General features: G+C 41.8%; 4 protein-coding genes across 8 annotated transcripts; 3 read left to right on the top strand and 1 right to left on the bottom strand.

Annotated features, from left to right (window-relative positions):
- The first annotated feature begins 18,276 nt into the window (after nt 1–18,276).
- Nucleotides 18,277–24,797, top strand: PANX3 (pannexin 3). Its single transcript, XM_047824235.1, has 4 exons — nt 18,277–18,457; nt 19,674–19,816; nt 22,459–22,673; nt 24,158–24,797. The coding sequence occupies exons 1-4, from the start codon at nt 18,277–18,279 to the stop codon at nt 24,795–24,797; spliced, it is 1,179 nt and encodes a 392-aa protein (XP_047680191.1).
- Nucleotides 24,798–28,873: 4,076 nt separating this feature from the next.
- TBRG1 (transforming growth factor beta regulator 1) lies at nt 28,874–40,217 on the top strand. The gene is made up of 9 exons (XM_047877214.1): nt 28,874–29,232; nt 30,925–30,995; nt 31,643–31,875; nt 32,455–32,591; nt 32,886–33,032; nt 38,243–38,340; nt 38,601–38,711; nt 39,072–39,214; nt 39,899–40,217. Exons 1-9 carry the CDS (start codon nt 29,083–29,085, stop codon nt 40,042–40,044), a joined length of 1,236 nt encoding a protein of 411 aa, XP_047733170.1. The 5' UTR covers nt 28,874–29,082; the 3' UTR covers nt 40,045–40,217.
- On the bottom strand, nt 36,837–82,684 carry SIAE (sialic acid acetylesterase). Of its 5 annotated transcripts, none has more exons than XR_007156161.1 (11): nt 82,553–82,684; nt 78,788–78,949; nt 70,911–71,086; nt 60,327–60,465; nt 57,715–57,892; nt 55,968–56,077; nt 55,273–55,406; nt 47,112–47,266; nt 45,927–46,116; nt 43,921–44,576; nt 36,837–36,860 (listed from the first exon to the last, which is right to left on the bottom strand). XR_007156161.1 is itself a non-coding variant. In XM_047877213.1 (11 exons), the coding sequence occupies exons 1-11, from the start codon at nt 82,617–82,619 to the stop codon at nt 44,325–44,327; spliced, it is 1,623 nt and encodes a 540-aa protein (XP_047733169.1). In that variant the 5' UTR covers nt 82,620–82,663; the 3' UTR covers nt 43,760–44,324. The 5 variants fall into 5 exon arrangements, 3 of the variants coding, with proteins under 3 accessions (XP_047733169.1, XP_047733167.1, XP_047733168.1); XR_007156160.1 differs by lacking the exon at nt 36,837–36,860 and adding an exon at nt 40,351–40,558; XM_047877213.1 differs by lacking the exon at nt 36,837–36,860 and adding an exon at nt 81,879–81,938 and having other exon boundaries at nt 43,760–44,576; nt 82,553–82,663.
- Nucleotides 82,685–82,782: 98 nt separating this feature from the next.
- SPA17 (sperm autoantigenic protein 17) lies at nt 82,783–94,254 on the top strand. Its single transcript, XM_047877215.1, has 5 exons — nt 82,783–82,894; nt 84,069–84,249; nt 88,339–88,409; nt 90,993–91,079; nt 93,918–94,254. The coding sequence occupies exons 2-5, from the start codon at nt 84,096–84,098 to the stop codon at nt 94,059–94,061; spliced, it is 456 nt and encodes a 151-aa protein (XP_047733171.1). The 5' UTR covers nt 82,783–82,894; nt 84,069–84,095; the 3' UTR covers nt 94,062–94,254.
- The last annotated feature ends 13,046 nt before the right edge of the window (nt 94,255–107,300 follow it).

A 107,300-nucleotide genomic window follows, 5' to 3' on the forward strand; every position in this document is an offset into this window, starting at 1 on the left:
TCAGGCTCTAAGCTGACAGCTCAGAGCCTGGAGCCTGCTTTGGATTCTGAGTCTCCTTCTCTCTCTGCCCCTCCCTGCTCACACTCTGTCTCTCTCTGTCTCTCAAAATAAATGTAAAAAAATTTTTTTTAAAAGAATTAATGAAAGTTTACTAAAAAATAATACCAATAACATTGCAGGAGTAAAATCAGAAATCAACATAGTTCATATACAAACAGTAACCCGTTGGAACTTATAGATCTCATAATAAAAGAAAAATAAAGTTTCCAGGTAAAAATCCAACAAGAACCTTACAAAACCCACATGGCTAAAGATATAAACACACTTAGGACACAAATGAGATCTAACAAATAGGAAGACATTCCATGTTCTTGGATTGGAAGACTCAACCAAAATATATCAATTCTAAGTCTGTTTATAAATGTGACATGATCTCAATAAATATAGCCTCAATTTTTTTCTGAAGAATACAAACTGATTATAAAGTTTATAAGAAAGAATAAATAAGCAAAAATATCATGGAAAATCCTGGGGGTGGGGAGACACACAATGTGTAAAAGCTAACCCTAACGTTATACAGAGACATTAAAAAGCTTCTATAATAGCACATAAAGAGAATGGTAAATGGATAGAAAAGAATATAAAACTTGCTTATGGACTTGAGAACCAGTAGAAATTTAATATTTGATGAAGGTAGCATCTCAAGTCAGTAGGAAAAAGCTGAGTTTCCATTTTTTTAAATAGTGATGGTACAACTGGATAGCCATATGAACAATAATAAAATTAGATCCATTTCTCACACCACAAACAGTGGAAATTTCAAATGTACATATTTATATCTCAGACAAAAAGCTAAAGTCTGTAATATAAAGAGCTTCTAAAAATTGAGAATAAAAAGACCTACAACCCAAGAGAAAATGGACAAAAGACATGAATAGAGATTTCAAAGAAAATAGAAATATCAATTGCTTTTAAGCATATGAAAAGATGCTCAACTTTTCCCATATGAGAAATGCACATTAAAAGTATACAGAAAAGATACTTTAAGACAAGATGGGGTTGCAGCTTCCTCTTCCAACCATGAGGGAGTAATAGGGTTAAGACTTGCCCAATGCCTTAAATTAGGAAAATTGAATATCTAAAACAACTGCTTTCTAACATTGACAAAAAGCAGCACAGGACTCTAGTTCCTGGAAAAGGGAGAAATAAATGTGATCACCCTCTCTTCCTAGAGGCAATTTCCAAACAGGGGTGCAGGGAAAGCAGCCTGGTAGTCTTGCTGAACTGAGGAGACAGCGGCTGGCATTTGGGGAGCCCAAAGCAGCTAGAATCTGTGGAGCAGAATACTGGAGCAGAGGTTGCTTGCAAAGGGGAACTCCAGAAACCTGTATAAAGGTCTACATGAGATTCCCAGAGCTCATGCAGCCTGGAATCATTCGAATTCCTGCCAGACAGAGTGAAGAGACTTCAAAAAATACATGGGGCATACACTAGGCTACTCTAAATGTACCTAGAAAAGCTTAAAAACACACATTAAAAGAATTGGACTGCAGCACCTGGGTGGCTCAGTCGGTTGAGTGTCCGACTTCAGCTCAGGTCATGATCTCGCGGTCTGTGAGTTTGAGCTCCACGTCAGGCTCTGTGCTGACAGCTCAGAGCCTGGAGCCTGCTTCGGATTCTGTGTCTCCCTCTCTCTCTGCCCCTCTCCCACTCATGCTCTGTCTCTCTCTGTCAAAAATAAATAAACATTAAAATTTAAAAAAATAATAAATAAATACAATACAATACAATACAATACAATACAAGAATTGGACTGATCCTCAAGATACTTAAAAGCCTGCCAGAAGAAAGCCCAATAAACTTTAAAGAAATACAATAAAATTTAACACTCAGCAACATAAAATCTGTAATTTTTACATCCAATCAAAAATTAGTAGGTATGGAAGAAGCAGCAAAATGTGATCTATAACCAAGAGGAAAATAAGTTAACAGAAACAGCCCAGAAGTGACAGAGTTGATGGAATTGGCAGATAAGGACTTTACAATTAACTATTATAAATATATCAATGCTCAATAATTTAAAGAAAAAATGAACATGATGCTAAAAGAAACTGAAGATATAATAAAAACAAATGGAACATCTAGAACCTTAAAAATACATAATATCTGAAGAAAAATCACTCAACTGTATTCACATTAGAATAGATGCTGCTGGGGGCACCTGGGTGGCACAGTTGGTTAAGCATCTGACTTCAGCCAGGTCACGATCTCGTGGTCCATGAGTTCGAGCCCCGCGTCGGGCTCTGGGCTGATGGCTCAGAGCCTGGAGCCTGTTCCCGATTCTGTGTCTCCCTCTCTCTCTGCCCCTTGCCCGTTCATGCTCTGTCTCTCTCTGTCCCAAAAATAAATAAATGTTGAAAAAAAAAATTTTAATAAAAAAAAAAAGAAAAAGAAAAAAGAATAGATGCTGCTGAAAAATACCAATGCACTTGAAGACATAGCAATAGAAACTCTGTATATAGAAATACAGAAAGAAAAAAGACAGACATAAAAATTAATAGAACCTCAGTAAACTTTAGAATGATAGCAAGCAGTCTAACATAGTTGTAATTTGAGTCCTAGCAAGAGAATGGGTGAGGGGTGGGGATATTTTGAAAAATAATGGCTGAAATTTTTCCAAATTAGATGAAAACTATATACCCATATATCCAAAAGTCTCAATTAATCTACAAGCAGAATAAACACAAATAAACCACACAAAGTTATACCATAATTAAATTGCTGAATATCAATCATAAAGAGAACATTTTAAAAGCAGCCAAAGGAAAAAAAAAAAAGCATATTATAGCTCTATACAGAGGAACAAAGATAAGAATGATTACAGATTTATCATCAGAAACAATGCCAGCAAGAAGATAATGGAATGACATCTTAAAAGTGCAGAAAGAAAAAAAATTATCCATCTAGAATTCTGTATTCAGTGGAAATATCTTTCAAAATTAAAGGTGAAATCAAGGTTTTCATACAAACAAAAGCTTAGGGATTCTATTGTCAGCTGACGGCACTAAAAGAAATGTTAGGGGAATTTCTGTAGGCAGAATTAAAAGTAATTTGGGGAGCCCCTGAAATTGTAAAAAGTAACCTTGTGTATATAATATAAATATAAACTTGGAGAGCGCTTAAAATTATAAATATGTGGATAAATATAAAATATCTTTTTTCTTAAATTTTTATATCCTTAAAAATAAAGCAAGGAAAAATTGCAATTTGAAGTGCAGTGAGGTTAGACCTCATTGTGAAGGTGATAATTGTACAAATACTTGAAAAAGACATGGCTGGAGTTGTACTTGGTAATAACAGCTACTGTAACGTTCTGTTGGGTAAACATAGCTCAATGAAACATCCCTCCCAGGCAATACATTTTTATCATGCATTTTAGTAACCATACCTTAATCCAAAGCACTGGCTTTAAGAGAGAAAATTTTAGATATAGAGTTTAGAGGAGCAAAAGACCTTTCTTGGAATGTTAAGAAATTATAAGTCATATGATGAAGGTACCTATACACACCCAATTCTGTTCTTAAACACCTAGCCCTACATGCTCTAAATTCCATTCCTTGTGTAATTGGCTTTAGGAAGGGATCTGATAAAACTCATTCTTTCAAGGACTGATAAAGTTGGTATGTGACTATCTGTACTCTACATTCCTTATTAGGTACACTTTTATTTAAATGAGGACAAACTTATTAGCCAAAAAATCTCAATATGAGGAAATTCAAGTCTCAGCAAGTGGGTGAGTTAGATATATTTTTGGTCACAGTTAAGGGCTGGAGTCCCCTTGGAGAAATTATATGAAATTACAATATAAACACCAAAACCCATCTTATTCAAGGCCTGTTTATGTTGATGAGTATATGTACACACTTATCAACAATTGCTTATTTTTCTTTGTGACCCATATTCAACCAAGGTTCAGCAGTGCTGGTTGGTACTTTATCTATAGATTTTTGCTTAGAATTTTTCTACATCCTTCAGTATCATTAATAAATCCCAAGCTATCTCCTTAATCCCACTGCACAAAATTTACAAATAGCAAAAAACAATTCATTATCACAAAGTTCACATAAGCCCCATAAGGCAGACTCTCCTTGGGACTCTCGCACAAATAAGGCCTCAGGGGTTCATTAAAAGTTGAGTTTTCTCTAAGAACCTTTGAGGGCTCTTGCTTGGATGATGCAACCCCAGGGGAAGTTCTTTTGAGTTGATGCTTCGTCAGAGACTGTTGCCATGGAGGCATCATTTCAAATGCATCTCAAAGCTATTAGAGCCACCTGCTTTATTATTTTTGTTTGATGTTATTTTTACCTTTTTTGAGGTAAAATTCACCATTTAAACATTTTTAAGTGGCATATACTATGGTTTGTTGTATATTTGCAACCCTAAGCGGTCACTCCCTGCTCTCACCTACCCTCAGCCCCTAATCTGCTTTCTGTCCCTATTGATTTGCCTAATTTGGTTATTTCATATAAATAGAATTGTACATATGTGGACTTTTATGTCTGTCTTCTTACACTCAGTGTAATGATTTCAAGGTTCATCCGTGTTGAAGCATGTGTCAATATTTCAATCTGTTTGTGTCTGAGCAATAGTCCATTGTATGAATATACTGCATTTCATTTATCTGTGCATCAGTTGATGGTCATTTGGGTTGTTCCCACTGTACAAATAATGTTACCCGAAGGTCAGTCAGAGGTAAGAACTTAGGGTCTTCTCAGGTCTTTTCTGAGCATGTGCCCAGCCTTGGGCATGCATGTGGACTTCTAGACTCCCCAGAATGTAGGAGAGCTTTTCAAAGCCCCTATTTCCCTAAACTTCTCTTTCCCTAGTCTTTCCTCCCAAGCTTTATGGCTCATCTATTGTTTGCCCCATTGTTTTCCCTTGCCCCAGGGGTCAGTGACTAATGACTTTGCCTTTAAACATTTTCCAGACTTGTCCTCCTCCCCCTATAGCCACCTCAGCCCTGGGAGAATTCCAGGTTAAGTGAAACAGAGGTAAAGGCTTTGAGCTGGCCTTTCAGAGAACCACCAGAGAGGTCAAAACAAAGAACCACAATTCTTGGAGAATAACGTCTGTTCTCCTGCCTCTAGAACGGGTACTTATACCAGGCAGGTTGTTGTCTTCAAGGCCAACACCCAGCCGGGAGCAGGAGATGCATCCAGGATAAATTAAAATGCCACAAAACTCTCTTACTGAGATTCGGCTTTTTCCCCTTAATTGTGTGCCCCTCGTTGCTACAAACTTGTGACTAATATCCATAGTTCCAAGAAAGTTAATTTCAAAAGCCTTCTGTGAGTTTATTTATTGCTTTTGTGTATGAAAGGACTTGGGAGTCCCCTACCCTGCCATTTCTGGTGGCATCACTCTAGAATCGTAACCTTTCGCTCTCAGACAGACCCCAGCTGCATGATAAATTACATGGCCCTGCTAATTATTCAGAGCATACACTTTGCAATCAGTCTGTTCTCACTACAAATCCTGCCTCTGCCACCTCTTTGCTGAATGGCCATGGCAAAATTGCTTAATCTCTCTCTGAATTCCAAATCCTTTAACTTAAGATGGGGTAATAAACACAACTCAAAGAGTTATATTTATGAACAAATGGTGCCATTTCTGGCACTATAATTTAAGGTATAAAGTTTATGGTACAATGTGGGTTTCCCTGTCTTTACTACTGAAATCTGAAACCTCAAGGGACATGGTTAAGGCAGGTATTGTTAATGGAAGGGGAAGGAGGTGGGAATCATATGAAATCGTGTATTTTAAAATTCAACATAAAAAAGTAAGTTATAGGGGTGCCTGGGTGGCTCAGTCGGTTAAGCGTCCGACTTCAGCTCAGGTCACGATCTCGCAGTCTGTGAGTTCGAGCCCTGCGTCGGGCTCTGGGCTGATGGCTCAGAGACTGGAGCCTGCTTCCGATTCTGTGTCTGTGTCTCTCTCTGCCCCTCCCCCGTTCATGCTCTGTCTCTGTCTCAAAAATAAAAATAAAACGTTTAAAAAAATTAGAAAAGAAAAAGTAAGTTATAGGGGCACTTGGGTGGCTCAGTCAGTTGAGCATCAGACTTCGGCTCAGGTCATGATCTCACAGTTCTTGAGTTCAAGCACCGCATCAGGATCAGTGCTGATAGCTCAGAACCTGGAGCCTGCTTCAGATTCTGTGTCTCCTTCTCTTTCTGCCCTCCCCCACTAACACTCTGTCTCTCTCTCTCTCAAACAATAAACATTAAAAAAAACTTTTTTTTAAGTGAGTTATAAACAGTGTATGTAATATGGTCTCATTTCAAGGAAAAAAAGGCATACATATCCACACAAAAGTATCTGGAAGGATAGGCATTAAGTAATTAAGAAGGGTCATCATTAGACAGAGGAAATATGGTGTTCTTAGCTTCTCATTTTTCTTAGCTACTTATATTTTCTCATTTTTATGCACATTTATTGCTTTTGAAATTTTTAAAAATGGTTATGAAATATAGTAATAAGATCCCTCTCCTATTTATCTCCAGAAACCCAGTAAATCAATTTTACTTTAAGAAATAAAGTCCTGTGCAAAAGTCAGTTATAGCAGAACAGCATGTTATAGGATGGGCTGGTGTCCAGAAGTCCTGGGTCCTAGTTCTGTCTTGCACTAGCTACCTGGTAACTTGAGTACCTTTTTGAGCTTCAGTTTCCTAGAAGATGAAAACTATCATAATAATACAGCATTCCACTTTTTCCCTATGCTGTGCCAATAGCAAGACATCAAGAAGAAAAGTGCCAGAGAGACACAGACGTACATATTTGAAAGGCTACACCCTTAGAACCCTGGCTCTCAAATGTTCATGTACATCAGAATCGCCTAGAAAAGTTAAGACTCAGACTGCAGGCCTCATCTCAAGAATTTTGATAGGGGTGCCTGGGTGGCTCAGTCGGTTAAGCATCTGACTTCGGCTCAGGTCATGATCTTGCACTCCGTGAGTTCGAGCCCCGCATCAGGTTCTGTGCTGACAGTTCGGAGCCTGGAGCCCGCTTCAGATTCCGTGTCTCCCTCTCTCTGACCCTCCCCCATTTCATGCTCTCTGTCTCAAAAATAAATAAACATTAAAAAAAATTTTTTTTAAAAAAAGGAATTTTGATAGATCTGGGTGGAGCCCAAGATTTATTTACAAATTCCCAGAGGGTGCTGATGATGCTGGTCTGGGAACCACGTGTTAAGAACCACTGAACTAGAGGCAAAGGGGAAAAAAGTTCTTTAGGTTCAAGTTCCAAGTCCTCTCCCTTACTTCTGTGACCTTGGGCAAATCTCTTAATCTATTTGCTCTTGAGTTTCTTTACCAAGAAAAAGCATATTATAATTCCTGCTAATAAGTACCATCTGCCCCCAAGATTTTTATGAGGATTCAATGATTTAAATGCATGAAAGGAATACATAAACTCTACTGAATTATGCAAATGGCGTCAATTATATAAGTAAGGCAACTAAAGTAACTAGAATTTAAATTATTTTTATTTTAGGAAATACATCTTAGACACAGATGTCTGTCAGTTTAGATTCCCAACAATGAAGATGCATGCTTCTAGAAAGCATGTCTAAGATTTGAGTACTTTGCCACTGTTGGAGATAACAGGGTCTTGGTTAAATACCATGATGTGAGCGTGTAAATAATAATAATAAACCACATCAGAGTAAAAACTTATTGAACACTTGCTAGTTACCAGGCACTGAGGTAATTTAAATCTCACGATCCTATGAAGTAGCTGCTATAATAATTCCCAAGTGTAGCTAAGGAAGTTTAGGCTTCAAATGGTCAAATAACTTGCTCAGGGCCACATAGTCAAGATCAGAAGGAGTTTCTAAATAATACAGTTACAATGCTATTTGTTTATTCACTTAATTTAGACATTATTCATTAATTCAGTGCCCAGAATAGTCTAACTCAATGTAGTTATTACGAGTTATTTGCTAAGGGATTACTCCCGATTAGATTTGATTTGGATTTAGAGCTCTTATACTCGCCGAACCCCCAATTCTCCTCTCCCCCCAACATAGGTGCATCACAATTTTAATTTCTCAATACTTAATGTTTACTGTACTATGATTATGCTTCTCTACGTGTTCTATTTTATTTTTTCCAGAGTGAATGCAGTCCCCGTGACTTTCTACATGCATCTTCTTAATATTTCTGCATAGTTCACTTTCAGGGATGGAGTGCAACATGAGACAAGAATCTAAGGAAAGACAGATTTCTTGGGACCCCAATATAAAAGATACGAGAGAAGGGGGATCTAGTTCCCCACTCAAACCACTTTTCTCTGTTAAAATATTATGTTCTATTTCTAGTTTCACCTACTTCTAACCCTGACCTAACCTGAATTTTACAGAAAGGCCAATAAATCTCATTTATCTTTAGTTCCCTTATTTTATTCAATACAAACTACATTCCACGCCTAATCTAGCCAATTTGTTTTAAGTAGGCTCCACACTGGGCATGGAACCCACCATGGGGCTTGAACTCACGGCCCTGAGATCAAGACCTGAGCTGAGATCAAGAGTTGGAAACTTAACTGACTGAGCCACCCAAGCACCCCCAATTTTTAAGCTATAAAATTATTCTGATTCCTGAACCTTTCAACCTACAAAACTCTCAGTTGATACATCTAATCTTTCTTTAATAGAACACTGTATAGAGTCCTTGATGCTGACTTTCCAGCATCATAGGACTTAAATCCAACTACCAATACACGTGCTAAGAAAACCTAGTTACTGGCATAAATACACAAAGTACTATATCCTACTTCTTTTTTGCTTTTTAAAAATTTTTGATACATATACTCAAAGTATATATAATTTTTCGCTTAACCAACTGAGCCACCCAGGCGCCTCACTAATGTATATATAATTTTTCGTAAATAAATAACTAATAACATACATCTTTTTTAATGGATGTACACAGTCCCTCGTCTTTTATTTCTCTCCTTTATCTTTGGCTACATCATGTATATGCCACATGCAGGCACCTAAAACAGTTTCTTCATGTTCTTCTAAATTTTACATCTGTGTGCATTAAAATTCAGTGAGTCGAGGGGCACCTGGCTGACTCAGTCGGTAGAGCATGTGACTCTTGATCTCTGGGTCATGAGTTCAAGCCCCACATTGAGCATAGAGTCTACTTAAAAGAAATAAATAAATAACAAAATTCAATGAGTCAAGCTCCATTAACACTGATATGCATGGCCTGTCAGAGTGCAGACTGTACCCCTTTCTGAAAGGTTTCTCAGGAGAGACCACAGGGTGCTGTCACCCGAATTACTGCCCTCTGATTTAGCTGGTAATTAACTTCTCCAAATATCTGCTGTATTGGATCATAGAGCTTCAGGACCAGGGAAAATCTAAGACCAATTTCCAGATGCCTGATGGCAACTCATATTTCTATAGCAACTGAGCATTTGAAAAAAAAAATTCCATATGCATTATCCCATTTTGGGTTTACAGAACACCTTAAGAGTTGATATTTTGACTTCTCACTTTGCAGATAAGGACTTGTCATTCAGTACGTGGTATAACTTTAACCACACCACGCTGTACTCTCTGGATTTGGGATAATGTCAGCTTTACATTATCATGTTCTGGTGAATATTTTGGGATTGCCTATATCAAAAAGGAGATTAAATTTCTGAAGCAAAATACATGTCCAGACCCAAGAAATGTAACACAAAAATTTTGATCTCTAAATGTATGAAAAGGTTGTAGGCAGTAAAAAGTCCAGGCCTTGACCATTTCCTCTAACCACCCTGATCTCTAAAACACTGTCCAACTCATCTGACTCCTAACAAACCTTGGCAGTAGTGAGATGAGTAAAACGCAGGAAACAGTTCAGTGGGGGCAGCTGCTCCCACCTGGCTTCCCACCTGGAGGAGAATTGATGCAGAAAATCCCTCTACGGTGACAGAGTTAATCCTCGGGGACTCCACAAGGCAGCCAAGGCTCCAGCCCACCTCTCTTAGGGTGCACCGTGTGGGGAGGTTGGTCTGGATTGCTCTCATATTTCTTACTTCTCAGCTTCACACTCCCATTTGCCGCTTCATCAGACGTTTCTCATTGGTGGATCTTGGCAACTGCTCTATTATTACCCCTAAGATACTGATGAACTTTGTGTCAGAGAAAAACACCATTTGTGGACAGCATGTCACAGCTCTGTCCCTTGCTTGTGTTCGTCATGGCTGACGGGGACATGCTGACCATGACACTTTGTCATCAGATGCCATCAAGGCAGTTCCCTGTTGGTAGTTGTAGGATTTGTAATGGGACTGAATGGCGCACAAACAGACCCTATGCCTTGTATGAAGATTGTCCTTTTGTGAGCTATTCATCAGTCATTACTTCCCTCATATACTAGCATGTATGATATTGATATGACAATTTTCCTTTTGGCTTAATTCAACATCGGAGTCACTAGATTGACAATCTCTGTGTCCTAGGCCTTTTCTCTCCAGCATCCTCCACATCAGCTCCACAGACAGCAAGTCCAAAGCCTTCAGCAAAAGCTCTGAGATTTTTCTATGGGTCTGATGCATTCATGCATCTCCCTTTTCTCTCTCAGGTCACTTGCCATAGAAGAAGCCAGCTCCTATGTAGTGAGAACACTCAGTCGGCCCTATGGGGAGTCATGTGGTGAGGAAGTGAAGCTGCCTGACACAACGAGGCTTTCTCCGAACAGCCATGTGAGTGAGCCATCTAGAATGCAAATCATCCAACCCCACTCAAACCTTCATATGACCAGAGCCCCAGCCAATCTGTTGACTTTAACCTTGTGAGAACCAGACCAGCCCAACTAAGCTGCTACCAGACCCTAGACCTACAGAAACTAAGGGATAATAAACCTTTGTTTGTTACACAGAAATAATTAATGCACATATGAAGAGATACTCAACTTGTTCATGTATCAAAAGAAATGCAAATTGATGTAATGAGATATCACTTTATAGCACCAGCTCATTTTAATCTCAATTTGCACTCATAAAAAATGTCAAGGACCCAAAGAGCTTTTGTACATGTGAGTTATATCAATTGATATTTACCATGTTAGAAATGAAAATGGGAAATCTTTATTTTATTCATGTATTTTAAAATAAAATCATAAATCCATCCCATATTAACACAAATATTTTTGTGAAAAATAAGTATATTTTCCAAAATAAAATAAAAACTTAGTGAGAAAAGTGACCCTGTTTTACAATTTTGCAAATCTCTGAATATCTGGTTTGGTAGAAGATAGAAGGAATCTCATATCTGCCTTGGCAATCAGTCCATTGAAATATCACATATTATGCAGCCTCTGGAAAATACTACTACGCTCTCATGCAAGAATGGGAGTTCAAAGACCAAATAGTGTCTTGATATTAGTACGGAAATAGTTTTGACCTTGTGGACCCCTTAAAAGCTCCTCAAGTACTCTCAGGGGTTCCTGGACCACACTTTGAGAACCTCTGCTTTACATTCAACAGATTGACCCCCAAAAAATTTTTTTATGTTTATTTATTTATTCTGAGAGTGAGAGAGAGAGAGTGCAAGTGCATGAGTGGGGGGAAGGGCAGAAAGAGAGGGAAGGAAAGAATCCCAAGCAGGTTCACACTGTCAGCACAGAGTCCGACGCGGAGCTCAATCTCACAACCCTGGGATCACGCGCTGAGCTGAAATCAAGAGTCAGATGCTTAAGGGGCACCTGGGTGGCTAGTCAGTTAACATCTGGCTTTGGCTCAGGTTATGATGTCAAGGTTTGTGAGTTCAAGCCCTGTGTCAGGCTCAGAGCCTGGAGCCTGCTTCAGATTCTGTGTCTCCCTCTCTCTCTGCCCCTCCTTTCTCTCTCTCTCTCTCTCTCTCTCTCAAATAAATAAACATTAAAATTTTTTAATAAAATAAAAATAAAAGAATCGGATGCTTAACCAACTGAGCCACCCAGGCACCCCCAGACTGACAAAAATTTTAAAGTTGAATGGTGCTAACTGTCGGTGAAGATGTGGGAATATAAGAAACTTTATGCACCACAGCCATTCTAGAGAGCAATACGAAACTGCTTAAGACAAGGTAACTATATACTGCCCTATGACCTAAAATTCCAAGGTCCTGGTTACATATGCCAATTGAATTGTCTTGAAGGACCACAAGGGCAAATGTACATTTTCTATGGAACAGGAGGGCAAGCAAAATGAGTGTTCATCAACAGGCAAATGAGGTAAAATGAAGTATTCTGCTGCAGTAGAAACAACAGATTAGCTGTGAACATAGCAATATGTATCAACTTTAGAGGTACAGGGCTCAGTCAAAATAAAAAGAAACAATGAGATTTAAACTCAGGGCGCCTGGGTGGCTCAGTTGGTTGGGCATCAGACTTCAGCTCAGGTTATGATCTCACTGTTTGGGTTCAAGCCCTGTGTTGGGCTCTGTGTTAACGGCTCAGAGCCTGGAGCCTGCTTAGGATTCTGTGTCTCCCTCTGTCTCTGCCCCTCGCCTGCTGTTTCTCTCTCTCAAAAATAAATAAACATTAAAAAAAAAATTTTTTTTTAAATGAGATTTAAAACAAAATCACTTATGAATATTTATAGTACATAGGTTTTTGGGTAAAGCTCAGTCATGTCATGTCATGTCATGGCAGGGAAATGTTTCTGCAAGCAACAGAAAAGGCTATATTAATTACAAAACATTATGTTTTGTTATCAGGATATCAGGAAGCTATGCAGAAAATGAGGACACGATGAATTAAACTTCAAGAGGGGACAGAACCATTTCAAGGTAAGAGTACAATCTCTAGGAATTTTCTGTTTCCGGATGCCAGCTCACCATTGGTTTTGGTCTAGGCGAAGGGCCTATGTTGGGGTTAAAATGAACCGTCAGGGCTGTTGTTATGAGGGTGGAACAACAATTGGAAATTTGAGGGACTTAAACACATTCCTAGTCTTCCCCACAGGACATTTACTGAGTATTGGTGGACTAGACCAAAAGTGAAATCTCCCTCACTAGCGATAATTAGGAAACAAAGACACTGCACAGGGAGTGAGCCTGCATGGAACTCACTGATACAAACTTACCGAATCAGTCTCTCCTTCAAAACATGTGCCAGATTGTGAGACTAAAATACAGTGGGAGGTTAAATAATTAAACTGAAATCCCCTAAAGAGGCTAATAGACCCTCTCACAATCCTTCAGAGATTAAGAGGACCCAACAAACTCTCAATCAAAAACCTGGAAAGATCAGGCTTTCAGAACAAAAAAAAAAAAAAAAACAACTGACCGCAGAATGAATCTTACTAAAACTCCAGCACAGACCTAACTCGCCTCAGTCCCCGATGAAATTCAATGATCAATGTCTGGCCCTGTGTGTCTGACGAAAGAAAAAGGAAGCATCTCTGGCAAAAGATAGCCTTACGTAGCATCTCTGGTTCTTACAGTTCTTTTATCTACAATGTTCAGCATATAGTGCAAAATTGCAAGGAGATAAAATCATATGCAAAAAGGAGACAGTAGAAGCAGGTCTACAGATCACCCCAGTTCTGGAGTTAGTAACAAGGATTTAAAAATAACTCTGATTAATAGGCTCAAGAAAATCGAGAAGGGATGAATTAAAGTGTGGAGATTTTCACCAGAAAACTAGGATCCTTAAAAAAAAAATGAAATGGAATTTTCTGGAGTGACGATAACATTTTAATCTTGAGTGGGTGTGGATTACACTGGTGTATGCATTTGTCAAACTCTGTATGCAGGCTTAAGCTTTGTGCATCAATGTATCAATTTTATCTTGAAAGAAACAAGCTGCCTGTGTCTTCTGCCCCTCCCCCACTTCCTCTCTCTCTCTCTCTCTCTCTCTCTCTCTCTCTCTCGGGTAGACATTAAAAAAAAAACCCTAAAAAAAAAAAAGGGCAGGGGTGCACCTAGGTAGCTCACTCTGTTAAGTGTCAGACTTCTGCTCAGGTCATGACTCATACACCGTTCTTGAGTTCGAGCCCCATGTCGGGCTCTGTGCTGACAGCTCAGAGCCTGGAGCCTGCTTAGCATTCTGTGTCTCCCCCTCTCTCTGCCCCTCCCCTGCTGGCCCTCTGTCTCTCTCAAGAATAAACATTAAATATATACATATATTTATATATAATAAAAAAAGAAAGAAAGAAGCTGCAAATATTGAAGTATAACTAACGATGTGCATGCTGAAGTATTTAGGGACAAGTATGTGAATATTTGCCATTTGCTTTGACATGTACCCAGAAAAATAACACAGATTGAAGGGTAGATAGAGGGATGAATAGATAGATGTGCAAAAAATCAAGCAGAGTAAAATATGCTAATGGTAGAAGCATCACAGATATTCACTGTATATTCTTTTCAACCTTGATTTATATTTAAATGCTTTCATAATAAAATATCGATGCAATTTAATAAGAAGATATTATAAATATCGGTATGTGAAATAAAGTTGACAGTTTGGATGAAAGATGGACAATTTCCTCGAAAATTTAACTAATCCCCTATAGTGTTTTAAAATATTCCACAATTTTTTTTTGACACTCCTGTCAAAATGTGGAGCTTAAGTTCCTTGAATATGGGCTGGATTTCATGGCTTCCTTCTACTGAATACAAAAAAAATAGAAACAGCCATTGTGACTTCAGAGGTGAGGTCACAAAAGGCAGCACAGCTTCCTATTTGCTCTCTCTTGGAACGTCGGCTCTGCGAAAACCAGCCACCATGTTGCCCTGTAGAGAGGCCCACATGGTAAGAAACTAAGGCCTCTGCCAACACCTAACAAGGAACTGAGACTCCAGCCAGTAAGCACTGGGCGAGCTTGGATTTGGATCCTCTAGTCCCACTGAAGGCTTTGGTTGCCTGCAACCCTAACTGACATCTTGACTATAACCTCATGAGAGACTTTGAATCAGAACAACCAGCTAGGCTGCTCTTAAATTTCTGATCTACAGAATCTTTGAGATGAACTTCGGGCAACAAAGCCTTTCTAGAGAGCAGTATGATACCACTTAAGACAAGTTAAGTATATGCTGTCCTGAGACTTAAAGATTCTAAAAGCAAAGTGAGTGGTCATCAACAGGCAAATGAGGAGATAAAATGAAATAATATGCTTGCTGTTTTAAGCCTTCACTTTTAGTACAGTTTTATTGCAGCAATAGAAAAGTGGTGCATTTAAGCTAGTAGAAGAGAGAACTGAAAATCTGAATAGTCAAATATTTATCAAGGAAACTGAGTCCATTAACTAAAACTTCACCACAAAGAAAACCCCAAGCCTACATGGCTTCACTAATAAATTCTTCCGAATATTTAGTGGAGAGAACTGACATCAATCTTGCACAAACATTCCCAGATAACAGATAAAGAAACACTTTCTAATTCGTTTAGTGAGGCCAGCATAATGTGCCAAAGCCCTCACAAGAAAGAAAAATTAAATCAAGCTTGCTCTTTTTCGTAAATATAAATGCAAAATCTTTAACAAAAGTTCAGCAAACTGAAACCACCCCAAAATTGAGGATATGATGTAGAGCAAAAGAAGCCAGACACACTGGGTGTTGTGTGTAAGTGATAAATCATGGGAATCTAACCCCAAAACCAAGAGCACCCTGTATACACTCTATGTTAGCCAACTCGACAATAAATTGTATTTAAAAAAAAAAAAGAAGAAGCCAGACACAAAAGAAAATATACATATGATTCCATTTCTAGAAAGTATAAAGAAGACAAAATTAATTTATACCATTAGAAGTAGGGGTGCCTGGGTGGCTCATTTAAGCGACTGACTTCAGCTCAGGTCATGATCTCACGGTTCGTGGGTTCGGGCCCCACATCGAGCTCTGTGCTGACAGCTTGGAGCTTGGAGCCTGCTTCGGATTCTGTGTCTCCCTCTCTGCCCCTCCCCCGCTCATGCTCTGTCTCTCTCTCTCTCTCTCTCTCTCTCTCTCTCTCTCTCTCTCTCTTTCAAAAATAAACATTAAAAAATTTTTTAAAAAAGAAGTTAGCATAATGATTACCCTTTGGGAAATGATACTTAGGAAGCACTTCTGGTGGGGGGTGCACCTGGGTGGCTCAGTCGGTTAAGAGTCTGACTTCAGCTCAGGTCACTATCTCATGCTTCATGGGTTCGAGCCCCACGTCGAGCTCTGTGCTAACAGCTCAGAGCCTGGAGCCTGCTTCCGATTCTGTGCCTCCCTCTCTCTCTGCTCCTCCCCCGCTTGTGCTGTGTGTCTCGCTGTCTCTCAAAAATGAATAAACATTATTTTTTTAAAAAAGGAAGCATTTCTGGGGGTGTTAGCAAGGTTCTATTTTTTGATCAGAAGAAAGTTTATTGAACGTTATGCTTATGATATATGCATATTAATGTATGTATATTATACTTCTCCAAAATGTAAACTGATTTAGGCAAAAGAAAATACACGCATACAAACCAATAATAAACATTGGCAAAAACACACATTATGAAAATATTCAGAAATGGGAGTGTGGAAATACTAATGGGGAATAGGAAAGGATCTTTTCTCCTGTTCCCATGCCTGTCTCATTCCATTCAGCAAACACAGGGCAGCTCTAAATCAGAGTTGGCCTCTAACCTGGAGATGGAGACAGAGGCAGGCCCAGTCTAAACATTTGTGAGCCCAGGAAAAACAGTTTAAATAGAAGGCCACATACCATATACCTATACATTTTAAAGTTATAGATCAAGCTAACAAACTGTTAAATAAAGTATGTTCTGTCTGTCTGCCTTCACACACACACACACACACACACACACACACACACACCCTTCATAATGATCAGGAATGCCAGTTTTGAATTTAGAATCCCCAGACTCCTCAGATCCCTTCTTCGCAAACCAGCTAAGTCCCACATTGCAAGAAGTCTCACGATTGCATGTGTGGGCATCCCACGACTTCTAAATTCTATCCAAATCCCCACAACAAGCCATTTTTTAGGCCCAGGAGTGCTCACCACCAGCATGATCTACCCTTGGGAGGATGCACCTGAGGAAAAGACCTGTAAAGGCCCTGGAAGCAGGATGGGGCCACCTGGAGGGGGAATCACAGTGTCTCAGGCACTAGAAGAGTGGTCTAGAGCAGGTGCATGTGCTCTGAAAGGTCACAGCTCCTTAGCCCCATGGACACTTAGCCTGTGAGAAGGATTCAGCCAGAGGCAGCCAGTGTGAAGACCAAGGTCAGGGCCTCTCTTTGCCAAGTCTAGAAGTAGCACCAGAGACAAGAGTAAGTAGCCTGTGCTTTTCCACCCACCCAACTCCACCAAACTGAAATAAAGTTGACATTTGCGCTACACTTTATACTTTGCAAAGCACCTTCGCATACAATACTCTTAGTCAATCCTCACAAGCTTGTAAGATTACAACGTAAGATCATTTGATAGAGGAGAACACTGAGCCAAAAGTGACTTGCCTGAAGTCAGGCGATAAAAAAATGAGTACTGCTAGGTCTCCAGTGGGAGACTTTTCCCTGCAAATTTTAAAGGTCCTATTCTTTCCACTATTCAATACTGCCACCCATCTCCCAGCTTCCTACAGATTCAAAGGGGGCTAAAAAATACCAAAACAAACAAACAAAAATGTAAATATGCATAAATTGTAAATATGTGGCTGAAACATTGTAGGAAAAGACCAGAGGCCGGGAAGGAAATTCAACAGCAAATATAGAGTAGTTTCTGGGAAAGATCCTGGGCCCAAAGCAAAAATCACCAGCAAGACAAAGAATACTATGTAAGAGCAACAATCCTAGCTGGGTGTTGGGGGCTCCTCTCCCACGCAGACCACAAAATGAGGGCCTTCACCACATTTCAGCAATCTCCACCCAAATTCCACACCAATTACATGGGGGGGCCCTGGCTCCACAACTCTCCTTCTCTCCACCACCCCACCAAAAATACTTTATTAATGAGAGGGCAGCATAAAGCCACGGGACTCCATGTGCTCAGGGACAACCCAGAGAGAGCGGCCTGGCACCAGCCCCAGCTGAAGCCCGACCCTCCTCCAGTGAGGACCCACTAAGCTATGCCTCCCTCTAATTACCAGATGCCTGGCTCAGGGCCTGGCCAGTTATTTAGAGAACCAGTGCCTGCTCCTAGCACAGATCTCCGTGAGGCTGGGGCCGCAGGCACTGTCTGCTCAAAGCCAGCTGCCTGAAGCTGCCATCTCCCCACACCGCGGTCCTGGGACCCTTCCTGCGGCCTCTGCACCCCAAAGGTCAGCGGCACCATGTCACTCGCACACACAGCTGCAGAGTACATGCTATCAGATGCCCTGCTGCCCGACCGTAGGGGACCCCGCCTCAAAGGACTGCACCTGGAACTTCCCCTGGACCGCATGGTCAAGTTCATAACTGTGGGCTTCCCCTTGTTGCTGATGTCCCTAGCATTTGCCCAGGAGTTCTCTTCCGGTAAGTAGCCTCCAAGACCCAGTGTATGAGAGACCCCACTTTGTTTCACTCTTTGCATGGACTCCGGAGTGGCTCCCATATTGTCCATGTGTCATGACTTTGGCCTGGGCATTACCCAAAAAGCAGACTATGCATGAATTTAGGGCACCAGCAGAGCAGAGGCACCAAAAATTTTGAAAACCATTTCCGAACTTTTGTAGTAAAAATATGTAGCTTTAATTTCGGTATTAATATATTTTATGTCACTGCAATAATTAAACTTTTATTTTGATTTTCATATGGATCTAGAGAGATCAGGGCTCCATAATCTTTTCAGGACCTAGGACCGCTAAAGGTCTTAGTTGGCCATGCTTTAGATGAGTCTCTTACTGTCTCAGAGCCTTCTGCCTACTCTCCACCTCCAGGGTTTCTGATTTAAGGACATATGTTAAAAGACTGACATATCATAGGTGCTAAATAAATCCATTCCTTCTTTCCCACAGCCCGTGGCCACACACACACACACACACACACACACACACACACATTAACAAACACACAGACCTGGTGTTCTAGGCACTAGATTAACTCAGCAAATTTCCTACCTCTATTAAAGAAAAGGTGGACTTCCTGAGGATTGGGATTTCTGGCTTTCTTTTCTGGCTATACGATTAGCTTACTGTTTCCCAAAGAGGTATGTCAACCTCCCACTGCCTCTTCGTTCCCCCACAAGATGGAGAGAACCCTTGGTTCCCCCTGCCACCTCTCTCTGGAGAATCATGGAAAAACAAAACTCTCCCACCGAGCCCCTTCCCTTTCAGGACCTTCTGCTCACCTTTTCCCTTGATTGGGCTCAGAAACAGGCCATTAATCCTCTAAATTTTAGAACCTAAAAGATGCCAGTTCTCTCAGGAAGGAGAAGTCACCACCAAACCACAGGAGTGTGGGGCGCCCCTGCTGCCCGCGTGTCTGGGACTCCAAGGGAAGCTTTGAGAGGGAAGAACCCACGTCAAAGGGGAGCCAGTGCATTGAGGGAGCTGAGCCAAACAGGCCTATGGTGACGCTGCAGTGCACAACCTGAAACTGGGGCCTGGGAATCAGAAAGTGCCTGCCAGATAAAAAAAAACTGGCAGAGCTCTGGAGGCATCCCCTGGAAGGCTCTCAGCTGACAGTCCTCTGGGTCCCCATTCCTCCACTCCCAACTCCAGGCTGCCTCCAAGCTGTGTTCTTATTCCAGGGCCCCCCATCCGATGCTTCTCTCCCAGTAACTTCAGCATCCGGCAGGCCGCCTACGTGGACGGTTCCTGCTGGGACTCACTTATTCACCACGAACAGGATGAGCTTGGCCAGAACAAGATGAAATCCCTGTGGCCTCACAAGGTAAAGTAAGCTGGGCTCCATCAGGCTGCTTCGTGGCAGGGTGGAGCAGGCTAGAACCACATCATTATCTTCTCTCTTGCCTCTTTGCCACCCCACCCCATGTTTTTTTTTTTTTCTTTTGTCATTGACTCTCATGTTTCTTCAAATGTCTGGTGATCTTTGGTTGCCCACTTTTATCTGATTGGAAGCTTTGTGCCTATGGGTGAGGCTGGCTGACCAGCAGCCTTCTGTTTACAGTGAACCCTTCAGGCCATGTCACTGGGAAAACCTCAAATATCGGTATCTGTAATCCTTTCTCTTGGGCTGATTCCCAAAAAGCATCACTGGATCGTTAATTGTGTGGATCCAGGGTGGCAGTTGGTATTAAACTCGGTTACCAACACTCTAGGGACTCAACTGTGGGTCTCAGCACTCGGTATTCACTCAACTAACATGGTTCTCAAGTTTGTTCCCCTGCCCTCAAAGGACCCAAGTGCAGAAACTCTTTGGTTTAATGTTTCCAAAGAGCAAACCACAGGCGGATTGATTCTGCCGGCAGATGGAAAGGGCAGTCGCTTGACAAGTGCATCATATTATAGGGAAGATCTGTGGGCCTGTTTTTTCAATATTCCTGTTTGCAACCCCACCTGTACCCCCATTTTCAGACACACCTCATATCTGCAACTCTTGAGTCTTTCTAGTTCTGTGGTGCAAAAACAGCTTGCTTGGCCTGCCTCAACTCCCATCTCCCTACCCCCCCACACAGGCTGCTGTTTTCTAGCAGACGACTGCTTTCCAGTTTGCAACATTTTCTTGCTCTTGTCTCCCGTTTTCCTTGTCCTTGGAGAATTATGTCTTTTTTATCCCTTTAGTGCCACGCTAGTGGGGCTTCGTGAGGGAGCAGAAGTCGCGTGTGTGTCCAATTCACAATGTTGAATTAGAAGTCACTGGTGACATCTTTAAGTTATGACAATTTACAAGGCCTCAAAAGGCCACACAGGTCTGGGACCCAGGCAAAACTACAGACTTAATGGAAAGAGTTCATGGGGTGTCGGTCAGTGGAAGTGTTCAAACAGGATCCAGATGGCAACAAGGGCAAGATACTGCAGAGGGGATTCAAATGTGAAAAGAGTCAAACTGTCTGACCGCCAGGATTGCCTGAGAGCTCTTTAAACCCAGATTCTCTGGTTCCACTTCAAACCTACTGGAACAGAATCCCTGGGGGTGATGCTTATCTTCAAGAAATGCCATGTCTTAGAACAGGAATGAAAAGGTTCTAATTTTTCTCGTGGATTAGTATAGTTTTCCTAACATGTCTCTCGTGTTTAGTTCAGAAACACACACACGCACACACACACTTTCTTCCATCTAGCTGCAACCAAATATGCATCCTCCCTCTTTTTCTTCAAATTCTCCTCCAAAATAAAAGGCAACCGTTGTTCAGGAGAAGCTATAGTCAAGTAGTTCTTAAGGGAATGAGCTCCTAAATCAGACTGCCTAGTTCCTGATCCTGCTCAGCCATCCATGAGATGTATAACCCTGTACAGCTTACTTAACCTTTTCATGCCTCAATTTTCTTACCTGTAAAATAGAGATACTAATAGTACCTACCTGATAGCATCTTTGTGAAGAGCAAATGAAATAATGCATGTCAAGCACCTGGCACAAATGAGCTTAAAAAGCCTTTAACAAGTTGAGTTTTATGGGACGCCTGGGTGGCTCAGTCGGTTAAGCATCTGACTTCAGCTCAGGTCACGATCTCACGGTCCGTGAGTTCGAGCCCCGCGTCGGGCTCTGGGCTGATGGCTCAGAGCCTGGAGCCTGCTTCCGATTCTGTGTCTCCCTCTCTCTCTGCCCCTCCCCCATTCATGCTCTGTCTCTCTCTGTCTCAAAAATAAAAACGTTAAAAAAAAAAAAAAAAAAAAACAAGTTGAGTTTCTACTGTGGGTACAATAGCGGCCCAGCCCCTGTTGGGTGTGGTAGGGAAAAGTCCCTTACCTCAGGTGGTAAATTGTGTAGTTGAGGACACAAGACTCACCCATTCGTCAACATCAGCTTGTATACATACAGAACAGGAATAGCCCCAAAGTCTTCCAAGACAGTCTCTGGAGGGTCTAAGCCAAAGTCAGCCATGTTGAGGCGCCTGACTGGACTTTGAAAGCTAACAGACTCTGGGTGTCTGGCGATAAGAACTTGGAGGAGTCAAAGAAAGAGAGGTGGAAGATTAAGAAGGCAGACACTCTCCCCTAGGATGTGATGCCATGACCACTGCTGGCCATGGTCTCTGCTTAGCGACCCAGACTAACATGCATGGGGAACGGAGGGACTCTTGTGGTTCTCTGTCGCTCTCCCCCACCTTCTGTCTCCCTCTTTCCCTCCTTATATCCCTCTCCCTCCCCTTGTCCTCCCTGGGCTCCTACATACCTACACAGACCCCAGATCTGAGGAGTGCAGCTGGGGAACATGGAGATTCAGCAAACCTTCTCCTCTGGGCTTCAACATACTCAGCCAGGTCAGTAGACAGCCTTACGTCCGGGGCCCGTGGTGGCTCATTCCCCCCACCGCCTTCCTTCCCCGACGCAGGAAGCAGGGAATGAGAGCCCCTCTCTCAGAGCTCTCTCCACACACTGGGGCCCCCTCCTCAGCTCACTCTCACCCCACAGGCCCTGCCCTACTCCCTGCTGGCCTTGGCTGTGGTCATGTACCTGCCTGTTCTGCTGTGGCAGTATGCAGCCCAGCCGGCCCTCAGCTCGGATCTGCTCTTCATCATCAGCGAACTGGACAAATCCTACAATCGTTCCATCCGCCTGGTGCAGCACATGTTGAAGATCCGGCAGAAAAGCTCAGACCCCCATGTTTTCTGGGATGAGCTGGAGAAGTGAGTTGTCTCTCTCGCCCATTTCTGAAGGCCTCAGTTGAGCGTTAACATGGTGTGCAGGGTCATCGTCAAACTATCCTCTGTACCGTCCTTCTCATGAACCCAAAGAGTTGAACACGCCATCTCACTAACTTTCCATCATTTCTGTACAGGGAGGACAGAAAGGACTCTTCCTTAGTTTATAGGTGAACATCCTGCGTCACAAAGGGGTTAATCTCTCTAACGTACCACTTTTGTATACCATTCCCCTGCTCAGAACCTCCCCCCATGCCTGCAGGAAAAAACCCAAACTCTCCCACATATTTTCCCAAGGCCCTCTACTTTTTCACCCTCTGACCACCAAGTGACAGAAACCTCCCACTTTACCCAGGCAGTCTCCTCCTCTTCTCCTGATTAGCCATTCATGCCTAATTTGCTGTGGCCCCGGCACTGTTCTGGGTGCTCCAGACCCATCAGTGTGCCTTGTGTGTGTCAGAGGCAGGGGTGGGGAGGGGACAAAGGTATACCTACCCATATAGGGACTCACATTCTACGGAGGGGAAACAGACAACAAATAAACACAACACATAGCAAATCATATGGCAGAAGATAGGTGGTATGGGAGCGGGGGAGCAAAGCCAAGTATGGGGGTCAGGAAAGCTGCAAGGTTGTGGAGTGGTGCCATTTTAAACAGGGCAGCCGAGGTAGGCTCCACCAACAGGAGCGTTGAACTGAGCTTTGGAAGCATATTCTGTCTTGTGTGTGTGCACATTCTCTATCCTCTGAAAAACGTTCCTCTCCTGTGTGTCTTTCTGAACTCCATCCACCTCTCCATCCAGCTCCAAGACAATATTCTCCATAAAGGTTTCTGAACACTCCAGCCCGTGCTGGTAACTCTCTCCTAACTTGTACAACACCGTGGTTTGTATCCACCATTTTAGCAACAAATCAAGCACTACTATTATTTCCTATTGGCACCTTATCTGCCCCTTCCCCACAAGGCGGCCTGTAAGCTCCTTCAGGGCAGAGACTGGCTTACATGTGCCTGAACACCACAGCTCTCAACAAATATTTGTTAGCATGTTTATTTTTATAAAATGGGTGGGTTGGCCTAAAAATCATACACACAGTATACAGACCAAGCACCAGAACGTGGTTATTTAGACTCCCCGTCCAGTGCTAATTTAATACGCTTATTGCTTCCTAAGGATCCTGTTTCGGCTTACAGGTTTAGTCTGCTCTGCTGGGCAGAAATCCAGTGTGGCCATTTGTTATCCACTGATCATTCTCTGGGTTGACCACATTGCACTCATCAGCTGGAAAATTAAGACATACTCACACGTCTCTTTAGGGAGAGGGGTGGTTATGCTCCAGGAAGGCAGACTTTCATGTGAGCCAAGAATGCCACGTGGCATACACAGATTCCATTACTGCCCCATGTGGCTCTCTCAGATATGGTTCCAAATGGTCTCTCCTCACCCTGCCTCCTTTCTTCCCCTGCCCAGGGCTCGGAAAGAACGATACTTTGAATTCCCCTTGCTAGAGCGGTACCTGGCCTGTAAGCAGCGCTCACATTCCCTGGTGGCCACCTACCTCCTGAGGAACTCCCTCCTGCTCCTCTTCACCTCAGCCATCTACCTGTACCTTGGCCACTTCCACCTGGATGTCTTCTTCCAAGAGGAATTCAGCTGTTCCATCAAGACAGGCCTCCTAAGTGATGAGACCCACGTGCCCCATCTGATCACATGCAGGCTGACCTCTCTGTCCATTTTGCAAATTGTTAGTCTCTCCAGTTTAACAATATACACCCTATTGGTTCCAGTGATAATATACAACCTCACACGACTATGTCGGTGGGACAAACGGCTCCTATCCATCTATGAGATGCTGCCAGCTTTCGATCTCCTCAGCAGAAAGATGCTGGGATGCCCCATCAATGATCTCAATGTGATCCTCCTTTTCCTCCGAGCCAACATCTCTGAACTCAACTCTTTTAGTTGGTTGAGTGTCTTATGTGTTTTGAAGGACACGACCACCCAGAAGCACAACATTGACACAGTGGTCGATTTCATGACATTATTGGCTGGCTTAGAACCCACAAAACCTAAACATCTCACCCAAAGGGTGTGTGATGAAAATCCCTAGTTAAAAAACCGTGGAGCAAGAAATTTTATGGAAAGTAAAAATCTCTCTCCTTCTTCACAAGCCTCACACACTAAGGTACAAAAATACCCGCTTTAGAAATGCTAAGTGTGGATTCAGCTGAATCACATCCTGTATCATGTTTTCCTAAAGGTGAGAAGATAAAATCAACGCATGAAAACAAATCTGAAAGTTAGAGCTGAAGAGTCAAAGAACTAAAAAATTAGATCTAGAGCATTCTATGAGGATAGGGGGGGAAAAAAAACACCTAAAACTCAGCTGAAGTCTAGACATTCTATAAGGAAAGAAGGTGCTAAAGGCTATTTATGGAGGCAGGTTCTTCTCAGTATATGCACTCCATTGCCCTTCTGGAATGCACGCTCAGCTCAACCCAAAGAGCAAAAGGGCAATCTGTTAAGTGAATAAAAATGTGAAATGCTTCAGGTGTGGCCTGAAATCCTAGGAACTTGCTAGCTTGCTTTGTGGAAGTCATTGACCTTGCCCAAGTCCTGTGTGGCCTGCAGAGTGGGATAGAAGACAATGATGGCAGGACCTTTTTATCTCCTTTTGGGGGTTAGGCCAGCCTAGAACGAGGCCGGGGCCATGCATCAGCTAGGGGTGGAGCTCTGGGTTTTCTTCGTCATCTAAACCAGGGACCACTTCCCCAAGGGCTGGGATTATGGGCTTCTTCACAACTCTTGAGGGGCCCAGGCATGCTTCGAATACTCCAGGAGATGCCACACTCCTCCACTTACAGCCAGTCACTGAATAGTGACCATTAGAACTAAATGGGAAAGACAGGAAAGTGTTGTTGGGCCCTTTCTCTCTCTTCTTTATTACCCCCTCTTAGCTTCTAACTTCCATTCCTACATCTGAATTTAATGGAACCTTGATCTGACTTCCGAGGCCCTGCCCAGCCCACGATACCATGCTGTCTCTCATTTGATATTTCATTTATAGAGCTGCATATTTCTTCAGAGAATTTTTGTATGCACCATTTAGACCCTTCTTCATATAGGTAAGCAGAAAAATTACATTGCTCCCATGCTTCTCACAATGCTGAGCCTTTGAATATGCTGTTTCACTGCCCAAGATGCCCTCCCCCGTTCTTCACTGGCTGTCCACCAGCTCTCCTTCTGAGTCTGCCCAGACATATTTCCTGCAAGAAGGCTTCCCTATCTCCTCCCCTCTTCCCTAATTATGTGCTGCCATATCATTCAATACCTACCTCTGAGATAAAAATTCTTACACTGTATGAATATTGCCCACTCATTTGCCTTTTCCTCTTTAACAAGTTTCCTAAAGGTTGTATCATAGTGGGCACCAAATAAGTATTAATCTGAATAAGTGACTGAATTTTGCTCAACCATGTTACATTGTTTGGAGCACACAGACCCAGCCCCTAAATAATCTTGTATAAAAAAAGCTCTGTGGGGCAAGTGGCTGGCTCAGTCGACTGAGTGTCTGACTTCAGCTCAGGTCATGATCTCGCAGTTTGTGAGTTCAAGCTCCGCATCAGGCTCCATGCTGACAGCTCGGAGCCTGGAGCCTGCTTCGGATTCTGTGTCTCTCACTCTCTGCCCCTCCCCCACTCGCACTCTGTACCTCTCTCTCAAAAATAAACATTAATAAAAACTTTGTGCACAGAGATGCACTCCACAGCAATTGCTGAGCAAAAAGCCAAACAACATGGAAGTAATCATGTAAAATTATTATGCCGTAACTGGAATATTAAGCATTCATTTAAAATTATGTTTATGCTCCCGCTCTGTCTCTGTCTCTCAAAAAAAGAATAAACATTAATAAAAAAGTTGTAATTATGCTTATAAAGAAATCATAATAACACCACAAAATGATAATAAAGGTCAGTGAACAAAAAGGAAACATTATCTAACATATGAAAATGCATGAAGGTATTAAACACATACAAACGTTAAAAGTGGCTCTCCTTCACTGGGTGTTGTACGGAAACCAATTTGACAATAAATTTCATATACTGAAAAAAATTAAAATAAAAAAATAAAATAAAAGTGGCTCACCTTATGTGGCAACATTATGGATTTTTTTAAAAGCTTCTTTGTACTATATTTTCTAAATTTCTAAAACTTGCCCAAAATGCTTTATAAATTGTAAGTAAACGTTTCTACTGAAGAAAAAGTCATATTGTAATGCAAATTCCACTGAAATCCATTGGCTAGAGCGGCTTGAAAAGTAAAGGAATGAACACACTTTCCCTCCCACTAGGTATGAAACCTGTATATGAAGAGGAACAATGAAAATAAAGTCAGTCACAAAGCCTGCAAAGACAAAATACAGATGAACAGCAAATAAATCACGCAGTTGGCAAATAGGTTTTTTTTTTTAATTTTTTAAATGTTTATTTATTTTTGAGAGAGAGAGACAGAGCGTAAACGGGGGAGGGGCAGAGACAGAGGGAGACAAAGAATCTGAAGCAGGCTGTAGGCTCCAAGCTCTGAGCTGTCAGCACATAGCCGGATGCAGGGCTCTAAGGATGCAGGGTGAGATCATGACCTGAGCCCAAGTCAGAGGCTTAACCAACCAAGCGCCTATTTGCAGGCGCCCCTGCAAATAGGTTTAAAAAAAAAAAATCTCTTCCTGTCACTCAATTATCTTTTCTCAGGTTCCAAGAGCCAACCTACACTAGCAAAGACATGATTGTGGATATTTGATTGTGGATATTTTTTTTGTGGGCAGAAAATATTCCTGGCAGTTTCCAAAAATGTATCTATTATGGCTGCCTTGAGTATGGCTGTGAAAGCACACTGGCATCCTGAAGAGTTGCTCTGTTAAAACTCAGCCACATGCAACAAGGGCAGCTTTCATTATGGAAGGATATGAAAGAACTTTCATAAGACTTCTGTGTGAAAACCATTTTGTCTTGACCCTGTCACTATTTTTACAATAATCAGAAATGAAATAGCTGGGTCATCAATTCGAAACCTTTTTTTGAACTCTGATTGTTACTTACACACATTAGTGTTACATTTTTCTCCAGTAATTCACTGAATTTGTTTTAACTATGTACATACTTTAATTTCCATATACAACTCCAGAAGTCCACATTTTGACTGTCTAACGGTAATTATATTTTACACCAGTTTAGAACCCTCACTAGCCTCCCTTATTCTAAATAGTATATTCAGTTTTCAACGGAAAAACCTGTGACACACAGGCTTATTCAGCTAGTTAGTGGCATTGCTGGAATAAGAATACAACAAGCCTTTTGAGCATCCAACTCCTGACTTTGGCTCAGGCCGTGATCTCACAGTTCATGAATTGGAGCCCAACTTCGGGCTCCGTGCTGACAGTGCTGACTGAGCCTGCTTGGGATTCTCTCTCCCTTCTCTCTGCCTCTCTCTCAAAAGTAAACTTAAAAAAAAAAAAAAAATACAAGCGTTTTGTCTTCCAGACCTGAGCATTTACCAGCACTGCCTCCTAAAAATTGCCTACCCTCCTTATTTGAGGATTTTAGATAGACCTTGGTTACAAAGTTAGCGCTAAGTTAATATAGGTAGAGGTCCAGAAACATACTTTTGGTTTCATCAGGGAAACATTTACTGAGTGCCTACTTAGTGCTAGCTCGTTATTAAAACTCTTCTCTTCCCTATTAGGGCCTAACTTGAAGGGGCAGAAGCCTTTTTTCTAGTCACCAGTGTTGTCCCAGATCCTAGTTAAATCTCGGCCTCATAGGCTTTCGGGAAACCTTTATGCGAGCTGTATACTGGAAAGCCGCAGTCCCAACACAGGCTTTCAAGTGCGTCCCACATTTCGGGAAGACCCGTTAGGGAGTGTGGAAAACTGGAGCTGAAAGGCGGTGGGCTGGGGAAGCGTGTGGGAGATTCGCGCCGGCAAGATTTCGGGGCTTTTAGCCGTTAGCTCCACAGTAATACTCCTCAGCTAAAGACACAGCAGCGAGACACCGAGTCGGCTCTTCGGTCGCCTGCACCCGCCCCTCCCTGCTCCAGACCGCAGATCCGCACATCCCAGACCACCCCAGGCTCAGAGCCCCGGAAGTTACTCGCGGCCGGCGCCGTTACGTAACTTCCGGGCGGGGCTTACTTCCGAGGCAGACGCGGAAGTGCTGGGAGGCCCGGTGGCCGAGGTCGGTTGCCGGACTTCTGGCCCGGCCTTTCGCCTTGGGAAAGTTCTGGAGGGGTAGATTCCTAAGAAGCCGGCTTCCGGCAACCCAGACGAGACGAAGCCGGCGCTCCTCGGCCTGGGAGCCGATGCCGGCCGCGCCCTGGAGGCCCCGTAGCGGGGCCGGACGATGAGCCTGCTGGGCGGCCCGGCCTCCTCGCCGCGGGCCCCGCTGCAGTCCAGTAAGGCCAGGATGAAAAAGCTCCCGAAGAAGAGCCAGAACGAGAAGTACCGGCTCAAGTACCTGCGGCTGCGCAAAGCAGCCAAAGCCACCGTGTTTGTGAGTCAGAGTGTCGCTCGGCCCTTCTCCGCCTCGACACTCCTAATTCGCGAAATCTTTCCCCACACCGTTCCCCTCCCAGAGTGGCCGAATCAGTAGTGTTAGCTTTTGCAGTACACGTTACTTCTCGTTAGCCTTGTGTCCTTGGGCACCTTAGCTAATTTCTGTACTCTTCTGTTTCCTGAAGAGAGCTAACTGCCTTTCAGAGTCGTGAAGATTTAATTGAGGAAAGTAAAATGCTTGACATCTGGAAGATGTGCCAGTCTGTTTCAGTCATCGTTCTTACCACGAAACTCTTGGGAAGGCGTTTGATTCTCAAGAGAACCCTAGAGTGAGGCACTGTTTTTAAAAATGGCATCACCGAAACCCCAAGAGATGACTTGTGCAAGGGCGCTGTGTCCCAGCCCTGATTCCTGGTCCTAGTGTCTTCAATACTTCGACTACACAGCCTTATTTCCCAAGCACCCCAAATCCGCATAACAGACCTCTGCCCTAAACAGGCTCACAAAACTTTAAATAATTCCCCCCACCCCCGCCCCCTTCTAACCTCTCTAGTCTCTCAAATATTTCTGCTGTTCTTTTATTGTAGAGGCACTGAATTCATTGAATAAGTGAACTGACCTGCCAGCCACAACTTTGTGTTCTGGCATTCTGGCTTGCTCGAGCTTGCCTCAGTGCTGGGAAACAGGGAATGGAGTCCTCACTTTTCAAATGTGCCTCCGTGTCTGAATCACCACCTTAAACTCTTCTTTCTACCACAAGTTTGCACATATCTCCACTTTTTTAGAAGCATAAGGAAAGGTTTGGAAATTAGAACATTCATTCCCAAAGCATTTATTTAGCACTGGCTGTGTGCACTGGAGAGACATGAAAAAAGTAGAATTAAGAGGACTTGATACTTAATTGACCGCTCATTTTCTTTTATGCTCTACATGTCGGATATCCCTAAAGTCTGTGTTCTTAAGATGTTGATTCCATTCAAGTACTTGAAGTAGGCTTTGTGAAGAAAAGGGATATCGCTTTGAACATTCATATTTTGAGCTCTCACTTGAGGAATGTCCAGATGAGAATATTTCCTTTACAACTGATGCTTGGGAAATAGCTTGAGTCAGAGAGTCAGATGATACTTGAATACACATAAGTAGATTATGAAGTTTTAAGAATTTTTCATACCAGAGTTGATTTTATTTTGTCCAGTTGTCCTTTTAAGGTTCATATTGCATGGGTGTTTTGGGGTTAGCAAAGCTTGGTTTTGTTATCTCCCCAAGAGTCAAGGCCCTTGGGAATGGACATTTCTCATATTTGTAAGGTTTAAATTGAAGCCTGTATGGATTTCAGCAGGATGCCCTTTTCTCTGCCAAAGTCTACCCTAACTAGGGTGATCATACATCTTGGTTTGCCTAGGGCAATCCTAGTCTACCATACTATTCTCGAATAATAATTAATAGCACCCCTTTTTCACTCTGAGGTGCCCCAGTTTCAATAAATTATGTAATGACCTTGCCCATAATGGAATTTGACTCTACCTTTACCTATAGGTTTTCTTAATAGTTGGTCTGCAGGGTAGATTAACTTGTTCCTCTCACCCAGCAACACAGACTTCTTGGTTTGAAACATAGCTTCTCTTCCCAGCGTAATACTTTGATCTTTTATTCTCTATATGTGATTATACCCAAAAATCTTTTCTTAAAGGAAAATGCTGCTATTTGTGATGAAATTGCTCGTCTTGAGGAAAAATTTCTTAAAGCAAAAGAAGAAAGACGGTGAGCTGCCTTCGTGTTGTGTTCAGAATCCCATTTTCAGTGATTGATATGGTGTTACTGCTCTGGGGATTTTTCTCCAGTGGAAATTTTATGTATTACACAGCCCATTGGCTCTGATCAATGCCGAGAAACTCACAACCTCCGGTTTTGGTTCCCATTTACCCAAGTCGTGTTGGACCATGGTGATGAGACAGCACCTCTATTCACCTTTCTGACACGGCCCTCTTGCCACATCTCATAAGCTATCATCTTATAACTGCCCAGTTACAAAAGACAAGGGATAAAAGAAACTACCTCTCATTCCACAGATATTTATTCAGTATGTACTATATTCTGTGCAAAGCACAGTGGGTATGTATAATTCATACCTAAGGAGATCGTGGTACGTTCCCTCCAGAAGCATAATACCTTTCAACATCAAGGTAGAGGAACCCTCCAGATGCAAGAGAGATAAACTACAGTCCTTATCTTTGGCTTCTTGAGGAAGTGTCCTCTGGAGCCTCTTATTCCCTGGGTCCAAGAAGAACCTTATTTTTATGAGTATAATAATCTTTATATAATTCTGGCTTTTCCACTACTTAAGTAAAATACTGAATTGAGATAAAATAGAAGTTCATACCTCTGCTCCCTTTCCTTCCCAACCTCAGGTATTTGCTAAAGAAGCTCCTCCAGCTTCAGGCTCTAACTGAAAGCGAGGTACAGGCCGCAGCGCCTTCCCACAGCTCCAGTGTGCCCCTAACTTACGGTGTGGCCGGCTCTGTGGGAGCCATACAGGGAGCTGGGCCCATCTCTGGGCCCAGCGCTGGGGCTGAGGAACCGTTTGGGAAGAAATCCAAGAAGGAGAAAAAAGAAAAAGGCAAAGAGAACAACAAACTGGAAGGTACCTTGGGGAGACGATAGTTGTCCCGGTGGCTCCACGACTAATGACAAAGACCTGGTACTAACTGGTAGACACACACGGCCACAGATATACTTAAACCCTCATTTGGTCCCTTAGCTGCCCTAATAGCCCTTGGAAAGAAAGTGTATTAGAGCCACATTGGGTGGAGGAATTCTAGTCAGACCTGGTTAAATGGAAGGGAGCAGGCTAAGGCCTCCCCCTTCTCCCACACCCCCAACTCTCTGGGTTGCCTTCAGTTCAGTGTTTCCTAGAGGCAGGGAAATGGGCTAGGTGGCCTTTTGAGCACACGGATGGCTTGGGAAATTTCTGATCGGATAAATGAAGAGGCCTTAAAAACTGCAAGGCTTTTAGGTCCTCAGCATTGATACTAAAATTAGCCATTGCCAGGTGGGTGGGTTAAAAAGATACTCCGGGCTTTGGGGAAAAAGTCCCATGTGCCCATTCAGAGTGTACAGAACCAGGATTGGCGTATTGTTCTTAGCATTCACGTGTAAATTTTTCCCTTCCCCTCAGCATTGGGAGGGGCTTAAAGTGGGTGACCCCAGATTTGCGTTTCAGTTCTGAAGAAAACATCCAAGAAAAAGAAAATGGAGGGAGGTGCTCGCAAGCTGGTTCAGCCCATTGCCCTGGATCCCTCAGGACGGCCTGTGTTCCCCATCGGACTGGGGGGTCTAACAGTATATAGCCTGGGGGAGGTGAGTGAGACCAGCGATATATAGAGAGGAGAATCAGAAATATGGGAATGGGGTTGAGCCTTCCCTCCCTGTTCCCATCAGCAGCAGCCCCTTGCTGATCCAGACCAACCCCAGAAAATCTCCAGTCCCTAGGAAACCAGGTCAGTTTTGTCTGCTGCGCAGCTGACACACTTTCTCTCTGTGATTCGAGTCACTCTTTGCGGCCCCAAAGTGGTTTTAAAGGCTACCACGGTACACTGGACTTCTGAATTCTCTAGTGACCTCAGTCGCAGAGTGGGGGAATCTTTTTTATAGATCATCACCGACCGACCTGGCTTCCATGATGAGAGTGCCATCTACCCTGTTGGCTACTGCAGTACTCGGATATATGCCAGCATGAAGTGCCCAGACCAGAAGTGTCTGTATACCTGTCAGATCAAGGATGGTGGCATGCAACCCCAGGTACCCACTCGATTAACAGCTACTGGGTTTTGTTTTGTTTTGTTTTTTGAGACCCTTCTCTGTGACAGCCACTTACTAGATATCACCCGTTCTGACACTCCCAGTACATGCTGTATAATAACCATTTGGGTAATGCCAAGATGCAGAAAAGCGATTGGCCCCAAGTCAAACCTTTGTTAATAAGTGCTTGAGCTGGGATTTGAGTCTATCTGTCCGACTCTCATACTGAGGCCCTTCCCTTTGAACCCTGCTCCTTGTACTGTTGCTATGGTGACTGTGGGAGGCTGAGCAAGCATGCTTATTTGTGAAGTGCAGGCCTATATACAAGAAAGATTAATTTGATATTCTGCCATTTCAAGTAGGACAAAAATGGAGGTAGCAAAGAAACTGCATATTGGTTTCTGGTCGCATACACTCTTAAGGACCTGGGAGATGTGAACCTTAGTCTTTTTAAAACAATTTTTTTTAACGTTTATTTATTTCTGAGACAGAGAGATAGAGTGTGAGCGGGGAGGGGCAGAGAAAGAGGAAGACACAGAATCCGAAACAGGCTTCAGGCTCTGAGTTGTCAGCACAGAGCCCAACGCAGGCCTTGAACTCATTAACCATGAGATCAGGACCTGAGCCGAAGTTGGACGCTCAACCAACTGAGCCACCCAGGCGCCCCGAACCTTAGTCTTATCAAATACTTTTGTTCATCCTTCTCGCTGCTGTGATGCAAGGGAGTTCGTTTTCCCCACCCATCACCTCTGGTCATTGGGAAAAAAATAAACCAGTTTCAAAGTTCCAGACTTCTCTGTCTGATGTTACAGATCACTAGAAAGTTGGGTGGAAGGAAGTAGACACAGGGAAGGGAACCTCTAAGCAGAAGCTGAGAGCCTGCTGCCACATGTGGATAATACTGCATCGCTCCTCTCCTGGTTAGAGTGCTATTAGATGCATCTGAGTGTTCAGATGACCTGGCCATGCAGGAGTTCTGTTTAGAAAGTACTGTAACAGGGGGTGCCTGAGCAGCTCAGTCAGTTCAGCATCTGACTTTGGCTCAGATCACAGTCTGAGGGTTCATGGGTTCGAGCCCCATGTCGGGCTCTGTGCTGACAGCTCAGAGCCTGGAGCCCGCTTCGGATTCTGTGCTTCCCTCTCTCTCTGCCCCTCCTCTGCTCATGCTCTCTCTCCCAAAAAAAAAATTAAAAAAGTAATAATAAAGTAAAAATAAAGTACTGTAACAGACTCCTATGGTAGTAGTATACCATATTTATTTATGACAAATTTATAAATTCAGTACAAATCTAATAAAAATTCTAATAGAATTGTCATGGATATTGACAAACTGCTTCTTAATTTCTTGAAGACAAATTGCTAAAATATTTGTGAAAAGAAGAGTTTGTGTGGGTTTTAGGTGTTTTGCTTTGCTTTGTTTTTTAGCTGATTAATCCTTCTGGACATTATTTTCAGGTATATTGTGAGCCTTAATTTTTTTCCAACTAACATCAAGTGTTATCTCTAGTATATACTAAAAGTATGTAGACAATTCTTTTTCATCTCTTTGTCTGTAAATGCTAATATGAACTTTAATTTCTTTAGCTTTATAGAATGTTTCATACTATATCTTAAAACAAAATATGGAAGAATATTTTTATAATCTTAGAGTGAGGTGAAAGCTTTTCTTGAGTGAGGCATGAAATGTGGACACTATGAAGGAGAATAGATTGGACTGTTAAAGACTTAATGAACAACAAAAGATACATAATCCAAGTTAAAACTCAAGCAAAAAAAAAAAAGGAACAAAGTATGTAGCAGTGGATTAATATCCAGATAAAGTGTTCCTCTGGTCAAATACAAAAAGCAATCAAATACAACAGGTATCAGTTGAAACTGTGCAGATGGTTGGTAAGAACAGACCTCATTAGCAATTAGAGAAATGGAGATAAAACGATTTTGCTCATAGGCAAACAGCAGAGAGATTGATAATATTGAGTGTTGGCCAGAGTGTAGGAAAACAAGTAAGCATTAGCTTGAGTGAAAACTTGCAGTCTTTTGGAAGGCAACTTGGCAATATCAACAAGTTTGGTATGTGTATCCTTGACCCAGGATACTGCTAGGTGTTGAAGTATTTCCTAGAGAGATGTGCAAATGTGAACAAAAGAGTTACATGTAACAATCTACATTATGGTATTGTTTGTAATGGCAAGAAATTAGAAATCGCTGAAATGCCCATCAGGAGGAGAATGGTTAAAAATAAGATTTATCCACCTTACGTCATATTATGTAGCAGTTAGAAGAATGAAGTACAGTTACACATACTAACAGGGAAAGCTCTGCGAGACCAAAATATGAGATTTTGGCCTTTTAATTGCTCTTTGTGCAAAATAGAATAGTGTGCACACAGTATAAAAGATTGGAATTTGGGGTGCCTGGGGAACTCAGTCAGTTAAGCATGGGACTGACTCGATTTCAGCTCAAGTCATGATCTCATGGTTTGTGAGATCAGGCTCTGTGCTGACAGTGAGCCTGCTTGGGATTCTCTGTCTCCCTCTCTGTCTGCCCCTCCCCCACTCACTGTCTACTCTCTTTCAAACTAAATTAAAAAAAAAAAAAAGATTGGAATTGACATGACCAGTACCAAAAAGAGAGCAGTCCTGGAATATTTGAAGATAATTGCTCACAGTTTTTTCCATAAATTAGCTGAGAAATAAATATAAACCCTCAGTATCTTAAATTTGCAACATATGTCATTAGTTGAAGTAACAAAACCACTGACTAAAACTACAAGATAATTATTATTGACAAAAATAAAAGAGCTCTAAAATTTGATACAGTAAAATTGAAGTAATAACTGCAGAAGAAAACTAACAGCAGGAGAAGCCATACTCAGTAAAGTATATTTTGGATTCTAAAAAATGATTAATCACATTATTCTTTGAAAGTATACAGAAAATAAGTAAATCCTGTTTGGGATAATTTCATTAAGGTAAACATTGAAAAACGGGATACTGTTTTGGTTTTTAAGTTTTTATTTAAATTCTAGTTAGCTAACACACAGTGTAGTATTGGTTTCAGGAGTAGAATTTAGTGATTCCATCACATGCATATAACACCCGGTGCGCATCACAAGTGCCCTCCTAAATACCCATCCTGCATTTAACCCATCTCCCACCCATGTTCCCTCTAGCAACCCTCAATTTTCTAGAATTAAGAGTCTGTTTTATGGTTTGCCTCTCTTTTTCTTTCCCCTATGTTCATCTGTTTTGTTTCTTAAATTCCACACATTAGTGAAATCATATGGTATTTGTCTTTCTCTGATGGACTTACTTCGCTTAGCAAAATACACTGTAGCTCCGTGTTGCAAATGGCAAGATTGCATTCTTTCGATGGCTGAGTAGTATTCCACGGTGTGTATCTACCACATCTTCTTTATCCATTCATCAGCCAATGGACGACATTTGGCTCTTTCCAGAGGCATCGGGGTGCATGTGCCTCTTCAAATCAGTATTTTTGTATCCTTTGGATAAATACCTCGTAGTGCAGTTACTGGGTTGTAGGGTAGTTCTATTTTTAATTTTTTGAGGAACCTCCATACCGTTTTCCAGAGTGGCTGCATCAGTGTGCATTCCCACCAGCAGTGTTAAGGTTTCCCTTTCTCCACATCCTCACCAACACCTGTTGTTTCCTGTGTTGTTAAATTTGGCCATTCTTACAGATGTGAGGTGATAGCTCACTGTAGTTTTGATTTGTATTTCCCTGATGATGAGTGATGTTGAGCATCTTTTCATGTGTCTGTTGGCCATCTTAGGTCTTCTTTGGAAAAATGGATACTGTTTAACTGAACTTTAATGAAAAGAACACTAGTCAGGGAATTTAATTGGCTAAGTATTTTCTATGCAAAAATTCATTGAACTTAGAGAAAACTGGTCAAGGAATTAAGTTGGCTAGATAGTATTTATTACAAAAATACTTTCTTGGCAAAAATTCTTCAGTATTAGTAGAATTTCGAGTTGAGGGTTATTTTTTATGTATATAGTCAAGATATTTTGCAATTTAAAAAATGGGGCCTGGAGTCAGAATGGCCTTATTCCTCCTAGATATTACAAAGTAAATATAAGATTAAATTATCTTATTTGATCTCATGTATTTTTATTTATTTTTCAAATATAATTTACTATCAAAATGACTAACATACAGTGTGTAAAGTGTGTTCTTGGTTTTGGGGGTAGATTCCCGTGGTTCATTGTTTACATACAACACCCAGTGCTCATCCCAACAAGTGCCCTCCTCAGTGCCCATCACCCATTTTCCCCTCTCCCCCCCCCCCCCCGCCCCCACATCAACCCTCAGTTCGTTCTCTGTATTTAAGAGTCTCTTATGGTTTGCCTCCCTCCCTCTCTGTTTGTAACTATTTTCCCCCTTTCCCTTCCTCTATGGTCTTCTGTTAATTTTCTCAAGATCTACATACAAGTGAAAACATGATATCTGTCTTTCTCTGACTGGCTTATTTCACTCAGCATAATACTTTCCAGTTCCATCCACATTGCTACAAATGGCAGGATTGCATTGTTTCTCATTGTCAAGTAGTATTCCATTTTATATATAAACCACATCTTTATCCATTCATCAGTTGATGAACGTTTAAGCTCTTTCCATAATTTGTATATTGTTCATGTTATTTTTTCTTTTAATTTTGCTAAAAATTTTTTATTCATTTTTGAGAGAGAAAGCATGAGCAGGGAAGGGGCAGAGAGAGAGAGGGAGACACAGAATCTTAAGCAGGCGCCAGGTTCTGAGCTGTCAGCACAGGGCCTGATGCGGGGCTCAAACCCACGGACCATGAGATCATAACCTGAGCTAAAGCTGGACGCTTAACCGACTGAGCCACCCAGGCGCCCCCTATTGTTCATGTATTTTTAAAGTACCATTTGTATTTGTACTTATAGATGTAAGTAAGTGGATAGGAAAGGTGTGTAACAAATTAAGTGTGGACTTGTGGAGAGCAGTCACAAGGTGTTTAGAACTGAAACAGTTAAAGGACTCTCTGTGTTTTCTTGGATTTGTTTGAATTTGTAACGGCACTCTAGGAAATTGGACCCACCTTCTAATATCATATACATCAGCTTCAAGTGCTAGAGTGAAGAAATAGTTATAGAAGTAGTGTGGCTTTCTCTCTACTATTCCCTCTTTCAAAGTTGATCTCATTGCTCCTTTATCTTTCTCAGTTTGAAATTGTTCCCGAAGATGACCCCCAGAATGCCATTGTCACCTCTTCTGCAGATGCCTGTCATGCAGAACTGCTCAAGACCATAAGTATTACTATGTAAGTTGAAGCTTGAAGACCGTCTAAATAGGTCACTTGTGGTACAATGAGATTTTCCTTGCTTTTAATGTATGGAGATCCCTAATTTTATAGAAAGGTATCCTGCGTCGTTTAGATTTTTTACCAGAAATCCAATGGATTTCTCCAGAGTATCCAAGTCAAGAAAGTTTGTTCTCTCCATTCATACCCACGTTCCATTCCTAAAGCCATTCTCATCTCCCTCTAAACTTTGAAACTACCACCCTCCCTCTCCTATTTAGGGGGAAACTAATGCCCAACCTGCTTCCATCTGGAGCTGAGTTTTTTGGGTTTTCTCACCCAACTATTCACAACCTGATCCAGAGTTGTCCAGGAGCTCGAAAATGTATCAAGTAAGTTACTGCTTTGCTCGTTGTTACGCTGTGTTCTGCTTCTGTCTTCAAAGCAGGCTTGCTCCTTTGTGTGCCTCAGTATTGGTCCTCCTAGCCCTCTGGACAAGGGGCAGAAGGCAGTACCCCACTGTACTAGAATTATCATTTTCTGTGTCTACCATGACAGCAAAAGGGTTGGGAAATCCTGCAGGATAACGTCTCACTAAATGTGCCTATCTTCTCTTAGTGTTTTCATTAATGTGATTCTTAAATACATATGGGAAAGATTACAGAAAAAACATACCTGATCTCTTTGGAAGTAAGAATGGGTTATTGTGGCTAACAGACAGCTCTTGATAACGATGCCCTTTGATCCTGCAGTTACCAGTGGGTGAAGTTTGATATATGGAAATCTGGAGATGGGCAGCCGCCCCAGGGACCGCTAGAGGATGATGCAAGTATAAGCTTTGAAGCCTTTCAGAGACAGGCCTTTGATGAAGATCGTACTGATCCCATTCTGCAAGGTAGCTTAGTTTTCCCTTCCCGGTTTGAAAATTGACTATTTTTAGACTGCTGTCTGCTCCTCATGGGTAGCGGAGTACTCCAGAGAGCTGGGCAGTCAGTGATAGAAACTTACGCTGCTGGGACCACGGAGACTCCCAAGTATGAGGATGGGCCGCCCTGCGGGGCTCTCCAGCAGCACTTGCAGGGGTGACAGGGAGTGGCTGCCATCACAGTGAGGCAGGGCCCACAGAGAAACCAGGCTTTCTCGTTTTCCCACCTAAAACAGACCTAATCGGAACTGCAGAGGAAAGTTGACTGCTCAGGACAAGAATTTCATGTGAAGTGAAGGGGAGCAGATGATGGCCTTGGTCCTGCCTGTGTTGGGTGGGTTCCCTCCCACAGATGGGTGGAGCTCTCAGGGGATCTGGCGTTGGGTCACATAGGCAGAGCTCTGGACTAGAAATCATAGAATTAAAACCCTCATTTTTTGTCTGTATACTATATAACCCTAGACAAAACACTTAATCTATTTTGGCCACAGTTTTCTTTGTCGTAAAAGTCAATTTCTGTCCTATCTTACCAAGCAAGGGCAAAATTAGGCTGACAGGGGCAAGAGTGTTAGGTACTGAAAGGACATTCACGTGTGGGATCAGTCCCTTGAGACTCCCAGGCAGCAATGGAACTGAAGGAATTTTCTTCTCCAGGATCCTTGGACCTTCCAGAGCTTCAGCCCACGGCCTTCGTGTCTTCTTATCAACCCATGTTCCTGACGCATGAACCCCTGGTAGACACTCACCTACAGCACCTGAAGTCTCTGTCCCCGTGTAGCCCAACTCAGTCTTCAGATTGATCAGGAAGGGGTCAGATGCCACATCATTTAACTTAAAACTTAGAATATGGAAGAAGGCAGCAGTTCAGGAACGAAGGAGATACACATTTTGTTGCAGAGGTTCCTGTGGTGACAGTGTTCCCTTGGAAAAACTGCAGCTGCTTTATTTTTAGCAATAAATTTCTCTTTACAAATCTGCTTATTTTCATCTCATTGTGATCAGGATTTTTTTTCTTTCTTTCTTTGTTTCTTTTTTTTTTTTTTTTGCTTAGCTCTGCCCGAAGTGGTAGAGCAAACCTAAGTGTTCTATAAGCCGGAATGAGAACAGGCTGCAGACTCAGGAGGGAGAGGTGGGAGGAGTCCCAGCCTTCCACCTGGATTCTGATCCTAGCTCCAGGAATGAAGGCCCAGCCCCTGCTACCCCAGCAGCTGCTTCATTTCCATGTCTGGACGATCACAGTCCAGTCTGCTTCTCCCCAAGCCAGAGAGGCTGGCCCAAGGCACGCCGTTCATCTTTTTCTTCACACTTCATATCCTTCAAGGGAAAAAAAAGGTCCTCTGTAATCCTTCCTACCGGCTCTTTGCCGTTCCTTACCCGAGAATGTGCTTGTAGCTGAATACGTTGAATCCACATGATGGCACAGATACAACATGCCGGGAGGGCAGGGGCGCTCCCACCCTCCCTAACAGGCTCACCCAGTCACTTCACTGGCTCTGTAATAACTTGACTCCGTATTTTGTGCAACCGAATGTGTTGGACCCTACCCGTGGCACTAAGGTACAGGTTTACCGCGTCACCCCATCTGGACCCCAGCAGTACCGCATGGGAGGCCCTGCTGTCCGTCCAACCAGGGACCGGGACAGCTGGAAGGAAGCAACAGAAGGACCCCAGAAGGAGGAGAACGAGGAAGGAGTGTCAGTTGTCACTGTGCTGCAGTTCGTAGCTGCTGACCAGGGACAACACGAAGGGGTTTGTTTCCTAGGAACAGATGGGCAGCAGAAGTATCAGAAACGAAAGTTAACTGCTAGTAATTGTATGGCTCTTAACTCTGGTCTCTATAAGTTTGTGCAGCTTTTACAGTACAAAAAAATAAAATTAGGATAACACCAAACCTGGGGTAAAAGGGGGATTACTCAAAGCTGTTCATGCTTTAATGTTTCTCTTTCTTCACTGCACACGTTGGCTGGACATATGTGCACTCCTACAGAAATGATATATGCTGCTTTTACCATAGAGCAAATATCTTTCCATTGTATTACATTCTGAGTAAAACACATACAAGAGAACCTCATTTTAAGAAAGATTATTTAAGATTTTTTTAAGTTATTGCGCTGCTTGCTTTAATAAGAGTATTTACTTTGTAGCTTTCCTAGAAGAGTAATTTTCAAAGTACAGATCTCAACCCATCAGTTGTTCCTAAACTTAGGGAGGTAAGACCTACACCTGTTAAAATTAAATAAAACAATTATAACAACAGAATGCATCACATGTCAAAAATTGAAATTTGGGTTTCAACTGTAGAATATATATATGTATTTATATAAAAATCACATATACACACGTGAAGGGAGTACATGGAATAAAGGTAAAATGTTTTACTACAGATCATCCTTTTTAAAAACTTGAGCCTCGGGGCACCTGGGTGGCTCAGTCGGTTGAGCGCCCCACTTCAGCTCAGGTCACGATCTCACGGTCCGTGAGTTCGAGCCCCATGTTGGGCTCTGGGCTGATGGCTCAGAGCCTGGAGCCTGCTTCCGATTCTGTGTCTCCCTTTCTCTCTGCCCCTCCCCCGTTCATGCTGTCTCTCTCTGTCTCAAAAATAAATAAACGTTAAAAAAAAATTCTTTAAAAAAAAACAAAAAACGAGCCTCCCTCCACCCCAGTATACTTAAAACGTCTTTTCATCTATTGGTTAAGAGAGTGAAATCTGACACTATCCAGTGTCAGTGGGAGAGCGTAAATGGCACTGTGCCTTGGTGCGAATGTAAACTTTTGGACCCTTCAGGAGAGTTAAGCTGCAGGTATCAAACTTTTAAACATGTTTAATCCTTAAAATTGTTATTTCACATTAAGGATCCTAAGGAAGAAATCACAGTATGATGTTTGCATGTAACATTCATCACTGTATTCGTTTTAACGGAAAAATTGGAAAAAAAAAAATCTGTGTCCACTAATGGAAAAATTGGTTAAATAAAGTATGGGGCTCCCACAAACTAAAACACTATATTCAATTTACATAGGAAAATTATTTTACTAGAATAAGCCAAAAACAGATTACAAAATAGTATGACATGTAGTGTATAAAATATAACCCAAGCAAATCAACTGAATGTTTACCAGAATATTAAATGTTTTTTGCCAAATGGTGGATTTTGGGGTGATTTTTACTTGTTTATTCTTTTTGTTTGTGTCCAAATCTACAATAGTTATAAATTTCATTTCACAAATACTAAAAAGTTATTTTCACTTGGGAAATTAACTGAATTTCCACAGAATGTTTAAAAGCATTCAGCCATTAAAAATAAAGTTTCACAGGGTGCCTGGGTGGCTTAGTCGGTCTGGTGTCCGACTTCAGCTCAGGTCATGAACTCATGGTTCGTGAGTTCGAGCCCCACATCAGGCTCTGTGCTGACAGCTCAGAGCCTGGAGCCTGCTTCAGATTCTGTGTCTCCCCATCTCTCTGCCTCTCCCCTGCTCACACTGTCTCTGTCTCTCAAAAATAAATGAACATTAAAAAAATTTTTAAAGTTTCACATGACTTTTCATTAGTATATCCACTACCTAAACCTAGTATCTCCCACTGTGTGCGCTAGGAAAGGAGCCTGGGTATGGGGTTCCTGACCATGTCCAGCTGCCTACAAGTTAGAACAGCCCATGAGTGAATGTGTGTTGGCACAGGGGAGGGGTGGACCCAGAGATTTATTTCTCAGGAGTCTGTTCCCAGGTCCCTGGTTCCCTTAGGCCAGAGGCATATGAGGTCAAAGTATGGGTGTTAGGAGTTAATTGTACACTAGAAAGTCCTCAGAGGAGCCAAAGTTCTTTGTATACTGCATAGTTGTTTTGTTTTCTTACTAAAATAAATCCTGACACTGACAGCTATTCCTGCTGTTCAGTGCTACACCAGGACCCCTTGGGGTCAGGTGCTTATTACTTTAGTTCTTATTTTTCCCATTAAGGGAGTGGAAGCTACTCAAATAAATCTTCCTCCTTCCTCATGCTTCAAAGCACATTTACTGTTCCTAACCCAGTTTTGGTGGGCTATAAATGTTTACACGTCACTAATGATTATACTTTTATTTCCAAATTCTAATAGAGGACACAATTACCAAGTGCCATTAGCTGTTTTTAATCAACCAATAAGCAGTAGTGCTATGTTTTTTGGTTTTTTTCTTTTTGCATTAGGATTCTTAACAGTCACAGAAGCCCACTTTCACATTTGTCCCATCTGGATTATTTTTCTAAATGCTTATTGTGTAGCTTTATTTTCAGCCTCTTTTTTCTTCCATCTGGGTTATCCTTTTTAGAAGTAAACCTCTTACCTTAGAAAGCCTGAGATTTGTATTTAACCTGTTTGCCTGTCCGTGACCTCTACTGCCATGTTTTCCTGAGCCCGTGTTTCCCCCACCCATCACTGACTGCCTGAGTGCCTTCCTGGGCCGCCGCCACCTCACCCTTTCTCCTCATTCCTTAAAGCAGCCCCTTCGCACCTCCCCAGATGCACGCACACAGTTCCTGTTGGTTTCAAACATTCACGTTATTGTTATTAGACTGAAAGGAACAGAACTGGCTTCGGCTTAAGACAGAACACAAACAGGCCTAGAAAGAGTTCATCTCCACATAAGAAAAAACTGTTGGGAAGTTTAGAAACTTTATACAGAGATTCAGTAACCACTTACCAGATTTTGTAAAGAAGACATAAATAGGAGCTGGCCCACATGGCCTTCAAATCCTTTCCAGCCACGAGTTTCCACAGTTCTGGATATAAGTAGACAAAAGTGTTAGACACTGCACTCTCCACAGGGAAGTGAAGGACACTGAAGTTCCATTTGTAGCTGGGAATTAGTCTGGCAAGACACCTAGGCTGACTAGGGGACAAGAGGCAAGCATCTCATTAGCCTGCCAGCACTGCTCATCGCCTATTCAGAACACGGACACAGCCATGTGTTAGCTGGGAGCTGTCCAATGCGGCTTTTCTATTAGTTGCCTTTAAAAGCTATAGCTGTCATCACTTCAACAGCTAAATGCCCACATCGAAAGGACGCACACTTATGTCCAAGGTAATGATCGCAATGCCGCTAAATCATTTAGCAAGCTTGCTGAGATCTCCAGGGATCTGGTCTGTCATGAAAGCGATGAAGGGAGGAGCCGGCAGGGTGCTGCTGGGGTGGTACAGGGGGCACCGCTTATATTCACAAGGCCACGTGGTCCAGGCATAGCGAACAGCAGCGGGAGTGCCGCGACAAGAACTGACGTTCAGGGCCAGGGTCTGGGCTGAGAAAGTGCCCATGGGAGCTGGGAGCCACTTGCACTGACGGTCACTGCAACATGAGATCTAGTAAGAGAATCAGAAAAATAGGAACGGTTAGGTCAGTTAGGATACTCCAAGAGACCACAAGGGACAGAAGGAGCCACTCTTGGCCCAGGATCCATTTCCTACAATAACCAGAACAAACCCAAACCCAGGTTGGTGTGATAATGAATGTTCCTGTGACAAAATAAATCAATTTTTAAAAAAATATTAAATTACTGAGGGAGACAAGGAAACATAACCACATAGAGCATTTAGAGAGGGCTCCCCTGAACCTCCTTGCTGTGAGCCTTCCGACCAGACAGCATAGCAGGCAGGAAGTGAGGGAGCGGGGCAGTCCAGCAGCTGCTACAACTCCAGCACTCCCGAAGGGGCCGGGGGACGAACAAGGGGCACAAAGGAACCTTGGACAGAGAGCCTTTCTCAAACCAGAAAGCAGTCCAAGGAAGGGGACATGAAGTTTTCAGTACCCCAGGTTAAATTCTGTCCTGCTCCCCACTATGATTCTGGGTCCAGGTGACAGGCCGTTCTGCCATGGGAGAACTGAAGTCAGAACGCAGACGTCTGGGGAGCTAGAACTACCTAAAACCCAGTGTCCAAAGAAGCTCAGTGGGGCAAGCGCTGCCCTGAGGCCTGTGAATGTTGTAGTTAGGACTCTAGAGGAGGAGCAAGGATAAACCCGTGTAATTAAAGTCTGTCTTTAATATTCTTTCATTCCCTCCAGTGCCCTCTTTTCATACAGCAACCCCCTCCAACCAGCCTAATGGCCTCCTGGTTCCCAAAGAAGCTCATTTGCATGTTCCAATAGGAATGCCTCACTCCCACCCCCAACTAGGGAAGAAAGACTACATAAGCTCTTTAATTATTAGCCCTAGTTCCACAGTGGAATGATCCTCGCTACGTGCTAGAAGAAAGTAGTTTCATTACATTAATTTACAATGAGCTACAAATTCCCAAGCTAAGCCTCTCAAAGGAAACACTAAACTCAAAACACTATCAGAATTTGCGACAGTGTGACATAAAAAGACATCCAAGATGAGGGAAACACTCTGGAATAAGGAATCTTCCAAAGGTAACCTACAAATAAAGCTGCAGGCCCTTGCCAGAGCAAAGATGGATGCTCTGGGAGCGAAAAAACAAAAGGAATATTTTAATGTAGATTCATTGTCCTTCCCTTGATTGTCCTATCAAAATTGCCCCTAAGTTAAAGAATTAATAGCTACCTAGTCACCCCTCTGAGATAAACTCAGCCCCGCCAAAAACCAAGATCCCCTTCACAGAAATGTTACAATTAAAGAGACGATGGGCCTCAGTGTGGAGAAATCCTGACTCCCAACCCAGGATGAACCCCTATTAAGTTCTGGCTATTCTCACCTCAAATATTTTGTCCTGCTTCTTCACCTGGATTTGCTGTGAATATGTGAGGTTTAGCAGCCCTCTGTCAGCCAGGAGTTCCATCTTCTCAGGCAGTGGTCCTTGAAAGATCAGTTTCTCACCATAGGCCACAGCCCGGGCCCCCAGGTGCAGCCTGTAGGCCACAGTCTGTTTATCTCGAGGGTGGATGCTACCGGATAAAGAACAGGCAGAGAACTTTGGGTTTTCACTGAACAATAGCCACATTTAAAAACGGGGGGGGGGGGGGGGGGGAGGATTATACAAAGCACCCTTTAGGAAGGTAAGAACAAAGTTGACTGAATCTAACAGGTCAATGGCTCGTCAGCTTAAGAGACACGGTGAACGGTAGCCATAATGGGGCTCCGGGCATCCTATGGGTTAGAAACCTTGAAATAGCAGATGACTTGGAAGGAAGGAATAGAGGTCCCTGAGTGACGGAGGAAAGGCACTGGAACTAACCTAGGAGAGCTAACTTAAACTTACTCCAACCACTGGCAGTCCTGCGTTTCATCTGAATCAGGTGTTCACATGTTCAATGAATAAAACCCTCCAGGTTCAGATAGGACAATCAATAAATATTCATTGGTCCAAAAATAAATATTCATTTAAGTTCTCACTATAAACCAGACACTGTGTGGGCCCCATTTCATATTTCAAATCCCCTTGTATCCCACAGCTAGCGTGTGGTAGTCATTGGAGCCGTTCACAGATATCCCTTTATTCCTCCTCTGAGTTGACGGAAGAATTCCATGCCTGCTCTCGCTGAAGCCAGGCATGGCCATATTACCTGCTCTGAGCCAATGCAACGTGAGTAGAAGTAACATGCGTTACTTTCATTGCCAGTGTGAGACTTTAAGGTGACCGGGAGCCCAGATCAACTTGGAACCTCCATCACTCTAGATCTGTGAATGACTATAACGAACAAAGCCTCTCTGTTGACCTTCTTTGGACATGTATTGTGAACAGGAAGTAAAATGTTGTCTCATCAGGGCGCTGAGATGTTGAGTTACTGCAGCACATCCCCAGAGTAAATGATTGATAAGGCTCCGAAGGTCCAATCCTCATAACACCCACTCTCTGCCCCTCACAAGTGAACATCAGAATGAAGGCCACAGACAAAGAACATAGATTATTGTTCAAGCAAAGCCCAAGAAGCACCCATACCTGCCATAAGGGGACGTCCTATCACAGAGATCCATTGCTACTGCCATGAAAGTGTTGGGCATCCTCACGTTGGGGACATAGCCAAAGTCTGCTGTTTGATGCCAACGGATCTGGGGAAATTTATCATCTGAGGTTGCAGACAAATATGAAGATAACTGGAAAGTAGAGAATGTTGCATCAGAATTTTACTGCATCAGAATCCTACACCAGAGTCTTTTTTTCATATATAGACTCTGCTTCTGCTTCATTAATCTGTTCAAATACCCATTCAACAAATATTTACTGAGTGTCTTACTGTTGTGGCTCAATTCCCCTCACCCCACACAGCGTATCTGTGCCCTGCTCTCATCAAGAGGTGGCGTCTATTTCTCCTCTTACTGAATCTGGGAGAAGCCTGTGACTTTCTCTGACCAACAGGATGCAGGGGAAGTGATGTGCAGCTTCTGAGTCATTGCCTCAATGGCCCTTGGCTTCTGGTTTCATTCTCTTGGAACTTGGAGATGGCCATGTAAAAAGAGTCCAGCTACCCTGCTGGAGAAATTACATGGAGAAGGGGACCCTGGAAACAGGAAGACCCTTAGGGGAGAAAGGGGTTATTGTCCCAGCAGTCCCAGCCAAGAGGCCAGTCATGTGAACGCTAGAGGCTCCAGTTCAAATTAAAGCCACATGAGCAAGACTGGCTGGCATCTCCTAGAGCAGAGATGAACCATCCCAGTTGAGCTCTGCCTGGCTGACGCATGGAATCATGAGCATCATGAGCAAATACAATGGCTGATGTTTTACAACCACTAAGTTTGGGGGAAGTTTGTTACAAAGCAACAGGTAACTGATACATCTGTATTTAACATGGTCAAGTGCTATAGGGAAGCAGAGAGGAATCTGCCGAGAACATGTGGTAAATTGCATCAAAGACCCCAATTCTTCACATTTTCCTATATCCACAGCCTCTTTCCATATGGTTTTGTGGTTTCTCCCACTAAGAAAACGAGTATAGGGGCACCTGACTGGCTCAGTCGGTTAAGCATCTAACTCTCGATTTCAGCTCAGGTCATGAGTTCACGGTTTGTGAGTTTAAGCCCCACTTCGGGCTCCATGCTGACAGTAGGGAGCCTGCTTGGGATTCTCTCTCTCTCCCTCTCTCTCTGCCCCTCTCCTGCTTGCTCTGTCTCTCAAAATAAATAAACTTAAAAAAAACAAAGTGTATTTCCCTACCACTTTCTGAGCTCAGTCATATGGTTCGCTTTGGTCAACAGATTGAAACACAAGTTATGGTGTGTCAGTTCTTAGCCTAGGGCCCAAGAGACCTGAGTGATCCCATTGGCTCCTTCACATTTCTGCTGTCACCATGACAAGGACATGCCTAGGCTAGCCTATGGCTCTCTGGAGAAGGAGGAGAGCTGTGGAACAGAGCTGCCTCTTCTGACCCATGCCAACCATGCCCAGGAGAAAGCAGAGCCCCCACCCCACTCGGCCCCATCCCTGCCACTGACCCACAGAGATATGAAAGAGTTCAGTGGAGCTCAGCCAAGATCAACCAAACCCCAGCTATCCACACATGTGAGCTATAATAATAGTTATCTTAAGCCATGGAGTTTTGAGGAGATCTGTTACACAGCAGTAGCTAACCAGCACAAGTACTTCACAGCTTTGTTGGTGGAACAGACCTAGACATAAGAAATGTTAATAAACAAGGGGTGCCTGGGTGGCTCAGTCGGTTGAGCATCGACTCTTGATTTTGGCTCAGGTCATGGTCTCACGGTTCATGGGATGGAGCCCTGCATCGGGCTCTGTGCTGGCAGCACAGAGTCTGCTTGGGATTCTCTCACTCTCCCTCTCTCTGCCTCTCCCATACTCACATACACTCTGTCTCTCTAAAAATAAATAAACATTTTTAAAAATGCTTTAAAGAGAAGTTAATAAACAATAGTATAAAATAGCATGGATTGAATGTTATATTGGAGCCAAAGACAGCAAGTACTCTGCATAAGAACAAAGTTTATTATTACAAGAAAACACAGCCTCAAAATATGTAAAAAAAAAAAAAAAAGAAAAAAGAAAAAGAAAAGAGAAGAAAAAGAGAGAAAGAGAAAAGAAAAGGAAAGGAAAGGAAAGGAAAAGAAAAGAAAAGAAAAGAAAAGAAAAGAAAAGAAAAGAAAAGAAAAAATGGATGGGCCCAGAAAATATAAGCAACCACTACAAACAGGACATGTTAGAATCTTATAATGTAAAAAGGTAGGAAGTAAAAGGGCAATTTTGAGAGCAAGAGAGAGTAACTGAGCTGAACTTGAGGGTTTATGTAGGAAAGACAACGTTGGAAAGATAGTGAGGCAAGAGTTTGGATAGAATTCATACTTTACCTATAAGCAACAGGGAATCACTGTAGAGGTGACAGCTGGAGGACACTGTGAATGTACTAAATGCTGCTGAACTGAATACTTTAAAATGGTTAATTTTACATTATATGAATTTCACCTCAATTCAGAAATTAGAGAGCCGGGGTGCCTGGGTGGCTCAGTCGGTTGAGCGTCCGACTTCAGCTCAGGTCATGATCTCGTGGTCCGTGAGTTCAAGTCCCATGTCAGGCTCTGTGCTGACAGCTTGGAGCCTGGAGCCTGCTTCAGATTCCGTGTCTCCCTCTCTCTCTGCCCCTCCCCCACTCATGCTCGCTCTCTCTCTCTCTCTCTCTCTCTCTCTCTCTCTGTCAAAAATAAACATTTAAAAAAAAAAGAAATTAGAGAGCCACTGAAATTATTGGCATGATAAAAGGACTATTTCAAAGGATTAATCTAGTGATCATGCAAATGATCCTGTGAAGAGCCCGAAAACAGAGAGACTGATTGGTTCAGAAGCTACTAGAACATTCTAGACACATAAGAGAAAGGCCTGACCTAGGATAGCAGTAGGAATGGGATGGGCAGGAATAAGATAACCTAAAAGACAAACTGACAGAAGCAGGCAATCACCTTGGATACGGGATGGAATACAGGGAAAAGACAGTATCCATCCTTCAGAATCTGTAACACCTAATTATCTGCTTGGGATTCTGCAGATGTAGGTAAAGTCCTCTATCAGCTGACTTCAAAGAAACCAAAAGAAGAGTATGTGGAGCGCCCAACTCAGATAAGCCTTTAAAATGGGTCACATAAGTCAGAGACTCCTACTGGCCTTCAAGAAGTCAGCTGCCATGAGTTCTATAGCTTCAAGGAAATGAATTCTACCAATAGCCACCTGAGCTTGGAAGAAAACCCAAGCCTCAGATGAGACCCCAGCTCTGTCCGACACCTTCACTGCAGCCCCAAGCAGAGGACTCAGCTAAGCCATGCATGCCCTGACTCCTCACCCATAAAACCGTAAGATAATAAATGTATGTAACATTATTTTAAGCGGCTAAACACGCAGTGATTTTTTTACGCTACAATAGAAAACTAATATACTTGTGAAAAAACTTTCCAGGCAGAAGGAAAGGAAAATGGCAGACTCTAGGGCAGAGTAAGCCTAGTGTGCTTAAAGACAGTAAGGCAGCCGGCATAGCTGAAGTGGCGTGAGCAAGGCAAAGAAAAGTAGGGGCAGATCACACATCATTTGTTGACTTCACTCATATGGAGGAACCACTGGAGCCTTCTGATATGGCATGCATTTCAAAGGATCACTTTAACTGAAATGTTGAGAATATCCTAAAGGGGGTGGAAAGGTAGAAGCAGGAAGACCAGTAAGGAGGCAATATTTCAAGGAAGAGATGATGGCGCCTTACACTAGTGCAGGAGCAGTAAAGGTAGTGAGAAGCTGTCTGACTCTGCAACGTACTGAGTAAACACTTTCATCTAAACTTGAAATTGATAGACTCCTGGAATGCCTGGGTGGCTGAGTCCATTGAGCATATGATTCTCGATTTTGGCTCAGGTCATGATGCCAGAGTCGTGGGATCGAGTCTGGTGTTGGGCTCCGCATTGAGCACAGAGCGTGCTTAGGATTCAATTTCTCTTTCTTTCTTTCTCTCCCTCTCTCCCTCTCTCTCAAAGAAAAAAAAATTAATTTTTAAAAATTGATAGACTTCTACTCCTGCAAAGGACAGAGACTCCCAGAAAAATTCTCCAATACTACTATGACGCATGTGGTCCCACTCTTTCCTCCTTCCTTAATTCTCTGATATTTATATCACCATGTTCTCTGATGTCGACTGCAACTTATTCTTACCCACAGTCCAGGCAATGAGAGGCAATCAACCTATTATCCCTTTTACAAACCATGATCTAACAGTAAGTCAAACCACAAGCTGGCAAACATCCTGGGCGAGCAACCACTGTCTTTGGGCCCCGTTTGAAAGCTTCTGTCCCCATCAGGGGAGCTACACGATGAAGAGAGTGCTCCCCACAGCCTTCTCACTCCCATGGCCAGCAAATACCTGAGATCATCCTGGACAAACGTGGCCAAATGAAGGCTTGAAAACAGGAAGTTTTCTGCTTCTTGACCTGTTCCAGAAAGACTAGAAAATCATCAGGAAAACACTGGTGAGGTTGCGACAGCAGCAGAAGGGATGTGATCTGGAACTAAGGGGACATTTCCAGTTCTCTTATCTCTCGGCAAATCTGCTTTCACATATGAAATGATAAAAGGTGCTGAAGCTTCACAATGGAATTTCACGAGAAGACCCAGTGAGCAACACTGCTTCTTCCCACACAACACCCAACAGACCGAAAGTGGAATCATACTCAGCAGCCAGTGCCATGAGGAGGATCACAGCAGCAGAGCCACCAGAAAGAGTCTAGGGTAAGTACGAGGCTGAGGCCCAACACCAAGAGATGCTTACACAGCCGCTCAAGCCAAGGAAGTGGTCTCCAAATGGCCGTTTGTGGAGAATTCCTGCAGCAATTCTCCAGTTTCACCACGCACTCGCACTTGACTGGTGCACTTGACTCGCTTGCACTATGACACAGTGGCCACATGGAGGCACCAGCATACTCCATACCCAAATGAAATTCTTGTTTTCCCTACTCTGAGATCCGCTAGGGTGCGGTTCAGTCTCCCACAGCGATTAGTAGAAATACCACCGCTAATGAAGGCATATAATAGCCAAAGAATATAAAAGGGGCCCCATTCAGAAGACTTTACAATAGCATACTATATGTACTTTTCACCTCACTCCCGTTGCTCCACACCCGCTGTACAAAAGCATCTCCTCAGGACTCCCTAGCCTCCTGGTCTTCTTTCCCTCCCATGCTTCCGGTCACCTCACTACTAACAACTCTCAGATACGTGTGTCCGGCCCGGGGCATTCTGCTGAGCTTGAGTCCTGCGTCTCTAACCGTGCTTTAGTTATTGCAACCATCATTTCAAATTCAACACCTCTACAAAGCCAATTCCTCTTTCCTTGCAGACCAACTGTCCCCCCACCCCAGATTTTCTGACTTCTCTCACTGATGAACATTATCTGGCATGTGCCAGGCTTTACATGAGTTAGCTCATTCAATACTTAAAATAATAATCTCCCTATTTAATATCTGGCTCAAAATCACAGAGCCGAAGGAGCGTCAGGGCTGAGATGTGAATCCACGCAGACCAGCTGCAGATCCATGCGCTGAACCATTATTTTGCCATATGTGGTATTTCTCTTCAAAGGTATATGTTTGTGCTCCCAGTTTTCCACAAGTAACCAACATATTTTTGTCGATGGTGATCAGTTAAAGCCCTGAGTCTGAGGGACTCCTGCCAAACAGTAAGGCCTAAGGGCAATGACCAGGTCTCTCTGATTCGCACTGTATCTCTAGCACCTCACACAGTTCACGGCATATAAGCAGCATACAACACACGGTCTGAATTGGCTGGAGTCACATTCAAATCACCATCTACACGGCAAAGATGAAAAAGAACCTCAGAAGTCCAGATGTAGTTTCCACCACCAGAAATACAGATCTGCTGACAGGGCTGGCTATTTTGACAATAATGAGTAGAATAATCTGGTTTCGAAGTCAAAACAAAGGTAAGAAGGAAGAAAGAAAATGGTTGTAAAGTCAGTATAAGTGGAAAGAAGGTCCATAAAAGTCCTCATCCAAGAAAAGGCGTGGTGCAATAAGACAAGGTAGAAGACACGTGAGGACGGTGAGCAGAAGGTATCTGCAGGACATGCAGAGGCAGACATCTGGAAGCATGTGTCCAATTCAAATCTGAAAGCCTGTTCCATTAGTATGTTGTGAGCTGGGCCCCGCTTTTCTAACACCTTACTTGTTTCATTTCCTGTATTTCAGAAGAGTCGCCGCTTACCACCCTGCTAAAGAGTGTAGGTCTTGGAGGAGTCATGTGAACAGGTAAGGCAAAGCCATCAACAACTTGGTTAAATACGTTCATTCCTTTTAGGCGAGGACGAGAGCAGAATCCTTCTGTCTAGTTGCCACTAATTAAAAGTGTGATTTCTCTTGATATATTTTTTCATTTATGTGTTAGACCATATTTAATAACTGCTGACCAGTTAGGTCCCGAGATACAAGTGTGATGCAGGAAAACATGATGCCGTGTGCGACTGACATGCAAGGAAAATGGGGGAAGGAGAGGGTGCTAAGAAATTACCCATCGGGGGAAAGGAGGTGGTACACCCCAGATGCTGGACAGTCACAGAAGGCTTCCTAACTGATGTCCAGGCTGAGAGCTAAAGGACGAAGTTGGTCAGGAGAGTGCAGGAGAGAAAGGGTGCTCCAGGCAAAGAGCAGGGGCAGTGGGCTGGGAGTGAGAGACCAAGGTTCACTACAGGGGCTGGAAAGGACAGCACCAAGTTAGGGAGGGCACGGCCAAGTACACACATAGCTGCTAAGAGTACACACTGAACACAAATTCATAAATTTCTACAGAGAAACCTGAGGACATGTTCAAATTAATGTTCAATTTAATGCAGCAATTTCATTTCTGGGAATTTATCTTAAGGAAAGAATTAAGCACACATGCAGTGATTTAGCTACAAGGACAATCAAAGCACCACTGCTTACAAAAGCAACATGTTTAAAGCAACCGAAGGGTCCATTTCTTGAGAACTAGTTAAATAAACTGCAATACAACCATATTTCAAAGTATTCTGCAATCATTATAAATTGTGCTCAAGATTAATATTCATTGGCATGAGGGGCGTCTGGGTGGCTCAGTCGGTTGAGCACCCAACTCTTGGTTTTGGATCAGGTCATGATCTCATGGTTTGTGGGTTTGAGCCCCACATCGGGCTTCGTGCCGACACAGCAGAGCCTGCTTGGGATTCTCTCTCTCCCTCTCTCTCTGCCCCTCCCTGCATGCTCTCCCTCTCTCTCTCTCTCCCTCTCTCTCAAAATAAATAAATAAACTTAAAAATATATTTATTGGCATGAAAAAATGTTCGCAATACATATGAAGAGAAGAAGCAAGGGGCGCCTGGGTGGCTCAGTGGGTTAAGCGCCCGACTCTTGATTTCAGCTCAGGTCATGATCTCACAGTTCATATGTTTGAGCCCCGCATGGGACTCTGCGCTGATAGCATGCAGCCTGCTTGGGATTCTCTGTCCCTCTCTCTCTGACCCTCCCCTACTTGCTTTTTATCTCTTTCAAAATAAATTAACATTAAAAAGAGAGAGAGAGAGAAGCAGCAAGATATGGTACAATATTATGGTATGGATCCTACTGCGAAAATACATGAACAGATTCTGGATTGTGCAATTGGAAATGTTTTAGCTTTTTTTTTTGCTTATCTTTTAAATATCTTTAATGAACATGTATATATTCGTTTTTTAATAAGAAATATTACTGGGGCGCCTAGGTGGCTTAGTTGGTTAAGCGTCCAACTTCCACTCAGGTCATGATCTCATGGTTCATGAGTTCAAGCCCTGTGTCCGGCTCTGTGCTAGGAGCTAGGAGCCTGGAGCCTGCTTCAGGTTCTGTGTCTCCCTCTCTCCCTGCCCCTCCCCTACTTGTGCTCTGTCCCTCTCAAAATAAATGAACATTAAAAAAATGTTAAATAAAAGAAACATTACTTATTAACTTTTTTTGAAGATGTAATTGTCCCATCAGTGAACTGAGATGAATTAAGACTTACAGTTAGTTCTTGACCAGCAGACTATGAGGGCAAAAAAAGGAATATGGATTCCAGGAAAGAGACCTCCACAGGACACCCCCACCCCAATACCCAAAACCTGCTTCCTCTCAACACATACCTGGACAAATCCAAATGGGAAGAAACGCTCTGTCTGCCCCTGGGAGCCATGGTGGAAGGCTTCACGCCAGTCTTCAATGAGCGCAGGGAACGTGCAATTGTACAGGTCCCTGTTAACATTTATATTGGACTCCCCTAAAAACAGTCCAGATTATGAGAGGGGGTTGGAGTAGATGCAAACATGGCCACACGTTACTCCCCAACCTCTACGCATGCCCTTAGGGAATGAGTCTTCCTGCAGTCTCTCTGGACTGGCCTTGTCACTTGCTCTGGCCAAGGAGGCATCAGCAAACATGATGCAAGCAGAGGTTTGAAGAGTGCTTCAGCTCTGGGGTTTGTTCTCTCTTGATATACTTGCAACCCTGAGGCTGCTGTGTAAATGATAAAGAATCTGAACTAATTTGCTAAAGGATAAGGGACCACTTGAGTACCAGGGTGCTCCAGCAGTCAACAGACAGGAGGGAGAGGCCATCCGAGGCCATCCAGCCACCAGACACCTGCCGGGTGGCCAAAGACACATAAAAGATCCCAAAAGAAATTAACCAAAGTAGTCGATACAGGAAAACTACCCCAATAACCCACCAAATGGGGAGCCAAATAAAACTATTATTGTTTTAAGTCCCTAAATCCTGGGCTGGTTTGTTACACAGCAAAAGCTAACTAATAACAATGGAGAAACAACAAATTAACACTCACCCTGGTACCATATCATCCCTTTCAGAGTCATATTATGTAGCGGATGGATCATGGCATTCCAGAGAACAGAGTTCTTACTGGGACCGGTTACAGAATCAGACTGAACAAACCTAAAATTGATAAGAAGCACAAGTATCATGAGAGAGCTAGTGACCAATCACATCATGGTCCCTAAACTGAGTGTCTATCCAACTTTCATCTGGGGTAAACGTCTGATGATAGCAACACAAGATTAGACCGAACCACTCTGTTTCCCATGAAAACATGTTGAATAGCCTCCAACTTTCATATCTATCCAGGTTCTTCCCAGGATAAATGTATCAGTCAGTACAAGTTCAGAGGGGGCCATCCCAGTTTCCAGATAAGGTCACTAAAACCAGAGAAGAGGAGTATTTTATTGTAAGTGTCTCATGCAGACAATAAATTTACTCAACTAGTACTCAGTTGATGCACACTTGGATTTTTTTAAGCTTTTTGCTTATCTTCCTCATAGCTAAAATCACTGCATATAGGCTTATTTCCTTAAGATAAGTGCCCAGAAATGACATTGCTGGGTCAAAGGGCACATTTTTTTTTCAAAGCTTTAAACGTGTTCCTAAACTTCTCTGTAAAATACGTATATGAATTTATACTCATGGGAGGTGTGGATGAGAATGCCCACTTCCCCACACCCTTGATGGCATCCCTTCACGTCCCCAGAGACCTGGGAAGCCTGGCTCTACCTAGATCCCTCCCACTCTACCTAGGCCATTCTGTCAGTCCCAAAGTGGAAGGTCTTCCCTCCCCGACAGGCGTGACTTTACCTAAGCTATACCAAGAGCTGAAGTTCAGCCTCTCTCCAGGGCCCTTCCCAGATTTAATGACATAATATTTATGAAAACAGTTCACAGACTATTAATCTCTGTGTTAATATTAGTGTCAGGATTTTAATAACTATTCCTTTCTTCCTCACCCCATGTGTTCTTCCTGATCCAGCTTTTCCTGATCGTGCTTTCATAATCAATATACTAATACATCTCTTTGATTACATGAATATTTGTTCTTCATGTTACAGTGTTTATTCTCATGGACAATAGAGCACAGTGGTTAAGAGCACAGACATTGAAGCCAGACTTTGCCACTTACCAGCTGTAGCCATGAGCAAGTTACTAAACCCCTCTGAGACTTAAGCTTAGTAGCTTAGTATGTTAACAGTATCTACACTTGTAGAGGTTGTTGGGAGTATTAAGTGAAGTCATACATATAAAGTGATGATAACAGTATCCAACAAAGAGAAAGCCTTCAGTAAGTATTAGCTATCACTATTATTAAGGAAAAGGATCATAACTGCTTCCTGACATATTCTCAGATGATCGTGGTGCTGATGACAATAAAAATAATACCTTATGGTGGCACCTGGGTGGCTCAGTTGGTAAAGGGTCTGACTCTTGGTTTCAGCTCAGGTCATGATCTCACAGTTTGTGAGTAAAAAGCCCACATCAGGCCCTGTGCTGACAGCTCAGGACCTGCTTGGGATTCTCTCCCTGCCCCTCCCCAACTCATTCACACGCTCTCTCACGCTCTTTCTCTCTCAAAAATAAATAAACTTTAAAAAAAAAGAATACCATACATGTTCACAGAATAAGTTACATACATTCAATACATATTTGGACATTCAACACAGATTTGGTTCCCCAAAGGAAACCATGATCCTTCTGTCTTACATAATTTCCAAGGCTTTCTCCCAGACTTCAGGATGATTTCTTACCCTCGTGTAGGAACACCACAGGTTTTCAGTGACCTTCCAGAAGACCAGGCTTCAATGGGTGTCCCACCCCACGAGGAGGAGATCAGCCCAACGGGATAATGCAATGTGTCATACAGGTTACGCCCAAAGAGCCAGCACACTGCTGACATGTACTTGAAAACTCCATGGCCTAAGTTTTCTGGTCAGAAAAAGTTAAAGAAAAAATGACAGAAACATAGTAGTTTACATATAAGTCACCGGGTTGGCACTGCAAAAGATCCAAACTCTCTACAATGCGGGCACTCAAAAAGTTGACAGTGTAATACTGGGAATTCAAATAAATTTCAAATGAATTGTGAAACTGAGTGAGCATCTTCTAGGTGCCAGGCACTTCTAGATGGCTGGGATACAGTGAATAAAGAGATATGGAGAGACATGGAGGCTCTCCTCATAGCTCTTACATTCTACAGAATAAGACATTCAGCTGAATAAAATATACGACCCAATATGGTTAAGTGCCTCAGGAGGTACAAACAGGTGGTAAGGGGTTTGTTAAACAAAAGTAAGCAAAAGTGAGCAAAGGTAAGAATATCAAATGAAAGGCAGATCACAAAAAGTCTAAGAATGACCCCCTCTCCTGTGCTTCCATTAATCTTCTAAGCACAGTGTTTTCCTTACCCCCACTTAACTATTAGCTACTCGAAGGCAGGGCCCTTATCTTCTTCACTTCTGGATCCCCGATGTCTAGTACCTAATGCAGAGTCAGTAAATTCACTGGCTGGTGCCGGGTGGCTGTGGGTAGGTGGTATAAAGGTGGGTCCACTGACAGTTAGGTATAAGGAAAAGGTAAAGAAGAAGGAAGGGAAAGGGAATGCAGGGCTGGCATTCTATCCAGAGGAAACAATATATTAAAAAAGGACACAGAGTAGGAAAAATGTTGAAAAGTATGTGACTGGAGCCTAGACCACAAAAGGGGACGAATGGAAGATAAGACAGGAGGGGAATCACATCTTGGAGGAGAGAAAACAGAAAGCCACTGAAAAGGCTTGGGAATGAGAATGTGTGGAAGGCAGAACAGCCTTCCAAAGATGTTCACACCCTGATGCCTGCAACCTGTGGGTGTGTGACCCGAAGTGGCTAAGGGGACTTTGTAGAGGTGGCTGGGGTTGAGGACATTGAGACGGGAGGAGTACCATGATTAGATCAGAGGCGGCTCCTTCATACCAGCCAACCTTCCCCGCTGCAGTCAGAGAGACGTGACATGACAACAGCAGAGGAGGTGGCAGAGATTTGGAATATGACAGCGACTTGACCTACTGTGTTCCTCCCCAGATACCTGCTTGCCTCGCCTCTGCCAGCTGATCACCGAAACGTCGCCTTTCTCAACTGAGACCCCCATGGCCACCCTCAACGAGAAACCACGACCCCATCCCAGCCCCCAACAGTCCTACTGCACCCCCTCCCCTGATGTATTTTATTTATATAGTTCTGTCTCATTAGCTTACACCCCCATCCACCCTATCCCTTGATCCCCAAAAATGTATTCGGTCTCAGAGTTCAGAGAGTAAAAGGGGGATAATAGGAAGGTATAATATATTATCCAAACCTAACTGATTCCCGAGTTTGGGATACCATGTAAGGAGAGTTCATAGACCAAGAGATTTATCCAAAAATTTACCCAAATCTCTTCAGTTCCTGAGTTCTCATAGGGAGAATTCAGATAGTGTCATACTGAGGACCAGACACTTTGTATAGAATTTACTAATTGTATTAAGCATTTCCTGTATTCCTCCGCACTGGAATACAAGCTCCATGAGAACAGGTGTCCTTCAGCAGGGTCAAGGGCCAGAGTGTTCCAGAGTGTATAAATGGAAGAACAGCAGCAGCCTTGAGGTGAACAAGTTGTTGAGGTGGAAGGAGAAGACAAATTACCAAGAGTGAACATAGAAAAGGCAGTGAAAAGAATGAGGACAGAAAATACTCTAGAAAAGTTTAACAGAGCAAAGCAGAGTGGTGAGACACCATGAGAAGGGGGGTTGTCATGTTTGTGTGTGTGTTTTGTTTTGTTTTGTTTTGTTTTGTCTGCTTAGAGGAAAAGAAAGGCAGAATCTGAGAGCAGAGCCTGTGTCTGTCCTGCTCACTGCTGTGTCCTTGGGGCCCAGCACAAAGCCTGACACAGAACAGGTGGGAAACGAAGATTTTTGTGCTGAATGGACATGGGGGTGAAAGACCAGAGCTCGAGGGGTAGAAGGCCCTGGAAGGGGAAGCACCCACATCACAGGTAGCCCTGAAAGGACAGCACTCAGCTGTGTTCAGACACAGAAACAAAGGAAGGAAGAGAAAAAGAGAAGAGCATTGAGGCAGTGTTGAGAGATGCTGGCAGAGCTCATGTGAGTGGCCTCAGTCTGTTCAGTGAAGCTGAAGGAAGTGTCATCTGCTCATAGCAGGGGGGAATCTGGGGAAGAAATGCATGAAGTGGCTACCCCCAGAACTCAGGTGGAGAGTCAACGAGAAATGAGTATAAGGGTGGCTGAATCCTAATAAATAGATCAGAACCAAATTCAGGGTTCCAGAGTCCTCCTAGGGCACTGACCCAGTACGCAAGAGATGGCACACGTTCCACGGTCACTCACCTGAGGTGGGCTTAGACCACTGCAAGTCAACCTTGGCCAGGTCCTCCAGTTCCTGCTCTGCCTCAGTGAGCGACACAGAGAAGATGCGGACAGACTGATAGGCCGCAGTGTTAGACAGCTCTCTTGTCGCATTGAATATCTAGGAAAACAGACAGGAATGTCATTTCTTACATCAACCTAGTGGGCGGCCAACTAGCCTACCACCTCTTAGTAAACACTACCCAACCTCTGAGCTCTTCTGAGCCTTCATAAACCAAGATCAAATAAATAACCCAAACCAGTGATGGGCTGCTCTGAATCACCTTGATACACCTTGACAAACACAGACCATGGTGAATCCTGTTCCCAAAGAAGGTAGGAATACCCTGAAATTTGAGATCTCAAGGAGCAAGTCTGAATTGGATGAGGTTTAGGCTAAAGATCAACTGTCAACTAGACCCACTGTAGTATCTTGAAACTAAAATGCTTCTAGTCAGAAAAAGTAACTGATAACACAAAACCATAGCATTCACGTCTCTCCAAAATGGAGCTCAAAAGGCCAGGGGGAGGTAGGTGTGTGTAATCCATAACACAGAAGAGAGGTGTCTTCAAAAGGAACACACCTGAGAGATGATTGTTCGAAGTACTAAGACATACTGAAATATCTCAAATGTTTAGATTCTCATCTCATCCTGCCCAATCACTCAAGAAAGGCACAGAAGACAGGGCAGTCTGAAAGGTGATGTTCAGCATGGCTGCAGACAAAGAAAAGCGTCCACCCAAAGACCCCACTTCTTCCCAGATCCCTTCACAAAACCCCACCAGTTGCCAAGAGTATGACAGGAATGGCTTGGAGCTTTTCTGGATGAGAATGCATTATACTGAGTAGTTTCTTTGTTAGTCATTCCTCTGTGAGCTTATACAAAAGTGCCAGTTCCTTCCATCCTGATTTTTGAGTTATGCTTTTCTTTTCTTTTACAAAGAATATAGATTGTAAATGTATTGATTTGTCTTGTAATTTGGGTGCCTTTTCTTGTCTTCTCTATCCCCCCACCCCACCCTGGACTAGTCTGGTTTTCCCAAAACAAAGGGCTAACAGGCGCATCGGGAAGCCCAGTTATCATTGGCCTCAGGGAACAAGAGCTCCAGCTGACGGGACTGCCACAGCGAGAGCGCAGGAGGCTGGGATACTTTCCATTGGCCGCTAGCCACCGAGTGTGCAGCTGGCTCCCCTTTCCTCCCACCCACCACACAGAATACAGCTGGCCCTCCAGTCCACAGTGTAAGAGAAACCGTGGAGCAGCCAGAGTGCCCCCACAGGGCATTTCAATGAAATAGACTGCCCCCTTGAATCGCCTTTTGACTTGCCACTGAGCCTGCTGTGGCCAATAAGACGGCCAGATGCAAGTGAAATGTCTCTCGGATCACTACGGGAGCCACAGCCTTGAAGTGCCCCCTGGGTAACAGCAGCTCTAGCCGGTGGGGGTCGCTGGTCTTCACGCTATCAGGACAGAGACTACATACGTTCTCGGGAAAATTCCATAGGAAATCCAGACACGTTTGTGCAAAATCTTGCCCGGCAAGCGAAATGTAAAATAAACAGTCAAGAGTGAAAACAGGCTAAAGCACTCACAGTCTATTCTGGCAGGAAAATTATTTTTCGGCAGCAAGTACCTGTAAAAAGTCACCTCCCTTGAAACCAGCTCCTCTCTGAGCACTAAGGATGGTATGCTGCTTCCATGGAAACCGTGGATGAAACTGCTTTCCTTCTCTCCTCCCACACTAGCTTCCGCACTGCCTGGGAACTCAAGTGCCGCATCGCAGTGAGATGCCAGCTTGGGGAGGCGGGTACGGGTGAACACGCTACTTGTCTCATAGGCCCGTTGCTAGCGCGGTGGACTATTCAAGGCCGACAGGGTTGCGGTGTTTGGCACTCTCCCGTGTCACCAGCACACAGATCTGGATCCAAAACACCGGCCGGGAAAAACTTGCATTTTCAAATTCACATTTGTGTATTATCTCAAGCCAAAACCTGAAAGCCACAGCAAGCGTTTAAAAAAACGCTTGGGGGTGGGGGAAAATTCTTGCTGTACCTGAAGACAATTACTTCTGAAATTGGTATCCTTTCCCAATCTCACCAAGCCTTCTTGATGGAAGCATTTCCTCGGGGATATGGGCAGCAAATTTAGGAATAAAGAGATTTCAGGAAGATTTTCATTTAAATGACACTTGGTTTCCCCCGCTGATGAAAGGGGAAGCCTTACTCCATCTGCTGAGATCAAATTTCATCTCATCAAACACCTCAGTGTAATTATTTTCCTACCAAGTATTTAAATGAGGATGTAAATGAATACCAAGGTATTTGAAGTCATTAAGGCTGCTGCGGTGGAAAGAGTGTACCACTGCCTCCCTGGGGACAGGCCGTTCACCATCAAAGCAGCTGCTCGCCTGTGTTCATTTTGTAACCTTTATGCCACATTCTTGAATTAATGAAGAAACGTCAAGAATCTATTTCCTCAGAGAATCTTGGCATGGGGTCTGCGTGAGGGAGCAGGGCCCTTGTGTGAGAGTATGTGAGGCTGTGCGCACGCGCGGGGAATCCATACCAAAGAACACAGGGGAGCTTCACTTAATAAAGAATTTAGGTTTTCTAAGTTAGAGTCCCTTCTACGACAGAATATAGCAGCTTTAAAGTTGAGGCAATAACTATAAATAAGCCAGCCACCATACCTCCCATGAATCTTTTATTGTAATACAGTATGAGCCCTTTGCTTCTGGATTTTGACTTCTCTACTTGTAAAGGAACAATGTCAGGATTGCCAAGATATTGAAAACTGGGCTTCCTTGTCTAACACTGGCCATCTTCTTCTGAGCCTAACTAGAAATATCCAAGTCTTAAGACCTACCCTGAGTTAGGAGGCGACAGATGAACATTTAGACTTTTCTCCATTTATACACATCTCACTCAGTGTTATAAATAACACTCAATCTTAAAATTCCACTTTACCCTAACAACAAGATGGGCATACAATCTGCCATTTCCTTCATTTGAATGTGAAGAGTGGTAGGTTATAGTAGAAATCTTACCTCCTCAGAAAAGTCACACGGAGGAGGGCAAAGAGAAGAGACAGATACCGTGTCTGGGTACATGTGTGTGCATATGTACATGTACATGTGTACATGTGTGTGTGCGTGCATGTCTGTGTTGGGCGTCTTTAGAGGAAAAAGGAGCAAAAGGAATAAAGGAAGAATCATATAAAGCATGCTTTCGATCAAAAAATAAAGTTCTATAGAATGTTAAGAGACTAGAAAACTTGGCTTTTGACACCATCAGCACCTAAAATGCTGTCTTGCAAACTAAGCGCATGATTTAAAACAAAAAAATAAAAAATTAACATGTGGCTGTGTCGGATGGAATTCTTTTTCTATCTCCCTGTATCTCAGAGCTTATAGCCTTAATCTAATGCAGAAGATGCTGAAGAGTAAATTCTAGGCAGAAAGAATGTGTTTACTCTTAACAATCAAAATCTGATTTAGCTTGACAGAAAATGAGATGAGATCCCCTGGCACAGCCTGCTATTGAGAACCTGACTGTATAGATACAAATACATCTGGTCCATGCCTTTCTGTGCAAACAGGGAACTATAATCAAAGCATTCAAGAAAGGACTGTTTTCCTTAGTGAGTTAACAGCAATCCCACTTCTAAACAAAACCATGCTTTCTCTCAAGATATAAAACTTCAGTTTTGCTTCCAGCCACTTGGGCTGAAAGGGAGCCCGGTTAAAGTTCAGTTCGATAAACATTTAAATTCAAAAGTTCCCACATATTTAAGTAGGGCAGGAAGCAAGAGTAAATAAGATACTGGTTGTGAAGACATAAATGCAAGAATTTAGATTCTGAATTAGAAAACTAATACAAAAATGGAGTAGGTATGTCCAGAGTAGGATCTTTTTAGTAGCATTATTTAGTAATTAGTTCACAAAAGAAAAAGAAAAAAAGAAAAAAGCAATCCGGGGTAGAAGCAATAAAAGCAAAATAAACCACAAAGTATGTGAAAGGACTCAATTTTACATATTTAAAAAAAAATAAATGAATTGGGGTGTCTGGGGGCTCAGTCGGTTAAGCTTCTGACTTCAGCTTAGGTTACGATCTTGGCAGTTCGTGAGTTCGAGCCTCGCATCGAGCTGTCTGCTGTCAGCACAGAGCCTGCTTCGGATCCTCTGTCTCCCTCTCTCGCTTCCCCTCCCCTGCTCATGTGCTCTCTCTTCTCTCAAAAATAAATAAACATTTTTAAAAAATGAAATAAAATAAATAAAATTTTTTTCAAAAATGAGTCATAGAGATTTTTAAACCTCAAATTTAAGTATTCCTCAAAACTGGAGAAGCATAATGAAAGAAAGGCAAGAAAATAAATATCAACTTGAGGAGAAACTAAGTTTCAGGGGAAGAGCTAGGAAGACAATAATCTTTCCAAGTTCTTAACTTATTAAAGGAAACAAATCAAAGTACGCAGAACATATTTGTGCCAACTCATAATGCAAACAAAACCATTTATTCCTAAGATTCTTGTTTATTTAATGGGACTCTTCATTGAAAACTGAGCCTTCGATAAATCTTTAAGGGATTAGGCAAGTGCATATCAGTTTCTTGTTTTTATAACTTTCTTTTAAAAATTATAGTTAGTTCATGCTCATTATAGCAAAATCAGAACATACAGACAAGGAAAGAAAATCAATCCCAGTTTCAAATGTGCCAAAGAACTTAACTCAGATTACTTTCTCTGAAGTTCTGATACTGCATAAAAAACCTTTACCCTTCTGTCAGCAATATTTCAAGCTAATATAGTTTCAATTATGTCTGTGAACTTGCTAATATGTTGTCCAACCCTGATTTTAATTTAAAAGAAATAACAATGATCTCCCTTACTTTCCTTTTTAAATCAGACAGCTTCCACTAAACAAACGAAGAGGGGACAATTCTGAGGCCCAAAGCTCTAACACCATCACACCCTATCCAGAAATCCACCCTCTTCATTCTAGACAGTTTTTGTGTCTAATTAGAAAGTAGAGCTGATCTTGAAAATAAATCTGAATGCCAGAGACATACAGTACCAAGGCTTTTGTTCTACCTCTGCTGCCTTGCTAGAATACCAAACTACTAAGAACTTTCCTTCCCTTGGCAACTTTTTCAGTGTCCTTTTTTTTTTTTTAATTTTTTTTTTAACTTTTATTTATTTTTGAGACAGAGACAGAGCATGATCAGGGGAGGGGCAGAGAGAGAGGGAGACACAGAATCTGAAACAGGCTCCAGGCTCTGAGCTGTCAGCACAGAGCCCGACGCGGGGCTCGAACTCACAGACCGTGAAATCATGACCTGGGCTGAAGTCGGACGCATAACCGACCAAGCAACCCAGGCGCCCCTTCAGTGTCCTTTTTACCCAGCTTTACTTAAGAGACCTCACTCATAGTCTGTCAGGGCAGCCCTATTCTCTAAGAGCAACGAACACCAGAACCCTTCAAAGTGAATTTCGTCACTGACCAACAGATGGCAAGTCAGTATTCCCTGGTTCCATCCCACATGACTCCATGCACCCTGTGTGTCCCATCCCTACTTGGGAGCCTGTGTAGTGCCTTTCCTCCCAACAATTCTAGCAGAGTAAATAGAGCCTAGTGAAGCCTCTATACAGTTATCATAAAGGAGAAAATATGCTAGGTCTCAAAATTTAAGAACGTCTTCAAAGGCTGTGAGTGAAACAGAGAAAAATGAATTGATGCTAACAAAAGAAATCCTAGGCTATGAAAAAGTTGAGCAAAAAAAAAAATCATCACTGGCCTTCTTTCTGTTAAAAAAAATATGTATATATACATATATGTTCTTTCTGTGTAAAAAAAATATACAAATATATGTTTATATTTATATATACATCACAGCCTTTGAAGATGAACTGTTCTTAAATTTTGAGACCTAGCATATTTTCTATTATGTATACATATATGTACATATAAATCAACATATTAATTTTATACATGAATATGTATCAATTTGACATATGGCACCTAACTGAAATATCAAGATATACAGCTTACATTGAGATAATTCACACACACACACACAAACAGATAAACCACATAAGGCAAAATATTACCAACTGTGAATCTAGGTGGTGGGTATATAGGTGTTTGCAAGTCTCTTAACTTTTTTGTGTGCTTAAAACTTTTTATAATAAAAAATTTGAAAAAATAGCAATACCTTATATTTTGACAGCTATTTTCAATTTATAAAGACCTTTTAGAAACAAACAAAATAATTTAATCTTTTTAATGGCTCAGTAAATTAGGTCAGATACAATCACTACTGCAGTATAGTCGTGAAAACTAAGTCTCAGACTTAGTTTAACAAAATGCAACATACTTTCATGGTAAAAACTCTCAGACAACTAGGAATAGAGGGATCATTCCTCAACATGATAAAAGGCATTTATGAAAAACCCACAAGTAACATCACACTCAGTGGTGAAAGAGTGAGAGTTTTCCTACTAAAACCAGGACAAGAGAAGGATGTCTGTTTTCACCACTACTATTCAACATTGTACAGGAAGCTCTAGCCAGAGTTATTAGACAAAAAAAAAAAAAAAAGAAAGAAATAAAAGGCATCCAAAGAGGTAAAACTATCTCTATCCATAGATGATATGCTCCTATATTAGAAAACCCAAAAAAATTCACAAGAAAGCTACCAGAACTAATAAACAAATTCAGCAAAGTGTCAGGGTACAAGACCAACATGCAAATATCATTTGTTTCTATACACCAGCAATGAACAGTCTTAAGAGGCAATTAAGAAAGAAATTTCATGTACAATAGCATCTAAAGGAATTAAATACTGAGGAATAAATCTAGCAAAGGAGGTAAGAGACTTGTATACTGAAAACTGCAAAACATTGCTGAAAAAAATTAAAGATCTAAATTAACGGAAAAACAACCCTTCATAGCAGGAAGGCTTAAAATCATTAAAATGTCAACATCACCCAAAGCAATCTACAGATTCATCACAATATCTATCAAAATTCCAAATGCCTTTCTTGCAGAAATGGAAAAGCATATCCTCACATTCATATGGAATTGCAAGACAATTCCATATGAATAGCCATGAATAGCCAAAACAATCTTGAAAAAGAAGAATAAAGTTGGAAGACTCATACTTCCCAACTTTGAAACTTACTACAAAGCTACAGTAATCAAAACAGTATGGTACTGGCATAAGGAGACACATATAGACCAATGGAATAAAATAGTAAGCCCAGAAATAAACCCTCACATATATGGTCAATTGGAGTTCCAAGAGTTCAATATGGAAAGGACAGTCTTCAACAAATGCTGCTGCAAGAACTGCATATCCACTTGCAAAAGAATGAAGTTAGATCTTCAACTTACACTATATATAAAAATTGAGTCAAAAAGGATCAAACACATAAGAGTATAAAATTCTTAGAAGACAACATGGGGGGGGGGACCTTCTTAACACTGGATTTGGCAACAATTTCATGTATGTGACATCAAAAGCATAGAAAACAAAAAAATAAATAAATAAACTAGACTTTGCTGAAATTAAGAACTTTTATGTATCAAAGGACACTCTCAAGAAAGTGAAATGACAACCTACAGAATGGGGAAAATATTTGCAAATCATACATATGAAAAGTGGTTAATATCTAGAACATACAAATAATTCCTACAATTCAACAACAAACAACTCAATTCAAAAATAGGCAAAGAACTTAGACATTTTTCCAAAGAAGATATACAAATGACCAATATCATCAGTCATTAGGGAAATGCAAATCAAAACTACGATGATCCTCAAAAAACTAAAATTGGGACTATCCTACAATCCAGCAGCAATTGCACTACTAGGTATTTACTCCAAGGATACAAAAATACAGATTTGAAGGGCTACATATCCCTAATGTTTACAGCCGCATTACTGACAATAGCCAAACTATGGAGAGAGCCCAAATGTCCATTGACTGATGAATGGATAAAGAAAATGTGGTATATATACAAACACATATATATATACATACATACAATGTAATATTACTCAGCCATCAAAAAGAATGAAATCTTGCCATTTGCAATGACATGGAGGGAGCTAGAATGTATTATACTAAGTGAAATAAGTCAATCAGAGAAAGACAAATAACATAGGACTTCACTCATATGTGGAATTTAAGAAACAAAACAGATAAACATACGAGAAGGGAGGAGGAAGAGGAGAGAAGGAAACAAACCATAAGAGACTCTTAAGGATAGACAACAAACTGAAGGTTGATGGAGGGAGGTGGGTGGGGAATGGGCTAGACAGATTATGGGTATTAAAGAGGGCACTTGTTGTGATGAGCACTGGATGGTATCATGTAAGTGCTGAATCACTAAATTTTACTCACGAAACCAATATTGCACTGCATGTTAGCTGAAATTAATTTTTTTTTATTTTTTTACAGTTATTTATTTTTGAGACACAGAGAAACAGAGCACACGTGGGGAGGGGCAGAAAGAGAAGGAGACAGAATCCAAAGCAGGCTCCAGCCTCTGAGCTGTCAGCAGAGAGCCTGACGTGGGGCTCGAACTCACAACTGAGCCACCCAGGCGCCCCAACTTTTTTTTTTTAGCTAAAATTTAAATAAAAAGCTAAAAAAAAAATTTAAACACAATGAGATACCACTTCCTATGTATTAGCAAGGCTATAATAAAAAAAAATTAATTAGGGGCACCTGGGTGGCTCAGTCGGTTGAGCGTCCGACTTCGCTCAGGTCACGATCTCACGGTCCGTGAGTTCGAGCCCCGCATCAGGCTCTGTGCTGACAGCTCAGAGCCTGGAGCCTGCTTCAGATTCTGTGTCTCCCTCTCTCTCTGGCCCTCCCCCCATTCATGCTCTGTCTCTCTCTGTCTCAAAAATAAATAAATGTTAAAAAAAAATTAATTAAAAAAAAACAGAAAATAACACATTAGAGAAATTGAACCTTTGCAGATTGCTGGTAGGAATGTAAAACAGTACGGCCACTGTAGAAATGTTTTGGTGGTTTCCCAGAAGTTAAACACAAAACTAATAGATGATCCAGCAATTGCACTCAAAGGTATATATCCAAAAGAATTGAAAGCAGGGGCTTGAACAGGTATCTGTATGCATTCACAATAGCCAAAAGACAGAAACCGCCCAAGTGTCCCTCAACAGAAGAATGGATAAACAATATGTGGCATACACAATGGAATACAATTCAGCCATAAAAAGGGACAAAATTTTGATATAAGCTACAACATGGATAGACCTTGAAAACATCATGCTTAGTAAAATAAGTCAGACACAGGACAAAGACTGTATGATTCCATTTTCAATAGCATTTAAAAGAATTAAATATTTAGGACTAAATCTAGCTAAGGATGGAAGAGACTTGTATACTGAAAACTGAGGTACCTAGAATAGGCAAATTCATAGAGAGAAAGCAGAATAGAGGTTACCAGGGGCTGGAAGAAGGCAAAAAGAGGGGGGCGGTTATTGTTTAATGGGTACAGAGGGATGCTGGGGATGATGAAAATTTTTTGAGTACAGATAGTGCTGACAGGTACACAGAGGGTTGTGAACAAATTTAATGCCACTAAGTTGTACAATTACCAATGGTTAAAATGATAAATATGATAAATAAAATTCATTTATCAAATATAATAAACAAAAACTCATTTTAACCACAATTTTTTTAAAGCAGGGTTTGGGGTTTAAAGCAGGGTGGTTGAGAGAGAGCACACAGGTGCAGAGGAGAGGGGCAGAAGAAGGAGAGAGAATCGTAAGCAGGATCCATGCTCAGCACAGAGCCCAACACGGGGCTTGATCCCATGACCTGGGATCATGACCTGAGCCTAAATCAAGAGTCAGATGCTCAACCAACTGAGCCACCCAGGTGCTCCTATAAAGCAGGTTTTGAAAACAAAGTCTCAGAAATACGAAGTGATTTTCTCCAAGTCATGTAACTGGTAAAAGGCAAAGCCAACATTCAGTCTCGATTTTTTAAATCTCCATGACAACAAAAGACATATATTATATTAGACGCACAGCTTGAAACAAATTCTAATTGTTTTGATTTCCCAGGCTCTCTCCAGAAGCTCATAAAAACCAATCAAAAAGAAGAGAAATCTACTTTGTCTTCAATTTGATATGAAATCTTCCTTGCCATCAGATACTCTAGCTCCCGCCCTTAGCTCAGGAAGGCCAGGAAATGGTGCCCTGCAAACGTACAGAGCACTAGCTGTGATTAAGAAAGCAGGCTCTGGAGTTGCATTACCTGCTCCTATTCTGGCTGCACTATTAACTGTGTGACCTTAAGCTGGTAATTTAACCTCAGTGGGCCAGTTTCCTCATCTGTGAGATGAATAACCATACTTACCTCATAAAGTTGTTAAATCGAATTAACTAACACATGGCAAACACTGAGAACAGATCTTGGCACGTGGCAGAAAAAGGTTCCTACCTCCTTCTACTTGTCCCCTTCCTCTACCTTCTATTTCTTCTTCTTCATCATCATTATTTATTAACACTGAGACTCTGTAAATTACCTGTGAAACCGTCATCTGCATGTTACTCTGCCCACTGCAAAGCCAGACATCTCCAAATAAGACATCATGAACTCTCAGGGTGAAGTTTGTTCTCCCAAAAGTCTGTTGTGCCATCACCTCATAAGGTCCACCAGGCTTCATAGGATCCAGTACCACCATCCAGCTGTTAGAATGTGCTGAAATCATAAAAAGACTCCAAGGAATTAATCAATCAATTAAAACAAAATTAAAGCACAATCCTGTCATGCATCATATTCATTTGTGGCTATTCCCAACCACTGTGATTAACTGAATTCAAAGATATGAAAATTAGGGCACCTGGGGGGCTCAGTTGGTTAACCGGCTGACTCCTGATCTCAGCTCAGGTCATGATCTCACAGTTCGTGAGATCAAGCCCCATGTCGGGCTCTGCACTGACAGTGTGGAGCCTGCTTGGGATTCTCTCTTCTCTCTCCCTCTCTCTCTGCCCCTACACTTTTCTCTCTCTCTCTCGCTCGCTTGCTCTCTCCCTCTCACCCTCACTCTCCCGCTCTCTCAAAACAAACTTTAAAAAGATATGAAAATTAGCCAAATTTCAGACAAGCAAAAGAAATAACAAAAGCAGTAGCATTTCTATCCTTAATCTGTACCAATCCCTCCTTCCTTGTAACTGAAGCATTTACAGGAAAAATTAATCACCCAGTTATAATCCTAAATGAGAACACACAAAAATATACTGAGATTAAAATCCAAGGGAGTTTAATTTTAAAAAAACAAACATAAAATAGGGGCTCCTGGGTGGTTCAGTCGGTTGAGCGTCCGACTTCAGCTCAGGTCATGCTCTCACAGCTCTGAGTTCAAGCCCCACGTCGGATTCTGTGCTGACAGCTTGAAGCCTGGAACCTGCTTCGGATTCTGTGTCACCCTCTCTCTCTCTGCCCCTAACCCACTCGCATTCTGTCTCTGTCTCTCTCCAAAATAAATAAACACGAAAAAAAAAAAAACTTAATTAAAAAAAACCATAAAATAGAAATTCATATTATACTATCCAAATGTCAGTATTAATATAATCATGATCTAATAGATTTATGCAGTGCCCCAAATTAATTTGTAATTATCTAATCAAATGTGAACACAGATTAGAGAAAATAATTTACAATCTGGAACTTCCCTTAAGGTGAACAGAGAAACTGACACAGGACAAAGGAGTAGGAGCATACATAGTACCAATTTAAGATGAATCGCAAATTGATCTCTCTGTGAAGAAGATATTTAGACATGCCCAATTAATTATTTTCACAGAGTTACTTACCAGACTTAAGGTTTTCGGACTCAATTAGGAAGATGAAAAGCTATCCAAGACCCTGTTTCAGAAATTCATAGCACATTCCTTAGGAACCACCCCCCTACCACCTTCCTACCTCTCACCCACTCATACCACCACCACTGCCAACATCATATTCAGAAACTTAGGGAAAATATCTTCAAAATGGCAAAATGATGCCTGGGAGAACCAAACAACATGAACAAAGTTGAAAAAAGGAGAGTGAGAAGAGAATAGAGAAAATAGAGAAATGATCATTTTAAAATAAATATTCTTGGCATCATGCCAAAGGCTACAAAATAATTTCTAATTTGTGCCCATCAGATTAATGTTAATTCAGAGGGAAAGAATAGTAAGAAGTGGAAATGGAGCACCCTAAAGTTATAGCAGCCAGCAAAAATTATAATTATAAAAAAAGTATCCAAGTGCCTACTAAGTGCTAGATGCTACGCTAAGTTCTTCCCAATCAGCAAAAGCTAAGAGGAAGCATGAGAAGTCCGGATGCATGACAGGAGATTAGGAAAAGCTCAAACCACACATATTGTTCAGAGTCTTGGGGAAAATGTCCAAAAGCCTGAAGGCATCAGCGAAAGGGTGCATGCTTGCCCCTCTCGAAAGTACAACCCACTGAGACTGCTACTCCCATCCCTTAGAGGTCAAGTAAGCTCAGGACCAAATGCTCACTATTGTTTTTATACCACCAATAGCCAGACATCAACATATTAAATGTATAATTCACCTAAAGCAGAAAAATCACTGTTTTGGAAACAGTGGGCAGCTAGTACAGATTGTGTCGCACAGGTGTGATGTGCTCCATATGGCTCACGCTTCTGAACAGGCAGACACTCCAATCTGTCCCCACTACAGTGTTGCCAAGGTCTTTCCAGGCTTCTTGCACTCACATATCTTACTAAGTCTCTGTCCTTCTGCCACAAACATTACTCATTTATGATGAGGAGGTCAAAAAACCTAGGGCAGAATTTCTTTAGCTTTCTACTACTGTGCAATCTATTTCTAGTCACTGTTAATTAGATATTTACACTTAGCCTCAATCCACGCAATATGGCCAGTGAAGAAAGTTACCTTCACCAGAGTTTCTGAAAAGTTTCACTGCCCAGCAACTGAAGGACAAATAGGGAGGGGGGAGATGTTTGGGCAAAAGATAGCAATGCCATCCTACTAGAGCCAGAGAATGAGCTCCCTCTAGCACCTAAATAGTCTGAAGAGAACTAGGGATCCACACCAAGAACTGCCCTCTTGAGGAAAACTCTCAACTCCCTCAAAGACCTTAGAGAACTTCCTTCTTGTCTAATACTTGAGCTCTTTTTGATTCAAGCTGTTTTCCTCTCCCACTTGATAAAACTGACACAATAATGAGGGTTAAGTGAAGTTACCTGCCAGGGAATGCAGGGGAAACCAGGTCCACTGCAGAGAGCTTACTAATGGTTAAACCAACCTAGAAACAATTTGGTTAAGACACTGAGGATTGACTCCCATGTAAGTATACACAAAGGAGAGCAAGCTCTGTGAAGGCTGGTTCTTAGACCAAAGGCAAGGATGGGATTACAAAAGTAGAAATCACCACATTTCACAAGAGAAGTGGTTAGTCCTTGGCCATCGAGTTGAGGACTGGCTGGTTAAAGTGGAGCTCACCACAGGATGATGAAATCCAGTTACAGTCTTTAGAAACTTTGTTGACCACCCCCCCACCAAGTCCACGAGGTTGAATCCAAATAATAAAACTGAGTCACCAACTACGAAGAGTTGGAAGTTCACCATCCAGCTGAATTTCTGCTCATCCTGATGGACTTTCTGAGCAACAGCTGTTCTGGTTCCTTCTTCTGGACCTTAATCACATGCGAATCTTGTGACCTTGCTTACCAATCCAGCCCTGGATTTCTGTAAATTCTTGTTTGTTGCATTCAAATCTCTGCTTCCTCGCATTCTTTCATCTCCCATGTAGGAAGATTCATGTCCTTCCTTTATTACACGGTTACTTTGAGTGCTTACTGTGTGCGAGGCATTCAGTGAACAGCAGAGAGTAAACCTCAGTCCTGAGTTATACCACCAAGAAAGCCATGCAAACTACTAATCAGGCTTTGTGTTTCTGTGTCCAATGGTTAGCATATCTGGGGGCCTATTTCTTCGTGTCCCTCTTCTCTTCATGTTCCAGCCAACAACTGAAGTAAAGAACTCTCTTCATTTTCTTCTCTCCATCTCCCTGACCACCTGCCACCTCAAAATCAGAAGAACAAATAATCAAAGGGAAAAAAATTAAAAGAATTTGTCTAAAGACACGATTAGTCATAAGGTGCGTTCATGCTTTTTTCTCTTTGCTATTCACATCAGATGTTAATTATTTTTCAGATTATTGTGCCAAATCTCAGATGCCAAGAAGAGAAAAAAGGAAATTATCCATGACCTTTCCCTCCTCAAGAGGAAAAGCCTAGAATTGGAAGAAGTTCTTCTCCCACAAAACCCTGGCACTTCACCAGCTGCAAATCAGTTTAGTGATCTAGAGAAGTGACTTGGAGGTAAAGAAGGTCTTACTGCCCAAACTGCCCCTTTGCAACCTTCATTTATTCTGTATAAAGCTCATCACCACCACCAAATATGAATATAAAAAGCAAAAAAAGAGCTTGAACATTTTTCCATCAATAAAACTATTTATGCAAATTATTTAAAGTATAGCATGCTATGGCATATAACACCCTAAGGTGACCCCCCCCCCAATAAGTCACACCCGTACAAAATCCCCTCCCCTCAAATTCAGGCAGAATCTGTGATTTGCTTCCAACCATCAGAAAATGGCATGGGAGAGGAGATGTCATTCTTGTGATTTGGGTTACATTATATGGAAAAGATAAAGGAGTTTTGCAGATGTAATTAAGTTCCAAATCAGTTGACACTAAGTTAATAAAAAGGAAGATTACCCTGGGTGGGCCTGACCTAATAAGGTAAGCCCTTTAAAAGAAGGTCTAGGAGCTCCTGGGTGGCTCAGTCGGTTAACCGTTTGACTTCAGCTCAGGTCATGATCTCAGGGCTTGTGAGCTCAAGCCCTGTGTCGGGCTCTGTGCTGACAGCTCAGAGCCTGGAGCCAGCTTCCAATTCTGTGTCTCCCTCTCTCTCTCTGTTCCTCCCCTGCTCACACTCTGTCTCTCTCTCTCAAAAATAAATAAAAGATTTTTAAAAATTAAAAAAAAAAAACAGAAGAAGGTCTAGAGGTCAGAGATTTGAAGGAGTAGAGATGTTTCCATGAATTCTATAGGCATAAGGAAGGAAATCTGCCAGCAGCCTACATGAGCTTGTAGTGGATCATTCCCTAGTCAAGCCTCCAGATGAGAACACAGCCCAGCCAACACTTGATTTCGGTCTTGTGAGACCCTGAACAGAGAACCCAGCTAAGCAATGGCCCAGGCTTCAGATCTATAGAAACTGTGCCATAATAAAAGTGTGTTGTTCTAAGCACCTAAATTTGTGGCAATTTATTGTATAGCACAGAAAACTAGTGTGCATGCTAACATTGCAACCAGGAGCTTTTTACTTTTCTAAGGGGTTTAGGCTTTTTGTAATTTTCTAAGCTAAAGTAAATATCCCTACTTACCTCAGGTCATGATGATGAATCCAGACACACTCTCATTTTATCCCCCATGTATGTCAAAGTGAAAAGATATACTCCTCCCCTCCCCAATTTTATTCCTTGTGTCTGAAAAACTCATCATGCAATATTTGACGATATGGTTTGACTAGGCCAGTACCTGACCCATATTCCCAATCATCCCTCAAGTTTTAATTGAACCATCCCAAAGCTTAAGTGTCAGTCTGCTGGACAAAAATCTTCATGCTGTTAATTCCATTTTGTTGTGGGCGCCCAGGGGATTGATTATAGGTAATAAGTTAAATATTAACAGAGACAGAATGACAAACTGAGGTAGTCTAGCTGAAAATCCCAGAGTCCTCATCAAATTTAAAGAGAAGTCAACCTTTCAATATACCCTGTAGTGTTTCCTTTGAGAAACATTTTTTTTGCCCTATAAAATTTCCTACATGTCTACCTCCTTTATTCCAAATAACACTTTATTCATTTTGCTTCGTGTACAGAACACAACAATATGTCCCTATAAGTAGGTTTATGGATCTAAAAAAAATAAATATTTTATTTTTCCTCTCCTACCAAGCAAATGTAGAGAGCCTAACAAATATAAAGTATATGTATATTCTTTTGCATCTATCACTATAGTACTATGTAGTCTCTGTCTCCTAAATATTTATTGGTAATGTTAATTATTAGCCAAGGAAACCCTATTTTTTATTTTTAAACTACAGCAGCTCTTTGGATTTCTAAATCAACTGTGATCACCAGTATTTATACTCTATGCTGTTAATTTCTAAGATAGACACAACACAAAAATTGTCTCTTGAATTCATTTTCAGCACATCCCACAGGTCACCAGTAGCATTTAAATCTAACAGAGAACAACTTCTCAATCAGATTAAGCTTCCCCTTTCAAGTCTCTTAGTGTCACCCGAAAACATTCTTACCTTAAACAGTCTTACAATCCAAGAACTAGAAGCACTCACCTCGCATCTATGCCTGGCACATAGTATTTTTAAATGTTTGTTGGGGCACCTGTATGGCTCAGTCGGTTGAGCATCCAGCTCTTGATTTCAGCTCAGGGCATGATGTCACGGTTCATGGATTTGAGCCCCCTGTTGGGCTCTGCACGCACAGTATGGATCCTGCTTAGGATTCTCTCTCCCTCTCCCTTTGCCCCTTCCCCACTCACATGCAAGTGTGTGTGTGTGTGTGTGTGTGTGTGTGTGTGTGTGTGTGTGTGTGCGCGCGCGCGCGCACGCATTCTCTGTCTCTCAAAATAAATAAACTTAAAAAAATGTTTTTTGTATGGAAATGAATTATAAAGAGGCTGCACCAGGGTCTGGTTCACTCTGGACTGGATATTGACAAAACTAATCAGGAAACCCTTGTTTCCAAGGCCCAATAAAACTCCCACAAGTTTCCCTGTCATATATATCTTCAAGTCACTGCTCAAACTACCAACTCCCACATGAACACCCCTGCTCCCCAAAGCAGCCTTGTTACCTGACTCTCACCTTCAACATTTCATGGCTATATCACTACCTCTAACCAAGATCTGATCCTGTCTCCACTAGACCCAGCCGTGACTGTGGCCTCCAATATGCAGTTAACTTCTAGCTATGCTCTTTCACATGCCAACTTACACAACTCTACCCCTTCTAGACAAAGACTTCTTTGTAGGACCTGTCTGCTCACAGAAGCTTCTAGTTCTCACCTTCTTGAATATCCTTACAACCACTACCTTGGGTGGTGCCATGGGTCAGGTGGGTCAGGCCTTTGTCATCTATTGCCTAAATATCACAGGCTAACGGTTCCCACCACCTCTATTCTTACTGACCTCCACTCTCCAATCCATGGTGCTGCCAGAGTTACCTTCTTAAAATACAAATCTGATTATTTGGCCACTTAAAATCCATCGATTTGTATAGTCCACAACAGAGTATACAGTCCTTAGCAGTGACAAACAAGCCTTCCTACATTTCCAACCTTCTCTCCTGTCATCTGCCACCAGTCGCAGACTCCGGTGCTTAGACAAACCAACCTGCTTGCCATTTCTCCAATGACCCATGCTCCCTCATGCCTCCATGGCTCCAGGCTATTGCCCTACTTGGTTTGCCCTACTCATTTTTCAAGATAAATCTTAGACTAAGTTAATTATCTCTCCTAAGCACTCCCATAGCACACTGTGCTTCCATACTGAGGCACCTAACTTACCTGTAACTGCTTATTCTTTTTCTGCCTCCTCCCTCATCTGTCAGCTTCATTAGGAGACAGACCACATCCATCTTGCTAATCACTGTATTACCAGTACCTAGCACAATATATGGCACATAGGCACTCAATAAATATTTGAGTGACTCTCTAAATATTAGAAGAAGAAGAAGAAGAAGAAGAAGAAGAAGAAGAAGAAGAAGAATGGCAGCTAACACACATGTTTACATGTGCTAATTCATTTAATCCTTACAATTACCCTAAATATCATTATTATCTCCACTTTACAAATAAGGAAATTATGACACAGAGATGTTATATAACATGCCTGAGGTTATAGCATCAGAACCTGAGCTCAGTGAGTCCACAGCCTGGGTTCTTAAGCACTCCTCCATACTGCCTCTCCTTTATGTATAATTCAGTTCAAATGTCACCTTCGGGGGAAATTGTTTCTTACCATCCAATCTGAGTTAGACGCTTCTCTTCTGTATCCCACAACAGCCTATATACACCTTCATCATAGCATTTATCACACTGCACTTTATGACTTGGTGTCTATTCCCATTATGCCATGAGATCCTGGAGGGCAGGAACTTTGACTCTGTCTTAATTTTCTTTGTGTCGTCGGTGCCTAATACATGATAAATACTCAAACTTAAATGGATGGGTGAGACAACCTGAGTTCCAGCACCAGTGTTCGTTTTTCAGATTATCCAGCAGGTGGCAGAAGAGGACAAAAGCTGAACAGAGGATGAGCAGCCTTACCTTTCACACTCGTCACCTTCTCCATGATGGTTTCTTTATCTTGGCACAAAGTCACTGTCACTGTGGCTCCGAATATGCCATAGCCCCAGATCACTGCCCCTGCGGGCTCCTTCTGCAGCACCATGTAATTATTGATGTATGAAGCAAAGCGAAAACGGACATCTAAAAATGTTAACCAACACTTAGAAAAGCATCATTGGGGGATTCATCACCAATTGAATCTGGTTAAACAGCAAGAAACCATAAAGCTTTTATACAGGACAATTTGAATATACCCAGACCCTTTAATCTTCTAAAACTAGATCTTACTCGTCCTAATTAGGTAAGCAACATAACAAGAGCAGTTGCCAATAATATGCATCATAGTACAAGATGACCAATAAGGAAAACTCAAAGAGCCTATGGCAACCAATGTGCCACAAGCCTCCTCCGCTTCAGAGCTCTTGATCATCCTTTGCTCTCAAGCTTGGCCCTGACGCTCTGCGCTCTCCCTCCAAATTGTTAAAATGCTCCTTTTATGCACCCCACAGATGGTATTTATGAGAAAAATAAACCACTTCCTTCCCCTACTTTCCATTACCATGCCCACTCCTTGTTGCTGGGAATAAAGAAACCTGCCTCTCTCCAACACAGCCTCCCCTAATCTCTCCCCCATTCTTTATTTCCCCCCCTTTCCTTCCCACCAGTGTCGACTCCTACAAATAATTCCCCTTATTGTTTTTTTTTTGACAACCCACTAAAAATTTTAAATAAGCATTTATGAATATCTGTGACATCTGCTTCCTTCTAAGGTAAATTCAAATAAATTACGAATATAAAATAAGGTCGGCGAGAAATAGAGGGTCAAAATGTCAGAACAAAGGTCTTTCGTCTCAATTTTACCCATTTCACAAGCTAAGTTATATAAAAAGAACAAGAGGAAGAGCACTTGAAACTGTAGATTCTATTCTAGAGTCACTAACAAGACTGAATAAGAACTTACTTTAACGAGATCATTCCTATTTTTAACATGCAGCCTATATTGAAGTATTTTATTAATAACAAGCATCTATCCAAATTATCTCAGTGAGTTCCTCATCAAAACTTAACAAGGGGGGAAAAATCTTCTTAAGTTATGTCCCAATTTGTCTGAACAAAACAGACTAAAATCCCTAGAAGAAAATAATTAACAAAGTTAAGATTTTTTTTTAAGCATTTTAAACAAAAATGATAGGCAGGAAAGAGAATGAGAACTAACAAGGTTTCTTCCCTGAAAGCTACAAATGATGATGGCCCCTGAGGCTATACTTAACAGGGCAGCAAAGCTAACAGGGTCTCCCATACAGACTCGGTGGCCTATTTGCTTCAAATAACAGCCCAGTCGCTAAACATCCTCAGCACTCTCTCATGAGTTAGTTCCATCATAAAACCTAAATGACAACCAACAATCATCCAGAAGGCTGGATAATGGGCTGGAGATGCACAGCTACCACAAGCAAAATGCTCTAAGAAGAGACTCTAACATCCCAGAATTGCATAAGCACGTTGGCAGCCTGCTGGAGGGAAGGGGAGAGGCACACGTGTGGGAGGGCCTAGTCTTGGGTAGGTGCTTCATATGGAACAAGAACTGAAAACCAAAGGGCTAAGAGCTAAGCAGAAAGAGGGTGAGGGTAGGGGAACGGAGTGTAGAAAACTGGCTGTCGCTTGCACATGAGCCTATACAAAGGAAGGGCTCTCTAAGAGTGCAGCCATTGTCTCATTGTGCCGGGGACACATCTTTCCAAGTCAGTCTGTTTTCGCCAACACACACTTACTGGTCCTCATTGTGCCTGGCTCTATTCTGAGTGAAAGAATTTTAATTTTAAGAAAGAAAGGATCTTTCACACCCCAAGGTACAATCATGTTATTTATGGATCAACAGACTGATACCCAGGTAGATTAGGTAATTTTACCTAATAGCTTGCATATTAATGAATTAATTCAACAAATTTTGTATTAATGCCTACTGTGTGCCAGGCACCATTTTAAGCATTGAGGATAGAACAGTAAGAAAAAGAAAGAAGAAAACAATAAAGGGAAAACAAAACACAGACAAAAAGCCTCACCAGCAGCAGGAAGCTTACATTCTACCAGGGAGCTTATTTGTGGCAGGCACAGTGCTATCCACACTGCACATATTAAACTCCTTTGACTGACCTTAAATCTCACAGGTAGTTTACAAAAGGACTAGAAACCAAGTCACCTGATTCCAGAGTTGTTATTGCAATTTCCAGTCTGCTGCAGATATTGGTGGTAAATTAAAAAAAAAAAAGTCATATTCCCTGCCCTTATAAAGCTCACATTCCAAGCTGATAAGAGTAGACAGTGGAACATTACCAGGGAATTGAGCAATGAACAAAATAGGAGAACGAGAAAGGAGGCGGGACTGGTCATTCTTTTTGTCAAGCACAAGACACTTAGCATTTGAATCTTTTTTCCTTAGGTCTTCAATTTTTCCTTCATTTGGATGTTGGAGTAGAAAACAAGAATTAGTGCTCTGTTAGTGAGTGATGAAATTAATCCAGTGGGTAGGTTACCTCTGGCGAGGAACTCCTGGATGCCCTGGGAGGAACATCCTGGGAGTCTCAATAAAACTGGCAATATTTTAGTTCTTAAGTTGGGTGCAGCACCTTTGGGTGTTCATTTTATTGTTTCATTGCTCATATACTTTTGTACATTTCAAATATTAGATAGTAACCATGGGCATATGACCCAAGGTGAAGACAGAATATTGCACCGGCATTAAAGATAACAGCCTTTAACAGAAAAGTTAATAAAATAATGGCCCTACTCGCCTAACATATGCTGGACTCAAAGGTCACTGAGTGAGGGTGAGAGGCAAAAAATGATATGCAGAGAGTGCTGCTGGTTTACACTTTGTTAAAGCCTGAAAAACTACTTAGGGGCGGCAGTTGGTCTGTCTGGGTACTTCTGGGTGCTCAGGTAGAGCACGAGCCATTTTTCTGCACCCTGTCCCTATTCTCACCTCAACTTTCATTTCTTAGCAGGGAACTTTGGGGTCCACAATTCGAATGGTTTAAAGAAAAAAACAAGGCCAGCATTATCACTTTACTTTGCTTTAGCACGCAGATGCCGTCTTCTGGTTCTCCACGGTTGTGACTCAGGGTCCAGCCTGGGGTATTCAAATGACAGGATCTGACCTGGACAGTAGTCAAAGTGAGTCACCCTCCTCCCCAGTGTCCCGCATATTATCCCTGTAAGCTGCGCCAGCAATCAAAGCTAAGCCTTAAATATTCTTAGCTAGTGAGGGGGTTGTATTTCTTAGTCCTAATCACCACTTAAACTAGTAAAATTTAATTCCCCCAAGGAACCAAGCCTGCAGCAAACCCTCCCCAAGGGTACTACTGTGGGGGCAGAAGTGAAATGTTTTGGATGACTCAGTTACCTGTTTCCAAATACTATCGAACTAGCTTCGCCCCCTTCCCTTCGAGTTCCCTTGAAGTTATTCAAAGACCCCGAGGGCCTCGGTCCAGCACATTTGGGCCTCCCCAATCAGATACACCCAACCCTCCCTCTGCCCCACACGCTGCAACGTGACGACGTTGAAAGGACGGGGAAGAAGCTGACCAGCCGGAACTCCCGCCCAGCAGACACCTGCGGCCTAGGCCTGGGTCGGGTCGGAGGACCGGCTCCAGGTTCGCGGTTCGCGGGTCCTGCAGAGGACGAAGGATCTCCGAGCCCGCGCAGGCTGACCCGCACAGGTTGGGCCAAGCCGGGCCGCCTCACCTTTACTTGTGTCGGCCGGCAGGATTAAAGGCAGCACCAGCCCAAATATAAACCCCGGCGCTACCATGTTTGGGAGGATCCGCCAGCCCCGCGCCGGACTCGAGACGCGGACTCCACGCCGGGGCGGGGCCGTGGGCGGGACCTGCAGGGGGCGGGGATGCCTGAGACTCCACCCATCCAGGGCCATTCTTTCGCGGAACCCGTACCGGCAGCCGGGCGAAGCCTTGCCTCTCCCCTTCCCGGCCGCCGTAGTTGGAGTTACAAAAAAAAAAAAAAAAAACCGTTACCCAGCAACGAGAAATAACAACTGGACAACGGCACCAGCTCTGAGAGAACCAAGAGGTGAGGCGGTTTACCCCACTTCCTCTCCAAAACTAAGACCTCGCTTTTTCCCTTTTCCTCTCGTATTTTCTCAGGATCCCCGACAAATTCCGGGATCTCTAGGAGAGATTGGGCGCCGAGGCAGCCCATTCTGCGAGAGTCTGAAATCCCAGCTCCTCGACGTCTCGCCCCCGACTAGACCAGCGTTCCCCCTCCGACCGCCCTCCAGTCCCCAGTTTGGTTCAGGGTCTCACCAGTACTTTTCACAACCCTACAACGATTCGACACCTCATCTCCTGATCCGTCAAAAAAAAAAAAAAAAAGAAAAGAAAAACATCCTCCACAGATGGGGCCTCATTCAACCGTCGAGTCCCTCACCTAGACCCCTACCACGGCTTGCGGGCTTTTGTGACATGGACACCTTCACCAAAAAGCCAGGTCCCTGAGTGTCGTTTGCTTACGCAGCAGCCCAACCCGCTGCTTGGCTGCTATCCTTAATCTAGTCCTTGTATTCCAAGACAGGAAGATAAGACCTGGTCAAGACAAAACCAGAAAATGGAAGAATCCCAAAATTTTGGACGCTAGGACTGCAAAGTCTTGACCTTGCGGCCACCACCCACCCTCCCTCTCCACTGCCCCTGCTTCCCCCCTTCAGAGTATATAGGTGCTTCGAAGCCTTGTAGGTCATGCTTCAGAAGTGGAAACTAGGACAAGACGAAGTATTAAACTTCTTCATGCAACACATTAGAGTAATTTCTAGAACCAACATTAGTTCTTCATTTTTTTTTTAAATTTTAGATCCCAAACAGCGTCTTCTCCGCGATTTATGATAAATTGTTAACAATCATTTTCTCTGAATTCCTGTGGGATAGCAGAAATTACCCTCACCTTTTAAAGACAAAAAAAGGGGTCAGAGAGAAAAAGTATTTAGTGCTATAGTGGAAAATGTGTGATTTTTTTAATGTAAAAAAATGATTTGGCCTGTTAAATGGGTCTGTATTTATAATATTGTAATTAATAATGGAAAGTTCAAAATTCTTTGGAAGAAATGATGGATTGGGGTTGTGTGGACGGGGTGGGGGGGGGAAGAATTCAAGTCCAGAAAATTTGGGTCTCAGAAATAATTTCACATAGTTGTGATTATATAAGTAAAATCAGACCATTTTAAAGACTGTGCCCTTTAATGAATCTCTAGGTACGATAGGCATTTCCTTCCAAGGAGATGTCGATTCCATTCTCCAACACCCACTACCGAATTCCACAAGGATTTGGGAATCTTCTTGAAGGGCTGACACGCGAGATTCTGAGGGAGCAACCAGAAAACATACCAGCTTTTGCAGCAGCATATTTTGAAAATCTTCTAGAGAAACGAGAGAGTAAGCTTTTTAAAATAGGCATATTTTTCTTTAAGTAAGAGACGAAGCGTTTGGTTATCATGAAACTTGCTTAAGACCATCCCTATGCCATAGAAGGGTTTATGAAGCAGGGGTCTTCAAATAACAGTTCTTGCTATTGAAAACATGTGCCTTGGGGCACCTGGGTGGCTCAGTCGGTTGAGTGTCCGACTTCAGCCCGGGTCACGATCTCGCGGTCTGTGAGTTCGAGCCCCGCGTCGGGCTCTGGGCTGATGGCTCAGAGCCTGGAGCCTGCTTCCAATTCTGTGTCTCCCTCTCTCTCTGCCCCTCCCCCATTCATGCTCTGTCTCTCTCTGTCTCAAGAATAAATAAACGTTAAAAAAAAAAATTAAAAAAAAAGAAAACATGTGCCTTTGTGGCAGGTTCTCTTAAAATCACATTATGTCACATTATTGAAGATTACCAGTTTACTTCCCAGACCTTCTTCACTGTGTTTTTCATGGACACACTGGGTGGAAGGGAACCTCAAGAGATCATCCAGTCTAGCTCTGCTTTTTCCAACAGGCTGTTCCTATGCATCCCAGGCAGTTGCCTGTTCTTCCTGGGAGGAGAGTTTGTGACTTTCTATACATTTTGACCCTTCTTACTTGAAAGAACCGTGAGTGTTGCAAAATATAATTCTGTGCTCCTTAAATAGTGAATGAAGGCACGGAGAAAAACAGCTTTTAAAAAGTAAAATTCCAGGGCACCTGAGTGGCTCAGTTGGTTGAGCATCCCGCTCCGGTTCAGGTCATGATCTCGCACTCCATGAGTTCGAGCCCCACCTCGGGCTCTGTGCTGACAGCTCAGAGCCTGAAGCCTGCTTTAGATTCTGTGTTTCCCTCTCTGCTCCTCCCCTGCTTGTGCTATGTCTCTCTCTTGTCTCAGACATTTAAAAAAAATTTTTTTTTAATTTAAATAAATAAATAAATAAATGTGAAATTCCAGCTTGGGAAGGTAATTTATATTCTTTCTCTATTCTCCCAAGGTCCTGTCCTGCCCAGAGACTAAAATTCATGCCAATATGACAGGTTGAGAGCCAAAGCAGCTTCTTTACTTCCAGAAACAAAATTTCCAAAGTCCCGGCCTTGAAGGCTCATAACTATCAAGTTACAACTTGGTTTATGACTAATCCAGTAGGGTTAGTTACAGCTATACATTGTTACAGCTATACATTTCTATTGAAAAACCCTATTCTTGATTAGAACAACCATTTTGTGTAAGTCATTACCATCATTACTTTTGACTACAGTATTCCAAGAGAGTGGTAAAGGGGACTAGAAATAACTACAGGTAAGTAAGCATTCCATTTCAAATCATCTTCCAGAAGAAGGAAACCTACCACAAGGCTTGAATTAAAACCACTCCCATACACACGGCACAGCTCCACCATCTTGTCTTATCTCAATCCAGGCAGAGCTCAGAACCTCTGCCAATTTCCTGAATGTCGCTGGTCTTTTCCATATCCAGTCAGTATGACTATCTGTTGCACAACTTGAAACTTAAGTGCCACTAAAAAGCTATCAAGCGAAATCTTTTAGGGTAAGAGGTGAATTACAATGAACGTTCATTTAATTTTGTTATTATAGCATTAATTTTACAAATTCATGAGTAAAATGTCTTTAGTCATTTATTTAATTTTAGATCTCAGAAATGTCCCGTTACAAAAACATTTGAGTCATTGCTACTGGATCATGGTAATTAAAGCAATTGGTGATTCAGACTGATGGTCTCAGAATACTAGCTCTCTAACTGATAAAAACTGTATAAAACTATTTGAAAACATTTGAAGCATGACAACCATTTTCACTCATGTAAACCAAAGGTGAGTTATCCAACTGATACAAGTATCAGAATTTAGTCTCTCCAAAAGGGAAGAAAAATTCCTCTAGCCCAGTCTCTCACACAAGGCAAGAATTCCCTTGCCAGCATTCTTCATAGCTAATTATTGGTCTCAATTTTTATTTTTCTGACAGGAAACATGTTAGCATTTGATGTAAGTGATATCACAAATCCCTAAGAAAAAGGTGGGCATTTGGTTATGATAAAACTCGCTCAAGACCATCCCTATGGCATAGAAAGGCTTTATGAAGCAGGTGTCTTCAAGTAACAGCTCTTGCTATTGAAAACATGTGCCTTTGTGGCAGGTTCTCTTAAAATCACATTATGTCACATTATTGAAGATTACCAGTTTATTACCCAGACCTTCTTCACTGTGTTTTTCATGGACACACTGGGTGGAAGGGAACCTCAAGAGATCATCTACTCTAGAGTTGTTTCCAATGGACTCAGGAGCATCTGAGCACGCAAATAAGCTCCAACTGGCCAATTTTGGACAATTAAAGCATCAGGAAGAATAAAAAATGCAATAGATTGAAGTTTATCCAATTTCTTAAATATTCATTAGTTCATAATGATAAAAACAAACAAAACCTTTTTGAGAGGATCCTAAGAAACCAACTGATTATTCTGAAAACTGACCGATAAAGGAATCAAACCTTCAACCTGCCTTTTCTGGATGAACCTTACGTCAGGGTAACCAAATAGTTGATACAGGAAAGTTTTTCTTTACTGATTGCTCCAGAAAACAAGAAGTAATGATCTAATAAGAGCATTGCCATTTTGCAATCCCTAAAGAAATTATCTAAGCAATCATCATCAATGGGCCCTCAAAGAAAAGAAACAATCCCCTTAAAAAGAGAAACAACTACATATTATGTATATCCTGACAGAATTACACTGCACTATCTATAAAGTATTCTTGCTAAATAACATAAATAAATAAATAAATAAATAAATAAATAAATAAAACCTGAATCAGCTACAGAAAATTTGAAAGCAAAGGAACTTATTAAAAGTCATAGGAATGGAATCAGAAATATCTAAACTGTGGGAAACTCCAAAGGAAAAATGACCCAATTTCCTCAATAAAAAAATTACAAGGAAAAAATATGGGCTGGGAGATAGGTGAAAAAAATCTTTCAATTAAAAGATATTCAAAAGACAGAACAAAAGTCTGTATGTGTCCATTGTTAGGGTTCTGATTTGAACAAATCAACAGTAAAAAATAAAAAATATATTAGACAATGGAGAAAATTCGGATAGCTGGTGCTAAGGAATTAGTGTTTTTAGATGTGATAGTGATATTGTGGTTTCTTTATATCTTAGAGATTCATATTGAAATAAATATTTGTAGATAACACAATAGGAATCCTGGAATTGGCTTGAAAATAATCAGAAGAAAGGATGGGAAGTTGAGTGAAGTTACAGATAAGATAAATCATGAGTTTATAATTGTTGAATCTGAATAATGTGCAAATGGGAATTTGTTATTCTACTTTCTAAGTTTGAAATTGTTCATAATGAAAAGTTAAAGAAAAATTCTGCTTAAATATAAATACTTCTTCCTGTTTGTATCTACTGACTATATATAATATGCCTCACTTTTTAAAAAACCTCTCCAGGGGCACCTGGGTGGCTCAATCCGTTAAGCATCTGACTTCAGCACAGGTTATGATCTCCCAGTTGGTGGTTTTGAGCCCCCACATGAGGCTCTGTGCTGACAGCTCAGAGCCTTGAGCCTTTTCAGATTCTGTGTCTCCCTCTCTCTCCATCCCTCCCCCACTCACTCTCTGTCTCTCTCAAAAATAAACATTAAAAAAATTGTTTTTAATTTAAAAAAGGGGCACCTGGGTGGCTCAGTCTGTTAAGCCTCCAGCTGCGGCACAAGTCATGATCTCCCAGTTCATGAGTTCAGGCCCTGCATCAGGCTCTGTGTTGACAGCTTGGAGCCTGGAGCCTGTTTCAGATTCTGTGTTTCCCTCTCTCTCTGCCCCTCCCCTGCTTGCGCACTCTCTCTCTCAAAAATAAATAAACATTAAAAAATTTTTAATAAAATTTTTTAAAAGTAAATTAAAAAATAAATAACAATTAAAAAATAATAAGATTTTCAGCTGGCAGTAAAGAACCTGTGATTTGAAAAAGAAAACTTGTTTTGTGTTACTATTCTGGATTTACTTTAATGAACTCAAAATAAGTCTGAAATTATTGTATATATATTTTTCAATTTAGAAACCAACTTTGATCCAGCAGAATGGGGGACTAAGGTAGATGACCGCTTCTATAACAACCATGCATTCAAGGTATGGTCCTATGACACTCGTGGATTGGGTTATTTATTCTCCCTATCTCCAAAGCAGAGATCATCGGGATCTCCCCAGAATCATGAACATCATGAGAGGCATCACAAATATCTGCCTAAACCTTTTTAAGTGTGGTGTTCTTTCTGAGGAGAAATTTTTTTCCTAAGTATCTAAATCGTGGTCGGATACTTAGCTGAAATTGAAAGACGATCAAGAGGAAGAATGTACTTGAAAGTTACAGAATGATTACCCTCATTTATTCTTCAAATTTCATTGAGTATCACAGTGCTTAGCAATAGCAGATCCTCAGTAAATATATGTTGAATTAATGAATGACATTTCATAAAATAAAGCACCATTTATCCAGTTGTTTCATCATCATTGACATCTTACAAATTGCTGATTAGAATTAATGTTTGAAATGGTGTTTTTTCTATAAAGCTAAAATCTATTCAGACACTGAACCTGTCTTCTCTTTAGCAGCATTCCTACAACCAGCTTTTCTCAACCAAGGTTCCTCAAAATAATTAAGCCCTAAGCCAAAGGCACTCATTGCATGTAGGGAATCATTCTCTCCTTTGTGTCTAGAATGATTCTACTTATCTACTATCCTTGGGAGAATTGAGAGAATAGTTGAACAGAAACACTGTGTTCTGTGGTCCAGAAGAGGAGCACTGGTTGAGAAGGGCTGTGTGTGATCCAACATCACTGGCATCAGCTGGGAACCTTGTGGAACTTCTGTTTCAGGCCCTACTCCAGATCTACAAATCAGAAGCTGAATTTTAACAAGCTCCCAAAATGATTTGTGGGTACCTTGAAGTCTGAGAAGCACTCTGCTAGACAACTGAGATAATACATTAGCCACAAAGCACCATCAGATATTAGAATTAAGAAGAATATGGGGCCCCTAGGTGGCTCAGTCAGTTAAGCGTCCAACTCGATTCCAGCTCAGGTCAGGCCATAACCTCACTGTTTGTGAGATCCAGCCCCACATCAGGCTCTACATTGACAGCAGGGAGCCTGCTTGGAATTCTCTCTCTCTCTCTCTCTCTCTCTCTCTCTGTTTCTCTCTCTCTCTCTCTCTCTGCACCCCCCCCCCCCACACACACACACGCATGCCCTCCCTCTTTCTCTCTCTCAAAATAAACTTAAAAAAGAAGAATTAAAAGGAATTAGCCAAGTTCAAGTTTTGATGGTGTTCCCAATAGATTTGGGGAATTTCCTGGGGAAATACCTGTCGCTTATTCCATAAGTTCAAACGTGAAGTTCCATCCATTTGTGCCTGCCAGATGTGGGGGTGTTGAGTTTGTTTCCGTTTAACTAGATTCTCTGTATTCGTGTTTTACTGCAATCAAAGGAATAATGTCGAAAAGTTTTAAATCTTTGTGTCACATAGCAATTTCAGGGTGTTTTTTTTTTCATATCTTTTGAATTCTGAAGACTTTACTTGATTAGCTTATATGTCTTCAGATTTCTGTTTTACAGATGAAAGAAACTCTTCCCATAGGTTGTGAATTAGCAATGCCTCTATTTTGGTGGAAATTTTCAATAACCATGTCAAAATAGGCAGAACTGATTCCCCTCCCCTTCCCTTTTTTGTTTAAATGGTTCCCCACAGTAGAACTTAATTATTTGACATCATTTTTAATCTACAAACTTCATTAAAAAGTCAACCTGAGGGGTGCCTGAGTGGCTCAGTCAGTTAAGCTTCCAACTCTTGATTTTGGGCTCAGGTTATGATCCCACAGCCTGTGAGTTCGAGCCCCACATCGGGCTCTGTGCGGACAGTGCAGAGCCTGCTTAGGATTCTCTCTCTCTCCCTCTCTCTCCTCTCTTTCCCTCTCCCTCTCGCTCTCTCTGTCTCTCTCTCAAAAAGAAATAAAGTTTAAAAAAAAAAAAAGTCAACCTGACTTCACATATGAGACACAATGGCATATATTTTGTTCTTATTTTAAAAACTATCAGCACTTCTTTTTTATATTTTGTTCAAGATCATTACAGCATGAGGGCTCCTGGGTGGCTCAGTTTGGGTTAAGCATCCAACTCTTGGTTTCAGCTCAGGTCATGATCCCATAGTTCATGAGTTCTAGCCCTTCGTTTAGCTCTGCTCTGATGGTGCAGAAACTGCTTGAGATTCTCTCTCTCTCTTTCTCTCTCTGCCCCTCCCTCAGTCTCTCTCTCTCTCTCTCTCTCTCTCTCTCTCTCTCTCTCTCTTTCTCTCTTTCTCTCTCTCTCTCTCCCAAAAATAAACATTAAAAAAAAGATTAATTACAGCATATTATCAACTTTTAGTATAAGACAATGGCTTGTTTTTAATATAAAACCAACCATGTTACATCCCAAAAGCAAAAAATCAAACATTTTCTATGAGTTCCTTGGTCATATTTGTTTATACATATTCCCTTGAGAGTTTTCATTTATTTATTTTTTTCCAACCTACTTGAAAAAAAAAAAACAACAGTATGTACTTAATCCCCACTTCTTCTCAATAACATAAAGCAATATTTAATTACCTTTAAGCAGTTTGACCCAAGACTTTACTGTTTTAGAATATTGCCTCTGATCCTCTCACCCCTCTTCCAGGAGCACGAATCAACTGAGAATTGTGCGTCGGAAAAAGAAAAGTCTCACACATCTGTGAAAGAAGATGAGACACCAGTCACAGCCTTAGTAAGTTGTTTTCTGTATACTATTAGATTCCTACAAAGAAAGATATCACTCAACTTAAAATTGTACTCCAGGGGCTCCTGGGTAGCTCAGTCGGTTGAGCATCTGACTTTTGATTTTGGCTCAGGTCATGTTCTCATGGTCTAGTTTGGTTTGAGAGTTCGAGCCCCACAGAGGCACTGGGAGTGGCTGAGATTCTCAATCTCTTGTCTCTTTCTGCCCTTCCCCTGCATGCTCGTGTGCTCGCTCTCTCTCTCTGTCAAAATAAATAAATAAACTTTAAAATCGTATTTCCAATATGAATCTCGTCTGTTATCCATATTGCTAAAATTAATGATTTTACTTTCTAGATAAGTAGCATCAGTGATAAACTAGCTAGTGGATCATGTTTAGCTGTGCCTATTATAAAGGAAAACTCATTCTTCCCTTTAAAAATAAAACCTTATTTTCCATGATTGTCATCGGGTGGGGAAATCTCCCCAAGAAGAATAGACAGAACTCACTGCCCCAGTCTTGATGCTTCAGATTCATTTTCCCCTTTGGGAGGCTTTCACTAATTGATGCTCTCATTACCACACAGTGGCAAAGGTTCAGAGATAACAAAAGGAAACTCACAGAGAATTACGTGCCACCAAATAAAATGGCCTTACACAGTGTGTCTTATTCACCTTCCATGCACTACTGCCTAAATGGCTTCCTGCCTGACAGCCCACATCTAAGCAACAAAGACCTGAGTGGGGTCCACCTTCAAAGATACCTATTTTCACTAGTGTGCTAGGGCCAGCTCTCAAGAGACAACTGTGCACATGTGTATAAACCCATGTTCAGTAATGTCTATTTAGTAGCTTGAAATCAGCCACAGTAGGAGTATTAAGATTATGGCCAATACTGCAAATCAGCCTTTTTTTTTTTTCTGGAGAGTCCGTATATAAACATTTGCCAGCATATCACTGTCTCTATTCTTCATAGTCCAGACTCAAGAGAACCAACCCTAGTGAGAAAGAATTCACTCTCTACAGCATTGAAGACCAAACTTCTGAGTTCCTTTTCATACCTTGATGTCCCAGTTAGTCACCCAGTAATTGACACCCAAAGTAGGCCTCCCCTTCAAGGAAAACCTCACCTCCTACCCAGTGGGGGGCAGAACTTTTCCCCATAACCTTTATAAATTATTCCAGGATTATATCAGTACAACCCAATCAGCTTAACATTGCCATAAGGTGCAATGGGAGGTGAGGGAAGACGAAAGGGAGTTTCATTTCCTTACATCTTTAGTAGTTGCCCTTACACAGAATTTCAGAAGTTTGAGTTGAGATCTCATTGATTTCCAACTTCGCTATAATTATTTGCCCATATTGGGGTATATCTCAGAGGTTTTAATACCATTCTGTTTGCATTTAAAAGTTTAAGAGCGAGGGGTGCTTGGGTGGCTCAGTGGGTCGAGCGTCCAACTTCAGCTCAGGTCATGATCTCCCGGCTTATGGGTTTGAGCCCCGTGTTGGGCTCTGTGCTGACAGCTCAGAGCCTGGAGCTGCTTTGATTCTGTCTCCCTGTCTCTCTACCCCTCCCTCACTCGCACTCTGTCTCTCCCTCTGTCTCAAATAAACTTTAAAAAAAAAAACTTTAAAAAATATTTTTTAATTTTTTAAAAAAGTTTAAGAGCTAGAATTGCCTCATTGTATTTTTATAATGTTTACTTATTTATTTTGAGGGGGTGAGAAGAGGAGGAGGAGGAGGAGGAGGAGAGAGAGAGAGAGAGAGAGAGAGATTCCCAAGCAGGCTCAGTGCTGTTAGCACATAGAAATCCAAAGTCAGATGCTTAACCAACTGAGCCACCCTGGCGCCCCTGTGCCTCATTGCTTTTTTAATGGAGTGAGGGGTATAAACACCCCAAGGGTCCATCAACAGGAGACTGAGTAAATAAATCAAGTTCCATTAGTACAATGTAATACAATGGTGTTATTAAAAAAAAAAAAAAAAAAGAATGGGCAGAGTTATATACATTGAAAAGAGAACCAAGATAGATAGTTACAAAAAAGTAGTTGTGAACATTGTAATTAGCATGATCTCATTTTTTAAATAAAAAGGCATGTATATACCCATATGAATACTTTGTATACAGAAAGCGTTTTGAGGGATATATATACTCAACTCATAATAATGGATACATCTTAGGAGTATGATTTGGAAAGGGGCAGAAATCTTTCACTACCAGTGACATTTAAGTTTTTAAATGTATATGTATCACTGTTATAATTTAAAATCATATATTAAAAACTATGTAGCTATTGAACTAGACCCTTAAGATCTCTGTGTTCCACTGTCGACAATTTAGGTAAATTATACCTCAATTTAAAAAAAAGGAGCTATATACAGAAGTTCAGCCCACCACCTTAAAACTGACATTATTGCTTTAAATGTATGATTTTGATTAGCTAATCATTGAGAAATTAAGAAATTAATTTCATGCAATTATGATTATTTAGAAACAGGACACTTACTATTCTTCTTGACATTTTTACCAAGCTTTAAGGATTCTTACTTATTTAAAAAAAAAAATGTTATTGGGAACTGTTAAATAGGAACTATTTGGTGGGGCCTGGGGAGTTGGCAATGATCATTTACTGCAGAGACATATTAAAGAATGACAAAACAAAATGTCTGCCATTTTGGCACTCACCATTTGGTACATATACGATGTGACAAGTATGTAAAATTCTGTTAGGAAGCAACAGATCTCAGTTGTTACGACCGTCAATGGATTCAATGTATGCACTATTTTTATGGCATCAAAATATTGGATATTTAAGAAGTCTCTTACTTTTTATCCATTCCATGAAGGAATCTTCTGAAGAAGAAAAAGAAAAACAGGAGAATGCTGCTGTCAAAATCCAAGCAGCCTTCCGGGGACATTTAGTCAGAGAGGAGGTGAAGAAAATGAAACCAGGTAATGCTCAAGAAAAGGAAACAGAGGAAAAGGAGTGAGGAGACTGGTTTTACTCCCCCGCTCCCCAGAAAAACATGAACAAATAATCCAAATCCATCAACCTTGCTATGATTGTTTCTTTTTCTTAGCAAGGGAGATGTGATGTAGTGAAATAACATTTGTTGCTGTTGTGAAAATCTGTCATGAGCATTTGTTTAATAAACATGCCATTGAACACATGCCTCTTCAAGATTTCCCTGAGATCATGAGTCTTATTTATACTTCTCCCAAGTCTATGTGTAAAGATGAAGAGCCTTGGATTTAAAGTTACAGAACTGGTGTATCTGAGTTTTCAGAGACCTCAGAGGTTACGTGGTCTCACCATCATCTAATGAAGAAATCCTGTATCACATCGCTGCAAAACAGTCCTTTGGCTCCTGCCTCACTCCTGGTGATAGAGAATTTCACTGCCTTTCGAGAATAGTCCATTTAGTTTTTTTTAATAACTCAGATTATGAAAAAGATAAGCTGAGTCAAAAATCTGCCTCCCTGTAAGTTTCACCCATATGTTTTCATTTGTCACGCGTGCATGCAGTCATTTAGTGAAAAATGTATTGAGCCCAATACATGTGCTATGATTTAGTAGTGACTATCTGTCCCTCCACCCATGCAGCTGACAGTTTTTTATTTTTTTGCTCTCCAGAACCACACAAAATAAGGCTAATACATATTTAAGAAAAACAGAAGTCATCATAACATCTTAAATACCCTTCCTCAACTAAAACTTCCCAAGTTTTCCCCAAAGCACAAATAGTAATACGTGTATCATAAACTCAGAGGCTTTATGCCTTTTTTCCCCCAGCGAATCATTCAAGCCCCCCACCCAGTACCTTATTTTTGGAAAGTTCAGTCTCTCCTTTTTGAGACCTCCTCACCCTTGAATACCTAAGAAACTGTGGGTTTCATGTCTTAGACCAAAAGATCCAGTACTCTTCTCGAAACAAAATAGAGAAAAAAAATGGAGTCTTGTTTAACTAATGCTGTTACCTTCTACCACAATAATATAGCATTGTGGTAATGTCCTGGCTGGTTCAGATTCCAGTCTGCACACATTGGATGTTCCAAGCTTTGGTTCTAGGATTACACCTCTCTCAGTTCATAGTCACACAACCATTGTTCCCCAAAGCTCAAAAACATGACTGGCTCTATCTCAAGGAGCTTCTAAAGCCAGCCACATGTAGTGCATAACAAGTGTGCTACTGCAAACACTTAGATCTTTTTCTTAAGCTCAGACATTCTCTTTCTGCAAAGCAGTTTTATTTCAGGTGCCCTGTTGCACCACACCTACCCCTATCTCTGAGACTTTATCAGGCTCTACAACAGAAGTTCACCCAAGAACAGAAGTTCTCCACTCAGATCAGATGACTTAGGCCAACGATTTCAAGGTTATGGCATCCATTCTCCAATCTCCACTCACCTCCGGACAGCCATCCCCCCTTCCAAGGTCTTACTGTCACTAGGGAGCTGCAGGCTAGCTAAACACAAGTCTCTAATATGCACTGGACCTCTTCCTCCCATCCTTAACCCCCCTCCCAGGCTTAGGGAGAAAAAAATAATAATCAACTCTACTCCAGCATTCCAGCTACTCATTCTATTCCATTCAAAGCACCAGCCTCCAATCCTTTTGCTCTTCAAACAAAGCCATCCTGCTTGAGGGATTATGAAGGGGACCCAGAATTAATACAAACACTTAGCTTCTCTGTCCTAGAGAGAAGACCAGAAGAGAAAAAAGAAATTTTCCTCCTAGTGAGTATACACCGAGAAAAAAATAAGATACCTGTTACCTTCTTCATAATTCTGTTATATTTATTTCTGTATAAAGTGATTAACACTGTGCTTTCCATATCGTACACACACACACACAAATCTAGTGGTGGTGACATTTTTGATGAAGGAGGAAAAGGAAGAGAAGAAAGTAGGAAGGAATGGATGCCGTATTATAACAATGCATATGAGTAACACTTTACTGTAATTTAACTCATTTTCCTCTTCTCTCTCCTGCCTGCTCCTTCTCAATCTCCTTTGCTGGTAACTTCAACTCCCCAACCATGAAACTTGAAACTGCCCAGCAGGCTCAGTCGCTGGACCCCTTTTCAAGTGATCACATTTTTTTGTTGATCTTATTCAGTGTCATGGCTTTAAAATCTGACTAATCTCGGGGCACCTGGGCGGCTCAGCCGACTGAGTGTCCGACTTCAGGCCAGGTCATGATCCCTCGCTTTGTGGGTTCAAGCCCAGCATCGGGCTCTGTGCTGACAGCTGGGAGCCTGGAGCCCGCTTCAGATTCTGTGTCTCCCTCTCTCTCTGCCCCTCCCCTGCTTGCACTCTGTCTCTGTCTCCCCAAGATAAGTAAATATTTTAAAAAAAATTAAAAGCTGACTATTCTCAGCTGTCCACCTGTATACATTGGGCCTTCCTTCAACTCCAAACCTGTATATTCGATGACCAACCTAACATCCCTATTTGCCAACTCAAGCCAACTCAAACACATGCAATACCATGTCATTGTTCCTAGTAACAGCTCCTGATGTTACTTCAAGCCTTGAGTTGTCTCAGTTTTTCCGTCTCAGAAAATGACCACTCCATTCTCCTGTTTGCTCAAGCCAAAAGCCTAAAATTCATCCTCAACTCCTCTCTTTCTTTCACACTTCATTTATAATCCATTGGCTAAACCTGTGGGTTCTAATCTATAAAATATACCCAAAATCTGACCACTTCTACTGTGACCACCCTGGCCCTGATTCCCATCCTCTCTCTTGTGAATTATTGCAATTAACTCTCTAATGCTCAGTCATTACCACACTAATGCTGTATAACCCATCCCAAAGAGATTTAAGACCATTACTTTTTCTCATGAGTCTGTGGATCAGTAGCACTTTAATTGAGGCAGGCCAGATTCCAGGCTTGAGATTAGGTTCAGATCCACTTTAAGCTGAAGGTTTGTGGGTTGACTGAGGAATGTTTGCCTCAGGCTGTGAGCCCAAGGGTCTACTATGTGTCTCTGCTTCATGTGTCCTATTCAGAGCCCATGCTGAAAATGCTACCCAAGACATGCTCTTCTCATGGGAGTCACAGAAGCACAAGAAGAAAAAAGCCAACATAGAAGAATATTTCAAGGTTTTTCCCATATCACTTCCCCTGACATCCCATTGACCAAAGAAAATCACTTGCACAAACCCAAAGCCAAGAGGTGAGAAAATACACTGCTCACCATGCAACCATAGCAAAGGCCTCATGTATACATAATAATACTACAGGGTAGTGAAGAATTGTGAAGAACCAGTAATTCAGTCTACCACAGTGTACTCTCTTGGTTATAATGATTCATATCCTTTTCACATACAAAATAATTCTTTCCTGTCCCAAGACCTCTAAAAGGTCCATCAAGTCTTTGAAACACAGGATCTACATCAGGTCCAAATATGGCTGTTCTTGAGCCATATGAATTAAAAGAGCAGGTATCTTCTCATACATCCAACATACAACAAATGATGTACAAGACAGTGTAACCACAACAAACAAAAATACTGTCATTAAAAAAAGAAAATAATGAAAGCAAAGGGCAGTCACTGGGCCATGACACATGAAATTCCACTGAGTGAAGCTTGTCAGTTTCCTCTATTTGGAAAAGGGAATAATGTACCATGATCAGGCATAGGTTCTGCTCTCTCAGAATGACTTTCCAGTCTATTCTCCATAATTCTTGGTTCTTCAGTCTAGAAAATAATTCTTTTTCCATCATCTATCTTAGTCACCTGGAAAGGGCACTGGAAAATATATCTTTCTTGGTGGATACGTGGAATTCTCAAACTGATTCCTGCCTATAGACAATTGAGAGACCAAATTTCTGTTCTTCTTGCACACACCCTTAGTCTCGTTTAGTTGTTTTGCCAATATGCTTTTCTTAAAAGCTTTGTGAGTTTTCTGTGTTTGACTCCAGTCAACTCCATGAGCCAAAAGCTGCATCCACAGTTTCTTTCGAGATATGCCTCCCCCCTCTCTCTAGATTTATTATATTAAAAAGAGTGAAATATTGCAATATACTAAAGCCTTATAACTGTCACAACTAGTCTTCCTGCTTCTACTCTTTTCCCTTTGCAGAACAGCAGCCAGAACGTCCTATTTTAGTTAAATCATACCTCATCACTCCTCTGCTTAAAATTCCCAGTGGCTTCTCTTCTCACTCAGAGTAAAAGCGAAAGTCTCCATCTCGGTCTGCAAAGCACTATGCAGATATTGCCTCCTGTCACCTCTCTTATTCCTTTCCCTTATCTTTTAAAATTGTCTCCATGCTTCTGAACACCATCTAATTAATGGATCTTCTATACTGCCCACTTTCTCCTACTGAAATGTACGTTCCATAGGGATACAGATTTGCTAGTTTGTTCACTGCCTAGTGCCCCTATTACATAGAGCAGAAAAGAGTGAATTCTTTCTAGTGACTCATACAAAAGTGGGGAGAGAAGGGGGAACAGACATTTCTGTTCCTCCATCAAATTAACCCTGATCAGGTTATACATCCATCCTCGAGTCCCACTGAGACCAGGGGAAAAGACTATGCTAATTGGCCTGTACTTATCAACATCAGAACGCACCGCTGGAGTAGAGGGTCAGTTCTGCCCCCCAAAAAAACCTGGTTGAAATTCAAGGAAGTTTGATGTCCCTTTTAGGAAATATAGGAATACTGTCAGGAGGAAGGGAGAGTAGACTCTGGGCAGGCAACCAACAAATACCCACCACAATACTTTAATCACCACATGGCTTCACACCACACTATGCTGTTTATTAAATTCTTTGCCAAAACCAAACACCAGGGAAGTATCACAAATGAAAGGAAAAACTTAAAACAACAAATGAGGGGCTAACAAACATGGCAATGTAGGGATCTGAGTCACCTGCCACGTAAATTGCAGTGTTAACGCCCCCCCCCCCCCCCACCGCCACTTGGAGTTGTGCAATGCAAACAGGGAAATCTCCCAAGAGAAAGAGCTTTGGAGTCCAGGAGAACATGAAACATCATGTGAGAAAGAACCTAAACTGTTTTTAAAATATATGCAGGGCACCTGGGTGGCTCAGTCAGTTAAGCTTCCGACTTCGGCTCAGGTCATGATCTCACAGTTCATGAGTTCCAGCCCTGAATCAGGCTCTGTGCTGACAGCTCAGAGCCTGGAGCCTGCTTCACATTCTGTGTCTCCCCCTCTCTCTGCCCCTCCCCCACTCACACTTTGTGTGTGTCTCTCTCTCAAAAATAAACATTAAAAAATTTTTTTAACTTATATGCAAAATTTTGTTCTGTGGGAGGCTAAGGGTAAGAATCTGTGACCATGAGGCTTTCATAAAACATTAAGAACACTGTACCTAGAGAAAAAATCTGAATTGTTGCTGCCCTTCTGTCTTTAAACGTGACATCATCCACCATTGTTGTTAGTCTTAAAGCAAACTCAACAGTGACTTCCCTAATTTCTCAATAAAAGTAACCCAGTAGTTTCTCCATACCTCAAGCTACCTTGAGTTTTCTAGTATTTGGAAACATTTCAACAGGTATTGGATTTTCTCCAAACTGGGTTTTGTCCTATGGAATTTTTTCCATGTTCTTGTTTTATGGGAGGGAAGGGAGGCTGTATAAGAGCCAGGTACTAATTTCCTACAAGGAGCTCTCTTGCCCTGAGGGTATTTCTTTTTTTTTTTTTTAATTTTTTAATATTTATTTATTTTTTGAAAGAGACAGAGACAGAGACAGAGCAGGAGCGGGAGAGGGGCACAGAGAGGGGAAGACACAGAATCCGAAGCAGGCTCCAGGCTCCAAGCTGTTAGCACAGAGCCCCACGTGGGGCTCGACGTGGGGCTCGAACTCACAAACCCCGAGATCATGACCTGAGCTGAAGTCGGACGCCCAACGGACTAAGCCACCCAGGCGCCCCTCTTGCCCTGAGGGTATTTCTAAAGAGCAGTTTACAAATATAACACTAGGACTTTGGCTCTTTGTTTTTAGTCCTTTTTTTCCTCTCCCTTATATCTGTAATGAACATACAATGACCCATTTTGTATCGATTTATGATGGTGATAAACTTATATCCAATCTGAAGTGCTTTTTACAAATATAGCTACTGGGATTGACAATTACTTAGGACTGTGAGGCTCTCAGAAGAGAGTGCACATGCAAAATACAATACTTCAGAACATGAAAACACTTCCGTGATGAAATGTGCTTGGGAATACGCAGCCTCTGTTGTGTAGAGCCAAAATATAAAAGCCTGCTGGGCAGTGATGTTACTACACCTAAAATCTCAAGAGCCACCACACTCATTGCCAAATACCTTGGCAAAGGACTGTCAGCACTCTAAGACCAAGAGATCCCCACAGGAAGGAATATACTTTCCCAAGGGGCTCAGATAGGTAGGAGAAGGAGAAGGTATGAATGTCTGCTATCATTCTATCCCTGAAGACACCTGTCTCAGGGGCTTCTGACCAAAAACTCAAGCATTTTATTCCATTGAAATTGTATTACTAAGAAGTAAGGCTCAGTTTGATAAACCAGGCATTAAGTCACTTTTGGAAACTGTCAGAGAGACTTATTTTTTAAATCCTTGAGACAATAGAAAGGAAGACTTGAGCAATTAAAAAGAAACATGATCCCTGCAGTGCTAACCCAACAATGAGTTTAGAGTCACCTGCTTTTAAAATTTTTTTAAGTTTATTTCTTTATTTTGAGGGAGACAGAGACAGTATTAGTGGGGAAGGGCCAGAGACAGAGGGAGAAGGAGAGAGACAATCCCAACCAGGCTCCACGATGCCAGCACAGAGCCTGACGTGGGGCTCACACCCATGAAACCGCGAGATCATGACCTGAGCTGAAACCGAGAGTCGGATGCTTAGCTGACTGAGCCACCCAGGTGCCCTTAGAGTCACCTGCTTTTAGATAGTGCAGGTAACATAATGAAAGCTGTGGTGTGCTGCTCAGACCTGCCCCCATGCCCACCCTAGTTTGTCAGGACCAAAGTCTACTTCCTTTCTAGAAATTGCCTTCAGCATTAGGGAGCTGCTTCACCCTAGGTTGTACCCTCCTTGGAGACAGCTTGCATCTAATGACTACAGTGGTACAAGGGCATGGCCCCTTGCCTTAAATTGAGGCCACTCTGAACGGCCATCCCAGCTCTCAGACATAGGACTGGCTGAGTTTCTGTTGCAACTTTATCACAATTCAACTTCCTCCTCTATCCAGTCCTGCTTCCCTACCATCCTTACAGGTGTTGTTCAATAAACCACCTCTACTCAAACTCTCAAAACCATCAGTGTCAAAAAACATTTCCAAGGAACCTGACCCACGATAATTAAGTTGAAAGTCTCTGACATACCTGCACATATATAAACTCTTTGCTTCCTGTGATGTCATAAAAATTCAGGGATGGACACACCTGCTGATCAGAAGCTAATCCATAACAAAAAAATACACATTTCTATTTCTTCTCTAAATGAATTATAATTGCCAAAATTCCAAATATTAATACTATGTACTGAACTGTGCTTCCTCCCAAATTCATGTGTTGAGGCCCTAACCCTCAATGTGATAGTATTTGGATATGGGGACTTTGGGAGATACTTTGGTTTAGATGAAGTCCTCATGATGAAATTAGTGTCCTAATAAGAGACATCAGAAATCTCTCTCTCTTTCTATCCCTTTCCCTCTCTCTCTTCTTTCCATTATAATGGAGGAGCTAATGGTGAGGGCTTAGGATTCATTAATTACCAGGTATTATATTGGGAGAACAATGACAATGGCCACTTAACTGCCACATTGGGCATCATATCAGATTTTTCTGGGGGTGGCCATTTCTTGATCAAGTATCACTTCCACCTTCCCCCTCCCCATTAGCACCTAGCTTTTCCCTTGGATTTCTACACTTCATCAACACAGACCAAAACTTGCACCAGCTCTACAGATAAGTCCAGATTGGCTTAAGCCAAGTAGCACTTTCTGTCATTGTTTCAGGACCAGACATGGGATTTAGGCCTGTCTAATTAGGTGAGAATTTCTCAACGAGGGCTGATTTCACCCCACCCCCACCCCAGGAGATGTTTGGCAATGTCTGGAGCCATTTTTGGGTGCCCTAATTCAGGGTGGAGAGGAATGGTATTGGTATCTAATGGGTGGAAGCCAGAGATGCTTCTTAACATCCTATTATGCTCAAGATAGACACACACTCCCCCAACAAAGAATTATCTAGCCTAAATGTCACTGAATTGGGAATATAAATGTCATGTGGCGGCAAGGGAGCTTTAGAATAAAGCTGACCTAGTAGGAAGCGGGTCAAAAAGACAGAAATACATTGTATCTGGTCAATGACCTACAGAATGAGGAAAGTCTGAGGACTTTCCACTTGCATGAGACTATTTGTTTTTAATGGTTTTCAGCTGTAACTGATACTCTTCTAAACTCATCACTCTGGCATAAAAGAATAGGCAGGAGTAAAGCAGACACAGAGAAAAAGAAAAACCGAGGAAAGAGCACAAGGTAGTGACTAAAGGGCTCAGCAGCTAAAGCCAGATATGCAAAGAAAGACAACATGCTGCTGTGGACCAGGTGGGGCTTTTTGACCTAGCTGTTGGGAGTCCCTGGAATTAACATTGTAGAGGATGATCCTTTCCTCAAGGGAGTATAGAGATTTATCAAAAAGATAAGACATACAAAGAATACAGGAAAGATAGAAAAAGGATTTTTAAAATGTAACACAAAAAGCACAAACCATAAAAGAAACATCTGATAAATATGATCACATTAAAATTTAAACTTTCATATATCAAAAAACACCATAAGCAAAGTGAAAAACACAGCACAGAATGAGAGGAGATATTTGCAATTCAAAACGCATAAAATTAACAAAGGGTTAGTATCCAGAATATAACTTCCACTCAGTATAAAAACTTAGCATGGGAATGATACACTAAATTCATGATAGTGATTATTGAGGAGAATGGAAAAAAATGGAATTGAAGAAGGGGGCCAAAAGGATCTCAGGTGTGTACAGCTTTTGTTTCTTTAAAACAAAACCTGAAGTAAGACAACGAATGAATACAAATAAGACAATTTAATAAGTCTGGGTGGTAGGAACATGAATGTTTTTTATATTAGCCTCTATTCTTACCCATACATTTCAAATACATTTTACAAAAAAAAAAAACTGAGATCCTGCAAATCATTAAGAAGAAAAATTAGGGAAATCGGCACATATATGAGCAGAAGAGGAAACCCTGGTCCAGTAAACATATGGAAAAAAGATGTTCATTCTCCCCAGTAAGGGACATGTAGATTAAACAATGGTGAGATACAATTTCTCATGCGTAGATTGGCAAAACTTAAAAGTAGATGACGTAGAACAACTGGAATTCATACTGCTCTTGGGGATGCATGTACATTGATTGGTACATTAGCAAGTAAACTTGTTGACAATAAGCATACTTGTTAGTGTTTAAAGAGGTCAATATATAATACTCCTTTCTTCCCCACCCGAATTCTGAACCAAATGAGGGGAATGGAAGAGAAAAACTGGGATCAAAAGATAACATTTAGAAACAGAATATTCAGATGGAACTATGATCAGTAATTAACATAGCTCAGAAATAGTAAGACTATCTCCCACATATGGATACAATTGCTATTTGGACTTTGTGTCTCCTTACTTTGAGGAGAGGGTAAGAATGACTTCATAAAGGGGTGTCTGGGTGGCTCACTTGGTTGAGCATCTGACCTTGGCTCAGGTCATGATCTCATAGTTCGTGAATTTGAGCCCCGTGTTGGGCTCACTGCCGTCACAGAGTCCACTTCGGATCTTCTGCCCCCTCTCTCTCTGACCCTCCACTGCTCATATTCTATCTGTCTCTCTGTCTCTCTGTCCCTCTCACTCTCAAAAATAAATAAACATTAAAAAAAAAGAATGATTTTGCAAAAAGGTAGAAACGTAGAGTTGATTTCATTGCTGTATGGAATTTCAAATATGTTTAGTTGGGTGGATTATAATCCTAGTAGCCTACAGGGTAAACTACACCGGTTACTAAGCTATTGTCCTCAGCTTCAATTCCACCTTCTTGGCTTCGTGGCATTGGAACTGGGCTCTGCACACCACACGTTCCCCTTTGCCAGCTCTCTCTCTCTCTCTCTCTCTCTCTCTCTCTCTCTCTTTAATGTTTATTTATTTGAGAGAGAGAGAGAGAGAGAGAGAGAGAGAGAGAGAGAATGTGGGCGAGGGGCAGAGAGAGAGTGGGGCAGAGAGGATCCGAAGCGGGCTCTGTTGTGACAGCAGACAACCTGATGTGGGGCTCCAACTCAGGAACTGCGAGATCATGACCTGAGCCAGAGTCAGATACTCAACCTACCGAGCCACCCAGGTGCCCCGGCCAGATCTCTTTCAAGCTGTGACTACAAGGGCCATCAAAGAGAGACTTAAAGGCTGGAGGAGGGAGGTGGCACATGCTCCTGTTTCATTTCTGGTTGACTTCCTGTTAATGTCACTCAACATTGCTTCTTCCTCACCCCAGAGCAGCAGTTCAGAAGCAATTGAACCCAGCTTTCCAGTACTCATAGCTCGCCTCACGTCCCCACCAGAGACAACCAGCATCAGGCAGCGTTCTTCCTCAGATGCCGGAAGTTTCAGCTCTCCAAGGCCCTTTCACTAAGTTTGGAACTTTTAGTAATCCCAACTTCCTCTCTTTGTTTTCCAGGTCCAGCAGTAGCTGCTTCCCACAATTTCCATCTCCGTAATAGCTGAGTTTTCTATTTTAGCTTTTTTTAGTCGCCATGTAACAATTCTTTATACCTGATTAACAATTCTTTATTTTAAATTCTATTAAAGTAAGTATAGGGTTTTTGTCCCTTGATTAGGTCGTGACGAATTCAGATGGGAGTTTTGGGTTTTTTGGTTTTTTGGTTTTTGTGGTTTTTTTACTTAGAATAGTGGATTGGAGACTTCTGGATTAAGATGGAAGACTGAAGACATGCATCCAATTCCATATCATCTAGAAACTCCATCAAAGCAACAGCAAATCAGGGCAAATGGGTGGCTCAGTTAATTAAGATTCTGACTTCAGCTCAGGTCATGATCTCACAGCTCACAGGTTCAAGCCCCTCATTGGGCTGTGTGCTGAGAGCTCAGAGCCTGGAACCTGCTTCAGATTCTGTGTCTGCCTCTCTCTCTGCCCCTCCCCTGCTCACGCTCTGTCTCTCCTTAAAAATAAACATTAAAAAAAATTACAAAAACAAAAAACAACAGCAAATGAACTTTTTTTTTAATTAAAACATGATTAGTGCAATAGGAAATGAGACAAAATCAACAAGTTTTGGAAACTGGAAACCATATTCAGCAGAACCAAAAGAACCAAATCCCAAACCCAAAGTGAGGAAGACTGAGAATCAAGACAATTGCACGACAAAACTCACAAAAGTTACAGAAATAGTGTCAGTTAACACAGGAACTAGAGGAAAAAGGGGAAAGGCTAAATAAAACTGACTAAAAGCTGTTTGAGCAGCAGTTAGATCCTTAGGTTCATTTTCCCACTCCATGCCACTAGGAACCTGTCCCACCCCCATCTTAGCAGAAATCTGATGGCTTACAGTCCCGAGAGAACAGAAACAGCCTCCAGACCAGGAACTACCAGGCCTATTTGAGGACAGAAACACCATGCCCAAAGAAGGCTATGAAGTGGCCATGTGCATATTGAATCATGTATCCAGAGACCTCCAGCCTTCTTTCCTCGCCATCCCCTAGAGTACAGGTAGAAAGATCCACAGGAGATTGGAAGGCTCTTCTCTGAAGAATCTGACCTAAATAACTGGCATTAGGGGTTCTCAACAAACAGCTCATCAAATCACTTTGACATTCATAGCCACCAAGACTACCCACATGATAGGCAACGTGATCCAATCAGCTTTCTGGTTCCTCATTGTTGAATAAAATCATTCTTGATCAGCCTAAGGTTATGAGACATAGACTGTGGGCAAAGCCTTTAACATAGAAACAGATTTTTAAAAATCAAATTAAATTAACTTTGTGAGACAACTATGCAGGAAGAAGAATTCTCAAAGAATATATATCATTGATATTCTCAGAGGGGAAGATATTACATTCCATTTTTAAAAAGAAGAACATTCAGGAAATGTTAAAAGGAGCTCTTAGAATTATTAAACTTGACAGTAGAACTTCAAAACTCAGTGGAGTTTGGCAGTTCCTGAGAAAGTTTAGAAATGCAATATAACCCAACAATTCCACCTCTGGGTGTATACCCAGAAGAACTGAAAACATATGTTGACACCAAAACTTGTACGTAAATGTCCATAGCAGCATTATTCATACTATCCCCAAAGTGGAAATAACCCGAATGTCCACCAACAGACTAATGGGTAAACAAGATATGGTATATCCACACAATGGAATGTTATTCTGACATAAAAAAAGAATCAAGTATTGTTACACTCTACAACACGGGTGAACCTTAAACAGACTATACTAAGTGAAAAAAGTTAGACACAAAAGGCCACATATTAATATGATTCCATTTATATGAAATGTCCAGAGTAGATAAATCCATAAACACAGAAAATATACTAATGATTTGCAGGGGATGGGAGTAGGAGGGAATTGGGATTAACTGCTAATAGGCACAGAGATGTTAGAAATGTCCTGATCTTCTTGGGATGTTAGAAATGTCCTGGAATTTATAGCGGTAATGGTTGCCCAACATAGTGAATATACTAAAAATCACGGAAGCACACACTTTAAAGTAGCAAATTGTATGTTCTGTGAGGTATATCTCAATTTTGAATGCTATTAAAATAAAATTTGATACAAATATTGAAGGGAAAGTTTGGGGAAATTTCCCAGAAAGAAGGGCAAAAAGGCAAAGATGGGAAATAGGAGAAAATTAGAAATTTAGGGGAAAAGAGAGCAGGAAAACAGAATAAGGTAAATTATCAATGAAATCATTCTAGAAACATTTCCAGAACTGGAGGACACAGTTTCCAGATTAAAAAGAGCCTGTGAGTATCTAGAACAAAAGATAAAAGTAAATCCACTACAAAGCACATGGAGAAAATCTGTGAATACTTAAGGACAGTAAAAAGACTCTATTAATTTCAAGAGAGAAAAAAGAGAGGTTTCTCAAGAGCTATACCGCACTGGACATTTCTTTGAATTTTGAAAAAAATTATTCTATATCCCACCAAAGTATCGTAGAAGTATAATGAAGCC

Source organism: Prionailurus viverrinus, chromosome D1 (assembly GCF_022837055.1).
Source record: "Prionailurus viverrinus isolate Anna chromosome D1, UM_Priviv_1.0, whole genome shotgun sequence".
NCBI lineage: Eukaryota > Metazoa > Chordata > Mammalia > Carnivora > Felidae > Prionailurus > Prionailurus viverrinus.

Excerpts from the sequence above, each read along its gene's own strand:
- PANX3 (XM_047824235.1), top strand. The coding sequence starts at position 18,277 with ATGTCACTCGCACACACAGCTGCAGAGTACATGCTATCAGATGCCCTG. Across the intron at positions 19,817-22,458 it reads AATCCCTGTGGCCTCACAAG|GCCCTGCCCTACTCCCTGCT; the intron begins GTAAAGTAAGCT and ends CTCACCCCACAG. Across the intron at positions 22,674-24,157 it reads TTCTGGGATGAGCTGGAGAA|GGCTCGGAAAGAACGATACT; the intron begins GTGAGTTGTCTC and ends TCCCCTGCCCAG.
- TBRG1 (XM_047877214.1), top strand. The coding sequence starts at position 29,083 with ATGAGCCTGCTGGGCGGCCCGGCCTCCTCGCCGCGGGCCCCGCTGCAG. Across the intron at positions 38,341-38,600 it reads AAGACCATAAGTATTACTAT|GGGGAAACTAATGCCCAACC; the intron begins GTAAGTTGAAGC and ends TCTCCTATTTAG. Across the intron at positions 38,712-39,071 it reads GGAGCTCGAAAATGTATCAA|TTACCAGTGGGTGAAGTTTG; the intron begins GTAAGTTACTGC and ends TTGATCCTGCAG.
- SIAE (XM_047877213.1), bottom strand. The coding sequence starts at position 82,619 with ATGGTAGCGCCGGGGTTTATATTTGGGCTGGTGCTGCCTTTAATCCTG. Across the intron at positions 71,087-78,787 it reads GAAGGTGACGAGTGTGAAAG|CACATTCTAACAGCTGGATG; the intron begins GTAAGGCTGCTC and ends TTATGATTTCAG. Across the intron at positions 55,407-55,967 it reads AGGGATGATATGGTACCAGG|GGGAGTCCAATATAAATGTT; the intron begins GTGAGTGTTAAT and ends GACTGTTTTTAG.
- SPA17 (XM_047877215.1), top strand. The coding sequence starts at position 84,096 with ATGTCGATTCCATTCTCCAACACCCACTACCGAATTCCACAAGGATTT. Across the intron at positions 84,250-88,338 it reads TCTTCTAGAGAAACGAGAGA|AAACCAACTTTGATCCAGCA; the intron begins GTAAGCTTTTTA and ends TTTTCAATTTAG. Across the intron at positions 88,410-90,992 it reads ATAACAACCATGCATTCAAG|GAGCACGAATCAACTGAGAA; the intron begins GTATGGTCCTAT and ends CCCCTCTTCCAG.